Source organism: Equus przewalskii, chromosome 22, assembly GCF_037783145.1.
Source record: "Equus przewalskii isolate Varuska chromosome 22, EquPr2, whole genome shotgun sequence".
Classification (NCBI taxonomy): Eukaryota; Metazoa; Chordata; class Mammalia; order Perissodactyla; family Equidae; genus Equus; species Equus przewalskii.
Window position 1 is genome coordinate 424668 of NC_091852.1, and position 144179 is coordinate 568846.

A 144179-nucleotide genomic window follows, 5' to 3' on the forward strand; every position below is an offset into this window, starting at 1 on the left:
ACTGAAATCTCACATTGATGTAAACTATTATGAATTCAATAAAAAATAAATAATTTTTTAAAAAACTCCCAGCAAACTAGGAATAGAGGATAATGTCACGAACTCTATAAAAATCATCTATTGAAAACATACAGCTGTCATTGTGCTTAATAACAAAAGACTATCTTCTTAAAATTATGACCAAGGAAAAGATGTCCACTTTCATCATTCTTATTTAACACAATACTGGAAGTCTAGCCAGCACAATAGGACAAGAAAAAAGAAATAAAAGGCATATAGATGAGAAAGGAAAAAATCTATACCTATTTACATATGACATAATTGTCTATGTATATACAAAATCCCAAGGAATCTACCAAAAAAATTTCTAGAATTAATAAATGAATTTCAGGTTGCAGGTTACAAGATCAACTCAAAAAAATCAATTAGATACCTATATGCTATATATATATATACACACGTGTATATCTAAACCTCAAACTTTATGTGCGATTTAATTCAAAATGTATCATAGCTTTCACTATAAATGAAAAACTATAAAACTTAAGAAGAAAATGTTATTTCTGGAAATATTCTTCCAGAACTAGTTACACAAAAAGATCTTAGTCATGACTACATAATCATGATCAATAAAAGGAAAAAAATTGATAAATTGAATATCAAAATAAAACATTTACTCTGTGAAAAACAATGGCAAGAGGATGAAAATACAAGCTACAGAGAAAATATCTGCAAACCATATATCCAACAGCGGACTTGGGTCACAACTATACAAAGACTTCTTTAAAAAGTAACAAAGCAAACAATCCAGTTAGAAAATGGACAAAAGGCATGAACAGAAACTTTACCAATGAGAATATGCCAATGTGTACTGTATAATTTTTAATTTTCTGTCTATTGCAATGTTTTGAGGAGCCAGCCCTAGTGGTCTAGTAGTTAAGATTTGGCACTCTCACTCCAGCAGCCTGGGTTCATTTCCCAGTGAGGGAATCACACCACCCATCTGTAGGTTGTCGTACTGTGGTGGCTGCATGTTGCTATGATGATAAAGCTGTACCACCAGTATTTCAAATGCCAGCAGGGTCACCCATGGTGGACAGGTTTCAGTGGAGCTTCCAGACTGAGACAGACTAGGAAGAAGGACCTGGCCACTCACTTTCAAAAGAAAAATGGCCATGAAAACCCTATGAATAGCAGTGGAGCATCATTTGATAGAATGCTGGAAGGTGAGAGGATGGTGCAGAAAGCCCAGGCAGGGTGCCACTCTGCTGTACAAAGGGCTGCGGGTAGTCAGAATTGACTCAACAGCACTAACAATGATGTTTTGACCTTTTAAAAAGCTGTTTCTGGCTAGGGAGAAACTGCTCATCACTGGGCTAGCCAATTCTTAGAGATAGCAAATAACTCAGCCAGGAGCAGGCCTTTGGTATGCAAACTGTCCAGAGCTATACCTCCTCTATCTGGCCAGTACACCCCAGGAGGCAGTATTCCTCAACCTTAATGATCCCAGGCCCAGGTACCTGGCAACTTGAAACCACCCCTATAGTTTAAAGACCAATGGAAATATTCAAATTAGGCAACGCTAAACTTTTTACTCTGCCAAGCTTTGCCTTTCTCATGGAAATCCCACTAAAGTCTCTGCCCTTGGCTTTCTCCTTGCTCCTGTATTCTGCCACCTTACCAAACCTGGTATTCCTCCCATGGCACTGCCAATATCCCTGATGAACATGGATGGCAAAAGTCCTCAACAAAATATTAACAAACCAAATTCAAAATACGTTAAAAGGATCATATTCTGTGATCAAGTGGGATTTATTCCAGGGATGCAGGCATGATTCAATATCTGTAAATCAATGTGATACACCGCATTAACAAAATGAAGAGTTAAAATTACATGGTCATCTCAACAGATGCAGAGAAAGCAGTTGACAAAATTCAGCATCCATTTATGACTAAAAACTCTGAACAAAGCAAGTATAGAGGGAATATACCTGAACATAATAAAGGCCATATATGACAAGCCCACAGCTAACATCAGTACCCAACAGTAAACACTGAAAGTTTTTCCTCTAATATGAGGAACAAGACAAGGATGCTCACTCTCACGTCTTTTTTTCAGCATAGTATTGGAAGTCTTAGCCAGAGCGATTAGGCAAGAAAAAGAAATAAAAGGCATTTAAATTGGAAAAGAAGAAGTAAAACTGTCACTATTTGCAGATGACATATTATATATACAAAACCCTAAACACTCCACCAAAAAACTATAAAACTCTTTTAAAAACAAAATTCAACTGAGTAAATTTTAAAGATCTTATTGGCTTTATTCAGTGACTCATGAATTGGGCAGCATCCCATCCAGCAGATAGAAAGGAGCTCTGGTAAGCTATTCAAAATCAAAGACTTGTATAGGCGGAAGGGATCAAGATAAGGAAGTTATATTAGCAAAAAGCAGATTGATTGTGACAAGGTCACTTTCCTTTATCAGACAGGCCGTCTGTCAGGCAGATTACCTCACTAGTGCTCACCAGGTAATTCCAGATTGACTGGTTTGAAATTCCATTCCTGGGAGAGGCTGAAACTGTAATTACATTACATATTAAGTCTCAGTTCAGTGGTGTGGGGCTTAGCATAAGTGACTCCATTTGGGGTCTGTTGTCCCTTTTTAACAGAACTAATAAACAAATTCAGTAAAGTTGCAGAATACAAAATCAATACACAAAAATCTGTTGTGTTTCTATACACTAACAACAAACTATCAGAGAAATTAAGAAAGCAATCCCATTTAGGATTCATCAAAAAAAAAAAATACTTAGAAATAAAGTTAACCAAGCAGGTGAAAGAGCTGTACACCAAAAACTAGAAGACATTGATGAAAGAAACTGAAGAAGACACAATAAATGGAAAGATATTCCAAACTCATGGATTGGAAGAATTGATATTGTTAAAATGTCCATACTACCCAAAGCAATCTACAGATTCAATGCAATCCCTACCAGAATTGCAGTGGCATTTTTTCACAGAAATTGAATAAAGAATCTTAAATTTGTATAGAACCACAAAAGACCCCAAGTAGCCAATAGAATCTTGAGAAAGAAGAGCAAAGCTGGAGGCATCGCACTCCCTGATTTCAAATTATATCACAAAGCTGTAGTAATCAAAACAGTATGGTATTGGCATAAAAACAGACATAGAGATCAATGGAACAGAATAGAGAGCCCAGAAACACACCCATGCATTTATGGTCAATTATTTACAATAAAGGAGCCAAGGACATACAATGGGATAAAACGTAGTCTGTTCAATAAATGGTGTTGGGAAAACTGGACAGTTATATGCAAAAGAATGAAACTAGACCACTACATTATACCAAACAAAAATTAATTCAAAGTGGATTAAAGACTTGACTCTAAGACCTGAAACCATAACACTCCTATAAGAAAACATAGGCAATAAGCTTCTTGACATAGGTCTTGGCAATGATTTTTTGAATCTAGCACCAAAAGCAAAAGCAACAAAATCAAAAATAAACAAGTGGAACTACATCAAACTAAAAAGCTGCTGCACAGCAAAGGAAACCATCAACAAAATGAAAAGACAACCTACCAAATGAGAGAAATGTTTGGGAATCATGTATCAAATAAGGGGCTAATATTCAAAATATAGAAAAATCAGGGCTGGCCCCGTGGCTGAGTGGTTAAGTTCATGCGCTCTGCTGCAGGTGGCCCAGTGTTTCGTTGGTTCGAATCCTGGGCGCGGACATAGCACTGCTCATCAAACCACGCTGAGGCGGCGTCCCACATGCCACAACTAGAAGGACCCACAACGAAGAATATGCAACTATGTACCGGGGGGCTTTGGGGAGAAAAAGGAAAAAATAAAATCTTTATTAAAAAATATATAGAAAAATGTTATACAACTTAATAGCAAAAAAAAAATCTGATTAAAAAGGAGGCAGAAGATCTGAATAGACATTTTTCCAAGAAGACATACAAATGGCCGACAGATGAAAAGATGATCAACATCACTGATCATCAGGGAAATGCAAATCAAAACCACGATGAAATACTACCTCACACCTGTTGGAATGGCTATCATCAAAAAGACAAAGATTAAAAATGCTAGTGAGGACGTGGAGAAAAAGGAACCCTTATGCACTGCTGGAAATGTAAATTGGTGTAGCCACTATGGAAAATAATACGGAGGGTCTTCAAAATATTAAAAATAGAATTACCACATGACCCAGCAATTCCACTTCTGGGTATTTATCTGAAGAAAATGAAAACACCAACTTGAAAAGATGTACATCCCCCACCACGTTCACTGCAGCATTATTTACAACAGCCAAGACATGGAAACAACATAAGTGTCCATTGATGAATGAATGGATGAAGAAATTGTGCTGTAAATATATATATATAATGAAGAATGTTCAGCCATAAAGAAAAATGAAATCTTTCCATTTGTGACAACGTGACCTTGAGGGCATTATGCTAAGTGAAATAAGTCAGAGAAAGACAAATACCACATGATCACTCTTATATGTGGAATCTGAAAAACAAAGACAAAACAAGCTTATAGATACAGAGAACATACTGGTGGCTGCCAGAGTCAGGGGGTGGAGGGGGTTGAAGAAATGGGTGAAGGAAGTTAAAAGGTAAAAATTTTTAAATCAATAATATATTTCAGTTTCTGTAGTTAATTAGATTGTATATCTGAAAGTTGTCAAGAGAGTAGATCTTAAAAGTTCTCATCACAGTAAAAAAATTCTAAGTTTGTGTGTTGATGGATGTTAACCAGACTTGTGGTGATTTCATATTGAATCATTATGTTGTACACCGAAACTAAAGTAATGTCAATTATATCTTAAAACAATTTAAAAATAGATGAAAAAAACTGTATCATGTAATAACTGTTGAAATGTAAAGTCTGTAGTCTATTAGAATTGTGCCAACGTCATTCTCCTGGTTTTCATATTGTATCACAATTATGTAAGATGTTGCCATTCAGGGAAGCTGGGTAAAGGGTACAAGAACCTCTTGGTACTAATTTTGCAACTGCCCAGGGATCTACAATTATTTCAAAATCAAAGGCTTTTTTTAAAAAAAAGAAAGAAAGAAAGAAAAGGTAACTGGTCCTATCAGTGGGAACAAACTTACTGTTCATAAATGGATTTTGCAAAGAATTATCCCAATAATTCATCCATAAAAATCCTAAGGCCCTGCATGTGTGTTTTTAATGGGAGAGGGGCAACGGGCGGGGAGCGCAGAAATGTTGGGGAGGAACCAACTGGGCAATTTTCTCTTCTCTTTAGTTTATATGATACACATGTTACAGGCTCTTAACATCAGCCCCCATATCAGTTCCCCCACATTGAAACCAGTGTATATGGGGTTAAAACTAAAACCCACCACCCCCTTTCCTGCTTCTCTAGCTCCACTCATACGTAAATACCTGTTTCTTTAAACTTTGACTCGAGCTTTACAACTAAATGGGAGTTACAAATTGTTAAAAGCCCAGGTGGCCTGATGTTGGAGGCACACTAAAGTTTAGCTAATCATGTGTCCTTGAGTTTGCCAGGAAAGCCGCTGTCTCAAGAGTATCAAGGAGCGGAGGCTTCCCAGACCTCAACTCCTCGACTCCCGGCGCTCGAAGCGCCTCAAACAGGAAGACGAGACAAGAGACAACGGCAAAGGACGCCCACCTGCCATCCTCCTATCTCCCCTGCCACCTCCCCCCCCCCCCGCCTCAACCCCCGGCCCCAGCCCCGCCTTGCTGAAAGCAGCCTCTCAAGGCCAAACGCAGGCTGGTGGAAAAACACTGACCTGCACAAGCTACGTGAGTCCCCTCCCTTACCCAAAACCCCAAATAAAAATCCCTACCCATTCTTCATCCGGGAGCTAGCAATTTTTGAGGCATGAGCCCTTGCTTTGCTCCCTGTGCCTGGCATAGTAAAAACCTTTCCTCTCCACTCAAGACTCTGTTCTCGTTATTTGGATTGGCATCGGGTTCAGAAACCGAACTTTCGGTTACACACAGACTGTGCGTGTCCAAGCAGCAAGCTGCACAATCTCTCAGGCAAGCGACAGGAGGAAATCCCGTCCCTTTCCACCCCTGGGGTCTGCGCCTCACTGCAGCCGCCGCCCCGCCAGTGCCTCGGCCTGAGGGACGACGGGCCCCGTCATTTCAGGAAAGCGCCCCGCGCCGCGCCCTGGGGCCTCGCGGGCCGCCCTCGCCCACCTCCCATGGGAGGGACGCTGCCGGGCAGCGCCGCCCGAGCATCGGCGGCCACCAGCCTCCCGCAGCTAGGCCGCCCGACGGTGCCGAGCGCGCGGCGCCGCCCCCACTCCGCCCCCTCCGCCCCCTCCGCCCCGGCGCGCTCACCGCCCCTGACCCCGCCGCCGCCACCGCCCCCTCCGACCCCGCCCCGCCCCCTTCTCCGCCCCGCCCCCCTCCTTCGCCGCGGCGGCCTCCCGGGGCCGCCCAGGGCCCCGCCCCCGCTGCGCAGGTGGCCGCTGAGCCCCACGCCGCGCCGGCCGGGGCGGACCTTGCGCCAGGGCGCTGCCCGCAGGGCTCCGGGGCCTGGAGGGATGACAGGGCCAGCCCCGGGGTGTGCAAGGGAGGCACGCGCGCCTCTCCCGACTGCGGGAGACAGGAGAGGACTGGTCGCTGGAGTCCGTGACCCTCTGTCTTCTCCCAGGGCCACAGAGGTGGTGGATGCTGTCAACCCTGGGTTTCTTCCTTGGTCCCAGATGCTACCTGTGTGACAACAGATGAAAACCCACATGGCGGAGCTCTGGGGGGCACTTAGGTAAGATGAATTTCCTGGGTGCGACTATCAGAAGAATCCAGCCACATTTCCTGAGCCAAAGCCATGATCCTGACCAGCCGTTTGCTGCTCGGCAGGTGCTGCCCTAAACCCCAAGAGCGCTGCGCGCACGTCCTGGGACTATCCGCTGCCGCTTTCCCGTTGGAGGCTTTAAAATCCTGTGATCAATAGAGCACTTGAGGGCCTCATGGGATTTACGGAATGTGTTTACAAGAATACTGAGGTCTAAACCTCTCTTAATTGTGTGCACTTAACCTCTGGCTGGGAACGGCCAGCTCTATTTCAGCAAAAATCTGGGAGTGAACAATGGAATCTCCATATTTTCCCATCATTACATGTTCTGGAACAATTTCTCTGACCAGGACTTCTCCACCCCAGAGCTATTGCTATATTGATGTGGAGGGCTGTCCCCTGCAGCGTCCGACGTTTAGCAGCATCCTAGGCCTCTCCACACTAGATACCAGGCAACTCCGTCTCTCTCGACTTGCTACAACCAAACATGTTTCCACACATTACCTTGGCAAGCAAACTGGTGCATATTTCCGGTGCAAAGGCTGCAGGCAATGAACTCTCAACTCTGATTTTCACCCTCACTTTTGAATTATAGTATCGTATGACAAAGAATTCTGGATGGACCGGTTCCCCCCGCCTCAGCACTTCCAGATGTCATTTCCTTCTGTTCTGGCCTCCACTGCTTCTGATCCTGGTCATTTACATCGTGTTTTTCGAATCTGTTCAGATTTCTTCTTCTTTCAACAGTGTTCGTAGGTGTGGTTTCCTTAGGTCTTGCTTGGGTTTGCTGAACTTCTCTTGGGATATATTCAGCCATCATTTCTTCAAATTCTTTGCCTGACACAGCAAATATTTTGCACTCTCCGTTCTCCCTCAATTACATGTTGGACCAACTGATATTTTCCAATAGATTACTAAATTCTTAATTTTATAGAAACTATTTTTATCTCTAATTTTCAATATGGATAACTGCTGTTGGAAAGCTCACAAACCCTTTCATCTATAATCTCTAATGTTATTAACCTCACCCAGTGATTTAAATTTCAGATATTCTATTTTTCAATTCTATAATTCCTTTTTGATTCATTTTTATCTTCTCTGCTGAGATTTCCCATATCTGTTCACTCATTTTTTTCTCCCCAAATTTAAACATAATAAAACTAGTAGTTTCAAAACCATGTCATTTCAACATCTGGGTCATTTCAGGAGCTTTTCTGTTGGCACTTTTTCCCCCTGATTTTGAGTCACGTTATTCTGCTTAACATGTCAGGTAATTACTGATTCATGCTGGACATTTTAGATGATATGTTGTAGAGATTCTAGATATAATAACTTCCTAAGGCTGCTGTAACAAATTACCAAAAACTTAACGGCTTAAAACAGAACTTTTTTCTAAAAACGAAGGTGTCAGCAGGGCCACACGCTCTCTAAAGACTCTATGAGAGTGCCCTTCCTTTCCTCTCCCAGCTTCTGGGGGACCCATGTTTCTTGCTTGTAGACACAGCACTCCAATTTCTGCATCCTGGTCTGTTTCTTAGTAGGATACTCTCATTGAATTTAGGGTGCAACCTAATCCAGTATTATCTCATCTCAATCCTTACCTTAATTACACCCGCGAAGATCCTATTTCCACTAAGGTCACTCTCTGAGGTTCCAGGTAGATGTGAACTTTAAGGAGACACTATTCAACCCACTACACTGGATTGTGCTGACTTCCATTATAGAATATTGAGTTTTGTTCAGGCAAGCAATTGAATTACCAGTCGACCCTTCTGGATCTGTCAGGCTTTGTTTATTCTTTTGTAGCACCATGTCTATTACGGTCTTGAACCTAATTCTACAGCATGGTCCTTTTACTAGGGAGCATTTCATAAAGATTTTCTGTAAGGAGTCAGATAATACATCTTCTAGGCTTTGTGAAGAAAGAGGCAAAATGATGGCTACTATATACACACAAGAGAAAAAGAATTTAAACCAAATTGTTATTCATGAAATTCTAAGTTTAAATATAACGAGTACAAGTTTATGTAATATGGATCTGAGAATGGAATTCCATGATTTAATTGGGGTTCAAAGTTACTGTATCCTATCATCAAAATCAATTGCAGAGGGCAATCGAGTGGCGGAGTGGTTGGGTGTGTGTTCTCCACTTCAGCAGCCTGGGGTTCATGGATTTGGATCCCAGGCACAGACCTACATACCATTCATCAAGACATACTGTGGCGGCATCCCACATACAAAATAGAGGAGTGGCACAGATATGAGTTCAGGGACAACCTTCCTCAACCAAAAAGAGGAGGATTGGCAACAGATGTTAGCTCAGGGCCAATATTCCTCACCAAAAAAAAAAGGAGATATCCACCAGTTAATGTTGATCTGTAATGATATTTTATGTATTTCATCTTTAAAAATGTCTTTCCCTGCAGATACTGCCAAACACTGAGTGTTGGCATATGACTAATTAAGCATATTTAGTGCTAGGAAGGCATTTACAGAATTCTGTTTGATTCTTCTCTAGATATTTGCCTCTCAACATGTCATTACATTGTAGAATAATCACTTCCAATTAAATTCCAAAATTTAACTAATTCTGAAGGAAATTTCCTTTACACTTGCATCAAAGTCCCAAAAAAATGCCACAGTTTGAGGTTGTAAAGCGTGGGAATGAAGATACTCCTTGTTTTCCATTTCCAACCACACAGGAGTGCACAGTGCCGCCTGACGTTCCTCGTGATTCAAACATTAGCTGCTGTTGATACGACTTCAGCACAGTGTAAGTTTCACATGTAAGTACGGTTTTGTCTAAGAACTTTAAGTTGAATCCTGAAAGATTGTCAAACGTGTAGCAAAAGCTAATTTCCAAAGGCATTCACAGTTCAGTAACAGTGCAGAGGCAGCTGTTCACATTCAGAACAAATTCAATGTTGACTATGAACTTGTAAAAATAAAATCACAATATTTACTGCTGCTAAGTCACTCACCTGCTCTGTGGTGGGTCAAGTCAGGCTACCACAGTAGTTTGGTATTAACAAGAGAAAAAGAATTTAAACAAAATTGTTATTCATGAAATTTCTAAGTTTAAATATAATAAACTAAAAAAGCTCATGGATCTCATGACAGTTAAGTCCATGAGAGCAAGTGAAGTTGTACTGTTCACACTATTCCTTAACACGAAATGAAAATATTTTCAGCAATGTTCCCTTTGACAAATAATACAATAAACAAGGTTTCTAAATGTCCAACTAAGCCTTTTTCTGCTCTACACACATTTTTACCATCAGTTGTAACACACATTAGCAGATTCCACTTCACGTTACAGTGAATAAGTGTTTTCACAACTTCTTTTAAAATATTCTCAAATGTATTTGTTCCAGACTGTTCATAAAGGTTAAATTCTTTACTCACTTCAAATGCAGCAGTGACACCTCGAAAAAACAGAGCAGTACTGGTTACAACTGTTGGCTCAGCAACAGCCAAGGAAAAACACTTAAATCATCTGCCTTTTTCTCTTAATTGACTATTAATGTTGCTCCAACTGTCCTCAACTCTTAAGGCCAAGTGTTCTCACCAAAAGGATAAGAATGTTGTTTTTTTCTGGACATAATCTTCAGCTGCTGCAATCAAACACAATCTAATTAACTCAACATTATCAAACAGCTTTCCTTGTTTGGCCAACAATCAAGCCATTGAAAACGGTTTGACAGCAGCCACATTTTCTTTTTTATTTTGTGAAGTAATTCTGTGATGAGATATTCTATTTAAAATTTTCTAACTGTTTCGGCAATTGCTTACATGTGAGATGGGAGAATTCTGAGGGCTTAGTATGATAATGCCTACATATACAGTACACTTTGGGCACATCTATAGAGTCACTATTTTCATTTCTAAAAGTGTTGACAACTAATTCAACAACAAAATCTACACTCTACTGTATTTTAAAAGTCCACTTTTATCTTCTTGTTTAGACAGGATATTCACTAGCAACTTTTTCAAACTTTGCAATATTGTCAAGTTATAATTATACCACTAGCAACTGTAACACTATGAGCAGCAGTGCAAAGCAATGAAAGTGTCCATGTTCAACTACTAAATTCTGCTGTTGTAGGACAAACACAACCAGAGACAACACGTAAGCAACTGAAGATAGCTGTTCCAAAACACTTTATTTAAAGATTTAAAAAGCTCTAAATTTTTATCATTTTCATGTGTAAAAAATATTAATTTGATTTTTTTCAATCATTTCAATATAAAAACCATTCTCAGCGTCTAAGTTGTATAAAAACAGGCAATGGGCTGGACTGGACCCATGAGCCAGTTTGTGCAGCCTTTGCTCTAGGATATAGTCTGTACTCCTGAGGCTTGATGTTCACCAGATGCTCAAGGTGCTCAGCAAGTGTTCTCAACAGTGGATGCCCAAGAATGCCTACATCTCTCAGCCCTGCATGTCTGCTGTCACCATTTAGCTCTCAGCCAGAGGGGAGGTGATGTCTGCTAAACCTCATGGAACCTTGGCCTGCATAGATTCACCCCAACCCTTTGCCAAAGATTCATGTTTATTCATGGGCCCTAGCATGTTTGCCTGTATCCTTAAAACACACACACACAGTCGAGCTTCAACTGTGCTTGTTTGGGCGTCCTGAGGGATGTTGGTGCTAACCAGATACAGGCCACGTTTCATACACATATTTACAATTTTTTCTTTTACAAAGAACACTGCATATTTTAAAACAAGCCCCACTGATAAAGAACTTGAGGAGTCCACTTCATGTGTACAACAGCTCTTAAACATTATACTATATGCCGTCCCTACAGACATGTACACATGGCATGAAAATGCACCTATACAACTCACACGCACACACACCCAGAATGCAATTTTATACACGTGAACTCATTTCTTAAAAGACCAGTATTCACCTAAGTCACCTTCTCATATCATTCTGAGATGCACTTTTCTTAGCTCCACAGAGAATGGTGCCAACCCCAAGATCCACACCACTTGAGAGAGAAGAGCCTTTACCCTGAAGCTATCACCCTGCAGTGAGGAAGGCCACCAGCCAGAAAGGAGCTGCAGATCCCCCTGGGTCTGTCTCCGGAAGACTCACAGGCACTGATGGCAGTCCCTGGAATCAGAGTCTGTACATGAGAACACAACTCTCAGTGGGGCTCAGGAGCCAACCCAGGCCCCTAAGCTGACCCCCACACTACTGACCCCTAAGATTGGCAGGATCACATACTGGAGTGGCTGTGAAATGGCACTGGAGGGCTGACCAGGATAGTCATAAGCTTCCTGGGGGGGGGGTCACTTCTGAGCAGCAGCTGAAAATTATAGGTAATAAATTAAACATTTTGAGTATTTGACGGAAGCCATACACTCTCTTCCTAGAAACATGCACATATAACATACCCATGAACTTCCGGCAGAGTGGGGCCCTGAGCAGCAGTTCTTGACAATTCTGAATCAGTAAAACAGTGACCATTTTGAAAAGCTAACAAAAGCCATGAATTCTCATGTTAGACATATGCAAAGACCCAGACAATTCCGCATGTATCTCAGCCAGCCAATGAACACTGCAAACCATCTGTGGGACTCAGATTAGGATCGGGCTAGAGGTGGCTCAGAATGTTTATTTCCTAGTTACCTGACACTGAAGACTATGTGCTCAGGATGGGAGGACAAGGCCCGAGGATACAGAGGAGCCTAAGCCTGAGAAAGCAGCAGGCAGTCACCTACCCTGGCAACGCTCCCTGGATCCTTTCCTTCTAGGTGGGTCATACAGCTGGGTTGCCTATCATTCTGGCTATCAGGTCAGAGATGGTTGTAGACTTAGAAACTTAGTCACCCAGTTAACTAAGCAGAGAGTGAAGTCAAAGAAGTATAATAATCATTGTTTAGTCATGTGCAGTTAGGCAAATAGCTGAGATCCAGTGTCATTCTGTCACACCACCAAACAGGTAAGCAAACTGTGACCTGTGGAGAGCACTGAAAAGATGAGAATGCTCTTCATCAAGTGCATCACTGCATGCAACAGTGCAAAAACCCTGTCAACAGACCTCTTTTGTGCCTGTGGTAGCGTGAAGAGCATGAAGCAGCACATATACAGAAAACCTAATTTCTCTAGGATCCCAGATGATCCTCCCATTTGTTGAAACACCAGTTCAGAGACAGTTAAGAAAGATCCATAAGGCAAGGAGCATTAATGTCTAGGGCTCAGACAACATTCTCTAGTGGATGAAGTGGTGTTGGGGAGTGTCCCCTGGACATGTGCCAGCAAAGAGGCCTGAGTCCCGTATCACTAGGACTGTGTCTTTGAGTTTCCCAAGAATGACTCTAAGACAGTTGACTGAGTTGGTTATACTTTGGGGGTACCTCACTGAGATGAAATTAAACGCTTTATCAGAATTTTAAATTATTTAAGGGGGCTTAAAATTCTAAATATTTTAAGGAACACTTAAAATTTGGGGGAAAAAATGAATAAAGAACTTCCTCTATAATGTAAACTATTACAAAGGCGAATTAAACATTATCATGATCAGAACAGGGAAAATAGTTTGGTAAAAGCAAAATGTTATCAGAAACACATAATAAAAGTATAGGAGCCAATTTCAATGAACTTCTGCTGGCTTATCTCAGATGATGTGAGTGTCAAAAAACCACCCCAGTTAAGGATTATAACCCACTAAAGGAATAATCTGAGTCTATACAGACATAAATTTCAAACTCTGGAGAAAGGAAAATCCTTCCACAGCAGGATAAGCACAGGAGCAATAACAGAACAAGAACAGAAAATGCTTTTGCAATTATAGTAATTGATTTGAGCAGTGATTAGAAATAAATGCTAAAAAATCAGCATTACTATTTGGGCAATTATTAGAAACAAATGTTAATAAAAGCTTTCGCCGGGTGAAAGCTTGAGGATTAAGAGGATATATGTATAGCCTGAATGTATCTCCTTACAAGGTATTAATATAAAAGGTAAAATAACTTTGTGAAAAAAATGAAAGATACCATGTTAGCCAAATAATCCAATTTAATATTATTAATGGGACCAATTAACAGCATGTGCTTCCTCGTATGATGTATTATGAAGTCCTCAACACTTCTATTGTGTTGCTACAAAAAGTTCATAACCTAACTGTAATCATAAAGAAACATCAAATTCTGTTATTTACGTAATTAATAATAAAGAAGAGTTGTGGTCAATAGCTAATGATCATTCAGGATGTTGTCAGAGGATCCTCCCATGTGACTTTTCTGATACATACCAGCTTGACACTTTTCAGAGGTCACATTCATAGCTTGTGTTAACTGAGGGATGTCTAGTATATGTCAGTTCATAGGTAGACCCAAACCTGTAACAGCTTAGCAAAGAACAAGATTTTTTCTTCCTTACAAGTCAGACTGTCACAGAGAAGGAAATTGTTTCACAGTAATTCTTGAACCCTGACTCCTTCCAGTGGTACTCTTCCATCTTCAGTGTAGCAACAAGGGACAGCAGAGAATATATAGAATGAAGATGTCTTCCGTGGGACTTGTTTTACCACCAACACCCACATTCCACTACCTAGAAGTTCGTGACTTTACCTAATTTGGATGAAAGCGGCTGGGAAATTTAGACTACTTGTGGGCCTAGAGACAAAGGAAATAGTTACTGCAGAATGTGCAGTATGTAAGATAGGGGTCTCTTTTAAATTGTATTACTCAAACACAGTATTTGTGGGTTGACTTCTGGAAGGATTTCCCAAATCCATTACCTTAAGATTTCTTTCATCTGGTCTATCTGGTCACTATGAGGTCTCTAATGCTCTATGCATTTTCTGCTGTACTGAGAAAAGTGGCTTTTGACTGAAATTATCACAAATCACATTCTAGATTTTCTTCACTATGTGTGAATTCTCTATTCAATGAGATTCAACCTTTGACAGAAAGCTTTCACATTTTCACAACTTTCTCAATGTTTCTCCAGTGGGAGTTTACTTAGGGTTGCGTTCATACAGAATATTTCCTATATTCATTACCTTTGCAGTCTTTCTTTCCCCAGAAAATTCTATGGTGTCCAGTAAGGAATAAACCTATCCTTAGTGGCTGAAAGACTGTCCACATACATTTCAAGGGTTTCCTTCCAGTGTAAGCCCTTGTTAAAGACTGAATGTTTGTCTTCCCCAAATGCATATGTTGAAACCTAATCCCAAATGTGCTGGTATTTAGAGGTGGGGCCTTTGGGAGGTGATTATGTCACGAGGGCAGGTCTCCCATGAACGGATTAGTGCCCTTATGAAAGAGCCTCCAAAGAGCTCCCTTCCTCCATGTGAGGACACAGCAAGAAGACGGCCATCTATGAACCACGAAGTTGACCCTCACCAGACACTGAATCTGCCAGTACCCTGATCTTGGACTTTCCAGGTTCCAGAACTGTGAGAAATGTGTTATTTAAGCCACAGTCTATGGTATTCCTGTTGTAACAGCCTGAACAGACTAAGACATTTCTCTTATGTTTAGTGAGGAACTTCCACATTCATTAGCTTAACAGAGTTTTAGTTCTTTCTCTGAGTTCTGCGATCTTTTCTTAGCCCTGACTTGTGGCTGAAAGTTTGCCTGCATTCATCATCTTCATAGTATCTCCCCTGTGAACCCTCTGATGTTCTCAAAGTTTTGATTTCTCACTGAACATACTCCAAGATCCCTGACATTTACAAGGCTGTTTACCTGTAAGCTGTCAGATTTAATGCAAGATTTGATGTATGGATGAAAGTATTTTCATATTTATTACATTCATATGTTTCATGTTTAATTCCCTGTGAGTTTTCTGATGTTTTGAGGTTTCACTTCTCGTGAAAATCTTCCCGACATCTATCACATTTATAAGGTTTCTCCTCTGTGTGATGAAAGCAAGCAATATGGCAACCCAAAATATGCCACTTTGGCTTAAGGATTATCTTGAGCTGAAAGCAACTGAAAAACAGTAGACACAGAAAAATCACTCCACCCTCCCCCATCTGTCGAAAGGCAGGGCGTAAATCCCCGCTTTGTGAAGTTTTCCCCATCCCATCTCCCAATATGAGAAAGAGGAGACAACTCCTATCATTGAAGATGGCACCAACTAATATCTGCATAAACAAATCTTACTGAAATAATCCTTATCTTCCATTGGTTCCCCACATACTTACCTTCTCAGAATTTACCACCTCTGGAAGCTCAAAACCCTTTTCCTCTGGCTAGTCACTTCTCTGCAAATGTATTTCCCTTTTGTTAAAACGGAATGAAGGCCTGGAGGTCTGACCACCTCTTTGGGGTTTTCATTTCATTTGGGTGAGGCCCCTCCATATTCACATGAAATAGATCTTTTTCTCCTGTTAATGTCTTTCAACTTGCATGGCATCAGCCACTAAACCTAAGAGAGCAGTGGAAAAAGTTGTTTTTCCTCCCCTTGGCTTTTTACATCCGACAACCCTCTGAAAATTTTCCCACATTACTACACTTATAGGATTTCTCCCCTTTGTGAGTCTTCTGTTTCAAAGGGTGAGACTCATTGCCAAAAATGTGATTCATTACACTATCCTGTGTGAATTGCCTCGTAAGTTTAGTTTGGAGAGTTAAATTGCAAAGGAAAGCTTTTCCACATTAGTTACATTCATAGGGTTTCTCCATTGTGTGAGTTTTCTGATGTTTTCTAAGGTCTGACTTCTGGCTGAAAGTTTTCCCACATTCATTACATTCATAGGGTTTCTCGCCTGTGTGACTTCTCTGATGTATTCTAAGGTGTGATATGTAAGTGAAAGCTCTCCCACATTCATTACATTCATAAGGCTTCTCCCCTGTGTGACTTCTCCAATGTATTCTCAAGATTGACTTCCAGAGGAAAGTTTTCCCACATTCAAGACATTCATAGGGTTTCTCGCCTGTGTGAATTCTCTGATGTCCTCTGAGGTGTGACATGTACGTGAAAGCTCGCCCACATTCATTACATTCATAGGGTTTCTCGCCTGTGTGACTTCTCTGATGTATTCCAAGGCTTGACTTCTGGCTGAAAGTTTTACCACACTCATTACATTCATAGGGTTTCTCCCCTGTGTGAATTCTCTGATGTCCTCTGAGGTGTGACATGTAGGTGAAAGCTCTCCCACATTCACTACATTCATAGGGTTTCTCACCTGTGTGACTTCTCTGATGTCCTCTGAGGTGTGACATGTAGGTGAAAGCTCTCCCACATTCATTACATTCATAGGGTTTCTCGCCTGTGTGAATTCTGCGATGTGCTCTGAGGTGTGACATGTAAGTGAAGCCTCTCCCACATTCATTACATTCATAGGGTTTCTCCCCTGTGTGATTTTTCTGATGCACTCCAAGGCTTGACTTCTGCCTGAAAGTTTTACCACACTCACTGCATTCATAGGGTTTCTTCTTCACGTGTGTTTTCTGATGGATGGTTAGAGATGATTTCCAGGGAAAAGCTGTCCCACATTCATTACATTCATAGGTTTTCTCAGCTGTGTGAGTTCTTTGATGTATAATGAGGGATGCTCTCCTGGAGAAGCATTTTTGACAGTCATTACATTCATAGTGCTTTTCTCTTTCCTGAGTTTTCTGATCTGTACTGAAGGCTGACTGAGAACTGAAAGTTCCTCTACATGTGTTATCACAAGATGTCTCTTGTGTGTGAGTTCTCTGTTGTATTATAATGGCTGAATTGTGGCTGACGTTTTTTCCATATTCAAGGGGTTTCACGCCTGTGTGAGTTCTCTGATACTCTCTGAAATGTGCTTTTTGACCAAAAGTTTTCTCTCCTGTATCAGTTCTCTGAAGTTGAGTAACCCTATTGAAATTGTTCCCAATTTTACTACATTCATCTTCAATAAATTCAGAGTGATTCTTCTCTGCGTGAATACTGGGAGAGACAATAAACGCTGATTTATCACATAGGTTTTTTCCAAATTTATAGTAAGATCTTGCCTTTGTGTGGGCACTCTTACATGTAATAAAAGCAGCCTTGCCATGGAAAGCATTACCATGTTCATTATATTCAAACGATTGCCCCAAAGTCTGAAAAGTGTGATGTTGAGTAAGTTCCTCAACATAACTAAAACCTTGCAAATTTTGACTGTAATCAAAAGATCTCTCTCCAATATTGGTTCTCTCATTTCTAGTATTGAAATGAGATGCATTAAACTCATCAGCCTTCTTTTTTGAGTAATTATGTGGTGCCAATGGGTAAAGATTCAAGTATGTAGGCCCCACAGTGTCACATTTACAAGGTATTTTTCTTGAAGGAAAAATGTCTGTGCCCAGATTAAATGGTCTTTCTGAAACTTTCTCTTGCTGTGTAGTCAATGTTTTGTTGTTGTTGAATAAAACTTGACAGAAATATTTGTCTTGGTTTTCCTGGCTCTTCTCTAAAAGATCAAGTCGACGGTCTTCTAAAAAAGAGACAGTTAGAAATTCTTAGGAAGTTTAACATATTTTTTATGAAAAAGGGCTTATATACATATGCTTTACTATACATTTGGTATTTTTGTTTCTGGCTAAGTCTCCCAACAATATAGTACTGCCAAGTATATATTAACTATATTCACTTTACTCACTTTCCTTGGGAAGGGGCGGGGGGACTTGCTGTCATGCAAAAAGGGAAATGAACCTGGAAATGAATATCATGTCTGTCTGGCATTTGAAAATATAATTTTTAAACTTGGGAAGAGAAATGGGTATAAAGGAAAAAAAAGATGAATTGGAAACATAAGGGTTTTAAGAGAGTTGGTCCTGGGAACAGGAAAATAAGACAATATGATGAGTTCAAAAATGACCAAAAAAAATCATGGACAAGAATTTTAGAGGTTCTAGCAGAGAAAGGGTTTGGATTAATGCGATTATCAGGATTTAGGTTCTTAAACTATCAAATAAATATAGATAAAAATAGCAAGATACTCATCAGTATACATACTTCCATTTGGAGGCTCCCCTTTTTCATTCTACACATCAACACCAAAATAAGGTTATAATGATACAGATTTCCTCACGTTTAAAGACTCAGTCCTAAAGCCCAAGCTATAATTCTCCTGGCTGCAATTCTTAGGAACACAAATGCCCAGGAGGCAGTATAAAAGTGACTGGAGAAAAAGCCATCTTTCCACCTAGATTGGAGTCACTGCTCTATCCTGCCTCTGATATTTAAGATTTATTATTAGTGTTGTTCAAAAGTAAACCTTTTTTAACCTTCAAATCCTAAGTATCATCCTTTTAACGTGCTTACTCATGTTCTTGGAACCAGTTTTAACCCTGTCCCATATTTAACTCTGCTTTCTATGCACTGTTCAACACACCTGGTTTCTATCGATTGTGATAACCTTAAGAGTCAGGTTTCAACCTGCTCTCATAAATTTTGGAAATATCCTTTATATTTATCTATCAGAAAACAATACTGTATACATTTGACTATTACCATGCTGCTACCTATATTCCAGACAATGACCTCAAGCCTTGGCTAAAAACCTAAGATGGTCCAGAGCCCACTGCTCCAGGAAAACAAAGATGAAAAAGTTAAGAGACATCTTTCTGGAAAAGAAAGTTTTACACTACCTGTGCATACTTTGGGTGTTCAAATTATCATTCAACAAGTCTACAAGTACACAGTATTTTCTGCAACAGTCTGGTCAGGCTATGTTCCCCCTTAACTAGTTCATTTCAAAAAATAATCTTTTATGTGCATTCTTCTCTAATTTACTCGTATTTCAGCCTTTGCACTACTCCGATTCTAGATACCCTTTAGGGCAAAACTATCTAAACATTCACATTAAAAACTTACCTAGGCACAAACCTAAAATAACACTTACAAGAACTGTATACTGAAAATCAAAAACCTCTGATGCAAAAATCAAAGAAAATCTAAATAAACAGAGAAACATGCTTCCAATCAAGGATTGGAAGATTCAATCTAGTAAAGATGTCAATTTTCCCCAGATTCTTCTATAGATTTAATGCAAGTCCAAATGAAATCCTGGCATTTATACACACACACACACACACACACAAAGCTTGTTCTAAACTTTATATGAAAAGGTAAAGAACCTACAATAGCTAAAATAATTTTGTTAAGGAAGAAAAACTTCTACCTTATGTTAAGCATTATTAAGCAGCTGTAGTAATCAAGACAGTGTGGTACTGACAGAGAAATAGAAACACAGATCAATGAAACAGAAAAGAGAATCAAAAACATGATCAACATAAGCACAGCCAATTGATTTCTGACAAAGGTATAAAAGCAATTCAATGCAAGGATAGTCTTTTCAACAAATGGTACTGAACAACTGGACATCCATAGGCAAAAAAAGGTGAATGTTGACCTAAACCTCAGATTGTGTAAAAATATTAATGCAAAATGTATTATGGATTTAAATGTAAAGCATAAAATTATAAAAAAATTTTTTAAAAATAGAAAACTTTTGAGACCTAGGGCCAGGCAAGGCGTTCTTGGACCAAGAAAAGAACAAACCACCTTTTAACATGTATTAAATTGCATCAAAACTGAAAATATTTGTGCTATGAAAGACCTTAAAAGGATGAAAAGGCAAGCTACAGATTGACAGAAAATATCTGCAAACCATATATCCAACAAAGGTCTTAGTTCTAAAATAATAATAATAGAAAAAATTATATAATGGGCAAAAGACAGGACAGGTATTTCCTTAAAGAAGATACACAAGTAGCAAAAAAGCACATGAAAAGTCATCCGACATTAATTAGCCATTAGGAAGTGCAAATTAAAACCACAATAAGATATCCCTACACGTCTACTAGAAGAGCTAAAAGAAAAACAGAGATAACAACAAATGCTGGTGATGATGCCAAAACAATGGATCTCTCATACACTGCTGGCAGAAATGTAAAATGATGTAGCCGCTCTGGAAAATTAGTGGCATTTTTTTACATAACTAAGCATGTACTTACCGTATGAACCTGGAATTGCAACCTTTGGGTACTTATCCCAGAGAAATGAAAATTATCTTCACACAAAAACCCATACACAAATATTCATGGAAACTTTATTCATAATAGGAAAATATTGAAAACGACCCAAGTATCATTCAGTGATTGAATCACTGAACAAACTCTGGAACATCATACAATGGAGTACCACTCAGAATCAAAACAGAATAAATTACTGATACATTGGAACATCATACAATGTAGTACCACTCAGAATCAAAACAGAATAAATTACTGATACATGAAACAATCTGGATAAACCTCAAGGGGATTATACTTGGTGGAAAAAAGTGAATTTCAAAAGGTTATATATGATTCCATTTATATAACTTTCTTGAAATGACAAAATTCTAGAAATGGAGAGCAGATTAGTGGTTGCCAGGGGGCACAGACGACCACTAGGGGGTGCGAATGGGGGGAGTATGAATACAAAAAGGTAGCACAAAAAGAGCTCTTTCATGGTAATTTTACAATTCTGTATTTTAGCTTTGGTGGTGGTTACACAAACCTATTTACAGGATAAAACCACATAGAACTATATATGCACACACACAGATACAAACGCAAGTTAAAAGAACAATAAAAACTGAGTAAGGTCAGCACCCTAATTAACAGTAATGTACCACCATCAATTTCCCGGTTTTGATGCTCTACTACAGTTACTAAGATGTCACCATTGGAGGAAGGTGGTGGAAAGGTAAACAGAATCTGTGTACTATTTTTACTACTTCCTGTGAGTCTATATTATTTCAAATAAAAAGTAAAAGAAATGCTACAAATAATCAGATTTGTTTAATGTGTTACTATTCTAAGAGTTTCATGAGAAGATGGACAGAACAGAGATGCTCACCCTGCCTTATGTTAAATTTGGACATATAAAATATTATTAATATATTTTGGAAATTGTACGCAAAATGAATTTGTACAGATTTGTCAACGCCCTCACTGTCCAAAATGTTGACAAAAAATATTTACCAAAACTGTCATTAAACACTTCTACCAGGTTTTCCTACATTTATCAGAGTATTGGCAATACTTTACATAATATTAGGCAACAAAAGTATAGTTATCATTCCAGTTATTACTTTAAATGTTTACTTGGTCAAAACCTAACTTTATTTGAACCTCTAGTATCTTTTAGGTCAGTAATTTTCAACTGGGGATGTATTTCAGACTCAACTGATGTTGTTTTATAAGAAGATACTTAGAGAAGTATCTAAGCCTTACTCTAGACTTACTGAATCTCTTTATTTGATATTCTTGTATACTAATGGTATATTACTGGTGTCTCATGTCTCAGGATTATTGTTACATGCCAAAAACTTTCCTCTACAGGGGCCAGCCCTGTGGCCAAGTGGTTAAGCGCATGCGCTCCACTTCAGGGCCCAGGGTTTCACTGGTTTGGATCCTGGGCATGGACATGGCACCGCTCATCAAGCCATGCTGAGGCAGCGTCCCACATAGCAGAGCCAGAAGGACCCACAACTAGAATATACAGCTATGTACTGGGGGGCTTTGGGGAGAAGAAGAAGAAGAAGAAAAAAAATAAGACTAGCAACAGATGTTAGCTCAGGTGCCCATCTTAAAAGAAAAAAATTTCCTCTATAAAATTTTGTTCATGCATTTTCAAGATCAAACGTAAAATTCTGACTTCTTTGAAAACTTTGTTGTCCTTAAAGATATTTTGCCTAAAACTTTTTTTAAACGTGACTTTATTATGTTTATCCTATCACAGAAATAACCAAATTTCCTTGTCAGTGTGTTATTCTTATTATGAACCCACAGCAGACTTTTCCTATTAATAAATTACACATAGCCATTCTAAGTCTGACGTCTATAGATGGCTTTTGTTTAACTCTGACACTTGCCTGAAAGCTCTTACAAACTAGGCCGGAGTTGTGTCATCAATGAAGGACAATCTCAGAACCTCAGGAAAAGAGGCTGTACTAAGTAGTTCGAGCTATGGACACTTCAATGAAAAGACTCTTACAAACTATGCTTTTGAGCTGACATCATTTAGAAAACTTTCAGGCCATTACAGTGCACTGAATCAGAATTCTTTTTTAAGTCAAGAAGCAGATAATTTCATGAGACTGGTAACCCAAGATCCAGCAGAACAAGAATTAATTACATGTAATTGAGTAATCACACGTTAATTATATAACTAATGGGGAGAAATAGACTTGACTTGGGCATTTGCATTTGGGATAGTGCTTTCAGAGTGAATCAGTATGAAATACCTTTCTTCTACCTGGCTTTGCAGTTAATCCACAATGCATTTACAAAGTATTTATTTATATTATATACCAAAGTATGGAACAACAAAGCAGAGGCCATTCTTTTTAGTGGATTTCCAGAAGGGGAAAAGTGCTCTTTCAGTAACTCTATGTTATCTGGCCTATTGTGTGTGAAAAGTCTCATGTTCTTGAGAAACAGTCATGAAGTGGGTTGGGAGATTATAAAAAGGAGAAATTAAAGTAGGCTAAAATATTCCATGATCATTTTATAGAACTATGAATCTTAGCCAAAACTTATTATGTGCAGTAATAAAAAAAAAATGAGACCTTCCCTTGTGCCAGGCATGTTAAGCAATTTAATTAATTTATTTAAGAACTTGTATAGAGAAAGCATACAACGTTGAAAAGCGTGATGTAGGGGAATGTCACATGGATGGGTGACAGGAGACTGGATCATGTAAGGTATGGCATCAGGGTAGACAACAAAAGGAAATACGTCTGACAATGCAAGAAGGGTTCATAATTTACTAGTCACTAAAACACAGGTAATTTAAATTGCATATAAGTTATATGTAAACTCTAGGTTTATAAGCCAGGTTATTTTTGTCAGCCCAGAGCAAACAAATTTGACGCATTATGTAAAAATTAACTCCAATTAGAAATAAAAATAATCAAGGCATTAAAGAGCAGGGCTCTAGTTTTGGATAATGTCATTAGACAATAAGAATATGAAAAGACTGAGTATAAAGAAAACTAAAACGTCAAGAAGTATTGAAATATCAGCATGGATGACAGAGATAAGCAATTCAGAACTTTAAAATGACTTCATGGTCATCTGTTATGACAGCAGGATAGCAGGACAAATGATTACAGAAGGAGAAAAAGAAAGAAGCATTTTTGAGTTGGAGAGAAAAACTTAGTTTTCGTCTGGCCATTTTGAAAATAAAGGGGCCATAACACTCAAGTACAGCTGCCCTGAAGGTGGGAGAAATTCATCAGGATAAAACAAAAGGCTTAAATTATGGGGATGGATGAGGCATGCAGGGAGTTACTGCATAGGAAGAAGAAGAGTAGACACGTAGGACAGGGTTCAGAGACAGACAAATTAGCAGGAGAAAGGGTCTGAGAATCAAAATTCATTCACAAATATCCACTGCATGCCTACTCTGTGCCTTATCACGCTTGAGGCACTTTACAACTATCAACCAGGCCAACTCAATGTGAACAAGGACTTAGAGAAGCACAGACAAAAGTACGCTCAAATCCAAGGTGGGACTGCTTTAGGAATCATGACTCGTAACATCAAAGGAAGCAGAAAATGTGTGGGAGAGAGTAGTCCCTCAAATTTTCAAATAGGACAGCTTAGTGGAGATTTTGAAATATGATTTCAGAAGTAAGAAGAGCTGATAAGTGCTTAGGAGAAAAATAAAGCAAGGGAAATGGACTGCTTGAGATGAAGAGTGCCATTATAAACAGGTGGTCGTGGAAGGCCATACTGAGAAAGTGACATGACAAGATCTGAATTCCTTTATACAGCAAATACATTTGACGAATATATGTAGCAAATATCTCCCACTCATTACTTTGTCCTTTTTTAGCTTTTAAAACACGAAAACTAAAGCAAATACACACAAATCTCTTCTGTGTAAGTTAACAAGTGGCATGAAATGAACTCCTGTAGAACCACCAGCCAGTTCATGATTCCCTCACTTACTTTTACAATCTGTACATGCAACCTTAAAAAAAAAAGTTTAATTTTACACAAATGGAATCATTGCTTCTTTTGTTCAAAATTGTTTGTGAGGTTCATTCATGTATTTGCTTGTGCCCATAACTTGCAAATTTCCATTTCTGTATAATTTATGCTCTATTAAATAAATGTACCACAATTTATTTCTTCATTCATCTATTGATGAGTGTTTGTCTGATTTCATTGTGTGGAAAAAAATTTTCCTATTCTTCCTGGAGCACATAAGCACACCTCTCTCAAGAGTATATAGGTAGGAGCAGAACAGCACGACACAGGGTAGGGATATCTTCACCTTTACTAGATAATGTCCACCATTTCAAAGTGATTGCACTTGTGTGGGGGCAAGGGGTATATGAAAAATATTTGTGCCTTCTGCTCAGTTTTGCTGTGAACCTAAAATTGTTCTAAAAAGTCTTAAAAAAAAAAAAGTGCACCAATTTCAATTCTGCAGCACTAAATGGGGTTCTTTGATGTTCTGCATCCTCACCAACTCGTGATACTGTCAGACTCGGAATTTCTGCCCATCTTATAAATAAATGTGTAGTGGTGTCACACTGAAGTTTCAATTGCATGTTTTCACAACTGATGAGGTTAAATATGTTTTCCCCTGATATGTGACATCTGGATTTCCACTGTGGAAGTTTCTTATTGTCTTATGCCCATTTTTCTGCTGGGTTGCGTGCCTTTTTCCTCCAAGACTCACAGAATTTCTTCTTATAATCCTAAGGTTAGTCCTGTCTTGGTTCAACCTATCACAAATAGATTCTGCTATAGTGTGGGTTCTCTTTTCACACTTTTCATGATGTCAAGAAATTGTGAATTTTAGTAGAGTTGAGTTTATAAGGCTTTTCGCAAAAATTAAACATTTTTGTAGTTTTAAATTTTCAGTACACAGAATAATGAAAATTTTCTCCCACATCTCCTTCTAAAATATTTAGTTTTGCCTCATATAATTCAGGCGTCAGTCCACCAAAAATTAACTTTTGTGGTAGAATATAAAGGTGGAGCGCAAGGCCAATTTTCATATAAATGGCTTCTGCAGCTTTCTGCACTGTCACCCTGCTCATAAACCAGTTGTCATTAAAGCACAAATTGTTTCTGGGCTCTCTATTCTTTTCAAAGGTCTATAATTATCCCCACACCAGTACTATTCTGTACCAGTTACAACAGATTTACAACATATCTTTAATAACTGTTAGAAAAAAATCCTACACCCTCTCTTCTTCAAACATGTTTAAACAAATTGGTGAGAATTAAAAATTTTAAAATAGTCTTGCAATGTACGAACATGATATTTCCATTTATTTCAGTTTTATTTCATGTTGCTCTCCAAAATTTCAATATCTGCACAGCTGTATTTCTAGGTATGTTTGCATTCCAACTTTTTATATAATGCTTTCTCTCCTTTTTCCAGCATAGGCTAGCAACCGAATGAATTTGATTTAACTTTTATTCCAAGAAACATGTTTTCACTTTAATTTATACCATTACAGTTTTTCAATTAATTTTTTTTAAAATAAATTACTTCTGCTTTGCTTAGTCTTCTCAAAATTCCTTGTTGTTCAAATTTTCTACTAAGCAATGCTATACCCATAGCCCAAAGTTCTGTGCAATAAAGACTTAATTCCACAGGTTTAGGGTGTTGAGACCTTGCATATTCCACAGAAACGACTGGCCTTTGACCAACTCCTATGAGATAACTTTTAAGTCCTTGGGATATCTTGCCTGATGACAGTGTCTTTATATACCTGGGGGCCTTTGGCCACAAGAAATCAGTGTGATCTCTGGAGGGGCTAGAGCCTGAGTAAGGTCAGCCACAAAGGTGCTCCAGGCCTACATGACTGACCCCCAACAAAAACCTTGAATATCGAAGCTTGGGTAAACTTCCCTGGTTAGCAATACTCCACGTATGTCGTCACACATCGCCACTGGCAGAATTAAGCACTGTTGATACCATTCCCCTGGGGGAAGAAAATGGGAAGTCTGCGTCTAGTCTCTCCTGGATTCTGCCCTATGTGCCTTTTACTTTTGCTAATTTTATCTGTATTCTTTTACCGTAATAAACTGTAAACTTGAATACAGCAGCTTTTCTCAGTTCTTAGAGACCTCTGGACAACAGGTTTACAAATACATTTTATATTTTTGATTTTTATGTACCCCTTGATCACAGATGTTTCAAAAGTATAAATGTACTTTTTATTTACAGATGGAGGGATTTTAATTCGTCTTATTGTCTACAATTTCTAGCTTTATTAAACTACGTTACTTTAACTCTGCAGAATTTATTGATGTTTTCCTTTAACCCATAATATATTTACATTTAGTTATTCCACTGACACTTCAAAGGTTTATATTGTTTTCAGAGTACAGAATGTGAAAGACATATCAATATGTATTAGACTCATGTCATAAAATACACTACTTATGTCTTCTGGAGCAGGGGTCAACAAACTTCTTCTGTAAAGGGTCTGACGGTAAATATTTTAGTCATTGAGGGCCATATGATCTCAGTCACGACTGCTCAGCCACTCTGTTGTACTCCAAAAGCTGCCATAATCCACATACAAACAAATAGCTAAGTTCCAAAAACTGTATTTACAAAAACAGGCAGTGAGCTGGATTCAGTGCAACGAACATAATTTGCCAACTCATGGTCTAGAACTCAGTTGTTGCCTACCATATCTGGTATGAAATCAGAGCAGCATGTACAGGTCTATTATATCTAATGAGTTCCTATTTGTCCTCATATCTCCACAGTTTTTGTTTTATGAATCTTGATGATAATATTTGATTGGTGTGCAGGTATTTGCAACTTTTGCATCTCCTTTTTAAATTATATGACTTAGCATTATTAAAGTATCCTTTTTGTTAATATATGAATTTTGACGTGAATCAAAATCTTGTCCAATAGTTACGTAAATTAATCCTGAATTATTTCATGTATATTGCCTTAATACTAAATATTTCATATTTTAAACTTTCCAAATTATTTTCAGGTATATCTCTTTGCTACAACCTCATACTATTTTCTCTTAATAGGTGACTTTAACCCATCTACATTGATATGATAGATACATCCATCTTACTTTATGTTATGCTATTTACATATGTTAATGTTTACATAGGTGTTTTCTATAAAAAACTTTTTCAGTGATAGTTCTGTTTACTTTGTACTATTAACTGTGTTTTCCTTCTAATAATGAGAAAGCTCCTATTTGTGCATTTACAGTAGTACATTTATAGTAGTTACATTTATGTTACATGATTCTTAATTATTAATTAATTAGACACACCTAGTGATTTCCTACTACACAATCACTGAGCAAATTAATGTATCTCCTCTCTCACTTTTCTCATCCTTTAACCTTCCATTTTAACTGCTTTTATAAGTATTTTTTATTTTATAAGCATAACTGCTTTTAGTATTTAATGTTACATACAAATCGACTACTTGATTCATCAGATATAAACGACATACTTTGTTGCCTAGTTTAACAGATGAAAAAAAAGAGGGGCTGGCCTCATGGCACAGCACTTAAGTTCACACATTCCCCATCGGCAACCCAGGGTTTGCCAGTTCGGATCCCAGGCGTAGACCTACGCAGTGCTTATCAAGCCATGCCATGGCAGGCATCCCACATGTAAAGTAGAGGAAGATGGGCACGGATGTTAGCTCAGGGCCAATCTTCCTCAGCAAAAAGAGGAGGATTGGCAGTGCATGTTAGCTCAGGGCTAATCTTCCTCAAAAAAAAAAATAAATTTTTTTTAAAAATGAAAATGATTACACTGTATCCCTTATATTAAACCTCCCATACCCACATTTTATTGGATCTACTCGTTTCTAAACTTCCAAAGGTGGCCATCTTTGACCCCATTTTGGATTCAGTTTTCCAGAGATATCTTCTCCCAGTACCTGAAAACTCACCTTGATAACTCCTGTTTGGAAATTCGTCCTCTAATAACCATGGGTCTTCTCCTTGCTCCAACTTGAAAATCACTTCTGGTTTTATAAAGCAATACCCTATAAACAGAAAATAATTTAGCACCTGGGCTCAATGCACAGGCTTTGATGACTCTGATGGGAAGGAAGGTGCGGCTTCAAGTGACACAGTAACAATACTCACTGACCCTTTCTTTGAGAAGGTGAAAACGAAAATATTTTCAGGTGCTCAAAAGAGATCAATCTCCCTAAATCACAAGCCTAAATAACATTAAATTTTAATAAAGGTCAACATTTACTGGGTTTCAAAAAACCAAATGGGGATTCCAATTCTGGTCATGATGGTGTGAAGGCAACCAATTTACCCTCTCACATCAAACAACTCAAACACAATACAAAATATATAAAACTTTGGCTTTTAGACTTGGGACAACAGGCAGTGCAGGTTAGGAATTCATGAGAAAAGGGAAACAATGAGGTGAGTGCTATGACTACACCTTATAGCCTGGTGAGTTTCAACACAGAATAAAAAATAGCTGCACTGAGAGAGATCTACAGAAGAGTCCCCTTCAATATTTGACTGAGTACTAACTGTAGATGCATGTGAGGAAACTACCTGAGGTTGAGGAAAGAATTATCAGAAAGCAGAATGAAAAATTACCAAAACATACACTGAAGTGGGAAGTTTGTGTTTCCCGAGTGGAAAGGCAAGGAACCCTCAGTAAGATTTTTTCATCAGAAACCATACATGCCAGAAGGCAGTGGGGTGATATTATACTCAAACTACTAAAAGAAAAGGACTATCAACCAGGAATCACATATTCAGGAAAATTACCTTTTAAAGATGAAGGCCAAATAAAAATATTCCCAGATAAACAAAAACTGAGAGATTCTGTTGCTAGTAGACCCACCTTACACTAAAAAAAGTTCTCTTGATTGATTTAAAAAATAACCGTATAAAACAGTGTGTACATACATGTAATGCTGGGTTTCTAACATACACAAATGCATTTTTATATTTTCCAATGAAAGGACAAAAGAGGTAGGTGGGAGCAAAGCTGTACTAAACTAAGGAAATGACACCAGATGGTAACTCGAATCCACAGGAACAAATAAAGAAAAACAAAAACGGTAAATAAAATATTAATATAATAAACGTTATGTTATATACATGATCTTTCTTGTCTCAGCTTCTTTAAAAAATTTAGAATTATACAAAGTAATAATCATTACAACGTACTGTGGGGTTTGTAACATATAGACATGTAATATATTTAACAATAAGACCACAAAGGGAGGAAGGAATAAAGCTACAAAGGAGTTAACTTTTCTGTATGTCACTGAAATTAGCTAAGATAAATTTAAAGTCGAATCTGATAAATTCAGATAAAATGGTAAGCCCTAGAGCAACAATTAAGAAAATAAACTCTAAAAAATACAGTGAAAAAAATCATTAAAGGAATTAAAATGTTAAAAAGTATCAACATACTACAAAACAAAACAGTAAAAGAGGAATAGAGGAGACAAAGACATGCGACATACAGAAAACAAAACGTAAAATGGCAGACAAAAACCCAACTGTATCAATAATAACATCAAATGTGAAAGAACAATCTAGCCAAAAGGCAGAGATTGTCAGACTAGATTAAAACAAAAGATCCAACTATGTCCAACTACATGCTGCCTAAGGAGATATACATTAGATTTAAAGATGCAAAGATGTTGAAAGTAAGAGGACAGAATAACATATTTTATGCAAACAGCAACCATAAGAAAGCCACACTAATATCAAACAAAATAGACTCTAAATTTAAAAACGTTATTAGAGATGACGACAAAAGGGTAAACCCATCAGGAAGATATTATAACAATTATAAACATACACGCACCTAACAATTGAGTCCCAAAATACATGAAGTGTAAATTGACAAAAGAAAGGAGAAACAGACAAATGATAATAGTTGAAAAGTTCACTATCACACTTTGAATAATGTCCAGGATAACTAGACAGAAGACCAGTAAGGAAATAGAGGATGTGAACACCACTATAAACCTAGACCTAACAGACACACACAGTACACCCTACCAACAGTAGCAGAGTCCATTCTTCTAAAATGCACATGGGGTAGGGAAGGGTGAAAAAACTAAAGGAGGTCAATTATATGGTGATAGATGAAAACTACACTTTTGATGGTGACCACACTAGAGTATATACAGATGTTGAATCATAACGTTGTACACGTGAAATCTATCCACTGTTATAACCCAAGTTACCTCAATAAAAACTAATTAATTAATTAAAATGCACGTGGAACATTCTCCAGGATAGGCCATTTATTAGGCCACAAAACAAACTTTAATAAATTTAAAGTATGGAAATAACACAGAATATCTTCTCTGACCCCAATGAAATGAAATCAGAAATCAATAAAAGAAAGAAATTTGAGAAATTCAAAAATATGTGGAAATTGAACAGCACATTACTAAATAACTGAGGGGTCAAAGAAGAAATTACAAAGGAAATTAAAAAATACTTTTTGATGACTGAAAATGATGGCACAACATACCACAACTTACAGGATGAAGCAAAAACAGTGTTTAGAGGGAATTTATAAACACCTATATTAAAGAGGCAGATCTCAAATCAATAACTTAACCTTTCATTTTCACACAAAGGAAAAACAAGAGCCAACTAACCTAAAGAAAGCACAAGAAAAGAAATAATAAAGACCGGACTGAAAATTAACAAAAGAAAGAACAGAAAGACAAAATCAGCGTAACCAAAGTTGGTTCTTTAAAAAGACCAACAAAACTGACAAATCTTTAGCTAGATTAACTAGGGAAAAAAGAGAAAAGACTCAAATTATTAAAATCAGAAACGAAAGAGGGGACAATACTACTAACTATACAGAAATAATAATGAGGGGCCGGCCCTGTGGCCGAGTGGTTGAGTTTGTGCACTCTGCTTCAGTGGCCCGGGGTTTCGCAGGTTCGGATCCTGGGTGTAGACATGGCACCACTCATCAAGCCATGCTGAGGCATCATCCCTCATGCCACAACCAGAAGGACCCACAACTAAAAATACACAACTAACTACCAGAGGGCTTTGGGGAGAAAAAGGAAAAATAAAACCTTTAAAAAGAAAGATAAATGATTAAAAAGGAGTATTATCAACAATTCTATGCCAATAAATTGGATAACTTAGATAAAAGAGACAAATCCCTAGAAAGACACAAACTACTGAAACTAACTCTAGAAGAAACAGAAAATCTGAATAGAGTTTTAACAAGAGATTGAATCAGCAATAAAACACTACCCACAGAGAAAAGCCCATGCACACCCTGAGGGCTTTACTGCTGAATTCTACCAAACATTTAAAGAAGAACTAATACTAACTCTTCACAAACTCTGCCAAGAAACAGAAAAGAGAACACTTCCTATCTCATTCAATGAGGCCAACATTACCCTAACCAAAATCAGATAAATACATCACAAGAAAACTACAGACCAATATCTCTTATGAATGTAGATGCGAAAACCTCCACATCAAAATACCAGCAAACTGAATCTGGCAACATATTAAATATATTATACAGCATGATCAAGTGGGATTTATCCCAGGAATGCAAAGTTGATGTAACATCCAAAAATCCATCAATGTAATTTACGGTATCAATAGGATAAAAAATAAAAACCACATAATCACCTATTAACAGACACAGAAAAAGCAGTATGATAATATTGACCCAAACTCAATACTCTTTCATGATAAAAATACTCAACAAACTAGGAATAGAATGGAACTTCCTCACCCTGATAAAGAGCTTCTAAGAAAACTCCACAGTTAATATCATACTTAATGATCAGAGACTGTATGCTTTCCCGCTAAGATTCGAAGACAAGGATGTTCATTCTCAGCACTTCTATTCACTGTTGTACTATAGATGCTAGCTGGGCCAATCAGGCAAGAAAAAGAACTAAAAGTTATCCAGATTGGAAAGACAGTAAATCTATAGTCACAAATGACACTATCTTATGCAGCGAGAATTCTAAGGAATCCACTAAAAACAATTAGAACAAACAAGTTGGGCAAAGTTACAGGATACAAGATCAATATACATTTCTGTTTCTTGACTTCTTTTTAAAAAAATCATTGTTTAAAGAAAAACATTAACAGTATGGGTTTTCTAATATATAGACAAGTAAAGTATACGACAACAGCAGCACAAAGACCAAAGTGAGATGGAAAAAATTATAAAGGATTCTTAAAATATATGAGTGATAAGATATTATTTTAAGGTAGACTGTGTTAAGTTAAAGACATATATTTTAAACCCTAGAGCAACCACATAAATACACAAGAATAGCAAACTAGTCAATAATAGGGAAATTGGAATCATTAATAATGTACAATTAATATCAAAGAAATTAGAGAAAGAAGAAAAAAGGAACAATAAACACATGGAAAAACAGAAAGCAAATCACAAGATAATAGACACAAACTCACCCACGTCGATAATGACATTAAACATAAAATAGGTAAAGAAATCCACTTAAAAGGTAGAGACTGTCATACTGAATTTTTTAGAAGTCCAAACCATGTTCTATCTACAAATAAACAACTCTCAATATACTGAGGCAGAAAGAAGTAAAAGTCAGGGGCTGGCCCCGTGGCCGAGTGGTTAAGTTCGCGTGCTCCACTGCAGGCAACCCAGTGTTTCGTTGGTTCGAATCCTGGGCGCGGACATGGCACTGCTCATCAAAACCACGCTGAGGCAGCGTCCCACGTGCCACAACTAGAAGGACCCACAACAAACAATATACAACTATGTACTGGGGGCTTTGGGGAGAAAAAAGGAAATAAAATAAAATCTTTAAAAAAAAAAAAAGAAAAGAAAAGTAAAAGTCGGGGGTGGGGAGGAAGAAGCCAATGTTAGGCAAGGTAAAATTCAGAAAAAGGAATACTATCAGGGATAAAAAGAAACACTGCATGAGAATAAATGGATTAATTCCTGAAGAACATATAACAACCTAAATATTTTCTACCTTAGAGCAGGTTTTGAAAATACATAAAATCCTGATGGAATAGGTAGACTAATTCAAAACTATGGCTAACTAGCTGCTTTCTCAATAATTACTAGAAAAAGCATACCAAAAAATCAGAAAGTATACAGAAGACTTGAACTATACTATGAACTAATTTGACTTACTTCCCATCTAAGCAACATTAGATGCAAAAACTGTAAAAAATACAATAATTTCAAGCACATATGGAATATTCACCAACACAGATAATATACTAAGATCTAAAACAACTTTCAATAAACTTAAAACAGGATTTAAACTATGTATACAAAGTTAACTAAACAAAAAATAATATTTAAAATTAGTAACGTAAGAAATTAGGAAGAACCCAAATATCTGAAAATTAAACACCAAAGACTAGTCAAAAATTAAATCAGGGGCCGGCCCGGTGGCACAGTGGTTAAGTTTACACATTCCGCTTAGGCGGCCCGGGGTTCACCGGTTCAGATCCCGGGTGCAAACACGGCACCGCTTGGCACGCCATGCTGTGGCAGGCCTCCACATATAAAGTAGAGAAAGATGGGTATGGGTATTAGCTCAGGGACAGTCTTCCTCAGCAAAAAGAGGAGGACTGGTGGCAGATGTTAATCAGAGCTAATCTTCTCCGACAGAAACAAACAATTAAATCACAAGAGAAATAAGAAAATATCTTTTAAAAGAAAATGAAGACATGATATAGAACAGCTTTTTGCCAGCACCCCGATGACCCTGCACATACCCACGTGCTATGGATTAAATGTATCCTCCCAAAATTCATATGTTGAAATCCTAACCCCCAATATGATATTAGGAGATGGGGACTTTGGGAGGTAACATTAGGTCGTGAGGGTGGAGCCCTCATGAATGGGATCAGTGCCTTATATAAGGAGCCCAGAGGGCTCTCTTGCCCTCTTTCCGCCATGGAAGGATACAGCAAGAAACCACTGTCCATGAACCAGGAAGTGGACCCTGACCAGACACTAAATCTGCCAGTGCCCTGATCTTCAACTTCCCAGCTTCTAGAACTGTGAGAAATAAACTTCTGTTGTTTAAAACCACCCAGTCTGTGGTATTCTATTAGAGCAGCCCAAAATGAGTAAGACACCAAACATGCTGTGTAGGCAAGGCTTAGCCACAGCTGTCTATGCCTTGCAAGAACACCCCGTGAGACTCTCGGAATACAAGAGCACGGAAATTTGTGAAGAGCTGCTAAGAGGTCATTTCTCATCCTTCTCCCTGTGTTCCTGGGAGGCTGTCATGAGATAATTTCTCATCACATCTTGGGATCTGATGAGGTATGAGGCTTTCTGCTTTGACCCCACCTCCTTAGGGTAGAACTACAAGCTATAAAATTGCTTAGGGGTACTATCACACTGTCTCTTCGGGACCAGGGTATCCCACCACTCGTAGTGAATCATCATGTCATCTGGTTCCTTTTGTTTCAGTGTGATCGTATGGAACAAAGGATTTGAGGAGCTGGTACCATTGTTTTCCTGTTTTATTTTGCTTTTGCTGCTCATATAAGTAATAAACTATCTGAATCTAAGAAGGGCTCATTGTTCACCCAGCGACTGTTGGCCTTGCCTTGACATTTAGCATATAAAAATTTGTGTCACCAGGGACTTCTGCCTTCGGAAAGACGGAGTACAAGTACTCTTCCCTATTCTTCCCACCAGAATACAACAACAAAAACAAGCAAAGCCTGTTCTCTCTCTACCCCAATGAACCAAAAAAGGGAGAGACTAGCAAGACAGAAAACTTTAGACAACTGCTCTACCCTAGCAAACAGCACTAACGCAAAAAAACTACAGCTCCACCGCCAGCCCTGCCAGCAAAAGCCAAGCGGGGAGCAGAGACGTCTACCCTTCCCAGGCTGAAACAACGTGCCACAATCCTTCTCACCAGGTAGAGGTCAAGGAAGACCAAGTAGGGAGCTGGGACTTTCATCTCTGCTAGATTTCAACAACACTCCCTACCCTACCCCCTGTACTATCAGCAGGGAACACCTGGGGAGCCTGAAATTCCATGCATATGCAGCCTCCCCACGCCCAGGGAGATGGTGCCAGAGGAGGCCTAGAGAAGAGGAAGGAATTTCAGTGCTCCAGTAACAAGACCACCCCTCCCCTGCAGTACACTGTCAGTGGAGGCCATGTGGGGAGCAGTAAGGACACACTTCTGCCCCTCCCAACCAGGGTGGTGACAGTGGAGGCCTGGTGGGGAGCTGGAACCTCCATCCCCACCAAGTGGTAACAAGAAGTCCCTCCCTACTAGGTGTCAAGGGAAGACAAGTGGGAAACTGGATGCTACAGTCTGAAGGTATGTCTCTCTCCGCCCCCCAAATTCATATGTTGAAATCCTAATGCCCAATGTGATGGTATTAGGAGCTAAGGCCTTTTGGAAAGTGCTTAGGTTATGAGGGTAGAGCCTTCATGAATGGCATTAGTGCTCTTAAAAAAAAAAAGACCCTACAGAGCTCCCTAGCCCCTTCCACCATGTGAGGATACAGAAAGTCTGGATCCGGGAAGAGGGCCCTCACTCGACCATACTGGCAACCTGATCTTGGACTTCCAGCCTCCAGAACTGTGAGAAATAAATCTCTGTTGTTTATAAGCTACCTGGTCTGTAGTATTTTCTAATAGCAGCCCAAACAGACTAAGACACTGGACTTCCACCCCTACCTGGCAGTAACAAGTCAGTGGCCCCCTTTTCCCTGCCGAAGCAGTCTCAGAGAAAGACAGCTAAAACAGATTTAAGTAAGATCCAGAGTCTCAGAAAATAAGACTCCAAATTTCCAGATTTCAATCAACAATCACTTGTGACACCAAGAACAAGGAAAATCACAAGTTGAATAAGAAAATAAATAGACTTCAACACCAAGATGACAAAGATGTTAGAATTACCTGACACTGACTTTCAAGCAATCATAACAATGCTTCAAAGAGAAGCTACAAACATGCTTGACATAAATGAAAAAATTAAAAATCTCAGCAGATAGAGAAGATGTAAAAAAGATCCAAATGGAAAATTTTTAACTGAAACATAGAATAACTGGAATAAACTCAATGGATGGGCTTAGCAGAATGGAAGGGACAGAGGAATCAGTGAACTCGAAGACAATAATAGCCATTACCTAAACTGAACAACAGAAAGAAAAGAGACCGAATGCAAGAAAAAAAAGAGCAGACCCTTTATCTGTCAAAGTTCTCCAGAGAAACAGAATCAATAGGGGGTATATACAGAGAGAAAAGCTTATTTGAAGGAATTGGCTCATGTCATTGTGGGAACAAGTCTGAAACCTGCAGGATGAGCCAGCAGCCCAGAGACCCAGGGAAGAATTGACGTTGCAGTCTTGAGTCCAAAAACAGTCCAAAATTCCTTCCTTCTATGGGGATCTCAGTCTTTCCCCTTAAGGCCTTCAACAGATTAGGATAAAGCCCAACCACAGCATGAAGGGTAATCTAATTACTCAAAGTCTACTTCTTCAGTTTTACCTTTTTTTTAATTCTTTACTTAAAGATTTAAATACTAATCACATCTAAAAAATACCTCACAGCAGCATTTAAACTTGGTCCAACCGAATAATTGGGTACCAAAGCTTTGCCAAGCTGACACACAAAATTAATCACCAGAGTCTCAGGAAGAAAGAAGACTATTAACAAACATTCAGGTTATCAGAGTCCAGAAGGAGAGAAGAGAGTGAGGCTAAAAAATATTTAAAGAAATAATGGCTGAAATTTCCCCCAATTTGGCAAAAGCAGCTATGTGTTATAGTAATCCCACAGATGCAGAATGCATCTTCATCAATGACAGCTGGGAGATCAAGACTGATGACTCTACACACGCACCAAGAAGACATGAAAAGACTTATTACTCACATATCGAGGCTTTCTGAGGAGAGCAGGGCAGGCAGCAAAGTCATTCTGAAAATGGTCTGAGCAAAGAGGCAGTGGCCCTGAGTTTTACTATGGTTAGAAGGTGGGGCCAAGGTGAGGGTTTTTGCGTGCAAGCTGGGGTGTGCATGGTTTGAACTTCCCCATTGGTGCCAAGGAAGGACACACATAGCTTTCTTATCAGCTTGCCCCAGATATGAGGAAGAAGTGGAAGGGGGAGGTAGGGCTTGAGAGCTGTCAGCAGTCACATATCAAAAATGAAGTCAGACTCTAGTACAATTCACCCCTGCTGTTTGAAATGTGCCGTTTCGCTTCATTTGATTTGAACTGATGAGCACTCTATGAAGACTGCCACCTGAGGCTGTAAAGAAAGTAAAAGTTTTTTTAGGAGCCCAGTGTTGTGTATTCTGAGAAATTGAATAATTGCTTTGGTCTACTGATGATGTGTGGAATTCCAAAGGAGATGCAGAGTGTCTTGGTGATCCCTTGTATTATGGTTTTAGTATGGCAGACACGTGTAACCTTGATTTATATTTTTGGGTATATATGAGGAAAGAAATTTCCAGAGTCCTTTACCCCAAAGGGGCCTACCCTGGACCAGGAATCATGGCTGTCTTTGGTTGAACCAGCCAGCCAGGTCATTGGCAATGGCCGAAGTTCGGTAAAACTGTGCAGATGGGGCAGGTTGTTGGCCAGGGCAGCCTCCAATGCTAAGATGACTTTTTAAAATGTGGCCAATTGTACTGATTCTTAGATCCCATTCTTGATCACTGATATCCCAGTTAAAGGATGAAAAGTAGGAGTTCCTCAGCAAATTCCATTATGTGGCACAGTGGTGCTGTCACGTGCAGTGTACAAACTCCTTTTGCTGTTCACTCAGTTGATCCCAAGAGGTTCCCTAGGTAGTCAAGGGGTCTGAAAGGACAATCTCCGCCAGCACTGAAGCATCTCGTAAGGGACTGAGGACAGGGAAGGCCACCTCCTCTTGTACATGGGATATGCCAGAGAGGCCATGTTTGTATCCATCCTGTAAATACCACTTCCATTTCATCAAGGAGGCCTGAGTGGCCTGGCCAAATCTGAGGGATGCTGCTTCTATGACTCAAGGTGTAATGAGCAGCTGGGTACTGAGGGTCACAGGCTCAGAGCCTGTGAAAGTCTCCACTTCCAAAACAGCCAAGTATAAAGTCCACAAATGCTGCTCTAACGGTATTAACACAGGGCCAAAGAAGGCAGTTTCTTGCATCAGAAGCTCACGGGCATTTCACGGTACGTATGGTGGTCCAGAAAGTCTAAAAGGCTTGAGAAAGGGTTGCTAAAACCTCTACAGCAAGAGTCTCTCGGGGACACTAACAGGGGTGCCTTTTACATTACAGTTCAGATGGATTCTAGAGCCTTTTCTTGTAGGGGACCCCATTCAAAGTAGAATAATTTGTGACTAATATTATAAATGAGCTTAAGTAAAATTTGTTAAGAGGAACATGTTATCATCAGAACCAAAAAAACTAAAGATATTGGGCTCTTTTTAATGTTGAGTGCGTGGAGAGTGCCAAGAGCTGTTTTATGAGTGCCAGGAATAGAGCATTCCTTAAATTAAGCAAATAATTCACAGGCATTTAACTGAGATGGTGGGGCTTTGTGCTAAGTGTAGCACAATGGCCCATTCCTTCTTGGGAGCTCTTTTATGAGAATTTGTTATGTCCTGAATGAATGTGTCAAATGAATCTCCTCAGAGGAGGATGTCATCAACGTAATATCATATCTGTGCTCCTGGAGAAAGCTGGATGTGGTTAAGATCTTGCTTGCAAAGATTGTGTGCAATGACCAGAACTGAGGGGGTAGGTTAACTGAGTCTCATTTTGTCAAGCGAATTGATTGTAAGTGCCAAACAATTTTATTATATTACTTGTTGGGTCAGAGGGTCCAGGATCCACTACATCACATTTTAGAACAAGGGATATTATGACCATAGTGAGTTTGGGTAAGCCAATGATCCCAACGGTCAAGGTGAAGCATAACTGTCCTCTCTTTGGTAACTAACAGACTGTGATAATTTATATAAAATGTTAACTCCTAGAGAAACCACTAAAAAAGCTATATAGAAACACCCTCAGAAACACTAGAGACAGATCAAAACGGAACTCTAAAATGTTCAAGTAACCCACATAAAGGCAAAAAAAGAAAGCAAAAAAACAAAAAAGAAAGAGAAGAAAATAATAAACAGCAGATTTAAGCCCTAACATATCAATAATTACATCAAATGCAAATGATCTAAATTACCTTCTGAAAGACAGAAACAGGCAGATGGACTTAAAAACATAATTCAACTACGTACTGTCTACAAGAAGTTCACTTCAAAAGTAAGGATATAGATTAAAAGCAGGACAGAAAAAGATACAGCATGCAAACATTAAAAAAAAAAAACGCTGGAGGAGTTATATTAATTTCAGCCGAAGGAGACCACAGGGCAAAGAATATTGACAGAGACAGAGAAGGACACTACATAACGATTAAAGGAACAATCTACCAAAACGACAGAGCAATACTAAATATGTATATACCAAACAACAGAGCTTCAAAATATATGAAGCAAAAACTAAGAGCACTAAAAGGAGAAACAGATAAATCGATAATTATAGCTAGACCATTCAACACCCTCTTCCAACAACTGATAGAACTAGACAGATAATAAGCAAGGTTACACAACTTAACCAAACCATCAAGCAACATGATCTAACACACATTTACAGAATAGTCCATCCTATAACAGCAAAATAACATTCTTTTCAAGAATCCATAGAACTTGTACCAAGATAGACAATATCCTGGACCATTAAAAAAAAAAAGTTCAGGGCTGGCCCAGTGGCACAGTGGTTAAGTTCACATGCTCCACTTCAGTGGCCTGGGATTCGCGGGTTTGGATCCCAGGCGCAGATCTACACACCACACTCATCAAGCCACATACAAAAAATAGAGGAAGACTGGCACAAACGTTAGCTCAGGGAAATCTTCCTCACAAAAAAAAAAGAAAGCTTAATAGAATTGAAATAAAGTATGTTCTCTAACCACAATGAAATCAAACTAAAAATCAATAAAAGGTACAGAAAAATCTCCAAATACTTTGAAATTAAAGAGCACATTTCTAAATAATCCTTTCAAGAGGAAGTCTCAAGGGAAATCAAGAAAATACACTGAACAAAATGAAATGAAAATGACATATCAAAATTTGTGGGATGCAGCTAAAACAGTGCTGAGATGGAAACATATCCCACTAAATCCTGACAAGAGAAAACAGGAAAGGTCTCAAGTCAATAATCAAGCCTTCATCTCCATTAGGAAAAGAAGAGCAAAGTAAGGCTCAAATAAGGAGGAAGGAAATTAATCCCCAGGCATGATAAAAATCCCTAAGAAAACTAGGAATTTCCTCAACTTGATAAAGAACGCCTATAAAAAACATATAATTAATATAGTTAATAGTCAAAGACTGAATGCTCTCCCCCTAAAAGTGGGAACGAGACAGAGACAGGATGCCTGTTCTCACCACTGTTACTCAACATAGTAACCTTAAAGAGATTACTCTGAGTGAAATAAGCCATACACAGAAAGATAAATATGGTATTTATCTGGAGATAAATGGTGGTAATGGATGTACAACATATGAGTATATTTAATGCTACAGAACTCTGCACTTAAAAATCATTATAATGGTAAATTTTATGTTGGGTATATTTTACCACAAAAAAAGATAACCCAAAATACATTAAAGCTAATAAAGAAATTTCATCTTTTTTTTTTTTTGAGGAAGATTAGCCCTGAGCTAACATCTGCTGCCAATCCTCCTCTTTTTGCTGAGGCAGACTGGCCCTGAGCTAACATCCATGCCCATCTTCCTCTACTTTATATGTGGGATGCCTACCACAGCACGGCTTGCCAAGCAGTACTATGTCCACACCCAGGATCCAAACCAGCGAATCCCGGGCACCAAAGAGGTAGAATGTGCACACTTAGCCGCTGCACCACCAGGCCAGCTCCAGAAATTTCACTCTTAATGAAAACCTCCCCACAAAAAAACTCCAAGTTCAGACTGCTTCCACGGTGAATTCTCTAAATATTTAAGGAAGAAATAATATCAATTCTATCCAAACTCTTCTGGAAAACAGGAGAAATGGTTCAACTCACTTTATAAGACAAGTATTATCATGATACCAAATCCTTGAGGGGACATTACAATAAACATACAAATATCCTTTAAAAAGATATGTGCAAAAATCCTTAAAATGTTAATGAACCAAATCCAAAAATACAATAAAGTATGAACAAGTAGGGTTCATCCCAGGAATTCAAGGTTGGTTGAACATTCAAAAATTAATGTAATTCAAAATATTAACCGAACAAAAAAGAAAAACCATGTGATTATCTCAAAAGATAAAGAAAGAACATCTGATGATGATGATTACCAATTATCAATAATTAAAAAAAACACTTTCAGGTCCACCCCCAGTGGCCTAGTGGTTAAGCCTGGTGCACTCCACTTCAGTGGCCTGGGTTCAGTTCCCGGGTTCGGACCTACACCATTCATCTGTTAGCGGCCATGCTGTGGCAGCAGCTCACACACACAAAAAAAGAGGAAGGTTGGCAACAGATGTTAGCTCAGGGTGAATCTCTCTCGCAAAAACAAACAAACAAACAAACAACTTCCAGCAGATTAGGGAACTTCCTCAAACTGATCACGGGCAGCTATAAAAAACCTACAATTAATTTAGTTAATTAATTATGTCATGGTGAAGAAGGGATGCTTTACCTCTAAGATTAGAAACAAGAGTATCTTCTCTCACCACTTGTGTTCATTGTTATTACAGTCACATGCCGCATAATGAATATTCCGTCAATGATGGACCGCATATACAATGGTGGTCCCATAACATTAGTACCATATAGCCTAGGTGCGCAGTAGGCTATACTACTCAGGTTTGTGTAAGTACACTATGGTGTTTGCACAACCATGAAATTGCCTAACAACACATTTCTCTGAAATGTGTCTCCCTCATTAAGCAACAAATGATTGGATTGATGGTCCTAGCCAGTTATTAAAGAAAAAGAAATAAAAGGCATATAGTTTAGAAATGAAGAAGTAACATCTTTATTCACAGATAATTGTGTATGTAAAACATCCTTGGGAATCTGCTAAAATAAATAAGACTAGCAAAGTTACAAAACATAACATCAATATACATAAGTCAATTGGATTTCTATGTACTTCCAAGAAACAATTAGAAATTGAAATTGTAAAATATGTGCCATTTATATCATCATCAAAATCACAGGATATATCTAAACAAAATATATGTAAAACATATACACTGAAAGCTACAAATCATTGAAAAGAAAAATTAAAGTGCGAGAGATCATTTTAATTGGATCAGAAGCAGCAATATTGTTAAGATGTAAATTGTCCCCAGACTATTCTAAAAACTCAGAACAAACTCAACCAGAATTCCAAGCAAAGTTTTTAAGAAATTGACAAGAAATTCTAAAATTTATATGGAAATGACAAAGAATGTATAATAATCAAAATAATTCTTAAGTGAAAAACATATTTGGAGGACTAAATCTTCCTTATTTAACAACTTCCCACAAAGCTACATAATCAAGGTGTGTTACAGACATGCAGATCCATTAAACAGAATAGAGTCCAGACACAGAACTACAAGATACATGGTCAACTTGTTTTTGACAAAGTTGCCAAGGTACTTCAATTGAAAAATAATCTGGGGCCGGCCTGGTGGCACAGCGGTTAAGTTCGCACCTTCCGCTTCTAGGCAGCCTGGGGTTCACCAGTTCGGATTTCGGGTGCGAACATGGCACCACATGGCAAAAGCCATGCTGTGGTAGGCGTTCCATGTATAAAGTAGAGGAAGACGGGCATGGATGTTAGCTCAGGGCCAGTCTTCCTCAGCAAAAAGAGGAGGATTGACGGTAGTTACCTTAGGGCTAATATTCCTCAAAAAAAAAAAAAGAAAAATAATAATCCTTCCAGCAAATGCTGTCGATATAACTACACACAGAGATGCAAAAAATGAACCACAACCCTTATTTCACATCATACGGAAAAATTAACTGCCAATGAATCATAAGCCTACACATAAAATTCTAAAACTTCTTCAAGAAAACATAGAAGGAAATTTTAGTGACCGTGGATTAGACAAAAATTTCTTTTGAAAAGACACAAAAACCATGAAATATAAAAGAAAAAACAATGACATATTAAAAAAACAGAAAACTGCTCTTCTAAGACATTGTTAAGAAAATACGAGCAAGCACCAGGAGAGTAGGAAGCAACAAAATATTTATCTGATTATGGTCTTTTATCTAGATTATATATAAAACTCTTTCAACTCACTAAGACCAAAAAAAATTTTTTTTGAATGGTCTAAAGATTTGAACAGACTTCAAAAAAGAAAATAAACAGCACATGAAAAGATGTTCAACTTCATTAATTATCAGGAAAACACAAACTAAAACCCAATAAGATAGAGAGATGCCCACTAGAATCTTTAAAAAAAATAAGACTTACAATACCAAATGTTGGTGAAGATGTGGAGCAACTACAACTATCATGCACTGCTAGGGGGCATGCAAATTGGCTCAGCCACTTTAGAAACATCTCGCAGTTCTTATAAAGTTACCATAAGACCAGTAATATCATATTTCTGGGTATTTACACAAGAAATGAAAACACAAGCCTACACAAAGACCTGAACTTAGACGGCCATAGCAGCTTCATTCCTAACAGCCCAAATAGGAAAAAATCTATGTCTATCAACTGGTATATGGATGACAAATTGCAATATATGCATGCAAAGGAATACTACTTAGGAATAAAAGGAATAACACACACAAAGACGTACGTGACTCTCAAAAACTAAGTGAACAAAGCAAGAAAGAGCAAATGCTGTATGACGTATATAAAATTCTAGAAAGGTAAACTATTGCAACTGAAAGCAGGTCAGTGGTGGATCAGGGCAAGGGAGAGGGATGAGGAAAGAAGAATCACTGCAAAGAGCTACATGGCAACTTTTTGGGGTGACAGAAATATTTTATATCATTATTTTGGTGGTGGTAATCACCTATACACATTTCTGAAACTCATCACATTATATAACGAAAACTATCGACTTTCATTTTCTGTTAATTATACCCCAACACAAGTATTTTAAAAATTAAAAAGGAGAGAGAAAATGGAATTGCATTCTAGAGGGAGTCACATAGTAAGGTCTGCTCACCCACGGAGACCAGGTGGCTGTAGTTCTCCAGCATCACATCTCTGTACAGGGCCCTCTGAGCAGGGCCCAGGTGCCGCCACTCCTCCTGGTTGAACTCCACAGTCACATCCTTGAATGACACTAATGCCTGTAACAGCACATTTCTATTCAATCTGAAGGGTTCAGAAACAGACGATATGGAAAACACTTTTGAAAACTACTTTGTATCATGTTTACTGTGAGAATTTAAAATGAAATTTTAGGGGCCGGCCCCATCGCCAAGTGGTTCAAGTTCCGTGTACTCCGCTTTCGCAGCCCAGGGTTCATGGGATAGGATCCCAGGCTCGGACCTACTCCACTCATCAGCTGATGCTGTGGAGGCATCCCACATACAAAAAATACAGAAGACTGGCACAGATGTTAGCTCAGGGCTAATCTTCCTCAAGCAAAAAAGAAGATTTTAGCTCACAGTGAATCTTCCTCACATAAAAAAATAATAAAAAAATAAATAAATAAAACAAAATTTTGTTAAAACAAAATTTTATGATGGTTACCTATTATGGCCCTATCACTGTCTTACAGTTTGGGGTACTAACATAATTGGTAGAAATATTACTCTTACGCCCTAATGTATTTGTATTTACTTACAAATTATATAATAGACTGTCAGTTAACATATTACTGATTATGTTTAGTGCCTTTTTTTAGATAGTTATTATAACTAGGCTTCCTGTAATCTTTACCTGTACTCCAATGGACTGTTCTGAACTCTTTCTAGGGTACATACACCCATTTGGAGTTCTCTGCTGGGACAAGGGGGAATCAATGAAGAGATATCTGTAAACCCTGGAGGCAGTACACATGATCAGACTTGTCTTTCAGAAGCAATGCTCTGGAAGAAGAGCGGAGGAAGTCTTATGCAGCAAAACAGAAGAGACCAATTTAAGGACCTCGAGGACCCTGTGCCAACTGAAGTCAGTCAGACAGAGAAAGACAAATATTGTATGATCTCTCTTATATGTGGAATCTAAAACAAAAAAAACTAAGCTTATAGATATAGAGAACGGATTGGTGGTTACCAGAGGCAAGGTGGCAGGGAGGAATGGGTGAACTATTTTGGGTATTTTTAGTTTAAATAAACTGAATCAAAAAAAGAAAAAAATGAGACAACCTATATTAAAGTAAAGCAATGGGGATGAAGAACGGGAAACTGACCCCTTATAAGAGAAAGGAACAAAATTTCGATCATTATTTTTTTGTACAGCTGTATCGAGAGAAGCTGCATGAGCAACTGGGTAAATAGTGATGCCACTGCGAGATAATAAAAAAATATATATATATCTATATATACACATATATATATACACATAGGTCTCTGCCCCTAGTTCCTGACTAGAGCTCCTAAAACCCTTGTAAATTCCTAAGTGATAAGAGCACTAACAGCATCTTCTGTTCTAGTGAGCCAATTCTGATAGGCTCCCGAATGGGGGCTGGTCACCAAAATACCAAGCCATAATTAGAAGCTTGGAATTTTTAGCCCTGCCCCGGCTTTTCTAGAGAGGAGAGAGGAGTCTGAAATAGAGTTAATCATTGATCATGCCCATGTGATGAATCCTTCATAAAAATCCCAAAAGTACGGGATTTGAAGAGCTTCCAGGTTGGTGAACACAACTGTCTATCAGGTGGGCAATGCACCCAACTCCATGGGGACAGAAGTCCTGCACTTGGGACCCTCCCAGACCTCTCTCTATATATCTCTTCATCTGGTTGTCCATCTGTATCCTGTATCATATCCTTTACTAAACTGGTAAACTTAAGTGTTTCCCTGAGCTCTGTGAGCCGCTCTAACAATTAATCGAACCCAAGGAGGGAGTCATGGGAACCTTAGATTTACAGTCATAAAAAGATTTATATGTCAGAATCACAGGACAACTTGGACTTGCAACTGGCATCTGAAGTGGAGTAAGAGCAGTATCGTGAGTCTGAGCCCTTAACCTATGGGATCTGATGCTATCTCCAGGTAGATGGTGTCAGAATTGAGCTAAATTGTAGGACACCTAGCTGGTGTTGCAGAGAATCGCTTGGTGGGGGCAAAAACACACACTTTCGGTGATCAGAAGTGTCAGAAGTATTCTGCATGAACAGTAAAGGAGACATACAGGAGGGAAGACTACTGGGTTTTCTAACTCAGCCACACACTGAGATTAGAAGAACAAAAGTAAGGTAACGGGCAAACATTCTTCATTTGCATTCAAAGTTATCTGTGAACATACACATGGAACTATACACTTCACTGCTGGTTGCATGATTTTGGAACACAAAAAGGAGGTCTAAAATTGATGTACAGAGTCATTGCGATCACACACAAAATCAGAGCTCAATCTGAAGACAGAAAAGTGGATTCTAAAACTTATATGAAGAGGGAAAGGACTTAGAATATCCAACACAATTATGGAAAAAGAACAAGGTTTGGAGATTCACATTACTGATTTCAATATTTATTTTAAAGGAACAGTAAGCAAGGCAGTATGGTATTAGCAAAAGGACTGACATAGATCAACAGAAGAGAATACTGACTCCAGAAACAACTACAAACAACACAAAGTCAAATAGTTCCCAGCAGAGGTGCCAATGCAGTTCAGTGGAGAAGGTAGGTTCTTTCCTACAAATGTTGTTGGAACTATCAGACATACACAAGCAAAACTAAATAAACAATCTTGATCTATAACTCATACCACAAATAAAAAATTAACTCAAAATGATGACAGACCTGTAATTATAAAACATAAAAATATGAAAGGAAATCTTTGTGACCTTGGTTTAGAGGAAGATTTTTTTACATACGACCAAAAAAGCATAACTAGCAAAAGAAAAAGATTAAAAATTTTGAAAACTTGATCAATTAAATACTTATGTTCTTTGAAAGACACATGGTGAGAGAAAAACACAGCAGAGATCTACTGATTTGACGCTCAAATCTTCACACAAAAATCCCCCCACAAATAACAGGTAATTTTTCTTATATAAATTACAGGGAGAAAAACGTTAAGCAAAGAAAAAAGGAGCAGGAATGTGTCCCATTCTTTTTGTGAGGTTAAAACCAAAAACCAAAATTGGATAGGAACACAGGAAAAGGAAATTACAGGCTCACATAACTTGTGATATAGAAATAAATAAGTACTAGCAGAAAGACCCCAGTCAACATATATACAAAGCAACTCATCAGCAAGCAGGGTGTATACAGAAAATCAACAATAAATTAATATCAGAAAATTCATTATGCTACTCACAATATTTACAGATTAAAGGAAATAAGCCATGTCTCTATTTCAACAGATACATACTAAGTGTTCCCGGACCCATTGCAACGTGAGTGTGGAGGCTTCCCCACATCAGTGAGCAGTTCTCAGACGCCAGCCAGCGGGGTGTCTAATGATTCAGCTCAATTCTGATGCTACTTACCTGGAGAGAGACCCAGATTCCACAGGTAAAGGACTCAGTCCCACAAGACCACTCTCCACCTCAGATGCTAGCTGCAAGCCCTGTGCTTCCGACCAACAGGCTACAAACTGGGGGTTCCAACAACCCCCTCCAACTCAGGATGCCAATCGCAAGTCCAGGTTGTTACCTGCACTTCTGACCAACAGGCTATAAATGACAGGTTCCCATGACCCTCTCCTGTGGTTCAATTAACCTACTAGAATGGTTCACTGAACTCGAGAAAACCATTTACTCACTAGACTACTGATTTATTACAAAGGATACTGAAGGATACAAATCAAAAGCCAGATGAAAAGATACATAAGGACAAGGTCTCGAACAGCTTCTGTCCTCATGGAGCATGGGGCCCAGTAGGGTGGCACGTAGCTCTCTCCAAACACAAGGGCCAAAGAGCTGTCCTCTTGGGTTTTTATGGAGGCTTCAGTACATAGTCATGATCCACTGAGTCACTGCTCATTGGCAATAGATTCAACCTCAAGCCCCCTCCTCTCTCTAGAAATCAGGGCTGGGACTGAAAGTTCCAATCCTCTGATCACATGGCTGCTTCTCCTGGCAACCAGCGCCGCTCCTTGGGTGGGGCCCAAAAGTCACCTTCATTAACATAAACAAGACTCCTGTTTCACTTTTGCGGCTCTGAGGAGATTTCAGGAACTGAGAACAAGAGACCAAATACTGTAACAAACGATGTTCCCGTTGCTCCTATGGCTCAGGAAATTCCACAAGTTTCACCAAATATATCTGCGAAATATGATTCAGTCATGTGAATGACCAAATATATGTATTCCTTATAAATCATAATATTGCAAGACAGAAAAAGTACTCAACATAATTCAATGCACCTTCCTGACTAAACTGAAATCTAAGCAAACTGATAACTGCAGGGAATATACTTATTAAACAAGGGTTACTTACCAAGAACCAAAAGCAAACATCAGAGCTAACGTGGAAGTGTTTATTTTCCCTCAAGCCTGGCTTTATTTCTATTTCTCCTTTTCCATTTAACGTATGGACCCCTATAAACCTCATAAACCCATTACGGTGTGAAGTGGAGAATGAACAAAGAGCTCACCTGAGATGTGTCCATTCTGCTGCTCCTGGCAGTGTACAGAACTGTGATGGTTCAGCTGGGAGGCCTGGGGAGGACCAGGCAGAGGCAGCACCACCTATCCACGTAAGATTCAGAAATGGTCATGTGGACTAAAACCCACAGCTTTTCACTGACAAAATATAAACTTTTCCATGGTTAAATGACAATTCAGTTGTTTTTTTTAATGGTTAACAGCAATAACCAACACGAGAATTAGTTACAGTACATAAAGGATAAAGCATCACTCTTTCATTAAAATTAACATAGCAAAATACTTAGGCTACATCACTTAACTATTTTCCTATTAACAGTGCTTACCACTCAAGAGAGAAAATCGACAGAAAGCTCACTAAAAGGAATAGAGTGCTTTAAGGCAAGAATTGTTCATTCATTTTTAACTAAGTTAGTTTCTCAAAAGGTCCTTTTCTTAACATGCTTTTGGTGACTTACCTGTGACGGAGTGCACTGCACTGTGTTTTCCTCCTGGTTCTGTCACACACTGGGTGTGCCTTGACAAGTCACTGAACTGCTCAGGTCCAATTTCTTTAAAGCTTTCAAGAGTCAGAAGTAGATGACCATGGAAGCCCTTCGTGACCCATGACTGTGGGATTCTGTGAGGTCAGGATAAGTCAATAATGTCACGTGTAGGAGCTGACACGTGTGAGAGCAGCACAGCATCTGAAAAGAGTGGAGAATGAAGGGACGGGGGCCATTTAGCAACAGTGGAGACGGAATTTCACCCTTTGGCTGGGTAGACCTTTCCCCACACCTCACTCGCACAGGCTCTCCCAAAGCGGCCTTTCTCAGGCAGCACACCCCTGGGCCACCCCAACTCACCCCCCTCTTCTCAAAGTTGGCCCAAATCTCCCACTATCGCACAGCGCGGTGGCGTCTGGACGTGGCAACATCTCCATAACTGGGCAAGGGGGTCAACTACTGCTTCTGACCATGCAAATTTAGCCCCTGCTCTTTTCTGTGCTTGTTTGCCTCAGCTTTGAATCTTTGGCAAGAACAGTAAGAACAGGAGTGTTCGCTTCCAGGTAAAATTCTTGTTCCTAGAAACCTCCTGATTCCTACATCACAAGAGCTGCTTTGTTCTAAAATAAATTTGTTTCCCAAGATCTGGGACCGGGTCTGGGAAACAAATTCACTTTAGGGCCAAAAACCTGACTCTTGGAATTCACTACAATTTCGAACTGAAAACACAGAGAACCTGCCAGTGCAGGAAGAGCTGCGGGCGTCTGTCTGACCCAAGGACTCTGATGAGACCCCAGAAGTTCCAGAACACACGCGACAGTGGTGAGAGCCCACGCACACTGCCCGGGTTTTCAGGGACAGGTCCCTCTGCTAAGGGCTGCGAAGGCGTAATGCCGGTCCTGGCAGACGTGATATCTAGACGAAGCCTAAGATTTGAAGCACTCTCGCTATTATACTGAAGGTCCCTCCCCGCTAGTTTGCGAGCCGAGCACGTGCCTCCACCAACCCGAGCCTCGGTTCCTTTTTTTCTTTTAACGCTGATGGTCATGCGGACCTCACAGAGCAGCTGTGGGGTTTGCACAAGCCACCCACTAAACGGAACGAAGCGTCTTGCGAACACAGCAGCAGGCGTCACTCAGGCGGCTGTGTTCTTTAGGTGCGAACTGACCTAACTCTCAGAACAACAGCAGCACCGTCCGGTGAGAAAGCGGACTCTCACCCGGGGGCCTTCTGTCGCCCCGCCTGCAGGTACAGGGCCGGGACTGGCCGGGCCTTTCTGGTTCTCCCCGCCGACCCACAGCCCGCGCTTTGCGGCCGCTCACGGTCGCCATTATACACGCCCCCGCCCCGCCCCGGGCTCCTCGCGGGTCGGGCTGCAGGCGGGCGGGCGGGCACGCGACCCCCGCCCCCGACGGGCTGTACAGGCTCCTACACTGCAGAGACCCCCTGAGGGACTCCCGGGACTTCTCGTTTCCTCCTCCCCGGGGACACGTGCACCCGCCATGCTGGTCCCCAAGCCGCCCAGACTCCCCACCACCCGCGCCTTCTCACCTGAGGTACGACCCCTCGGGACTACCCCAGCAATGGAGAGCTGCCCGACCCTCTCCACACAGCCGCCCAGACAGCGGAAGCCGAGGGGCGGGACTAAGGCTGTACATGCGCAGATGGAGCACAGAAAACCCGTTCCCGGGGTGCTGCGCGGCGAGCCGGTTGGGTACAAGACTACATTTCCCATATAACTCCGCGCCCGCTCCTTGCCTAGACTTGGCAGCGTTTCCGGTTTTTTAGACGGTTGGAAGATGTTGACGTTGACCTCTGCTGCGTAGATCGTCTCAGAATCCCCAAATGTTAGGGGTTAAACTTGAAGTCTACCGCCAAATACAATGCGTGGTCCTTGAGCAAATCCTGATTGAATAAACAACAGCTGCCAGAGACATTGAAGACAGCTGGGAAAACTTGAATATGCACTGGGTTTCTCTTCAGTGTAAATATGATACGGAAATCCCATAGGAAAAGCCTACTGGTTTCATAAAGGCAAGCATAGTGAAGTATTTAGGATTGAAATTATATCTTTGTAAGTTAATTCACAAATTTTCAGGAAAAGCAATTAGACAAAGTAAATACAGCAAAGTTGTTTTTCAGCAAGGAAATGGGTATAGATAAATGCACATTTTACCATATTCTAAGTGCTTGAAAATTTTGCAATAAGAGTGGAAAAAAAAGGGGAGGGGATTATGGGTACTACCTCCATCAGTGTACCTTTTAAATGCAAAGCTGCAGAGAGATTTTAAAGTTCATAGAGATATTTCCTAGGAATAAGACTGTGAAATGGTTATAAAACAATTAAAAATGGAGCACAGCAGTACTAAATTAAAAAAATTTACTCTCCTTCACCAAACTCCAGCTAGGCTCCTCTAAGCCTGCTTCTCAACTAGGCCTGTCAACTTCGACCTATAAAGACTTGAACAAAATACTAAAGTTTCTAACAGTCTCATCCCTTCAATGACATTAATCCCCCTTAAAGTGCCTTCCTGAGAAGACTCAAGGTAGCCAAAAGGATCTCTCTGTTCCAGCCAAAACCTGAAGCTAGGGTCCCTGTCTCCCAGTCGCTGTGGGAGAGTAGGACCCTAATTTCATTAAGTGCCAGTTAGCAAACCCAGATGGCTTTCACATGGACCAATCCCTGCTTCCCACTTTTTGTAATTTTTCACTTCCTTCACTCTGCTGAGCCCTGGCTCACCCTCTCTCTATTCCTTCATTCTCCCCTTAAAACTCCCAGTCACCTCTGTACAAATCGAAGTTGAGTTCAGTTCATACTGGATTCTCTTCCCTATTGCAATTGTATATTACCAATTAAAATCTGTTCTCACCACTTTAACTAGTGGCCAAGATAGAGAGTGCAGCCACAGCCCTTTCTATGCTTGCAGGTGAGTGACAGGCAATGGAAGTGGGAGCTAACTAATCTGTTCTCACCGCTTCATCTTTGACACAGAAAAGAGCAGTATCTATAAGCAGCAGGGCTTAAAAGGAAAAAAAAAGCAAAGAACCTTTTCAAAATTACATGAGTAATACACAAAAATATACACAATCCAAAATAAGAAAACAGTTATCAGGCAAATCATTCACATCCCGGAGATGACCCTACTTAAACCTAAAGTGAGCATCCTCTTGTCTTATTTGCAAATTAGGGACATATGGTCATAATATTATAGGAACTTCTTGTTACTAAATTACATGTAATGAGCATACTTTTGGTAAATATTTTTATAACATCCATCATTTCTTATGACAATGATAGTTTTTTTTTAATTAGATCCTGTTCACACTGGGAGAAAAAAGGAATAGAGTCATCAAGAACCTAGCGCAATCCATGAGAACACGAGCATAAAGCTTTACTCCTGACATTACAAAGAACTTGAATAAGTGCCAGTTTTCTATATGAGAACACTAAACATTCCTTGCCAAAATTCAGATTAGAATCTCAAACGTTTGTCAGCTTGTTTTCTCTCAACGTTTTTTTCACTTTTTAACCTGAAGGAACTATCAATGGGACAAAAATAAACAATATAACGATCAGAGATGTGTTGAAAGACACAGCAATGTCCCTCACACATTCATACATATGCTATTGCTAAACCATTGAACACTTTTCCTGCAGCAATACAGGTCCAGGAAGAAGAGAAAGTGAGAAGGTGGCGTGTGTCTGGAGCTGGCGTTCAGAGCAGCGGGCCAGAGAAGCTGCAAGCACCTTGTTAGGACCACGATGCAGGCGCTGGGACAAAGTAGGGCCATACGCACAGCTCTCAAGTAAAACAAATAACTTTCAAAATTTAAATGTTTCTGGGAAATTACTAAATTCTTTAAGAGAACGTACGTTTTCTAAAAATAAACATATAAAAATAACCCCCCCAACACCTTTCCTAAGAAATGGTCTCTCTCGCCCCCACCCCACCCCACCGCACCCCTAGGACCCCGGACTCCGAGGCCGGACCTGGGAGTGCTGAGAGGGGCGGCTACCCGCCCCCAGAGCCGCGACACGCTCCGCCTCTTCCCTCTTCTCCGTCGGCCCCGCGGGTGTAGACGAGGCGGGCCCTGCGAGAGAAGTGCCGGGGAAGGGAGACGGCGTCCAGCTCTGGTCCTCCCCCTTGCCTCGCTCTGCCTGATCTTGGACTGAAACACCGAAAGCAAAGAGACAGGTGGCAGCGGAACTCACACTTACTGAACAACTTATCTTCTATGTGTCAGAAACAGCTCTAGATACTTGGTATTTGCCTTCCATTTCATCTTCTCAACAACCACACAAGGTGAGTATCATCCTGAGATGATTTCCGTCAGGAAAGAGACCCTTGGGAGAAGGGATTGGAGTGGTTCTCACCAGTGAAGCTGGTCTGTTCCTGATCTGTCCGTCCCAACTGGGAGAGGTCTGTCCTCCTGCCTCACCGTGTCTGCCTTCTCTTCGCCCAGGGCGGACTCACCCTGAGAGGATGGGCTTTCGTTTTACTGACATGGGAGCCCCTGAACAAAGGCACCCAGGAGTGCGAGAGTACAATGGGGGATCTGGGGTGGTCACAGGAATGCCCCGTGGAGAGAAACAGAGAAATACTAGTATGGAAACACAAAACCTCTGTCAGTTCTGGTGGGGAACGAAGCATCCTGAAGGAAGTAAACACTAGTAAAGTTGTAGCCACATGGGAGGCTCAAAATCAGTCTGCTGAGCTCCGGTGGCCCAAATTAAATCCGCTTCCATTTCCGGAAGGCCTATAGTGCACTGGGATATATAGGGACGGGGTGGGGGTGGGGGGGGGCGTCCCTGCTGTTTCTGTTGCGTTCCTGCTGTGCTTCTAACTGGGATAATTAAAGTTGGTAGTAAGAGAATGTCAGATATAGGGTCTCCAGTGAATAGAAGGGTTTTTTTTAGTGAGAGATGAAATGAGAGATGAGAAAGTTTGGGGTTTTCTGGGCAGAAAGTGGGGATTACAATAACCTATTACGCCAAGATGGAGCAAGCAGCCACAGCCCTGTCTATGCTTGCAGGTGAGTGACAGGCGATGCCAGTGGGAGCAAATGTGAGAGGAGTCAGAAATAGCCTCTCCCTCCATCCTCTGCCCCGTGTGGTGCCAGGGCAGTAGCTTGGGCTCTTTCTTTTCCGTGTTTGTCTCCTTCCACTTTGGGAAATACAGCAGGAGTTGAAAAGAACAAGGGGTTATAATTTACTTTTCCATCTAGAAAATTGAACTAGGGGTGAGGTTTGAGTCTTGTTCAGGTTCCCACACGAAGTTACTCTGTAACTTCAGCAAAGGCACTTCATCCTTGGGCTCATGGTCTTCCTCTATGAAGCAGAGATAAAGTACTCTTCGCAGAATTATTACAGGTGGGAGTCAGAATGCTCGGAATCAGAGTGGCAGAACTAGGGTGCCGGTATCCACCCCATGTAGGAATGTGTACCTGAGGGTCCCTTGTGCTGACCTCCACCTCCCCCAGATTCTCCCCTCCCTCTGCCTTTCCTTTCTCCCCTTTGTCCTCTCCCCTCTCTTCAACAGAATAGTCTCTGGCTTCTTCCTGGAGGTGCTGGAAAGAAAAGAGGACAGGGAGTTACACACTCCCTATTCCTTCCCCCACTTAGATCCCTGGGGGAAGTTTTCTAAGCACCTTCCAAATATACTTTCCCAGAGATTTCGAGTACAACAATGGTCTGTCCCGGGACACTGCCTTTCGTTTCCTTGTTTTTACTCTAAAGAAGGACTCTATGCCTCTGCCAAGGAGTGAGACACCTCTGCTGCTGTGACTAGAACTTGCTTTACAGCTTAATACTTTGTAGGGAATAAGAAACCTAAACCCTTTTGCCCTACTTTCCTCTTCAGAAAGAGCTTGTGGGAAAGTGCAAAGCCCTGTGACATTGGACGTAGTAAGATGGGAAAGCAATAAAAAATCGGAATCCTAAATTCTTATCAAACTCTGTTATCTTTGGAGTTTTCTTCCCCCGAAATCATGGACCGTGCAGAACTCTGTGACAGGGAACTGTGTGATGTACATATCTGAAGGACTCTTGTAGATAGACATCTGTGACCACCATCTTTTAATAGAGGCCGGTGTCTCACTATAACTGAAGGCAAGTTGTGGGCACTTAAGTGCTCTGTTGAGAACCCACTCAGATTCTTTACCTACTCTGTCAGCAAGATCCCCCAAGGCATCTTTCAGGATACAGGGGACACATATACATCACGTTCCCTATGTCATAGAAGATCATTGTAAAGATGCACCGGGTTGTGAGGAGGCACCAGACGTCCTCTCATGTGCCTTACTGTGATTGCAGATTCTAGGCCTTGTAGAAAACGAATCATTATTTGAGACATAGCTTGATGTCCAGTGACAAAGTTTCTGTACATTCACTTAACATTTCTATTTCCCAAGAGTCAAGAAGCTATTGGGAAGAGTTTTGCACCAAACTATAACAGATGTGGTTGGACCACTTGAAAACAATTGTTCCACATGGTGCCTTTGCCTTCGTAGATAAGCACTGCTTGAATGCAATTTCATTACCTCACTGGTTCCCAGTCTAGGAACTGCTGGTAGGAGGTGCTTTAAAATACTACATGAGAATATATTTGGATTTCCAATACACAGGGGACAACACAAGATTATAGATTTTTAAATCAATTCCATTGTAGTCAGAAGCTATATTCTCTAATATTTCAATCTTTAGAATTTGTTGAAACTTCTTTGTTGCCCAGAATATGTTCTGTCCTTGTAAATGTTTCAAGTGCATTTGAAAAGAATGTGTATTCTGAAGTTATTGGCTGTAGTTTTCTACACATATTAGGTCAAGTTGGTTGATAATATATATATATATTTTTTTTTTCCGACGAAGATTAGCCCTGAGTTAACATCTGCCAATCCTCCTCTTTTTGCTGAGGAAGACTGGCCCTGAGCTAATATCCATGCCCATCTTCCTGTACTTTATATGTGGGACACCTACCACAGCATGGCTTGCCATGCGGTGCCATGTCCATACCCAGGATCCGAACTGGCGAACCCCAGGCCGCCGAAGCGGGACGTGCACACTTAACTGCTGCGCCACCAGGCTGGCCCCGGTTGATGATATTTTTAAAGTCTTCTACATCTTTACTGGTTTTATTTTTTGTCTACTTTTTTCTATCAATTACTGAGAGAAGGGTGTCAAATCTCCAACAAAGATTGTGCCTTTGTCTATTTCTCTTTTTAGTTCTCTCTTTTTACATTGTATATTTTGAAGTTCTCTTAAGTACATACATATTTATGATTATGTCTTCCTGATAATGTGATCCTTCCCCCCCTTTTTAAAAAATTATTTTATTCACATGATATTGGCTATAACATTGTGTAAACTTCAGGTGGATAATTTGATCCTTTTTAACGTGAATCATCTCTTCTTGTCTCTGGCAATACCCACTGTTTCGAGTCCTACTTTTGTAAGCCAAATCCCATTTCTTATGCTTGGTGTTTAGAGTACACTCTAATCACTATTTTACTTTCAATCTACCTGTGTCTTTGAAGTTAAAACACAACTCCTTTAGACAAAATATAGTTGGGTCTTGCTTTTTTATCCCGCCTGAAAGTCTCTATCTTTTAATTGGCATGTTAAGTCCATTTAATGTAGTTACTGATGCAGGTGAGCTTAAGTCCTGCCACCTTGTCTTTTCCCCTTCTTTCCGCACTTAAGAAGTCATTCCCTTACAATGGTCTTTTTGAGGTAATTCTGGCCTGAATTGGTTCTGATGAGAAATCTACTATCATTTGTATGGTGGTTCCCCACTGCGGAGCATGTATTTTTATTTCCTCTGTATTCACTTAATATTTTCTCTTTCTATTTCACAAGATTTCCTGTGATGCACCTAGCTATGATTTCATTCCTATTTCTCTGGCTTAGGTGTTGGGATCTGGGAGCTGTAAAGTGATGTTTTCACCAACCTTGAAAAGTTTCTGCCGTTATTCCTGCAGATAGTCTGTCCTTCTTATTATCACATACTTTATCATTTCCATCTCTCCCTCTGTGACGCCAACTACACATATGTTAGATCACTTGCTATTTTCCCACAGATCACCAAGGTTCTTGTTCATAATTCTTCAATCTATTTCTATCTTTAATCTTTAGTTTGATAATTTCTGTTGATTTGTCTTCAAGTTCATGAACATTTTTTCTCTATTCACCAACAGACTATTAGGCCCACCCCGTGATATTTTTTCATTTTGCATATTTAACTTTTCCATTTTAGAATTTCCCTTGTTTTTTTTTTAATATTTTTCATATTTCTGCTTAAGTTCTCCATCTATTCATTCATTATATCCATATTTAAGTCTTTAAACATATGAAAACAGTTGCTACAAAATGTTTAGCTGCTAATTTCAGCATCTGAATTGTCTCAGGTCTTTTCTATTGGCGTTTTTTGCCTTGGCTTTGGATCACATTGTTCAGGTTCACATTTTTAGTAATTAATGATTATATGATGGACATTGTAGATGATACATTATAGAGATTCTGGATTATAGTGTCTTCCTTTATAGGATCATGAATTTTGTTCAGGCAGGCAGTTGAGTTACTGGTGGATCCTTTTTATATGTAAGGCTTTGCTTTCATCTTTGATAGTTGTGTCTGTTATGGTATTGAACTTAATCCTAGGGCATGGTCTTTCTTTAAGGTGTAGTCCTTATTCCTAAGGACTGACTTTTCTGTGACTTCACTGTAATGCCAAGGTCCTCATCAATGTTTCTCCACAATAGCTAGCCAGAAGTACCTATATCTTACATCAGTGCATCACACCTGGTATCATAATTTAGCTCTCAGCCCCACAACAGACAACCTATATAAGGCATCAGGAGTCTTGGCCTACATACACTCAACCCAGCTCTTGGCCAAGGACCCATTTTGAATTCAAAACGTACCTCTCACCCTACCACACACACACACACACACACACACACACACAAACACACTAGTGCTTCCTTGTCTTAAGTACTTTGCCCCACAAATTCTGATTACTTCTTTCGTTGAAGAAGACCACTACCCCACTTGGACTCCAACTCTTGTGCAAAGCAGAAAATATCTACAAAGCAAAGAACTAGGGAACTGAAGGACTACAAGTATGAATTTTTCTTCTTTCAAGTTTCACTGGCCTGAAATGCCTGTTTTACAATGCTTGAAAACAATTGCTTCCTATTATGTCAATTTTTATACTTGTTTTTGGTGATGGCTAGACTGGTACAAGTTACTATATCATTGGCAGAGCTGAGGTCTCAGGTATTGCATTTTTTTAAATTATGATAAAATATACATAACATAAAATTTACCATTTTTACTATTTTTTAAGTATAGAGTTCTGTAGCGTTAAGTACATTCATATTGTCATGCAACCATCACCACTATCCATCTCTAGAACTCTTTCAATATCCAAAACTGAAACTCTGTACCTATTAAACCATGACATCCCATTTCCCTCTCTCTCACCCCCTGGCAACCACTGTTCTACTTTCTGTCTCTATGAATTTGACTATTCCAGGTACCTCATAGAAATGGAATCATATAATATTTGTCCTTCTGTGTCGGGCTTATTTCATATAGCATAATGTCTTCAAGGTTCATCCATATTGTACACTTGTCAGAATTTCCTCCCTTTATAAGGCTGAATAATATTCCATTGTACATATATACTACATTTTATTTATCCATTCATCTGTTGATAGGCACTTTGGTTGTTTCCACCATTTGGCTATCGTGAACAATGCTGCTGTGAATGTGGGTGTAAAAATATCTGTTCAAGTTCCTGATTTGGATTCTTTTGTGTAGATACCCGGAAGTAGAATTGCTATATCAAAGTTATACTGTTTAACTTTCTGAGGAACTGCCAAACTGTTAGCCACAGGGGCTACACACCATTTTACATTCCCACCAGCAACGCACAAAGGTTCCAATTTCTCCACATTGTCACCAACACTTGTTTGTTTCTTTGATAACAGCTGTCCTAATGAGTATGAAGTGGTATCTCTGTGGTTTTGATTTGCATTTTCCTAATGACTAATAATGTTGAGCATATTTTCATGTGCTTATTGGCTATTTGTATATCTTCTTTGGCAAAATGTCTGTTCAAGTCCTTTGCCATTTTGAATTAGGTTGTTTGCTTTTTTGTTTTTTTTCTAGAAGTTCCCTATGTAGTCCGGATATTAATCCCTTATTGGATATGTAATTTGCAAATATTTTCTCCCATTCTGTGGGTTGCCGTTGCTCTGTTGATAGTGTCCTTTGATGCACATAATTTTTAAATTTTTATGAAGTCCAGTTTGTCTATTTTTTCTTTTGTTACCTGTGCTTTTCATGTTATATCCAAGAAATCATTGCCAAACCCAGTGTTATGAATCTTTCCCCCTACAAATCTAGGAGATTTATAGTTTTAACTCTTACATTTAGGTCTTTGACCCATTTTGAGTTAATTTTTTTATATTAAGGGAATAGGTGTTAGGAAAGGGTCCAACTTCACTCTTTTGCATGTGGATATCCAGTTTTCCCAACACCATTTGTTGAAAAGACTATTTCCCCATTGAATGGTTTTGACATTTTTATTGAAAGTCATTGACCACATATGTGTGGGTTTATTTCTGGGCTCTCTGTTCCATTCCATTAGTCTATATTGTCTGTCTTTATGCCACTACCATGCTATTCAGTTACTGTAGCTTTGTAGTAAAATTTGAAATCAGGAATTATGAGTCCTCGAACTTTATTCTGCCTTTTCGTGATTGTTTTGTCTATTCAGGGTCTCTTGAGATGTCATATTAATTTTAGGATAAATATTTCAATTTCTGTAAAAAACAAAAAGTCATTGGGATTTAGATAGGGATTGCATTGAATCTATAGATCTCTTTGGGTAGTACTGACATCTTAACAATATTGCATCTTCCAATCCATGAACAGGGGATATCTTTCTATTCGTGTCTTCTTTAATTTCTCTGAGCAATGTCTTGTAGTTTTCAGTGTACAAATCTTTCACTTTCTGGGTTAAGGTTATTCCTAAGTATTTTATTCTTTTTGATGCTATTGTAAATGGATTTATTTTCTTAATTTCCTTTTCAGAATGTTCATTGCTAGTGTATAAAAATGCAATTGATATTTGCATATTTACATTGTACTCCACAACTTTGCTAAACTCTTTTGTCATTTGTTTTTTGTTTTACTTTTTTTGGTGAGGGAGATTGGTCCTGAGCTAACATCTGTTGCCAATCTTCCTCTTTTTTGTTTTCTCCCCAAAGCCCCAGCACATAGTTGTATATCCTAGTTGTAAGTCATTCTAGTTCTTCTATGTGGGATGCCACCACCGCATGGCTTCATGAGCAGTGTATAGGTCCACACCCAGAATCTGAACCAGCAAACCCCAGGCCACTGAAGCAGAGCACATGAACTTAACCACTTGGCCATGGGGCTGCCCTTGTTAAACTCTTTTATTAGCTCTAATCATTTTGTGTGTGTTGATTCCTTAGGATTTTCTATATAAAGCATCATGTTAACAGTAAATATAATTTTACTTCCTCCTCTCCAATTTGGATGCCCTTTATTTCTTTTTCTTGCCTAATTTGTTGAACCACCCTTGCATTTGTGGGATAAATTTCACTGGGTTGTAATATATAATCTTCTTAATATGCTGTTAGACTTAGTTTGCTAGTATTTTGTTGAGGATTTTTGCATCTATATTCTTAAGGGATATTGGACTGTAATTTTCTTTTCTTGAAGTGTCTTTGTCTGGCTTTGGTATCAGGGTAAGGCTGACTTCATAGAATGAATTAGAAAGTCTTCCCTCCTCTTCTATTTTTTGGAGATTTTGTGAAGGACTTCTGGTAATTCTTCTTTAAATGTTTGGTGAAATTCTCCAGGGAAGCCATCTAGTCCTGCGCTTTTCTTTCTTGGGAGATTTTTTATTACTGATTCAATCTCTGTACTTGTTATAGGCCTGTTCAGATTTTCAATTTCTTCTCTAGTCAGTTTTGGTAATTTGTGTGTTTCTAGAAATTTGTCCATTTCATCAAGGTTATCTAATTTTTTGGTGTATGTTTGTTCATAGTATTCTCTTATAATCCTTTTTATTTCTGTAAGTTTGGTAGTAATGTTCCCACATTCATTCTGATATTAGTTATTTGCATTCTCTTTTTTTTGCTTAGTCTAGCTAAAGCTTGTTGATTTTGTTGATCTTTTTGATTTCATTGATTCTCTCTTATTTTCTATTCTCCATTTCATCTATCCCCACTCTAATATTTATTATTCCCTTCCTCTGCAAGGTTTGGGTTTAGTTTGCCCTTCCTTATCTAGTTCCTTAAGGTGTAAAGTTATTGATTTGAAATCTTTTTGTTTTAAGTAGGCATTTACAGCTATAAATTTTCTGCTGAGCACTGCTTTCACTGCATCCCATCAGTTTTAGCATGTTGTGTTTTTTCTCTCATCTCAAAATATTTTCTAATTTCCCTTGTGATTGCTTCTTTGATCCATTGGTTGTTTAACTGTGTGTTGTTTCATTCCTGCTATTTACTTTTCACTCCTTAGACAGCTGCTGTATACATTCTGTCAAGAATTTATAGTTACATTCAGGGGGAGACACAGATGGAATGTGCTTATTCCATCTTCTTTGGAACTGGAGCTTTCTTTTTGTCTTTAGGACAGCAAAAGAATCTAGAAATTTTTCTGTATTCAGTGGGAGGGCTGTAAGCAGATGAGCCGAAATTCAACCAACAGGAAGGAACCCAGGATACTGAGTGACATCATGAAAAGGAAAAGTGCTGGGAGCCGTGGCTACATCATTTGATCGGCTGTTTGACAGGGTCCAGCCGATTAACGCCGAGGGGTGCAGGGCCGCCCCTTGGTGAAGAATAACCGGCCAGCCCCTCACACAGTTCTGAAACCTGTGCTGCTTCTAATTGCCCTTCATTCCTTTTCCTTTCTTAACCTCCAGTTTTCACTCCTTTGGGTGGCTGCTTGGGAGGCACTACCTCCTGGGAAAATTAGATATAGTAAGAGAATGTGACCACCTGCAGGTAACTTTCAAGATATTTTTCAGTTAATTAATGGAGGAGCACACAGTCCCATTTGAGACAATCAGAAAGGAATCCTGCCCAGATAAGATGTCGAATTAGGTTTATGGCCTCTGTCTGCTTAATGTTTCCTTCTCCCTCCAGTTCTTTGTCTAAATATACATATGCATCGTCCTTCTAAGTTTGTTGGTTAATTGGTTGATCAAGAAGTATCTATATATTATTCTTGACCTTCTGCTTTCTGTTAAAATGTTATAGAGGTTTTCTCCTAAAAGCAATAAATAATAAATAATTGGTGAGTAGAAGGGCCGAGGGGTGCAAGAATGCCCCTCGGTGAAGAATGGCCGGCCAACACCCCCGATATTTTCTGAATTATATGCATGCTTTCTATCAAGGTTATGTGTATACTTATTTCTCTTTTTTATTCTTGAAGATATATAGTTTAGTTTAGCTTTTCAGCCCTTTACTTTACTAACAATATGATACTTTCTCCGGCAGTGTACTTAAGGGACCGTTAGCTCTACAATCTAAAAGACAAAGGAATGCTTCCAGCCCCTAAAGGGCGCGAAAAAGTAAAGATGTTTAACTGCCCGCTGAGAATGCAGATAGCCCTGGGGATAAGACACCCTGGAGTCGCCTTTTGTTCCCATTAACCATCTACACTAATGGCGTAAATGATTGAGGGAGGCAGGGATGGCTCCACCAGGATGTAACCAGACGGGCTGCTGTCCTGTCCGGAGGCCTGGACCTTCTCTCTTTGATTTAACTTTACCATGAATTACAACAGACGCCTAGGTACCTATCTCCTTTAGCTTAGAGACAACAAACACTAGTTAATTGCAGAGAAGACGATCATTAACCTTATGCTCTATAGAATGGAATGCTAATAAATATTCTTGTGCTCGTTTCTTACTTCCTTATCTCTCTGAGAATATTTGTAAAACTATTTCTGTACTAATCCTGAAAAATATATAAACGACACTTGTGCACAGTAAAGTCGGACTTGCTAACACCAACCCAAGTCTCACATCCCCTTTATTTTCCCCTTCCCTCATCGCGCCGACGCCGTCCATCCCTCAGGAACCTGGACTCCGCCGGGGCGGGACCCCGGCAGAAAAGCATGGTGCTGAAGAAAAAATAATAATTAACTGAGGTGGGGGAAGGACCTTTTTCTGAAGACATGGAACTAGAGTTGAATTTTGAGGACAAAGCAGGTGGATACCAGGAAGTAACAGCAAGGGAACTGCATGTTCAAAGTCATGGGGAGGATGAGCTAAGGTGTTTGCATGAGGTTGTTATGACAGATACAGAACCCATGGGGAGAGACCCACAATCATTTCCTCATTCCCTCAGGGGTGAGACCTCCACAATGGGCCTTTCAGGGAACAGAGCAATGCCATAAGGTCCAGAATACAAGGAAACGCAGGCAGAAATTTGAACCCTAGGATCCTATAGCCCAAGAACCTTGCCAACCTTGCCTACCTCCTCCCATCCTGTACCCCTGTCTCCTCCTTCCCTAAATAACTCTCACAGGACTCTTGAAACTGATTCCTTGGCAACTTAAGGCAGAATCCAAAAGGAACCTTCAGGTCTCCAGTGAGCCCTTCTGGAATCCCTAATGGGCCTCTGAAGCTCCAGTCTGGCATCAGATGGCAGATTTCAGGACAGCCTGGCTCTGTGTCAGTGCTCCTTTGTGTCCTCCTCAGCCTCTCTCAGCCTCTCACACTCAAGAGTGTGGCAGAAGCAAACAGCACTCCACAGACCCATGCATTTACACTCCTGGAGCCTGCACCTGGCCTGAAGGATGAGACCATCAGGAACCAAACTATTTCCCTAAGACAGAGACTCCTCAGGAATCTCTCTGTTCTCAGCCATATAGTTTGGGTGGGGTTGATTCTAAGGCCTCCTTCAAGGATGGCCCTGATTGTCTTAATCCAATAAGCCCATCTCTGTGGCCATAGTGACTGGTTCAGAGATGGAGAAGTAACTCAGTGTGTCAGTTAGCTTTTGCTGCAAACCAAACTATCCCAAAATTTAGTGGCTTAAAACAACAAACATTTGTTATTTCTCACAGTTCTGTGGGTTGGCTGAGTGGTTCTTCTGGTCTGGACTGGCTCAGCTAGGGCCAGACGGTCTATGTCCTAGGATGTCCTCACTTTCATATTTGTTCAGTTGGTCAGGGAGATGGGGTGGTGCTCAGCTGGGACAAATCATTTCTGATCTGTGTGGTCTCTCAGTCTCCAGGCTGCTTCACATGAAGCTCTCAGGGTTCCAAAGAACAAGTTTTAAATCTGTGCTTGCATCATATATAAAAGGTATTATGTTAGCCAAAGCAAGTCACAGTGTCCATGCCCAGAATCAGTGTAGGAGGGCAATATACAAGGGTGTGCATACAGGGATGTTTAAACAAATTAGGAGTCATTACAGCAACAATCTGCCACATCCAAGATTATCCAGGAGTCTTGAGGCTTTCTGAGGAGGAGGAACTTCTTCTCTCTTCCTTGGGGGCTATTAGGAAAGATCCTTCTTCCTGTGGTCAGCGTAGTATAAGAATATGAACCATTTTGCAACCATGAGGCAAGAACTGGAGCTGCTAGAGTCAGATGGGGACAAGGCATTAAGTAGAGAGTAAGGATTAAAACAGAGCAGATGTGGTAGTTAATTTTATATGTCAACTTGGCTGGGCCACGGTGCCCAGATATGTGGTCAAACATTATTCTAGATGTTTTTGTGAGGGTGTTTTGGATGGGGTTAAGGTTTAAATTGGTGGACTTTGAGTAAAGCAGATTGCCCTCCATAATATGGGTGGGCCTTATCCAATCAGTTGAAGTCCTGAATGAAACAAAAGACTGACCTCCCTTGATCAAGAGGAAATTCTGCAGTGGACTGATCTTCAAACTTAAACTGCAACATCAACTCCTTCCTGGGTCTCCAGCCTGATGGCCTTCAGACTTGACCACAACATTGACTCTCTTCTGGATCTGAAACCCAAAGGCCTTCAGAATTGAACTGCAGCATTGGCTCTTCTCTGGGTCTCCAGCCTGCCAGCCTATGCTGCAAATTTTAGACTTTCCAGCCTCCATAATCATGTGAGCCAATTCCCTAAAATAAATATCCTTTCTGTTTCTTTGGAGAACCCTAACTAATACACAAAATGATACAAATCATTTTGTACCACACCAAACTCCTCACCCAAATTCAACCTACTTTCACTTCCAAATGCCTGCACTGGTGGGTCTTATTGGGAAGACTGTCTTTGCTTGGCTGGTTAGAACTGCTTTGCCTGCATGTGCAGAGAGCTGGGAGTACCTGTGCATTTACATGACCTTGGGTGGCCCTTAACCAATGAGAAACAGGAGTGAGAGAATGAAAGCCCAACTCCCTTGCCTGTGGTGGAGATGATTCTGATATAATTTATATTCCAGAACTCCCCTGTGGGACCAGGCTGAAACAATCCTCTGCAGATCTGAGATTGCATCTTTCTTGGCCTTTATTCTTTCCCTGTCTTGCTTTCTCCACTTCTTTACCAGTTTCCTTGTCATGGGTTCTGCTCCCAGTTCCAATGTAGGGGTATGAGAGTCCCTCACACCCCCAACAGTTCTGCAACACCAGCTGGGCGTACTACAATTCAACTCAATTCTCACACTATCTACCCAGAGATAGCTTCAGATTCCATAGGTTAAGAGCTCAGTCCCACAAGACTTCCCTTTGCCTCAGATGCCAATCATAAGCCCAGGTTGTTGCCTGTGCCTCTGACCAACCCACTACAGATGGAGGTTTCCACAAACGTTTCTTTGGACTTTAGATGCCAACTGCAAATCGAGGTTGTTACCTGCACTTCTGACCAACTGGCTATAAATCAGAGATTCCCAAGGCCCCCTTCTTGGGTTTGATTAATTTGTTAGAACAGCTCACAGAACTCAGGAAACCCATTTACTCACTAGAGCACCGATTTATTACAAAGGCTATTAAAGGATACAAATCAATAGCCAGATGAAGAGATATATGAGGGCACGGTCCCAAACAAACAGCTTCTGTCCTCGTGGAGTGTGGGGCCTGGCACAGTGGCACATGGAAGTGTTCTGGTTCCCCAACCTGGAAGTTCTCCAAACCCCCTCCTTTTGGGTTTTTAAGGAGGCTTTGTTACACAGGCATGATTGATTAAATCACTGGCCACTGGTGATTGATTCAACCTCCAGCACCTCCCCTCTCTGGACATCAGGGGATGGGACTGAAAGTTCCCACTCTCTGTTCATGGTTGGTTCGCCTGGCAACCAGACCCCATCCTTAGGTGCTTTCCAAAAGTCACCTCATTAACATAAACTCAGTTGTGGTGGAAAGGGTCTTGTTATGAATAACAAGACACATATTTCACCATTTCACCTTTATGGCTCTGAAGAGATTTTAGGAACTGAAGACGAGACCAAATATTATAACAAAAGTTGCTCCCATTGTTCTTATGACTTAAGAAATTCCAGGGTATTGGGAGCTGTGAGCCAGGAATTGTGGACAAACACTAAACATATATGAATGACCAAATATATATTTCTTATAAATCACAATATTGTACCCTGGGAGCATGTTCTTAAATGACTTGCAAAATAATCCTTAACTCAGGGTGTCTTCTGGGGAATCTGCATATATATATCTTGTGTATATATATATATATATATATATATATATATATATATATATATATATATAAAATAATAGAGTATATAATATAAACATATATTTTGTTTTATATATATGTAATACATATATATATCTATCATTTATTTATGTGCGCAGAAAAATGTGTGGAAAGAAACACACCAAATCGGCCAAAACGGTTACTCCTGTGGGATGGAGTGGAAGAGGAGAGAGACTGTTACCGCACAAAGTTGGGGTTCACTGCCCGATGCACATAAACAAACTGATTAATTACAGCATCAGCGTTTGGGGAAAGAGGTCAGTTTTACTGTGCGAAATTGATCTGCAGGGAGAACAGGGGGCATGTGCCCTCAGATCTGTCTCCCCAATTCAGGATTTGGGGCAAAATTTAAAAGGTTATGGAGGACAGACAGGTTGGCATGCAGAAATGCTGGTGGGACAGGCTTTGACCGGTGGGCTTCAAGCCTTTATGGTGAGGTTCTAAATATTTCTAACGGGGTTCTAAACATTTTTGATGAGGTGGGGAAGGAATTTTAACACCAGATCTTCTGAATGAGGGATCCCTCGCTTCTGATAAGAGTCCATTGCCAAGTTCCGGTCGTGTCCCGGTCCTTGGGTTCTGTGGGAAGGAGGATCTTTGTTTCCACGGTAGTTGCAGGTCACGTTTCTTCTTTTGTGTGTGCCCTAGCTACATGATTCTGCAGATTTTCTGAAAGGCAATTCTCATTTTTTTTCATTTTGGATTTCTTTTTAACTACAAACAAATGGAAACAAACTAAAGAAAATTGGTTACCTATTTGATGGCATATTATATAAACATTTCAAAGAACGTTTAATTACATAGGAAAATAGTAATATTTTAAAGGAAAAGTATACAGTATGAACTCAGCTTGGTATCTACACAAATAGAGCAAGAAAGAGAAGGACATACACCAAAAAGTGTGCTCTGAAAGGTAGGATTGTCATTGTTTACTTTAGGATTTTTATATTTTCTGCATTTATTAAGTTCAATAGGCATGTATTTTGTATAAGTCTACATGAAGAAGAAACAAATGTGTATACAATGATTGATCCAACAGTGTGGGAAATGCCAGCAGGAGGACACCTTCCTCAACATGGGGCTTCCTGGAAGACTTCCTGGAGGAGGCAACATACAAATGGAGGTTTGTGGCTTAGAGAACAGGCTAAAGGGAGTGGGTAGGAACCAACTGGCAGGACAGCGTCATTCTGGCTGGACAAGGCTTCTTCTGGGAGAGTAGCAGAGGTGGGGTAAAGAGGGAGGCCAGGCCTGGCTGCTGAGTGAGGTCAGCATGTGTAATATGGCCATGGTCAGGGCTGTGTGGGGATGTGTGAGGAGGTGGCAGCAGCTTGGGGTCAGTCAAGGAAGGCCTGGCTCTGCCCAGAGAGGGCTATGGGAATGGGGGAAGGCAGCTCCAAAGTCTAAGGGGGAGAAGCCCCTCCCCCTACTGACCATGGCAAGGCTGGGCCAGTGTCCAGCAGGAGATGAAAGGCAATTCTTAATCACTCTGTTGATAAGAGATGGGGTCAGTTGAACTGGTCCTGGAGGGCCTGCGTTATAAGATGAGAGTGAGGACTTACTTCTTCTATTACACACTTCTAGATTTTAATTTCATTTTTGCAGTGAGCATGTATCAAATCTGAAATATAAAAAATAAATTTAAAACAGCAGGAAAACAATGGTTGGTACGTATCCTCACACTTCTCCAACTACCCACAGGAATGCACGTATAGCAGTTTCTAGAACCAAATAAATGCCAAGAGATATTTGTTAAATGAAGAAAGGAAAAACTAAGAAGGGACAGTAAAAAAGCTCTGTTTTCAAATCCTAATTCCAACATGGCAGGAGCTTGTGTTCTCCTCTACTTCTGCTTCATTCTTTTTACTCTGCTTCTTCCTTTTTTAAAAAATTGCACAGAGTATCAAAGGACTTTGAAAATTCCATCTTCTGGTAGTAACATTGGGAACCACACAAGTACAAAATAAGTGCGGTGATTAGGAAACTATTATCCGTTTACACACTGGAGTACTAGAGGAGAATTATGAGGATGAAGAAGAAAGCCAGTATGAGGCAGGCAAGTTACGCAAAGAGGAGATAAAAAGAGGACGTTAGCATCATGGTGGAGTGAGCTCTCCCGCTGATCTCTCCCTCCACCATATGGTGAAAAAGACATTCATACTCCAGCAGACAACATCCAAGCACGACACAAAAGATGCCTGAGAGACCCATGCAGCCATACATCAGAAGGTGGAAAGGCTAGAGACCCCCTTGGAGGAGGTGGAGTGGGTAAGAGAAAATGTTGCTCACTCCCCAGAAGACTGCAATCCAGGACTGTGCATGGCCTCCAAGAGGGAAGGAAGAGGGGAGGGGATGTTCGTTCACGAAAATGTCAAAGATCCCCAAGGGCCCTAGCAGCCTAGAGGGAAACCCCTACTGAGGTGAAAGCTCACTCGGAGGTGACGTCATCAAGCCAACACACCAGGAGAGCAGATAGCGAGAGCAGAGTGAGAAAACCCCAAAAGCACACAGAAGAAAGTGCCCCTCCCCTCAACCTGCCCAGTGCCAGCTCCAGTGCCTGGGACCCCAGGGCATCACAGAGGCCTCAGAATATGTGGCTCTTGACCCCTACCCAGTGGCAATAGGTAGTAACTGCAACCAAATAATGCCAGCATGTGAAAGAACAAAGCCACACACTATAGCAGCATCAAAAATTATATTAAATCTCCAGACCAGAGAGAAAATGACAAGTACACAGAAATATGGAATCTAAATGATAGAGAATTCAAAATAGCTATCATCAAAAAATTCATCAAGGGGCGAGCCCCGTGGCTGAGTGGTTAAGTTCACACACTCCACTCTGGCGGCCCAGGGTTTCACTGGTTTGAAAACTGGGCATGGACATGGCACCGCTCATCAGGCCATGCTGAGGTGGTGTCCCACATGCCGCAACGGGAAGGATCCACAACTGAAAATACACAACTTTGTACTGGGGGGATTTGGGGAGAAAAAGGAAAAATGAAATCTTAAAAAAAAATTCAACAAGTTAAAAGAGAATATAGAGAAACAATTCAATGGATTGAGAAGCTACTTCACAAAAGAGATTGAAACTATAAAGAAGAATCAATCAGAAATATTGGAGATGAAAGACACAATGGAAGAGATAAAACAAAATATGGATTCCCTGAATGCTGGAGCAGACACCATAGAGGAGCGAATCAGCATAATTATAGACATGTTGAAATGCTCCAGATAGAGGTGGAGAGAGAACAAAGACTAAAAGGAAATGAAGAAAGTCTCCGAGGAATATCTGACTCAATGAGGAAATGCAACATGAGAATTATAGGTAGTCAAGAGGGAGAAGAGAAGGAGAATGGAGCAGAAAGCTTGTTCAAAGAAATAATAGCAGAGAACTTCCTAAACCTGTGGAAGGAGATGGAAATCCATGTGGAAGAGGATACCAGATCTCCTAAATATGTCAATGTAAAAAGACCTACTGCAAGGCATATAGTAGTGAAACTGGCAGAAGTCAATGACAAAGAGAAAATACTAAAGGCAGCAAGGCAGAAGAAAATAACCTACAAAGGGACCCCATCAGGCTTTCAGTGGATTTCTCTGCAGAAACATTACAGGCTAGGAGAGACTGGAATGACATATTCAAACTTTGAAGGACAAAAACTTTCAGCCAAGAATACTCTATCCAGTGAAAATATCCTTCAGATATGATGGATAAATAAAAACCTTCCCAGATAAAAGCTGAGTTCATAGCCATGAGACCACCCCCCCTACACACACAAGAAATCCTCAAGAATGCCCTCATACTTGAGAAAAATAAAAGGGGAGAAAGGGGTTACAAAGTACAGAGCAAGGAGATAAATAGGTAGACAAAATCAGAAAATTGTAGCGATACCTCAGAACAGGTTAGCAAATACTCAAGTATAGCATTAAAGACAAAGGGAAGGAAAACACCAAAAACAAAGACAATCTTGTCATTTTAACCACAAACTCATAACACAAGATGGAATGAGATGTGAGAAAAACAATTTAGGAGGGGAAGAGGAAGGGACTGAATCACTCTAGTCTAAAGAAATAAGAAGCCATCAGAAAATGAACTATCTTATCTACAAGATTTTGAATACAAACCTCATGGTAACCACTAACCAAAAAAGCAGAACAGTAACACAAATAATAAGGAGAAAACAAAGAAACACAACATGAAAAACTACATAACTCAATTGGTAGAACAAAACACATGGGACGAGAAACAAAGGAAATGCAGGAGAACCAGAAAATGAGTGATAAAATGGCAGCATTAAGCCCTCATACATCGATAATCACCTTAAACATAAATGGATTGAATTCTCCAATAAAAGACACAAAGTGGCATGATGGATTAAAGAACAAGACCCAACAATATGCTGCCTCCAGGAAACACATCTCAGCTCCAGCGACAAACACAGGCTCAGAGTGAAGGGATGGAAAACAATACTCCAAGCTAATGGCAAACAAAAGAAAGCAAGTGTCGCAATACTTACATCAGACAAAGTAGACCTCAAGATAAGACAGGTAAAGAGAGACAAAGAAGGGGTAGTATATAATGATCAAAGGAACATTCCATCAAGAAGACATAACACTTACAAATATCTATGTACTGAAGTACATAAAGCAACTATTAACAAACCTAAAAGAACACATTAATAATAACACAATAATAGTAGGGGACCTCAACACTCCACTCACATCAATGGATAGATCATCCAGGCAGAAAGTCAACAAGGAAACAGTGGAATTAAGTGAAAAGCTAGACCAGTTGGACTTAATAGACACATACAGAACACTCCATCCAAAAACAACAGAATACGCATTCTTCTCAAGTGTGCATGGAACAGTCTAAGGATAGACCATATGTTGGGAAACAAGACAAGGCTCAATAAATTTAAGAAGATTGAAATAATAAGCATCTTTTCCGATCACAATGCTATAAAGCTAGAAATTAATTATAAGAAAAAAGCTGAGAAAGGGACAAATGTGTAGAGACTAAACAACATGCTATTGAATGAGCAATGGATTAATGAAGAAATTAAAGGAGAAATCAAAAAATATTTGGAGATGAAAATGAAAATATACCATATGAAGTCACATGGGAGGCAGCAAAAGCAGTACTAAGAGGGAAATTCACCACAATACAGGCTCATCTTAACAAACAAGAAAAACCCCAAATAAGCAATCTCAAACTACACCTAACTGAATTAGAAAAAGAAGAACAAATGCCAAAGTCAGCAGAAGGAGGGAAATAATAAAAATCAGAGCAGAAATTAATGCAATTGAAACAAAAAAGGCAGTAGAAAGGATCAATGAAAGAAAGAGCTGGTTCTTTGAGAAGATAAACAAAATTGACAAACCCCTAGCCAGACTTACAAAGAAAAAAAGAGAGAAACCTCAGATAGATAAAATTAGAAACGAAAGAGGAGAAATAACAATGGATACCACAGAAATACAAAGGATTGTAAGAGAATACTATGAAAAACTATATGCCAACAACATGGACAATCTAGAGGAAATGGATAAATTCTTAGGCTCCTACAACCTTCCAAAGCTGAATCAAGAAGAAATAGAGAATCTGAGTGGACCACTCACAAGTAAAGAGATTGAGACAGTAATCAAAAGCATCCCAAAGACTAAAACCCCAGGACCAGATGGCTTCCCTGAGGAATTCTACCAAACTTTCAGAGAGGATTTAATGTCTGTCCTTCTCAACCTATTCCAAAAAATTAGGGAAGATGGAACACTTCCTAAGACATTCTATGAGGCCAACGTCACTCTGACAGCAAAACCTGACAATAACAGCACAAAAAAGGAGAACTACAGGCCAATATCACTGATGAACATAGATGCAAAAATCCTCAACAAAATATTGGCAACCCAACTCAGCAATGCATGAAAAAGATCATACATCGTGATCAAGTGGGATTTATACCAGGGATACAGGGATGGTTCAACAGCCACAAATTGGGGCCAGCCAGGTGGCACAGCGGTTAAGTGCACATGTTGCACTTTGGTGGCCCGGGGTTCGCTGGTTCAGATCCCAGGTGCAGACATGGCACCGCTTGGCAAGCCGTGCTGTGGCAGGCGTCCCACATATAAAAAGTAAAGGAAGATGGCCACGGATGTTAGCTCAGTGCCAGTCTTCTGCTCAGCAAAAAAGAGGAGGATTGGCAGCAGATGTTAGCTCCGGGCTAGTTTCCTCAAAAAAAAAATCTCAAAACATCTGCAAATCAATGTGATACACCACATTAACAAAATGAAGAATAAAAACCATATGATCATCTCAATAGATGCAGAGAAAGCATTTAACAAGATCCCACAGCCATTTATGATAAAAACGCTTAACAAAATGGGGATAGAAGGAAATTACCTCAACATAATAAAGGCCATATATGACAAACCCACAGCCAACATCATACTCGATGGGCAAAAACTGAACGCCATCCCTCTGACAACAGGCACAAGACAAGGATGCCACTATCTCCACTCTTATTCAACATAGTACTGGAGGTTTTGGCCAGAGCAATTAGGCAAGAGAAAGGAATAAAAGGAATCCAAATAGGGAGTGAAGACGTGAAACTCTTACTGTGTGCAGACGACATGATCTTATATAGAGAAAACCCCAAAGAATCCATTGGAAAACTAATAGAAATAACTAACAACTACAGTAAAGTTGCAGGGTACAGAATCAACTTACAAAAATCAGTTGAATTTCTATACTCTAATAATGAACTTACAGAAAGAGAACTCAAGAATATAATCCCATTTTCACTCACAACAAAAAGAATAAAATATCTAGGAATAAATTTAACCAAGAAGGGTGAAGGACTTATACAATGAAAACTATAAGATATTAGAGAAAGAAATAGATAAGGACATAAAGAGATGGAAAGAGATTCCTTGCTCATGGATTGGAAGAATAAACATAGTTAAAATGTCCATCTACCCAAAGCAGTCTACAGATTCAATGCAATCCCAATCAGAATCCCAATGACATTCTTCATAGAAGTAGAAGAAAGAATCCTGAAACTCATATGAGGCAACCAAAGACCCCAAATTACTAAAGCAATCCTGAGAAAAAAGAGCAAAGCCAGAGGCATCACAGTCCCTGACTTCAAAATATACTACAAATCCATTGTTAGCAAAACAGCATGGTGCTGGTACAGAAACAGGAACACAGATCAGTGGAACAGAACTGAAAGCCCGGAAATAAAACCGCACATCTATGGACAGCTAATCTTCGACAAAGGTGCCAAGAACATACACTGGAGAAAAGAAAGTCTCTTCAACAAACGGTGTTGGGAAACTGGACAGCCACATGCAAAAGAATGAAAGTAGACCATTATCTCACGCCATACACAAAAATAAACTCAAAATGGATCAAAGACTTGAAGATAAGTCCTGAAACCATAAGACTCGGGAAGATAATATAGGTAGTGCACTCTTCGACATTGAACTTAAAAGGATCTTTTTGAATACCATGTCTTCTCAGACAAGGGAAACAAAAGAAAAAATAAACAAGTGGGACTTCATCAGACTAAAGAGCTTCTGCAAGGCAAAATAAACTAGGATAAAAACAAAAAGATAACTCACCAATTGGGAGAGAATATTTGCAAATCATATATCTGACAAGGGGTTTATCTCCACAATATATAAGGAAGTCACACAACTGAACAACAAAAAACAAACAGTCCAATCAAAAAATGGGCAGAGGATATGAACAGACATTTTTCCAAAGAAGATATATAGATGGTAATAAAAACATGAAATGATGTTCAACATCACTAAGCATCATGGAAATGCAAATCAAAACTATACTAAGATACCACCTTACACCTGTTAAAATGGCTATAATCACTAAGACTAAAAATAACAAATGTTGGAGAGGGTGTGGAGAAAAGGGAACCCTCATACACTGCTGGTGGGAATGCAAACTGGTGCAGCCACGATGGAAAACAGTATGGAGACTCCTCAAAAAACTAAAAATAGAACTACCCTATGACCCAGCTACCCCACCACTGGATATCTACCCAAACAACTTGAAATCAACAATCCAAAGTAACATATGTACCCCCATGTTCATTGCAGCACTATTCACAATAGCCAAGACATGGAAGCAACCCAAGTGCCCATTGACCGATGATTGGATAAAGGAGATATATGGTGTATATATATATATATATACAATGGAATACTGCTCAGCCAGAAAAAAACACAAAATCATACCATTTGCAACAACATGGATGGACCTGAGGGTATTATGCTAAGTGAAATAAGCCAGACCGAGAAAGACAAACACCAGATGGTTTCACTCATATGTGGAATATAAACAAACACATGGACAAAGAAAACAGTTCAGTGGTTACCAGGGGAAGGGAGGGGGGCACAGGGGGTGAAGGGGAGCACTTATGTGGTGATGGACAAGAAATAATGTACAACTGAAATTCACATTGATGTAAACTATTATGAACTCAATTAAAAAAGAGAGAGAGAGATAAAAAGAGAGGGCCCTAGAAGAGAAGCATGGCCCTGAGGCTGAGAGGAGCATTTACCTCAGGGATTCTAGGCTGCCATCCTCTCCTTTCTCATCCAGATCTGACCATTTAGCTCAAATGCATTTATTTACTGAAAAGCAATCAGGCCTATGTCACTCCCTTTTGTTACTCTTCTAAAGCACTCACATTTGGTATGGATAAGATTCAGTAAGAAAAACAGGAATAGAGAACCAAAGAGCGAGAAATTGTTAGTGTGCCTGTCCCAAGAACTGCCAAGAGAAAATGGTTCCCTAATCACAAGTTCACCATCAAGGTACAGGAACCAGTGCTCGTTCTGGCAGCAGTATATGAAAACTGGAACGACACAGAGATTAGCACGGCCCCTGCAGAAGGATGACATGCAAATTCATAAAACGTCCCATATTTTTATATTTGAAAGTTGCTAAGAGAGTAGATCTTAAAAGTTCTCATCACAGGAAAAACAATTTTTTGTGACTATGTGAGATACTAGATGTTAACTAGACTTGTGGTGATCATTTTGCAATATATACAAATATCGAATCCTAATGTTGTACACCTGAAACTAATATAATGTCATATGTCAAGTATATCTCAAAAAAAAAGATAAGTGAACTAAGGGACACAATAGAAACTTTGAAAAAAGTTGTAAATGATCACTGCTGTGTCTCCTACCTTATATGCCAAATTCCACAGTGAAGGCCTTCTCAAGCTGCTCCTTTCATCAGCTGAACTTCAGGCTCAGTATGTCCTAAAGTGAACGCATCTTCCACAGACACCAGCCCCAAAACCTGCTCTTGTGTTTCTTCTGTCAATGAAGAAACCCACAGCTGCCCAAACCAGAATTCTGAGAATTCAGAATTTGTCTTTACCTCTCCCTCTCTTCCTCCCTACATCCAGGCAAAAACCAAGTCCTATATATTCTACTTCCCAAAATATCTGGATTCCATCCACCATTCTCCATTCCCACTGCTCCTTCAGGCCACCAACACCTCTTGCCAAGATGAACTTGAAGCCCGCGGCTTGTCCCTGCCTTTTCTAATCCATTCTGATCCACTGCAGTCAGTCCTCTCTCTGAAACACACATCACGTCACTCTCCGGCTTAAAATCAGTCAAGGTTTTTACATGACTCCCCCATGCCGTTTTTAAGGCTGCAATGATCTTAGCTGCTGGGTCCCAGCCCAGCCTCGCCCTTATTTCACCCCGACCCAGTTTACTGAGCTTTCCCTTCTCGGAACCCAGAGAACGTTCTGCCTGGCATGCCCTTCCCTCCTCTCTGCTTCCGCTGACTCTGATGCCCCCTCCAGTCTCAGCTCAGCTCATTTGCACAGCCCAGGTGGCCCGACCTCACACACCCAAAGGTCTGCGGATCAGGCCACTTGTCTTCTGAGCCGGCAGTCCCGGTAGAGGCCCAAGAGACTTCTATTTCGGACAGGATGAAAGGCCGAGAGCCTGGCTCGCTCACTCGTCACTACCAGAGATTTGGCTCCTGCAGATCCATCCACTTCCCACAAGGAGGGGACGCCGATTACTTGGGGTCCGCATCCAGGACGCGAGGAGACCCGCGCGCGCGCCACCCGCCTCTCGCGGCGGAGAGCGCGTGCGCAGTCGCGTGGCCCGCAGGGGGTCTGGAGGGCCGCCGGCGCGCGGGGGCGGGGCGTCCAGATCTCCTATATGCCTGTGGTGGCGCCTTCGAGCCCTCGGCAGCTCGGCATCTCCCAGCAGACTGACACCTTCCAGGCTGTTAGATTGCTGTTTGTAAAATACACTGCAAAGTTTAGAAGAAATCAGCACATCACTTAAAACGATTGTTTCCGTGGTCCTCCTTAGTAAAGCACGTACTGAACATTTGTTCTTGTCAATGAACTAGGTTAGGAATTATCCCATTCCTTAGTGATTTTCCACAGAATTTTAAAGAATTGTGGCAGAGAAAATTTTACCGGAGCCACAAAGAGCTTCCTCTAAATGCGGACTGCTGAGAATTGCAACTTTATGTACAGCTTGAGATCCGTTTATAGAAAGTAGTTCGCACGAAATTCATGGGCATACTAATACATTGTAGCAGAAATTATAGCAGCCTCTTTTTCAGTTACTGATTGATGATCTTATCAGAAATCGGCGCCAGTCACCAGTGCCTTGCTTGTAGCTATCTGTTCACCATTGTGCCAGGTTCCAGGAGGAGTCAAAGGCAACGACCCCTGCCCCGTGGAAGTCTGCACAGTCTTACGTGTTTTGGAGCCTTTAGGAGTCATCAGAACAAAATTAGTGCATTCTAGGCCTCTCTCCTGAGGATAGCACTTTGGGAGGCTCCGTCTAGTTCTGGGTAACCATTGGCTGATAGTTGCCTTGTGGTAGTCCTTCTGAAATAGTAATTTATAACAAATCACTCAGTGTTTAGTGTGTGAGTGTAGCATGGAGCTAAGTCTGCACTGTTCCTAACTCAGGAGTCTCTTGTTCCTAACTTCTCTAGATGAGAATCTAAGCCGTTGTGTCAAAGTTTACCTTGGGTGAACGTCACCAAAGGAGAGGAAGGCGAGTCTTTCAGAGCATGATTCTCCAGGAGCTTTTCTGAAGAGTCTCTGTATCAGAAGTTACCTAGGATGGTTGTTAGAAATGCAGAATCTCCCTTCTCCACCCCAAACCTACTAAATCAGACCCTCTGATGACATAGAACTCTCTAAAATGCAAGTCAGTGCTTGTCAACCTCCCACTCTATTAACGAAGACATCCATAATCTGTATCCTGCCCTATTAGCCTCTGGTTTATTCTTTCCTCTCTAACATCACCTTATTCCACTCTTCTCCATGTCTGACGAGCTGCAGCCACACTGGCCCTTTCAGTTCTTTGAGTATACCAAGTTGCTTCAAGAAGCAGGGCCCTGGCTCGTCCATCTGGAGACCTCTGTCTAGAAAGCTGCTCCCTGCTTTAAAAAAAAAAAAAAAGGAAGAGACTCTGGTCTCAAATGCTGTCACCTTAGAAAGCCTTCTGTAATCATCATGATCTCAAGCAGGCTTCCCCCTGCACTCTATTAATTTTCTTCTGGGCGCTTATCACTATTTGTAATTACTTATGTTTGTTTATTTATTTGTTGTCTTTTAGCCTCACTTAAGTCCATGAGGGCAAGGGTGATGTACATATTGTTGTATATCCAGTACTTGTCACATAGTAACCACATAGTCATATGTTAGTTACGTATATTGAATGAATAAATGAACAAGCACACAACATGTTTGAAAGACCTCTGAGATTCCCTGTGATTTGCCTTCCACTTAGTCATCTAACCTTATCTTCTCCAGCTTGACGCCTTCTGTCCAGGCAGGCAGGTTGCTTCCTAGGGCCTCATGCCAAATAACTTAATGCTTCTGATGCCCAGAATGCCCTCATGAATCCTGTGCTCATCCATATTTTCCAGATCCTTCTGCTGAAAGTTCAATTTGTGCCACCTGAAGCCTTCCCAGCTACTCCAGTCCTCAGTAATAACTTCATACTTGGGCCTGTATGGTTTGAATCCTACTTTAGCACCAGAATGTGATGATCTAATGGTTTCCTAGTTGATCTTGGCTACTCACCAAACATGTAAGTATCTGAATATCCATGGTTTTCCAAGTATACAGTTGAGGAGCCTTTAAGTTTTGTTACAAGGACATTGTCCCTGTCCTCTTGAGTAGTAGTTCTTTCTTTTCTTTTTGTTATTTTATTGAGAGAACATTGGTTTATAACATTGTGTAAATTTCAGGTGTACATCATTATAATTCAGCTTCTGTATAGACTGTGTCATGTTTACCACCAGATGGCTAGTTGCCATCCATCACTGTACACATGTGGTCCCTTGGCCCCTTGGCCCCTTTCACCCTCCCCGCACCCACCTCCCCTCTAGTAACAACCAGTCTGTTCTCCTTATCTATGTGTTTGTTTGTTTGTTTATCTTCCACATGAGTGAAATCATACAGTATTTGTCTTTTTCTGTCTGGCTTATTTGCTTCGCATAATACCCTCAAGGTCCATCCTGTCGTCACAAATGGTAGGATTTTGTCTTTTTTTTATGGCTAGGCAGTATTCCATTGCATATATACACCACATCTTCTTTATCTGTTCTTCTGTTGATGGGCACTTGGGTTGCTTCTAAGTCTTGGCTATTGTGAATAATGCTGCAATGAACATAGGGGTGCATGTATCTTTTCCATTAGTGTTTTCATCTTCTTTGGATAAAAACCCAGAAGTGGAATAGCTGGATGAAATACTATTTCTATTTTTAATTTATCAAGGAATCTCCATACTGTTTTCCATAATAGCTGCACCAGTTTGCATTCCCACCAGCAGTGTATGAGTATTGTCTTTCTCCACATCCTCTCCAACACTTATTTCTTGTCTTTTTAATAATAGCCATTCTGGCAAGTGTGAGGCCATATCTCATTATAGTTTTGATTTGCATTTCCCTAATAATTAGTGATGCCAAACATCTTTTCTTTTATTTTTTTCTTCCTCCCCAAAGCCATAGTGCATGGTTGTATATCCCAGTTGTAAGTCCTTCTAGTTCTTCTATGTGAGACACCAACACAGCATGGCAGCAGACAGACAGGTGGTGTGGTTCCATGACCAGGAAGCAAACTCAGGGCACCAAAGCAGTGAGAGCTTTGAACTTTAACCACTAGACTTTCAGGACTGGCTCTGAACATCTTTTCATGTGCCTGTTGACCATCTTTATATCTTTTTTGGAAAAACGTCTATTCATATCCTCTGCCCATTTTTTGATTGGGTTGTTTGTCTTTTTGTTGTTGAGTTGTGTGAGTTCTTTATATATTTTGGAAATTAACCCCTTGCTGGATATATGATTTGCAAATATTTTCTCCCTGTTGGTGAGTTGTCTTTTCGATTTGTTCATGATTTCCTTTGCCTCACAGAAGCTTTTTAGTCTGATGTAGTCCCATTGGTTTCTTTTTTCTTTTCTTTCCCTTGCTTGAGTAGACATGGTATTTAAAAAGTTGCTGCTAAGACCGATGTCACAGTGTACTGCCTATGTTTTCTTCTCAGAGTTTTATGGTTTCTGGTCTTACATTCAGCTCTTTAATCCTTTTAGAGTTAATTTTTCTGTATGGTGTAAGATAATGGTTTACTTTCATTCTTTTGCATGTAGCTGTCCAGTTTTCCCAACATCATTTATTGAAGAGATTTTTCTTTCTCCATTGTATGTTCTTGGCTCCTTTGTTGAAGATTAGCTGTCCATAGATGTGTACTTTTATTTCTGGGCTTTCAGTTCTGTTCCATTGATCTGTCTGTCTGTTTTTGTGCCAGTACCATTTTGTTTTGATTACTATAGCTCCAGCGTTGTTCCTTTTTCTCAGGATTGCTTTGACTATTCAGAGTCTTATGTTGTTCCATATGAACTTTAGGATTCTTCTATTTCTGTGAAAAATGTCACTGGGATTCTGATTGGGGTTGCATTAAATCTATAGATTGCTTTAGGTAATATGGACATGTTAACTATGTTTATTCTTCCAATCCATGTGCATGGAATGTCTTTCCATTTATTTATGTCTTCTTTGATTTCTTTCAGTGATGTCTTATAGTTTTCAGTGTATAGGTCTTTCACCTTGGTTAAATTTATTCCTAGGTGTTTTATTCTTTTTGTTGTGAGTGAAAATGGGATTATATTCTTGATTTCTCTTTCTGCTAGTTTGTTATTAGTGTATAGATGCAACTGATTTTTGTATGTTGATTTCATACCCTGCAACTTTACTGTATCTGTTGATTATTTCTAATAGTTTTTGGTGTATTTTTAGGGTTTTCTATTTATAGAATCATGTCATCTACAAATAGTGACAGTTTTACTTCTTCCTTTCCAATTTGGATCCCTTTTATTTCTTTTCTTTCTTTTTCTTTTTTTTTTTCTTTTTTTGCCTTATTGCTCTGGCTAAAACAGTACTGTGTTGAATAAGAGTGGTGAGAGTGGGCATCCTTCTCTTGTTCCTGTTCTCAGAGGAATAGCTTTCAGTTTTTCACTATTGAGTATGATGTTGGCTGTGTGTTTGTCATATATGGCCTTTATGATATTGAGGTACTTTCCTACTATACCCCTTGTATTAAGAGTTTTTATCATAAATGGCTGTAGGATCTTATCAAATGCTTTCTCTGCATCTATTAAGATGATCATGTGGTTTTTATTCTTTATCTTATTAATGTGGTGTATCGCATTGATTTGCAGATATTGAACCATCCCTGCATTCCCTGAAATAAATCCCACTTGATCATGGTGTATGATCCTTTTAACATATTGTTGTATTCAATTTGCTAATATTTTATTGAAGGATTTTGCATCTGTGTTCATCACTGATATTGGCCTGTAATTTCCCTATTTTGTGTTGTCCTTCTCTGGTTTTAGAATCAGGGTGATGTTGGCCTCATAAAATGAGTTAGGAAGCACCCCATCCTCTTCAATTTTTTGAAAGAGTTTAAGAAGGATAGGTAGTAAATCTTCTTTGAATGTTTGGTAGAATTCACCACAGAAGCCGCCTGGTCCTGGACTTTTGTTTTTTGGGAAATTTTTGATAACTGTTTCAATCTCTTTACTTGTGATTGGTTTCTTCAGATTCTCTATTTCTTCTTGATTCAGTTTTGGGAGTTTGTATGATTCTAAGAATTTATCCATTTCTTCTGGGTTATCCAATTTGATAGTGTATAGCTTTTCATAGTATTCTGTCATTATCTTTTGTATTTTTGTGATGTCTGTTGTAATTTCTTCTTTCACTTCTGATTTTATTTATTTGAGTCTTCTCTCTTTTTTTCTCAGTGATTCTGGCTAAGTGTTTGTCAGTTTTGTTTATCTTCTCAAAGTTTCATTGATCCTTTCTATTGTCTTTTTTAGTCTCTATTTCATTTATTTCTGTTCTGATTTTTATTATTTCCTTCCCTCTATTGACTTTGGGCTTTTTTGTTCTTTTCCTAGTTCTTTAAAGTATAGTGTAACATTGTTTCTTTGAGATTTCTCTTGGTTCTTGAGACAGGCCAGTATTTCCGTAAGCTTCCCTCATAGTACTGCTTTTGCGGCATCCGTAAGTTTTGGTATGTTGTGTTTTCATTTTCATTTCTCTCCAGGTATTTTTAGATTTCTCCTTTGGTTTCTTCATTGATCCAATAGTTGTTCAGAAGCATGTTGTTTAGTCTCCACATGTTTCTGACTTTTCCAGCCTTTTTCTTGTAGTTGATTTCTCATTTTGTACCATTGTGGTCAGAAAAGATGCTTGATATGATTTCAATCTTCTTAAATTTATTGAGGCTTACCTTTTTCTCCAACATTTGGTCGGTCTTTGAGAATGTTCCATGTGCACTTGAGAAGAATGCATATTTTGCTCTTTGGGGATGGAATGTTCTATATATATCTTTTAAGTCTATCTGGTCTAGCATTTCATTTAAGGCCACTATTTCCTTATTAACTTTCTATCTGGATGATCTATCCATTGATGTAAGTGGGATGTTAAAGTCCCCTACTATTATTGTGTTGCTGTCAATTTCTCCCTTTAGGTCCATTAATAGTTGCTTTATATACTTTGGTGTTCTTGTGTTAGCTGCACACATATTAATAAGTGTTATGTCTTTTTGGTGAAACGTCCCCTTTATCATTATATAATGTCCATGTTTGTCTCTTATCATTTTTGGCTTGAAGTCTATTTTGTCTGATATAAATATGGCAATACCTTCTTTCTTTTGTTTGCCTTTTGCTTGGAATATTGCCTTCCACCACTTCACTCTGAGCCTGTGTTTGTCTTTAGAGCTGAGATGGGTCTCCTGGAGGCAGCATATTGTTGCATCTTATTTTTTAATCCATCCTGCCACTCCGTGTCTTTCAATTGGTGAATTCAATTCATTTAAATTTAGAGTGATTATTGATATATGAGAGGTTAATACTGACATTTTATCTCTTGTTTTCAGATTGTTCTATTTTTCCATTGTTTCTTTTCCCTTGTATTTCTTTTTTTTTTTTATTGAGTTAATGATAGGTTACAATCTTGTGAAATTTCAGTTGTACATTAATGTTTGCCATTCGTGTTGTAGGTGCACCACTTCACCCTTTGTGCCCACCCCTCCACCCCACCTTTCCCCTGGTAGCCACTAAACTCTTCTTAGTCCACATTTTTAAATTCCTCATATGAGTGGAGTCATACACAGATTATCCTTCTCTAGCTGGCTTATTTCACTTAAAATAATTCCCTCAAGGTCCATCCATGTTATTGCAAATGGAATGATTTTGTTCTGTTTTGCAGCTGAGTAGTATTCCATTGTATATATGTACCACATCTTCTTTATCCATTCGTCTGTTGATGGGCACTTAGGTTGCTTCCATGTCTTGGCTATTGTAAATAATGCTGCAATGAACATTGGGTACATAGGACTTTTGGGATTGCTGACTTCAAGCTCTTTGGATAAATACCCAGTAGTGGGATGGCTGGATCATATGGTAGTTCTATTTTTAAATTTTTGAGGGATCTCCATACTGTTTTCCATAGTGGCTGCACCAGTTTGCATTCCCACCAGCAGTGTATGAGGGTTCCTTTTTCTCCACAACCTCTCCAACATATGTTACTATTTGTTTTAGAAATTTTTGTCATTCTAACGGGTGTAAGGTGATATCTTAGTGTAGTTTTGATTTGCATTTCCCTGATGATCAGCGATGATGAGCATCTTTTCACGTGCCTATTGGCCATCCTTATATCTTCTTTGGAGAAATGTCTGTTCATGTCTCCAGCCCATTTTTTGATTGGGTTGTTTGATTTTTTTGTTGTTGAGTTGTGTGAGTTCTTTATATATTATGGATATTAAGCCTTTGTTGGATGGATGACTTGCAAATATTTTTTCCCAGTTAGTGGGTTGTTTTTTTCTTTCAATTCTGTTTTCATTTGCCCTGAAGAAGCTCTTTAGTCTGATGAAGTCCCATTTGTTTATCCTTTCTATTGTTTCCCCTCTCTGAGAAGGCATGGTGTCTGAAAAGATCCTTTTAATACTGATGTCAAAGAGTGTACTGCCCACGTTTTCTTCTAGAAGCCTTATGGTTTCAGGTCTCACCTTTAGGTCTTTGATCCATTTTGAGTTTATTTTGGTGAATGGTGAAAAAGAATGGTCAATTTTCATTCTTTTACATGTGGCTTTCCAGTTTTCCCAGCACCATTTGTTGAAAAGACTTTCTTTTCTCCATTGCATGCCCTCAGCTCGTGTGTCAAAGATAAGCTGTCCATAGATGTGTGGTTTTATTTCTGGGCTTTCAATTCTGTTCCATTGATCTGTGCACCTGTTTTTGTACCAGTACCATGCTGTTTTGATCACTGTAGCTTTGTAGTATGTTTTGAAATCAGGGATTGTTATGCCTCCCGTTTTGTTCTTTTTTCTCAGGATTGCATTAGAAATTCGGGGTCTTTTGTTGCCCCATATGAATTTTAGGATTCTTTGTTCTAATTCTGTAAAGAATGTCATTGGGATTCTGATTGGGATGGCGTTGAATCTGTAGATTGCTTTAGGTAGAACAGACATTTTAACTATGTTTATTCTTCCAATCCATGTGCATGGAATGTCTTTCCATCTCCTTATGTCGTCATCCAATTCTCTCAGAAAGGCCTTGTAATTTTCATTATATAGGTCCTTTACTTCCTTAGTTAAATTTACCCTGAGGTATTTTATTCTTTTTGTTGCGATTGTGAATGGTATTGTGTTCTTGAGTTCTTTTTCTGTTAGTTTGTTATTAGAATATAGAAATGCTACTGATTTATGCAAATTGATTTTATACCCTGCAACTTTGCTGTAGTTGTTGATTACTTCTAAGAGTTTTCCAATGGATTCTTTGGGGTTTTCTATATATAAGATCATGTCATCTGCAAACAGCGAGAGTTTCACTTCTTCCCTCCCTATTTGGATTCCTTTTATTCCTTTTTCTTGCCTGATTGCTCTGACTAGGACCTCCAGTACTATGTTGAAAAGAGTGGTGATAGAGGGCATCCTTGTCTTGTTCCTGTTTTCAGGGGGATGGCGTTCAGTTTTTGCCCATTGAGTATGATGTTGGCTATGGGTTTGTGATCTATGGTCTTTATTATGTTGAGGTAGTTTCCTTCTATGCCCATTTTGTTCAGAGTTTTTATCATAAATGGCTGTTGGATCTTGTCAAATGCCTTCTCTGCATCTATTGAGATGATCATGTGGTTTTTATTGCTCAGTTTGTTGATGTGGTGTATCACGTTGATTGATTTGCGGATGTTGAACCATCCCTGTGTCCCTGGTATGAATCCCACCTGATCATGATGTATGATCCTTTTGATGAATTGCTGAATTCTGGTTGCCAAAATTTTGTTTGGAATTTTTGCATCTATGTTCATCAGTGATATTGGCCTGTAGTTCTCTTTCTTCATGGTGTCCTTGTCAGGTTTTGGTATCAGCATGATGTTGGCTTCATAGAACGTGTTAGGAATTGTTCCATCTTCCCTAATTTTTTGGAATAGGTTGAGAAGGATAGGCATTAAATCCTCTCTGAAAGTTTGGTAGAATTCCCCAGGAAAGCCATCTGGTCCTGGGGTTTTATACTTTGGGATGTTTGTGATTGCTGTTTCAATCTCTTTCCTTGTGATTGGTCTGTTCAAATTGTCTGCCTCTTCTTGAGTGAGCTTTGGGAGATTGTGGGAGTCCAAGAATTTATCCATTTCCTCTAGGTTATCCATTCTGTTGGCATATAGTTTTTCATAGTATTCTCTTATAATCCGTCATATTTCTGCAGAGTCTGTTGTTATTTCTCCTCTTTCATTTCTGATTTTGTTTATTTGAGCTTTCTCCCTTTTTTTCTTTGTAAGTCTGGCTAGGGGTTTGTCAATTTTATTTATCTTCTCAAAAAAACCAGCTCTTTGTTTCCTTGATCCTTTCTACCACCTTTTTCGTTTCAATAGTATTTATTTCTGCTCTGATTTTTATTATTTCTCTCCTTCTGCTGACTTTGGGCTTTATTTGTTCTTTTTTCTCTAGTTCAGTTAGGTATAGTTTAAGATTACTTATTTGGGATTTTTCTTGTTTGTTAAGATGTGCCTGTATTGTGATGAATTTTCCTCTTTATACAGCTTTTGCTGTGTCCCATATGAGTTGGTATGGCATGCTATCATTTTCATTTGTTTCCAGGTATTTTTTGATTTCTTCTTTAATTTCTTCAATGATCCATTGCTTGTTCAGTAGTGTGTTGTTTAGTCTCCACATCTTTGTGCCTTTCTCAGCTTTTTTCTTGTAATTAATTTCTAGCCTTATAGCATTATGATCGGAGAAGATGCTTGTTATTATTTCAATTTTTTTAAATTTGTAGAGGCTTGCCTTGTTTCCCAACATATGGTCTATCCTTGAGAATGTTCCGTGTGCACTTGAGAAGAATGTGTATTCAGCTCTTTTAGGGTGAAGTGATCTATATATCTCTGTTAAGTCCAATTGTTTTAGTTTTTCATTTAGCTCCACTATTTCCTTGTTGATTTTCTGTCTGGATGATCTGTCCATTGATGTGATTGGGGTGTTGAGGTCCTCTACTATTATTGTGTTGTTTTTAATGCCTTCCTTTAGGTCTGTTAATGGTTGCTTTATGAATCTTGGTGCTCCTGTGTTGGGTGCATAGATATTTATAAGCGTTATTTCTTCTTGATGAAGTTTCCCTTTGATCATCATATATTGTCCCTCTGTGTCTCTCTTTACCTGTCTTATTTTGAAATCCACTTTGTCTGATATAAGAATTGCAACACCTGCCTTTTTTTTCCTTCTATTAGTTTGAAGTATTGTCCTCCACTCCTTCACCCTGAGCCTGTGTTTGTCCTTGGGCCTCAGGTGTGTTTCCTGGAGACAACAAATTGTTGGATCTTGTTCTTTAATCCATTTTGCCACTCTGTGTCTTTTTATTGGAGAGTTCAATCCGTTTACATTGAGAGTGATTATTGATTCATGTGGACTTAATGCTGTCAATCTGTCGCTCATTATCTTGTTTTCCTGCATTTCTTTTCCTGTGTGCTTTAGCCTACCCATTTAATACTGCAATTTCTTATGCTGGGTTTCTTAGATTTTTCCTTATTTATGATTTGTGACTCTGTTCTGTATTTTATTTTAGTGTCTACCCTGAAGTTTGTATTTAGAATCTCGTGTATAATATAGTCTATTCTCTGGTGGTCTCTTACTTACTTGGCCAATACTGATTTAGACCCTTTGCTCTTCCGCTCCTAAATAATTATTTTCATTTCTTATTCCAACTCGTGTTATGAATTTGTAGTTAGAGTGATAAGATCGTCCTTGCTTTGGTAGTTTCTTTACCTTTACCCTAATGCTATAGTTGAATATTTGCTATCCTGTTCTGGTTCTATCCATCGGTCTCCCTAGTCTGTGGATTGTGACCCCTTTCTCCCTTTTTTCTTTTTTCAGGTATGAGAGCCTTCTTGAGGATTTCTTGTAGTGGAGGGCTTTTAGTTACAAATTCCCTTAACTTTTCTTTGTCTAAAAAAGATTTAATTTCTCCCTCATATCTGAAGGAAATTCTTGCTGGATAGAGTATTCTTGGCTGAAGATTTTTATCTTTTAAAGCTTTGAATATGTCACTCCATTCTCTCCTAGCTTGTAAGGTTTCTGTAGAGAAATCCGCTGAAAGTCTGATAGGGGCTCCTTTATAGGTTATTCTCTGCTTTTTTCTTACTTCCCTGAGTATTCTTTCTTTATCTTTCCTTCTTGCCAATTTTACTACCATGTGCCTTGCAGTAGGTCTTTTTACATTGACAAATCTAGGAGATCTGAAAGCTTCCTCCACACACATTTCTCCGTCAATCCCTGCATTTGGAAAGTTCTCTTCAATAATTTTGTTAAGCACACTTTCTGCTCCATTTTCCTTTTCCATGTTCTCGGGAATTCCTATGATCCTTAAGTTCTTACTCCTCATTGAATCCACTATCTCTTGGAGATTTTCCTCGTTATTTTTTAATTCTTAGTTCTCTTTCTTCCTCTGTCTGGAGCCATTCAGCCTGTCTATCTTCAATTATGTTAATTTGCTCTTCTATGGTGTCTACACAGGCATTCAGGGAATCCGTATTTTGTTTTATCTGGTCCATTGTGTTTTTCATCTCTAGTAATTCTGTTTGATTCTTCTTTATAATTTCAATCTCTTTTGTGAAGTAACTCCAGAACTCATTGGCTTGTTTCTCTATCTTTCTCTCTACCTCATTGAGCTTTTTGATTATAGCTGCTCTGAACTCATTATCACTTAGTTTACCTAATTCCACGTCCTCAGGACTTAATTCTATGTTTTTATTGTTTTCCTTCTGGTCTGGGGTTTTTTAAAATAGCTGGATGGTAGAGGAGCGTTTTTTTCGCATGGTGGTAGAATTCGGTTGCAGTTACAGCCTGTCGCCACTAGATGGGGGTTGAGAGCTGCGTGTTATGAGCTCTCTGCCTTCGGGCAACATGGCTGCGCCCAGTGGCTTTGCTGGGAGGGAGGGGCTGCTATTCTCACATGCTGATCTGGATTCAGATCAGTTCTGTTCTCTGGTCTCCCAAGGTCCTGGGTTTATGGGGTCCCCGCAGATGGAAGCTTTCCCCTCGTGAGCAGGTTTCCACTGAACCAGCGGCAGGAGTCCTGGATGATCCCCCTGTCGCGCGGCCCCTCCCCCGCTCCTTCCCGACCAGCACCGCAGCCATCGCAGACTCTAGGGGAGGGAGCGATGTTCTCTCTACCATTCCAGCACCTCCGAAGGTGTAAGCAAGGTTTATGATCTCCACCTTCTTGGTATTGTAGGTCTCTAACGTGTTGGCATTAGATTTATTCTCTGAAATTCAGTTTTTCCAATCCTTTGTTGTATTTTGGAGGGGAGAGAATCCCGGGTCAGCTCACCCCACCATTTTGCTCCGCCCCTTTTCCCCTCTCTTTTCCCTTGTATTTCTGTCTGCTGTTTCAGTTTGGTGGTTTTCTGTGATGTTTTTCTCAGTTTTCTCTTTATTTATGTATTGTGACTCTGCTGTGATTTTTTTGATTTGTGGTTACCATGAGGTTTGCATAAAAGATCTCTTAGATGAGATAGTCCTTTTTCTGATGATAGCATCTTATCTCCATTGGCCTATACAGATTCCATCATTTTCCTCTTCCCCTTCTATGTTTTTTTTTTGTCACAAATCATCTTTTTTGTATTGTAAGTTTGTTACCAAATTGAAACAGTTATAGTTATTTTTGATGCTTTCTTTCTCTTTAGCCTTTATGCTATGATTAAGTGTTTACTAACCTATTCCGATATAGAGTTTCAATTTTCTGATTCTGCCTGTCTGTCTATCACCTTGCTCAAAGTTTTGTAAACCTTTGCCTTTTTGTTTCAGGTATGAGGGCTCCTTTCAACATTTATATGAGGCAGGTCTAGTGTTGATGAACTCCCTCAACTTTTGTTTTTCTGGAAAAGCCTTTATTTCTCTTTCATATCTGAAGGATAACTTTGCTGGATAGAGTATTCTTGGCTGATAGTGTTTGTCTTTCAAATTTTAAATATATCATTCCACTCTTTCCTACCCTCTAGAGTGTCTGCTGAGAAATCCACTGATAGCCTAAAGGGGGTTCCTTTGTAGGTTATTTTCTTTTTTCTGGCCACTCTTAATATTCTTTCTTTGTCATTGACTTTTGACAGTTTTAATATAATGTGCTTTGGAGCAGGTCTTTTTGCATTGAAACAATTAGGAGTTCTATTAGCTTGAAATCCTTGTATATCCAGTTCCTTCCCCAGGTTTGGGATGTTCTCACCTATTATTTCTTTGAATAAGCTCTCTGCTCCTTTCTCCCTGACTTCTCCTTCTGGGATGCCTCTTATCTTTATGTTGCTTTTCCTAATTCAGTTGGCTATTTCTCTTAGAATTTGTTCATTTTTTAAAGATTGTAATTCTCTGTCCTCTTCTACCTGCATTATTTCTAGACTTCTATCTTCAGGCTCACTAATTCTCCTTCCATATCATCTGCTCTATTTTCAATGCCTTCTACTTTATTCTTCATCTCATTAATTTTGTTCTTCATCTCCAGAATTTCTGTTTGGTGTTTTGTTTTTTATTTTTTAGAGTTTCAATCTCTTTGGTGAAGTGTTCTTTCTTCTCATTGATTTTATTCCTGAGCTCATTTCTGAGTTTTCTTGTAACTCATTGAGTTTCTTCATGACAGATATTTTCAATTCTCTGTCAGTTAGATTGTAATCTTCTGTGACTTCAAGGTTGGTTTCTGGAGAGTTGTCATTTTCTTTCTGTGTTACCATGTTACTCTGGTTCCTCATGGTGCTTGATGAGTAATTCCTCTTCCAGTGCATTTGTGGTAGCAGACACCCTTCTTATTTCAGTAAGGCTTTGGTTACTTTGGTTCTGAGCTGCTTCTGGTTGTATTTGAGCCTGTACTTTCTGCCCTCCACTGCCTCTGCTAGAGGCATCATCAATGCCCTCCTTGTGCTGCTGGTGCCTCTGGGGTTGCTGGTGCATTGCTGCCTGTGTTGTCACTGCAGTCTCCAGTGTTGCCACTGGGGTCACCAAGCTGCGTGCACTTCTGCTGCTTCTGGGGTCACCTGGGTCTCATGTTCCCCCACTGGCTCTCTGCAGGCTCTCTGTAGGCTCTCCACAGGTTCAGGTGCTGCTGCCCTGTGCACCACCTTCAGTGTTGCTCCTGGGTTATCTTGGGGTGCTGGAAGCACCACTCCTGGGGCACTGGGTTCACAGGTGTCACTGTTGCTGTCAGGGGCTTGAGGTCTTGTATGCAGCCCCCACCACCACTGGTAGAGCCAGTGTTGGGGGTGCTGCCACTGGGGGCTGGGTCAGGGGTTCTGCTGTGGTTCTTGAAGCCTCAGGTCACAAGTGCCACCTACCACAACTGGAAGGGCAGGAACTAAGCCATGAGTGAGTGTTGTTGCTGCTCTTGCAGCCTCTTGTCACTGGCACCCAAGAGTGTGCTTTGAAACCTCAGCTCAGGACCTCCCACCCCTGCCAAGGAAATCCATGTTTTAGTTTCTATCCCCACTATTGGAAAGACCAGCACCACCACCAGGGGAGGGAAGGGGCTGTGTTGCTGGCTCCACTCTGTGTCCTCAAGCCTCAGGATGTGTACACCACCCACCACTGCTGGGGGTGGGCAGGGGCTAAGCTGCAAGTGCTGTGTCTTCACCTGCAGCCTCTGGTCACCAGTGCCCACACTAGTGTGAGGATCCACCTTTTGGAACACCACTGCAATGGAGGGGCTTGCTCCTGTGGTTTCACTGCATCCCAGAGGTCCAGTCCACCCACCTTCAGATGTATGGATGTATGGATCTCTCAGGCATTCTGGTGTGCTGTGCAGGGAGTCCTTTGTTTGTCCGTGGATGTCCAACTGGTTGTAACCTAGAGGAGAGAGACAAAAGAACAACTCACTCTGCCATGATACTGATCTCACTCCCAAGTAATTGTTCTTAAACCTTTTCTAGTAGTGGAGCACCATGAACAGTTGGGCAGCAATAATTGGGCTTCAGTTAAACCTCATTTATTTATTCATTCACACTCATAAGCTATGGTATCATCAATGTTCAAAGCTCCATGAAAAAAAGATATTTCATTTCCATTTATCATACATCTAATAAGAATTTTCTAGTAGAAAATAGGCTTATATTGTATGCAGGCCATATCTCAAAGACAGCAAACGTAACTTGTAAGAAATCACGTTTCCAAGTTGTTCTATTAATATTATTTTGAGTTGCTGAAAGAAAGTGATAACAGGCACCAAAATTTTAAGAAAATATATAGAGGAAAAATTTAAAATTAAGAATTCTAGACACTAAGTTTCTGTTGATTTCTTCAGTCTGGTCTACAAACACCATTGTTCTGTTAAACATAGTTGTCTGAAATAGAAAAGTAGTCAAGGGCACAAGCTTGTTCAGAGTATGTGTTGAGTGTGTGTGTGTATGTGTGTATGCACACGCGGAAATTTTAATCTCCTGTTCAGAGATGGGAAAGTGTCTAGAATAGCACATTCTATATCCCTCTTGCAGGTGATCGAGGCAGTGTGGATTGAAGAGTCGAGATTTTAAATTGTTTTGGAAAAGGAGGAATTAAATAGCTTTATTAATAGTAGTGGTAGAGCCTAACATAATTTACCGATAAAAAAATAGTATCTGTGAGGCCAGTCTTGGTTGCCTAGTGGTTAGGTTCAGCACACTCTGCTTTGGTGGCCCGGGTTCTGTTCCTGGGCATGGACCTACACTGCTCTGTTAGCAGCCGTGCTGTGCTGGCAGCCCACATACTAAAAAATAGAGGAAGATTGGCACAGATTTTAGCTAGAGCCAATCTTCCTCAGGAAAAAAAGAAGAATGGTACTTGTGAATGATGGGGGGAAATTAAATCTTAAGATTTGTAAGTCTTCACTTATTTATACATTAGAATTCCAGTCCTAATCAGCATTGACCTCTTTTTGTAAAGATAACTTTGATGCAGTTAGATTTGCTTCATTTTAGAATTTCAGAATTGATGACCTTAATGTTAAATGTGACTTTTAAGCAATATTAATGAAACTGCTCAAGAATACAGACAGATGTGGTGGTACCCATCCAAACATAGAGAAGATCAGGCATTAGTGTTGTTTTCAGCAGATACACAGTTCAGCTTAAACTTGATACACTTTGGTGTTCATCCCCCTGCCCTCCACCCACAATCTCCTAGGAATACCAAGATGTCTAGGGAAGATTTTCAATGGATGAGATGAAGTGTTGCTCCAACATGTCAGCCAGCAGGAAGAGCGGAGCAGTGGGCAGGCAGGAAAGCTGCAAGACACTGATCAGTGTTGGAGTGGCTTTATTGTCAGGCATTGGAAAGATAAGCCACACAAGTATCAAGTTTGACAGGCTTTTCATATTTGCATTGTCCGAAAGACTTTTGTTTGTATATTGGCCTGTGTAGGTGTACGTTATAGTTTTAAGCCTTCAGTAGGATATATTGAGTTATTCATTATGATAGGCTTTACAGAGAATTGCACCAGTAGATTTTTGTGCAGTAACCAAGTTGCTAAAGAGTATCTCTTTCATCTCTTCCAACAAAGTCTCTGCTGTTCTCAGACTTGTTAACATGGGACTTAGGGTAGTAGCAGAAGACCATCTGTGTTATCAGACATAGCTGCTTATCAGTTCATAGCAGAAGGTCAGCCATCTGTTGGGTTTTTAGTGAAAAGAAAAACATAACAGGGGGCAGCGTAAAGCCTTTACATCTAAAACAGGCATTTACTGTTTGTAATGCTTGTGTTTAAGGGAAACTGATGGAGTGATAATGTATCGAAATCCATCTGCGTATCCTTAGAAGACAGGCGAAACTGCTAACCAGTATTCTTTCTAAATTTATTTTCACATTATATAAAGGTACTATAAAGGGGGAATAATAGTAAAGGATTAAAAGGCCATAAAATCACAAATGTTATTCTGTAAGAATTACTGTTGTGGTGTTGAGGAGATTCTTCCTGTGATCCAAACCTTCTCAGAACCTTTGTGTGTTAGCTCTTTCTAAGTGGGGAGACTGCTTCAAGGAAGAGAAAGTACTGTTAATTTTTTAATATATAACAGTTTTATTGCAATATAATTCATATACTCTATAAAGTTCAACCTTTTTAAATGGACAGTTCAGTAGTTTTTAGTATGGTCACCAAGTTGATCACTACTGTATAGTTACAGAACATTTTGTCATCCCCAAAAGAAACCCCCTACCCATTAGTAGTTACTCTCCATTCCTTTCCACCCCCAGTCCCGGGCAACCACTAATCTTCTTTCTGTCCCTATGAATTTTTGTCTGCTTTAACTTGGCATGTTTTCAGGGTTTATCCATGTAGTAACATGTTTCTGAACTTCATTCTTTTATATGGTCAAATAATGCTTCATTGTATGAATATACCTCATTTTGTTCATTCTTTCATGAGTTGATGGACATCTGGGTTGTTTCCACTTTTTTGGCCATTATGAATAATGCTTCTGTAAACATTCTTGTACAAGTTTTTGTATAGAGATGTGTTTTCCATTCTCTTAGATATAGACTTATATGTAGAATTGTTAAGTCACATTGCCTAATCCAAGGTGACAAAGATTTGCACTTATGATTTCTTCTAAGAGTTTTGTAGTTCTCACTTTAAATCCCTGGTTCATTTTGAGGTAATCTATGTATACGACGTGACATAGGAGTTCCATCTTCATTCATTTGCTTGTGGATATCTAGATTATTATTTCTCTATTAAGTTGTCTTGGCACTTTGTTGAAAATCAATTAAGCATAAACATAAGGATTTATTTCTGAACTCTCAATTTTGTTCCATTGGTCTAGGTGTCTGTCCTTGTGCTAGCACTAGACTGACTGTCCTGATTACTGTATCTTTTGTAGTTAGCTACAAAAATTGGGAAGTATTCTTCTTTTTCAAGATTGTTTTGGCAATTCTAGGTCCCTTGAGTTTCCATATGAGTTTTAGGATCAGGTTGTCAATTCCTATGAGGAAGTCCACTGAGATTCCGATGGTACCTCTCAAATCAATTTGGAGAGTATTACTGTCTTAAAAATCTTATGTCTTCTGATCCATGAATGTGGAATGTCTTCTCATTTATTTAGGTCTTTAATTTCTTACAATGATATTTTGTAGTTTTCACTGTACAAGTCTTGCATTTCTTTTGTTAAATTTATTGCTAAGTGTTTTACTCTTTTTGATACTATTGTAAATGGAATTGTTTTCTTGATTTTGTTTTTGGATTGCTCTTTCGTAGTGTATAGAAATACTATTGATTTTTGTATGTTGTTCTCACGTGCTGAAACCTGTTGAATTCATTTTTTAGTTTTAATATTTTTTTCCTGCGTGTGTGTGTGTGCTTTTGGTTTTGATCTTAGTTTCCTTTGCCTTGCAGAAGCTCTTTAGTCTGATGAACTCTCACTTGTTTATTTTTTCTTTTGTTTCCCTTGTCTGAGAAGGCATGGTATTCGAAAAGAACCTTTTAAGTTTGATGTCAAAGAGTGTACTACCTATATTATCTTCCAGAAGTTTTATGGTTTCAGGACTTATCTTCAAGTCTTTGATCCATTTTGGGTTTATTTTTGTGTGTGGCATGAGATAATGGTCTACTTTCATTCTTGTGTGTGTGCCTGTCCAGTTTTCCCAACACCATTTGTTGAAGAGACTATCTTTTCTCCATTGTATGTTCTTGGCACCTGTGTCAAAGATTAGCTGTCTGTAGATGTGTGGTTTTATTTCTGGGCTTTCAGTTCTGTTCCATTGATCTGTGTGCCTGTTTTTGTACGAGTACCATGCTGTTTTGATCACTATAGCTTTGTAGTACATTTTGAAGTCAGGGATTGTGATGACTTCAGCTTTGTTCTTTTTTCTCAGGATTGCTTTAGCAATTCGGGGTCTTTGATTGCCCCACATGAATTTTAGGATTCTTTGCTCTACTTCCATGAAGAATGTAATGGGATTCTGATTGAGATTGCATTGAATCTGTAGATTGCTTTGGGTAGTATGGATATTTTGACTATGTTTATTCTTCCCATCCATGTGTATGGAATCTCTTTCCATCTCTTTATGTCATTATCTATTTTTTTCAATAATGTCTTATAGTTTTCATCGTATAAGTCCTTCACTTCCTTAGTTAAATTTATTCCTAGGTGCTTTATACTTTTTTTGCAATTGTAAATGGAATTGTGTTTTTGAGTTCTCTTTCTGTAAGTTCATTATTCGAGTACAGTAATGCAACTGGTTTCTGTGAGTTGATTTTGTACCCTGCAACTTTACTGTAGTTGTTAATTATTTCTAATAGTTTTCTGATGGATTCTTTAGGATTTTCTATATAGAAGATCATGTCGTCTGCAAAAAGTGACAGTTTCACTTCCTCACTCCCTGTTTGGATTGCTTTTATTCTTTTCTCTTGCCTAATTGCTCTGGCCAAAACCTCCAGTACTATGTTGAATAAGAGTGGTGATAGTGGGCATCCTTGTCTTGTTCCTGTTCTCAGAGGGATGGCGTTCAGTTTTTGCCCATTGAGTATGATGTTGTCTTTGGGTTTGTCATATATAGCCTTTATTACGTTGAGGTAATGTCCTTCTATCCCAATTGTGTTCATAGTTTTTATCATAAATGGCTGTTGGATCTTGTCAAATGCTTTCTCTGCATCTATTGAGATGATCCTGTGGTTTTTATTCCTCAATTTGTTGATGTGGTGTATCACATTGATTTGCAGATATCGAACCATCCCTGTGTCCCTGGAACAAATCCCACTTGATCATGATGTATGATCTTTTTCATGTATTGCTGTATTCAGGTTGCTAATATTTTGTTGATGATGTTTGCATCTATGTTCATCAGTGATATTGGCCTATAGTTCTCCTTTTTTTGTGTTGTCCTTGTCAGGCTTTGGTATCAGAGTGATGTTGGCCTCACAGAATGTCTTAGGAAGTGTTCCATCTTCCCTAATTTTTTGGAATAGGTTGAGAAGGATAGGCATTAAATCCTCTCTGAAAGTTTGGTAGAATTCCTCAGGGAAGCCATCTGGTCCTGGGGTTTTAGTCTTTGGGATGCTTTTGATTACTGTCTCAATCTCTTTACTTGTGAGTGGTCCACTCAGATTCTCTATTTCTTCTTGATTCAGCTTTGGGAGGTTGTAGGAGCCTAAGAATTTATCCATTTCCTCTAGATTGTCCATGTTGTTGGCATATAGTTTTTTGCAGTATTCTCTTATACTCTGTCATATTTCTGTGGCATCCCTTGTTATTTCCCCTCTTTCATTTCTAATTGTATTTATCCGAGCTTTCTCTCTTTTTTGCTTTGTACGTCTGGCTAGGGGTTTGTCAATTTTGTTTATCTTCTCAAAGAATCAGTTCTTTGTTTCATTGATCCTTTCTACTGCCTTTTTTGTTTCAATTACATTAATTTCTGCTCTGATTTTTATTATTCCTCTCCTTCTGGTGACTTTGGGCTTGGTTTGTTCTCCTTTTTCTAATTCATTTAGGTGTAATTTGAGATTGCTTATTTGGGTTTTTTCTTGTTTGTTAAGGTGGGCCTCTATTGCAATGAATTTCCCTCTTAATATGGCTTTTGCTACATCCCATATGAATTGGTATAGTATGTTTTCATTTTCGTTTGTCTCTAGATATTTTTTTATTTCTACTTTAATTTCTTCAATGATCCATTGCTCATTCAATAGCATGTTGTTTAGTCTCCACATCTTTGTCCCTTTCTGAGCTTTTTTCTTGTAATTAATTTCTAGCTTTATAGCATTGTGATTGGAAAAAATGTTTGTTATTATTTCAGTCTTCTTAAATTTATGGAGGCTTGCCTTGTTTCCAAACATATAGTCTATTCTTGAGAATGTTCCATGTGCACTTGAGAAGAATGTGTATTCTGCTGTGTTAGGATGGAGTGTCCTATATATGTCTATTAAGTCCAACTGGTTTAGCTTTTCACTTAATTCCACTGTTTCCTTTTTGATTTTCTGCCTGGATGATCTATCCATTGATGTGAGTGGAGTGTTGAGGTCCCCTACTATTATTGTGTTATTATTAATGTGTTCTTTTAGGTCTGTTAATAGTTGCTTTATGTACTTTGGTGCTCCTGTTTTGGGTGCATAGATATTTATAAGTGTTATTTCTTCTCAGTGGAATGTCCCTTTGATCATCATATACTGCCCCTCTTTGTCTTTCTTTACTTGTGTTATCTTGAGGTCTACTTTGTCTGATATAAGTATTGCAACACCTGCTTTCTTTTGTTTCCCATTAGCTTGGAGTATCATTTTCCATCCCTTCACTCTGAGTCTGTGTTTGTCATTGGAGCTGAGATGTGTTTCCTGGATGCAGCATAATGTTGGGTCTTGTTCTTTAATCTGTCTCGCTACTCTGTGTCTTTTTATTAGAGAATTCAATCCATTTATGTTTAGGGTGATTATAAATATATGAGGTCTTAATGCTGCCATTTTATCATCTGTTTTCCAGTTCTCCTGAATTTCCTTTGTTTCTCGGACTGTGTATTTAGGTCCTCCAATCAAATTGTGCAGTTTTTTATGTTGTGTTTCTTTGTTTTCTCCTTATTTATTATTTGTGTCTCTGTTCTGCTTTTTTGTTTAGTGGTTACCCTGAGGTTTGTATTCAAGATCTTGTGGACAAGATAGTTCCTTTTTGATGGCCTCTAATTTCCTTAGACTGAACCGACTCAGTCCCTTACCTCTTCCCCTCCTAAGTTGTTTTTTTCACATCTTATTACATTTTGTGTTTTGAGTTTGTGGTTAAAATGACGGGATTATCTTTATTTATGGCTTTTTCCTTCCCTTTGCCTTTAATGCTATACTTGAGTATTTGCTATCCTGCTCTGAGTCTGTCTACCTATTTAACTACTTACTCTGTGATTTGTAACCCCTTCCCCCCTGCTTTTTTTTTCAAGCATGAGGGCCTTCTTGAGGATTTCTTGTAGGGGGTGTCTCATGGCTACGAACTCCCTTTGCTTATGTTTGTCTGGGAAAGTTTTTATTTCTCAATCGTATCTGAAGGATGTTTTCACTGGATAGAGTATTCTTGGCTGAAAGTTTTTATCCTTCAATGATTTGAATATGTCGTTGGAGTTTCTCCTAGCCTGTAAGGTTTCTGCAGAGAAATCCACTGAAAGCCTGATGGAGGTTACTTTGTAGGTTACTTCCTTCTGCCTTGCCATCCTTAGTATTCTTTCTGTGTCATTCAGTTTTGCCGGTTTCACTACTATACACCTTGCAGTAGATCTTTTTACATTGACGTGTTTAGGAGATCTGGCAGCCTCTTTCACATGGATTTCCTTCCCTAGGTTTGGGAATTTGTCTGCTATTGTTTCTTTGAACAAGCTTTCTGCTCCATTCTCCTTCTCTTCTCCCTCTTGACTACCTATAATTCTTATGCTGCATTTCCTCATTGAGTCGGCTATTTCTCAGAGACTTTCTTCATTTCATTTTAGTCTTAGTTCTTTCTCCTCCTCTATCAGGAGCATTTCAAGTGTATCTTCAATTATGCCGATATGCTCCTCTATGGTGTCCACTCAAGCATTCAGGGAATCCATATTTTGTTTTATCTCTTCCATTGTGTCTTTCATCTCTAGTATTTCTGATTGATTCTTCTGTATAGTTTCAATCTCTTTTGTGAAGTAGCTCCTGAATTCGTTGAATTGTTTCTCTACATTCTCTTTTACCTCGTTGAGTTGTTTGATGATAGCTGTTTTGAATTCTTTGTCATTTAGACTACATATTTTTCTGTCCTCATGACTGATTTCTGGGTACTTATCTTTTTCTCTTTGGTCTTGAGATCTAATATGGTGTTTGATATTGCTAGAGGTGGTTGCCTGGTTCTTACACATCCTGATATTATTTGGTTGCAGTTACTGCCTCTCGCCACTGGGTGGGGGTGGGGGGTCAAGTGACACCAAGCTCTGAATCAATCAAAAAGACCAGACTAGGTAGAGCAGAGTCTAAGTGTGCAGTAGAGATAGCCTAATCTCCCCATCTCCAGGGCTCCCTGCACAGAGAAGCATGTGGTCAGCATCTGTGATAAACCAAAGGCCCCCCAAAGATGTCTACATCCTAGTCCTCAGAAACTGTGAATTTACTTTATGTGGCAAAGGTACACTGCAAATGTGATTGAGTTAAGGATTTTGAGATGGGGAGATTAACCTGGATGATCTGGGTGGACCCAGTGTAATCACAAGGGTTCTTATAGAGGAAGGCAGGAGATCACAGTAAATAGTAAGAGATGTGAGAACGGGAGTAAGAGGTTGTAGTGATGTGTGGAAGGGGTCATGAGCCAAGCCATGTAGGTGGCCACTAGAAGCTGAAAAAGGCAGAGAATGGACTCTCACCTCAGAGCCTCCAGAAGAATCCAGCCCTGTGACACCTTGACTTAGCCCAGTGAAATTGATGTTGAAATTTTGATCTCCAGAACTGTAAGAATAACTTTGTGTTGTTTTAAGCTGCTAAGTTTGTGGTCATTTGTTACAGCAGCCATAGGACACTATTACACCATCTTTGAGGAAGGACAGAACTGCCAAAACCTCACCAAAACTGAAAAGAAGCTTAAGACTGTGCAGGGGGCTTGATTTGGAGCCCTTGGGGACTCTATCCCTGCTCCCTCAGCAGAGATGGCAGCTCAGGGCACACCCTTGGGTGGCAGCAGGGAATCCCCCCCATCAACAGAGAATTAGTTGGGCTTGTCATGTGTGTAAGAAACTGTTCCACTCAGGTTATGGTGTTGCAATGTACATGGGGATTGGAGGAGGCATCAGAAGTTGGTTCACATGACCCAGCAGTCACTTAGTGCTTTGGGGAAGAAGGTGTTCAGGAGCATTGTGGAAAACATGAACCACAGCTCATCCCTGTTTGACCCAGAAAATAAGCTCCCATGACTTGCCTTTCTGGGAGAATCTATACTCACCATAAATAGAATCTCTAACTCCCCAAGAGTTCCAGGAGATGGAACTGGTTCTGCTTTCCAGCATCTGAGGCAGAGCACTCTAATTAGGCAGAAGGTTATGCCAAGGCAGAGTAGAGAGGGTTATTTCCCTCTCAGAATCACTTGACACAAGGCTCCCTTTGGATCCAGCTCAGTCCCTGGCCAGGACAGCAAGACTGGTTTTGTTGGATGCCCAGGACAGTAGTGAGCTGTTGGACATGCTTTCCTCAGAAGAGCACCATGGGCAAGACGTGCCTTGAGAGCCATGGACACCTCTCCAAGAGAAGGGATACAACTGGAATTGTATCCTGTGAAGACACAGAGATTGGGCAAAGGTGTGCACCCTTCCTTTGTTCATTGTTGACTGCAGTGTCTGGTATCATTCACATGCTACCCACCACACTGCTCCTGTACTCTGCGTGAAGGTGTGATCTTCAAAAGGCTGACTGAATGACCTTGGCCTCTAAGTTCCTGTGCTTACTTGGACTGGCAGCCAGGCATTGGTGAGCCCCAGTGGCTGGCCACACCAAGAGAGAGAAATGTTTCCACTACCTCCTTTGATGCTGCATGCATGACATCCAGTCCTGAGCTTTGTTTGCCTTCTCTGGAATACTTTCTATAGGGGAAGCTCAGGCCCTCTGTTCCCTCTCAAAGGTGCTCAGCTGTGCTTTATTTACCTGCTGTTTTTTCTTCTTCTTCAAATTCTATCACAGCAACAAATAAAGTAACTAGCAGTGACTCCCCAGTGAGTCCAGTGTGCTGGGGCATCCCTTAAATTGGACCTGACTTTACACTGGCCTCTCTGAGCCCCAAACTCTTCTAGATTAGTCCCAAACTTAGTCTCCCAGTTCTTTATCAGAGGCCACAGGGAAGCTTTCAGCCTTCAGTGTCCCACGTGGCAGGGAGTTTTGACTCCTGTAAGGAAGCTGTGAGGCCATCCAGGTCTGCTGAGCGAGGTGACCAGCTTCAGGCCTTCCACTGCCCTGGTCATGGGAAGCCAGAGTTAAATTGGAGTACATCTAATTTTTCTCACCCAGTTGTTCAGAAGTGGGCCCTGACATGGGGTTGGCACATTCAAGAGAGCAAGTACCCTGATTCCCTGATGGATCCAAACACCTCCACCCAGATTCCAGCATGCCAGGATGGATTCCGTAGCCCTTTGTACAAACTGCCCCCACAGAAGGAGCTCAACAGAGGAAATAAAAATAAAAGCTTGGGGGCCAGCCCCATGGCCAGGTGGTTAAAGTTCTGTGTGCTCTGCTTTGGCAGCCCAGGTTTGTGAGTTTGGATCCCGGGTGTGGACCTACGCCACTCATCAGCCATGCTGTGGTGGCATCCCAGATTCAAAAAATAGAGGAAGATTGGCACAGATGTTAGCTCAGGGCTAATCTTCCTCAAGCAAAAAGAGGAAGATTGGTAACAGATGTTAGTTCAAGGCAACTCTTCCCTCACCAAAAAAATTAAAAATTTTGACTACGTTACCTTAGTGCTAACCACAAGAAGGTGCTGTTCCCCTGCTCGTGCACCTGATGGTCTCTGGTTTGCGACTGAACCCAGTGACAGCTGAAACTGAGCTGGGACCTTCAGACTGGGATTTACTAAAGTCTTTGAGAAAGGGAAAGGAAAATAAATGTCGAGAGTGCCGCGACCCACTTAATCTGATTGATATGTCAATTTTCTCACGTGCAGCTCACTCTTTACCACGAGGAGGCCTCTGGCCCTAGGTCTGGGGTTGCCCTCACAGAAGGGATCATATTTATCCCCCACCACCCAGAAACTTCTTGCTGGACACCTCTACCTCTAACGTCCAGCCCCAAGAAAGGGACCAAGAGAGGTTGATGGTGTCCCTTCTCTGACCTACTGCTCAGAAAAAGGTCTTCCCAAGACTATAAGACCCTGGTTCACTCTCAGTAGCAATAATACCAGCAGCCACTCTGAAGGCTCTGCCATGCCTGGCAAGACCTCGCTTTTCTGAGTATGGTCTCCAAAGTCCCAGAATATTCCAGGAAGCCCCTCCGCTGTCAGAGTGTGTATACCTCAGCAGAGGTCACTTGTCATATACCGTCCCTGGGACCCAGCACTTTCTATTCCCATCCTCCCACCCCCCCCTTCTCAGGAGTTTCCTATCTGAGGAGCACCCTCTTCCTGGGGGCAGCCCTGAGCATGCCCCCCAGCAGCGCTCCCACAGTGTGCACAGAGGCCCCTGGTGGTTCAACACGCTGAGCATGCTGTTCTGAGCAAATATGGTTTCCAAGAGGCATGAATGTCTATTGGAAAGGTTTATAATCAGAATCTGGCCTGGAATGACTGAGGCACACGTGATAGTGTCAGAATCATGATGTGCAGGAATGATGACAGACTGTTAGGCCCTCTCAAATACGGGGAAAAACTATAACAGACCATTTTGCCCCCAAGTCTGAGTGAAGATTTAGATAGCAGTATAAGTTTTCCAAAATGGGAATAATTAACAGAACTAAGAAAGTAGGTCTCCTCAAGAGTCCACTTTTGGATTTCCTTCTACTGAAAAGAAGATGCAAATAAATTCTCAGTCTATACAAGCGAACAGCACCATCTGGTTTATTCCTTTTAGGATTTCATTCAATAAAATTCTTTATTTGCAAAACATTTATTTGACAGTTCTTCCAGATAAAAGTTGATTCTTTACCACATTTGCTTTTTATCTTCCTGTTTAATGAACCAATGTTTTATATGAAACATGATGAGAATTATAATTCATTTTTTCCAACCTGACAATAATTCAGACAAATTAATCAAACCTTAGATTTGATTTTACCTTTGAGTTATTTCCAGTCTATGTTTTCAACAACAAGCAAAAGAAGTGTTGAGCTGTAGCTCTGCTCCCTCCTAACATGTGTTAGCCATCTTCAGGAAGAAGAGTTCATTCAGTTCCAGGGGCTGGGGTTAGAGAGATCAACATATATGGCTGAAGCTCCTTGAGAATTAGCTCTAGGTGACCAAAGTCACCATCATCCATAGACTCAAGATAATTTCTACAGTTGGTTATTCTCATTTTGAGAAATGTCTTTTGGCCTGCTACTGGGCCTTAATGGAGACTGAGCTGCCCATCATGAATTGGGTGTTAGCTGACCCACCAAGCCATCATGTTAGGCTCTCCGTTATCAAATGGAAGCAGCGTAGATGAGACTGGGCTTGCACAGGCTCTGAAAGCACAAAAGTTACATGAGGAAGTGACCCAACTGCCCATGGTCCCCATTCCTGCTACATTCCCTTCTGTCTCCCAGCCTGTGCCTATGGCTGCATGGGAAGTTACCTACAATCAGTTGACAGAAGATGAGAAAACCTTGGCCTGGTTTACAGATGGTTCTGCATGATATGCAGGAACCACCCAAAAAGTGCTGAAGCACTACAGCCCCTCTCTGGGACATCCCTGAAGGACCATGGTGAAGGGAACTCCTCCAGTGAGTAAAACGCTGAGCAGTGCACCTGGTTGTTCACTTTGCCTGGAAGGAGAAATGACCAGATGTGCAACTATATACCAATTCATGAGCTGTGGCCAATGGTTTGGCTGGATGCTCAGAGACTTAGAAGGAACATGACTGGAAAATTGTTGTCAAGGAAATCTAGGGAAGAAATAAGTGGACTCACCTCCCTGAATGAATGAAAAACATAAATATATTTGTGTCCCATGTGAATGCTCACCAAAGGGTGATCTCAGCAGAAGAAGATTTTAATAATCAAGTGCATAGGATGACCCTTTCAGTCAGCCTCTTTCCCCAGCCACTCCCACTATTGCCCAGTGGGCTCATGAAAAAAAAGTGGTGGCAGAAATTGAGGTTATGCATGGGCTCAGCAACATTCATCAAGGCAGACCTGCCTACAGCCACCACCAAGTGCCCAATCTGCCAGCAGCAGAGACCAACACTGAGCCCCCAGTGGCACCATTTTCTGGGGTGATCAGCCAGCTACCTAGAGGCTTGATTACATTGTACCTCCTCCATCATGGATACAGCAGCATTTTGTTCTTACTGGAATAGAAATTTACTCTGGATACAGATTTGCTTTCCCTGTATGCGACGCTTCTGCCAAAACTGTCATCCATAGACTTATAGAATACCTTATCTATCATCATGGTTCCACACATTGCTTCTGATCAAGGAACCTACTTCACAGCAAATGAAGTGTGGAAATGGGCCATGCTCATGGAATTAATTGGGCCTGTCATGTCCCACCCTTACTGTAAAGCTGGCTTGATGGAATGGCAGAATGGCCTTTTGAAGACTCAGTTACAGTGCCAGATAGGTGACAATACCTTGCCTGGCTGGGTCAAGTTTCTCCAGGAGGCTGTATGTGTCCTAAAGCAGCATCCAATATGTGGCATTGTTTCTCCCATAGCCAGGAGTCAAGGGGTGGGAATGAGAATGGCACCATTCACTAATAACCCTAGGGACCCACTAGCAGAATTTTTGCCCCATCCTCAGGACCTAATGCTCTGCTGGTCTAGAGGTCTTTGTTCTAAAAGGAGAAATGCTCCTACCAGGAGACACAACAATGATTCCATTGAACTGCAACTTAAGACTGCCATCTGGCCATTTTGGGCCCCTCTGCCTCTGAATCAACAGAGAAAGAAGGGAGTCACTGTTCTGGCCAGGGTGATTAGTTCTGATTACCAAGAGGAAATTGGACTGCCACTCCACAATGGAAGTAAGAGTATGTCTGGAATATAGGCAATCCCTTAGGACTTCTAAAAGGAAAATTTTTTTCTCTACTCTGACACCAAGTGTGTGGATTTTCCACACCAAAAAATTCTGACACTAACTACCCAAAGTTAGTGAAGACCCCACAGGTTAAAGCTCAGTGATACAAGGCTGCCTGCCCCTACTTCAGATGCCAGTTGTAAATCCCAGGTTCTCACCTTCACTTTTTTTTTAAGATTTTTTAATTTTTCCTTTTTCTCCCCAAAGCCCCCCAGTACATAGTTGTATATTTTAGTTGTGGGTCCTTCTAGTTGTGGCATGTGGGACGCCACCTCAGCATGGCTTGATGAGTGGTGCCATGTCTGCGCCCAGGATTCAAACCCACAAAACCCCAGGCTGCCAAAGTGGAGCACGTGAACTTAACCACTCAGCCACAGGGCCGGCCCCTCACCGTCACTTTTGACCAACCAATATAAGCCAGGGGTTCCCAAAACCCCTCCTCAGACTTGATAATTTTCTAGAACGACTCACAGGACTCAGGAAAACAGTTTATGTACTATTGCCAGTTCTGTATAAAGGAAACAGCTCAAGAATGGCCAGATGGAAGAGAGGCACAGGGCAAGGTATCGGGGGTAAGGAGGGTGTGGGTGGTGCACGGAATTCCCACGCCCTCTCCAGGGGCCGCACCCTCCCAGCCCCTCAGTGTTGTCACCGACCTGCAAGTCTCCACACCCCATCGTGTAGGGCTTTTTGGAGGTTCCATTATGGAGGCATGATTGATTAAATAATTGGCCACTGCTGATTATCTCAGTCTCCAACCCAACTCCCTCGCCAGAGGTTGAGGGTTGGGGGCGAAAGTTCCAACCTTCTAATCACATAGTTGGTTCCTCGGTAACCAGTCCTCATCCTCCAAGAGTCACTTCTTTAGCATTAACTCAGTGTGCTAATATTATGCTGACTTACAAACTCAATTATGCTTCATTAGCATAAACTCAGTATGTTTGAAGAGAGCTTATTATAAGCAAAAAAAGATGCTCCTCTCACTCCTATCACTCAGGAAGTTACAAGGGTTTTAGCAGCTCTGTGCCAAGAACCAGTGAAGAAGACCAAATACATATTTCTTATTATATCACAATATCACAGTGTCTCTAAGTGCTACCATGCCCTGTGATTAAAGTAAGTGGAAAAATAAAACAGTCCAATTCAGATAAGATGACTAATGACCCAGAGCCTTCACCTGGTAAAGAAAGAGCCACAACAAGCTGAGGCACTTGCTGAGGATAAAAAGAATATGGAATGTGTGGTGGAAGAAGGTAGTTATAAATACCAGCTACATACATGTGACAAGCTGCAGAGATGAGGATGGTAGTTGTTTTGAATGTTATCTTCTTTATTTTGTACTGAATATATTACATGCGTACACATGTAAGTATGCGTGTATGTGTATGTGTACATATACGTATGTGTACATACCTTTGTTTTCTTCCCTCTCTTATCTCCTTATCAAGTAACATGAGATGCTTTAACTTTACATAAGAGTATTTAAGTTACAGGATATCAAGAAGAGTGAATATCACCCAAGGACTATGCTTTCTGTTCTGGGGAAAAGGTTAGTTTGTTTTTGGTTGTATATAGCATAATTGTATCGTGTTAGGCAAAAGTATGACTTTGTTATTGTCTTTGATTGGAGATTATGTATGGTTTAGGGGGAAGTGTATAGGTGCCAAGCTGACAAGAGGTAAACTGTGATGGTTAATTTGTTATGTCAACTTGGCTAGTCTATGGTACCCAGTCATTTGGTTAAACACCAGTCTTGATGTTGTTTTAAAGGTATTGTTTAGATGTGACTCACATCAAAATTAGTAGACTTTGAGTAAAGTAGATACCCTCGATGTAGATGGGCCTCATCCCATCAGTTGAAGGCCTTAAGAGGAAAGATAGGTTTCCTGAAGAAGCACTTCTCCTCAAGACTGCAATACAGACACTGCCTGAGTTTCCAACCTCCTGTCCTGAAAAATTAGAATTCGATACTTTGACATCAACTCTTACCTGAATTTCCAGTCTACTGGCCTGTCCTACAGACTTCAGACTTGCTAGGTGCCCTAATCATGTGAATCAATTCCTTGAAATAAATCTTTCTCTCTCTTTCTCAATATGTATAGTATGTTGACTAACACAACATTCAAAAAATTAATAAATTGTACACTCATTTTTATAGCAGTGTTATTCACAATAAGCAAAAGATGGAAACAATCCAAGGGCCCATCAACAGATGAATGGATAAATACAATGTGATATATACATACAATGGAATATAATTCAGCCTTAAAAAAGGAGGAAATCTGGTCATGTGTACAATATGAATGAACCTTGAAGACATTGTGCTGAGTGAAATAAGCCAGTCGCAAAAGGACAAATACTGTATGATTCCACTCATATGAGGGACCTAGAGTAGACAACTTCACAGAGACAGAAAGTAGAGTGGTAGTTGCCAAGAGATAGGGGTGGCAGGAGAATGGGAGTTGGTTTGTAGGCATAGAGTTTCAGTTTGGGAAGATGAAAAAATTCTGGGCATGGATGGTGGTGATGGTTGACATCAATGCAAATACCCTTAATGCCTTTGAACTGTACATTTAAAAATGATTAAGAGTGATGTCAGCATCATGGCAGAGTGAACTTGCCCGGGACTCTCTCTCCTCCAACATACAACAAAAAGGGACATCCATACTCCAACAGAAGACATCCTAACAACACAGAAACCTCAGAGAGAGACGCAGCCAGACAATGGAGGACGGAGAGGCTGGAGCCCCCCTCAGAGGAGCTGGAATGGGGTGAGAGAGAAAGTTGCTCCCTCCCCTAAAGACTGGGATTGCTGCGTGGGAGGCTCCAAGAAGGAAGGAGTAGGGGAGGGATCACTCATTCAGGGAATCACCCAGGATGCCCATGGGCCCTTGAAGCCTAGAGGGAAGCCCTCTAACAGGGCAAAAGCTTTTGCATGGGGTGACCTCATCAAGCCAAGACCCTGGGAGACCAGATAGCCAGAGCTGATCAAGAAATCCCAGAATGCATGCAGGAGAAAGCCCCCCCACCCTCCCCCCCTGCCCTTCCCTCCCCACCCCCACCCCCACCCCCCCACCACTACCCCCACCCCCAGCCCCCCCACCCCCACCCCCCCCCCCACTGGCTCAGCCCCCTGGGATCTCGGCTGAAGGTGGAGGGCTCAGAAGACGTGGCTCTCAACCCCCACCCAGTGGCAATAGGCTGTAACTGCAAACGAATAATATCAGAATGAGAAAGCCCTGACCTTCCAACATCAGACACTACATCAAATCTCCAGACCAGAGAGAAAATGACAAGCACCCAGAACTCAGCCCTAAGGACACAGAAATATGTAAGCTAAATGACAATGAATTCAAAATAGTTGTCCTCAAAAAACTCAATGAGGTAAAAGAGAATGTAGAGAAACAATTCAAAGAGTTCAGGAGCTACTTCACAAAAGAGAATGAAACTATAAAGAAGAATCAATCAGAAATATTAGAGGTGAAAGACACAATGGAAGAGATAAAACAAAACGCGGATTCCCTGAGTGCTCATGTGGACATCGTAGAGGAGCATATCAGCATAATCGAAGATAGATATGTTGAAATGGCCCAGACAGAGGAGGAGAGAGAACTAAGACTAAAAAGAAATGAAGAAAGTCTCTGAGAAATAGCCAACTCAATGAGGAAATGCAACATAAGAATGGTAGGTGTTCAAGAAGGTGAAGAGAAGGAGAATGGAGCAGACAGCATGTTCAAACAAATAATAGCAGAAAACTTCCCAAATCTAGGGAAAGAGAGGGAAATATGTGTGGAGGAAGCTTCCAGATCTCTTAGATCTGTCAAGGTAAAAAGACCTACTGCAAGGCATACAGTAGTAAATCTGGCAAAAATGAATGACAAAGAAAGAATACTCAGGGCAGCAAGGCAGGAGAAAATAACCTACAAAGGAACCCCTATCAGACTTTCAGCAGATTTCTCGGCAGAAACCTTACAAGCTAGGAGAAAATGGAATGACATATTCAAAACTTTAAAAGACAAATATCTCCAGCCAAGAATACTCTATCCAGCAAAAATATCCTTCAGATATGAAGGAGAAGTTAAATCTTTCCCAGACAAACAAAAGCTAAGGGACTTCATAGCCATGAGACCCCCCTCCCACAAGAAATCCTCAAGAAGGCCCTCAGACCTGAAAAAAGAAAAAAAGGGAGAAAGGGGTCATAGAACACGGAGTAAGGAGATAAATAGGTAGACAGAATCAGAATAGGATAGCAATATCCAACTATAGCATTACGCTAAAGGAAAGGAAAACATCAAAAAGAAAGACAATCTTGTCACTTTAACCACAAACTCACAACACAAGATGGAACAAGATATGAGAAAAACAGCTTAGGAGGGGAAGAGGAAAGGGACTGAATTGGTTTAGACTAAAGAAATAAGAGGCCATCAGAAAATGAACTCTCTTATACACAAAATTCTGAATACAAACTTCAGGGTAATCACTAAACAAAAAAGCAGAAAAGACACATAAACAATAAGGAAAAGACAAGGAAACACATCATAAAAAACTACATAATTCAATGGGTAGACCAAAACACACAGCACAAGAAACATAAGAAAGGCAGGAAAACCAGAAAATGAATGACATGACAGCATTAAGCCTTCATACATCAATAATCACCCTAAACATAAATGGATTGAATTCTCCAATAAAAAGATACAGAGTGGCAAGATGGATTAAAGAACAAGACCCAACAATTTGCTGCCTCCAGGAAACACATCTCAGCTCCAATGACAAACACAGACTCAGAGTGAAGGGGTGGAGGACGATACTCCAAGCTAATGGTAAACAAAAGAAAGCAGGTGTCGCAATACTTATATCAGACAATGTAGACTTCAAGATAAGACAGGGAAAGAGAGACAAAGAGGGGCAGTCAACAATGATCAAAGGGACACTCCATCAAGAGGAAATAATGCTTGTAAATACCTATGCACCCAACACAGGAGCACCAAAGTTCATGACGCAACTATTAACAAACCTAAAAGAAGATATTAAAAATAACACAATAATAGTACGAGACCTCAACGCCCCACTCACATCAATGGATAGATCATCCAGGCAGAAAATCAACAAGGAAACAGTGGAATTAAATGAAAAGCTAAAACAGTTGGACTTAATAGACATATATAGAACATTCCATCTAAAAACAACAGAATACACATTCTTCTCAAGTGTGCACAGAACATTCTCAAGGATAGACAAAGTGTTGGGGAACAAGGCAAGCCTCTACAAATTTAAAAAAATTGAAATAATAACAAACATCTTTTCCGATCATAATGTTATAAAGGTAGAAATTAATTACAAGAAAAAAGCTCAAAAAGGGACAAAGATGTGGAGACTAAACAACATGCTATTGAACAAGCAATGGATTATTGAAGAAATTAAAGGAGAAATCAAAAAATATCTGGAGACAAATGAAAATGATAACATCATACCAACTCATAGAGGATGCAGCAAAAACCATGTTAAGAGGGAAATTCATCACAATACAGTCATACCTTAGCAAACAATAAAAATCCCAAATAATCAATCTCAAATCACACTTAACTGAATTAGAAAATGAAGAACAAACCAAGCCCAAAGTCATCAGAAGGAGAGAAATAATAAAAATCAGAGCAGAAATTAATGCTATTGAAACGAAAAAGGCAGTAGAAAGGATCAATGAAAGAAAGAGCTGGTTCTTTGAGAAGATAAACAAAATTGACAAACCCCTAGCCAGACTTACAAAGAAAAAAGAGAGAAAGCTCAGATAAACAAAATCAAAAATGAAAGACGAGAAATAACAATAGACACCACAGAAATACGACAGATTATAAGAGAATACTATGAAAAACTATATGCCAACAAAATGGATAACCTAGAGGAAATGGATAAATTCTTATACTCTTACAACATCCCAAAGCTGAGTCAAGAAGAAACAGACAATCTGAACAGACCAATCACAAGTAAAGAGATTGAAACAGCCATCAAAAGTATCCCAAAGAATAAAACCCCAGAACCAGACAGGTTTCCTGGGGAATTTTACTAAACTTTCAGAGAGAATTTAATACCTATCCTTCTCAAGCTATTCCAAAAAATTAGGGAGGATGGAACACTTCCTATCACATTCTATGAGGCTGACATCACGCTGATACCAAAGCCTGACAAGGACAGCACAAAAAAGAATTACAGGCCAATATCGCTGATACACATAGATGCAAAAATCATCAACGAAATATTGGCAACCCGAATTCAGCAATACATCAACAGGGTCATACATCATGATCAAGTGGGATTCATACCAGAGACACAGGGATGATTAGACATCTGCAAATCAATCAACATGATACACCACATCAACAAATTGAGGAATAAAAACCACATCATCATCTCAATAGATGCAGAGAAAGCATTTGACAAGATCCAACAGCCATTTATGATAAAAACTATGAACAAAATGGGGATAGAAGGACATTACCTCCAAGCAATAAAGACCATATATGACAAACCCACAGCCAACATCATACTCAGTGGGCAAAAACTGAGCACTATGCCTCTGAGAACAGGAACAAGACAAGGATGCCCACTCTCACCACTCTTATTCAACACAGTACTGGAGGTTTTGGCCAGAGCAACTAGGCAAGTGAAAGGCATAAAAGGAATCCAAATAGGGAGTGAAGAAGTGAAACTGTCACTGTTTGCAGATGACATGATCTTATATATAGAAAACCCAGAAAAATCCATTAGAAAACTAATAGAAATAATTAACAACTACAGTAAAGTTGATGGGTATAGAAACAACTTACAAAAATCAGTTGCTTGTCTCTACTCCAATAACAAACTTACAGAAAGAGAACTGAAGAATACAATTCCATTTGCAATCGCAACTAAAAGAATAAAGTACCTAGGAATAAATTTAACCAAGGAGGGTGAAGGACTTATACAATGAAAACTATAAGACATTACTGAAAGAAATTTATAATGACATAAAGAGATGGAAAGAGATTCCTTGCTCATGGATTGGAAGAACAAACATAGTTAAAATGTCCAAACTACCCAAAGCAATATACAGATTCAGTGCAATCCCAATCAGAATCCCAATGACATTCTTCATGGAAATAGAGCAAAGAATCCTAAAATTCATATGTGGCAACCAAAGACCCCGAATTGCTAAGGCAATCCTGAGAAAAAAGAACAAAGCTGGAGGCATCACAATCCCTGACTTCAAAATGTACTACAAAGCCGTAGTGATCAAAACGGCATGGTACTGGTACAAAAGCAGGCACACAGATCAATGGAACAGAACTGAAAGCCCAGAAATAAAACCACACATCTACAGACAGCTAATCTTCGACAAAGGTACCAAGAACATACAGTGGAGAAAAGACAGTCTTTTCAATAAATGGTGTTGGGTAAAACATGCAAAAGAATGAAAGCAGACCATTATCTCACGCCACACACAAAAATAAACTCAAAATGCATCAAAGACTTGAAGATAAGTCCTGAGACTATAAAATTCCTGGAAGATAATATCAGTAGTACAGTCTTTGACATTGAACTAAAAAGGATCTTTTCAAATACTGTGTCCTTTCAGAAAAGGGAAACAAAAGAAAAAATAAACAAGTGGCATTTCATCAGACTAAAGAGCTTCTGCAAGGCAAAAGAAACTAAAATCAAAACAAAGAGACAACCTACCAAGTGGGAGAAAATATTTGCAAATTGTATATCTAACAAGGGGTTAATCTCCATAATATATAAGGAAGTCACACAACTGAGCAATAAAAAAACAAACCACCCGATCAAAACATGGCAGAGGATATGAACAGACATGTTTCCAAAGAAGATATACAGATGGCCAATAAACACATGAAAAGGTTTTCAACATCACTAATCATCAGGGAAATGCAAATCAAAACTATACTAAGATACCACCTCATGCCTGTTAAAATCACTATGATCACTAATACTAAAAATAGCAAATGTTGGAGAGGGTGTGGAGAAAAGGGAACCCTCAGACACTGCTGGTGGGAATGCAAACTGGTACAGCCACTATGGAAAACAGTACAGAGATTCCTCAAAAAACTAAAAATAGAACTATCATATGACCCAGCTACCCCACTACTGGGTATCTACCCAAGCAACTTGAAATCAACAATCCCAAATAACATATGCACTCCTATGTTCATTGCAGCACTATTCACAGTAGCCAAGACATGGAAGCAACCCAAGTGTCCATCAACTGATGATTGGATAAAGAAGATGTGGTATATGTATATGCAGTGGAATCCTACTCAGCCAGAAAGACAAATTCATCCATTTGCAATAACATGGATGGACCTAGAGGGAATTATGCTAAGCTAAATAAGCCAATGTGAGAAAGACGAACACTGTGTGATTTCACTCATATGTGGAATATAAACAAACACATGGACAAAGCAAATAGTTCAATGGTTACCAGGGGACGGGGGGTGGGGGCGGGCACAGGGGGTGAAGGGGAGCATTTATGTGGTGACAGTCAATAAATAATGCACAACTGAAATCTCACCTCGATGTAAACTATTTTGAACTCAATAAAAAAATGTAAAAGGAAAAAAACATGAAAAAAATGATTAAAATGGTAAATTTTATGTTAAGTGTATTTTACCACAATTTTAATAAAAGGGAAAAAAAGATTTAAAAACTTTAAGTAACTAAGAAATAACTTACACATCCTCTGTATCATCCCCTCAGGGCTATATTCTTGGCAGCTGAACCTACCCTTGGACTAGTCAGAGGATATTTTGGGGCAGGAGGCCAAATATTTTCTTGGGCAACAAATTGGTTCATGTTGGCAACTTTGTGTCTCTCTGTGTGTGTTTTTCAATGTGTGTTTTGAAACACTCATTCATTCCACTTTAAAACCGTGTACATATGAAGAGCATTTTTCTTAGTTATACCACCAAATCTTGGCAGGTCACTCAAATAATAACAGGATGGAAATGACAATAGTTGACATCGACACTTCCTTGATTATAGTCTCTAAGACACTGTAGCAGTCTGGGCCAATGAAGAGAATGAAACCGCATCGTAGGTTAAACAGAGAAAGTTTAATATAAAGAATTATTAAACTCTGATTAAAGTGTGACTAGAAAATGTAAGGAAACTGTGCCTGAGAAAGACTGCCCAAGGAAGGCAAACTTGGAATGGGTCCTTTCAACAAATCTGGGGTTCAAACCTCATTGGAGAAGATGAGTTCAGACTATTGGATAGCAGAGAAGCTTGCTGGCTCTCCCAGGCCAGTCAGTGTCAAAGGTCTGCGGTCAATGGGCAAGCTGTAGGCAACCCTCCAGAGTGCAGGGGAGCACAGGTGATCAGCCACCAGAGGCTTGAGCGAGCAGGAGTGGCCAGGGGTGCAGGTGAGCCATGCACAGGCCTGCAGAGAGAGTGGCGGCTGGATGGGAACACTCTGTTGTGCGGAGGGAGGAACTGGGCCACCCATGGAGGCACATTTCCACGTCCAGCGGGATGCAGGAAGATTATTGATGGATCAGGCATCTTGGGCACGTGGCTGGGGCAGAGCTCCACCCAGCGTCCTCACTGACCCAACCTGCAGCCGCTGGAAACAGCATGAGAGCCCCTTCCTCCTGCACCCCCTCCAGTGCTCTCCACTGAAAGAGCTGAACATCGTGCTTACTCTAAAGGAGAGATGCTTAAAGGAAATTTGTCCAGTGCCACAGGACATTCACTGAAGGATTGATTTGGAGCTGAGAGGCAATAGATTGATAACCGCCACAGGCACTCAGAGTCTAATTCATTCAGTCTCATGGAGATGCTCCCCACACAATCCCTTGTAATTCCTGCCTTTGTGCATGGCTACTATCCCCCCTAAGAAATTACTTTTTAATGATGTCTGAGTGCATTGCTCTGCTAAAATAACAATGACTGAATCATTGTTGATTAGATTTGAAAATGAAATTGTCTAATCTGTAATTCATATTTCACATTAAATATAACCCTGAGAGCAGTAATGTCAAAGAAAACTTTTCATCCATTGATATCAGTAATAAACTAGAGCTGTCAAAATATGACAGCTGTTTTCTTATTTGCACAGCTATTTCTGCTTACCAGAGCACTGCTTATAATAAATGTGGTCACATCTTCTCTGGTAACTGCCTCTTGTCAGTGCTGTCTGTCACCCTGTTCCTCGCTTCTGGTCACACATTTATTCCCAGAAATTCAAGAAGCTTCCTCTCTCTAGGCCAAAGACTTGGGTACTGAAATACGCACTGGGAAAGGGTCTTCCGTGTAAACACACCATTCTCCTTCCTTAATATCTCAGACTGATGACTCCCAAATGAGAGAGACGATGGAGACATCTATTTCAAATCCCACATAAGCCCCACAGGGAATCAGAAGTTTTCAAATAACCTCATGCTGGCTCCTGGTCACCATCTTTAATTATCTCAATTAGGTTGATCACACCCAGTGCTGGCAAGGGGTGGGGCAGGAGGAACTCTCCAGACTCCCCCTGCCATGATACTCTGGGCAAGAACCTCATTTAAACGAGCCTGTCCTCCCACTCAGAAGTCCCACTTCTGGCAATTTATCCTGGGCATGTACTCTCCCAATTCAAAACTGGTGTTCGCAAAAGAATGTGACTCAAACATTATTTCTAACAGCCAAAACATAAAAAAATAAGGAATTACCTACATCATTAAGAAACTAGTTAGTTATATTTTTATAAAGTCAAGGACAAACTATGCAGCAATATCTTAAACTTTCAATGTGGAAAATCCAAAATATACAAAATAGAAGAAAGAATAGTATAATGAACCCCCATTTAATCATCATCTACTTTCAAAAACTATCATCATTTTGCTAATTTTGTTTTATTTATTTTTCTCTCACCCTTTCTTTTTTTCTTTTCTCTTTTTTGGGGAGGGAGAGGGACTGGAATAGTTTGAAGCAAATAGCAAATTCCACCATTATATTATTTTAATCATAAACATTTCAGCTTATATCTCTAACAGAAAAGGACTTTTAAAAATACATAATCACATTGACATTATCACATCTAACAAAAATTACAGTAATTCCTTAATATCATTTAAAACTCAGTTTATGGTTTGCAATTGTCTAAAATATGTGGGTTTTTTATTGAAATATATTTGACATATAACACTGTGTAAGTTTAGGTGTACAACATGTTGACTGGATACAGTTATATCTTGCCCTATGATTGCCACTGTCAATTCTTTTCCGTGGTGGGAATAATTAAGACCTAGTCTCTCAGCTACTTTGAAGTTGACAGTACAGTATCAATGTCTATAACCACTGGGCTGTGCACCAGCTCTCCAGGACTTGTTTATCCAGTAGCAACAAGTGTGTGCCTTTAAACAACAGCTCTCCAATTCCCCTGTTCCCGAGCCCCTGGTAACCATCATTTTACTCTCTGTTTTTGCGTGTTCGGCTGTTTTTAGATTCCACATATGTGAGATCATAACAGAATTTGTCTTTCTCTGTCTGAATTATCTCACTTAGCATGATGTCCTCAAGGTCCATCCATGTTGTCGCAAGTGGCAAGATTTCCTTCTTTTTATGATTGAATAATATTCCATTGTTTATATCTACCACATCTTCTTTATCCATTCATCCATCAGTGGACACTTAGGTTGCTTCCATATTTTGACTATTATAAGTAGTGCTGCTATGAACATAGGGGTGCAGGTATCTTTTTGAGTTAGTGTTTTCGTTTCCTTAGCATAAATATTCAGAAGTGGAACTGCTGGACCATATGGTAGTTCTATTTTTAATTTTTTGAGGAATCTCCGTATGGTTTTCCATGATGGCTGCACCAATTTACGTTCCTACCAATAGTGCACCAGCCTTCCCTTTTCTCCACCTCCTTGCCAACATTAGTTAATTCTCATCTTTTTGTTAATAGCCATTGTACCAGGTGTGAGATGGTATCTCATTGTGGTTTTGATTTGCATTTCCCTGATGATTAGTGATGCTGAGCACCTTTTCATGTATCTATTGGCCATTTGTATGTCTTTGGAAAAATGTCTATTTAGTTCCTCTGCCCATTTTTTAATCAGATTGTTTTTTTTGTTTGTTTTTGAGATGTATGGGTTCTTTATATATTTTGGATATCAACCCCTTATCTGATATACGGTTTTAAAATATTTTCTCCCATTTTGTACACTGCCTTTTCATTTTGTTGATGTTCTCTTTCACTGTGCAGAGCTTTTAAGTTTGACGTTGTCCCATTTGTTGATTTTTGCTTTTGTCTTTTGTGCTTTTGGTGTCAGATTAAAAAAATCATTGTCAAGACCAATGTCAAGGAGTTTCTTCTCTATGTTTTCTTCTAGGAGTTTTATGGTATCAGGTCTTATGTTTAAATCTTCAATCCCTTTTGAGTTAACTTTTGTGAATGGTGTAAGATATGGGTCTAATTTCATTTGTCTACATCTGTTTATCCAGTTTTCCCAACACCATTTGTCAAAGAGACTATCATTTCCCAATTGGGAGTTCTTGGCTCCTTGTCAAATATTTGTTGACTATATATGCAAGGGTTTAATTCTGGGCTCTATATTCTGTTCCATTGGTCTATGTGTCTATTTTTATGCCAGTACTATGTTGTTTTAATTTCCATAGTTTTGTAGTGTAGTTTGAAATCAGTAAATGTGATGCCTCCGGCTTTGTTCTTCTTTCTCATGATTGTTTTGGCTATTTGGTGTGTTTTTACAGTTGATTTGTTCAAATCTGGATCTGAAAAAGATCCATACACTGTACTTGTTGATATGACTCCAAAGTGTCTGAAATACAGGAGAGATAAATGTTTGATTTCTTCTCTTTATTTCCTGTATTCAGAATAATGAGTCGATGACCTAGCAACCTCCACAAGTGACCAAGGAGGTTCTGTTTACTTGGACCTTTGTCTTTAGTATCATTATAAAATTCGCGTATCTTTAACTGCTTGATGTGTTTTAACTCATTGCAGTTGTTATTCAATTGTGATTCTCAATTTGCCCCAAAGTTTGCCACTGAGAGCCCTGCAAATTGGCTCCTGTCCTTCTGACATTCCCTTTCTCTTCGATAACTTCCTTGCTTTCCATTACAACTTAATGTTCCAGGCTCCTTTTGTACATTTCCTGACCAAACCTGGGATCAGCTATTTCTAAAAAGAGTCCTGGTTCCTGTTTGTGGGGAATTTAGAATTTTAGAAACCACAGTACGGGCAGTAGGGTTATTCATTGCTGCTAAGTTATCTTGCTTCTAGCCCATATTAGTGAACAGAGCTGGGACTTACATACTCCTGAGGAAGTAAACAATAAGTTTAACAACACCAAAGACACAATCCATGAAGTAAATAATTGATAAGCTGGATTTCATTAAAATTAAAAACTTCTGCTCGTCAAAAGACAATGTCAAGAGAATGAAAAGACAAGCCAGTCTGGGAGAAAATATCTGCAAAAGACACATCCGATTAAGGACTGCTACTCAAAATATACAACCAACTCTTAAAACTCAACAATAGGAAAAAAGCTCAATTTAAAAATGGGCAAAAGACCTGAACAGATACCTCATAAAATAAATAAAAAGATGGCGAACAAGTATATGAAAAGATAATTTATATCATATGTCATTAGAGAAATTAAAACAACAATGACCTCACACCTATTCGAATGGCCAAAATCTAAAACCCTGACACCCCCAGATGCTGGTGAGCACGTGCAGCAGCAGGAGCTCTCATTCACTGCTGGGGGGAATGCAAAATGGTTTGGCCACTTTGGAAGACTGTTTAGCAGTTTCTGACAAAACTAAACATACTCTTACCATATGACCCAGCAATCATGCTCCTTGGTATTTACCCAAAGGAGTAGAAAACTTATGTCCACACAAAATCCTGCACACAAACGTTTATATCAGCTTTATCTATAATTGACAAAATGTGGAAGCAGCTAGGATGTCCTTCAGTAGGTGAATGGATAAATAAACTGTGTTATATCCAGAAAATTAGATAGTATTCAGTGCTAGAAAGGATTCAGTGCTAGAAAGTATCAAGTCATGAAAGACAATGAGGAACCTTAAATACGTATTGCTACCTAAAGAAAACAATCTGAAAAGGTTACATTCTGTATGATTTCAACTATGTGATATTCTGAAAAAGGTAAAACTGTGGAGAGAGTAAAAAAATCAGTAGTTGCTAAGGGTTGGAGGGGGGACTGAATAGCTGGAGGACAGAGAATTTTAGGGCGGTGAAATTACTCTGTGTGATACTATAATGGTGGATACATGGCCTACATTTGTCTAAACCCATAGAATGTAAAACACCAAGAGCGAACCCTAATGTAAACTATGAACTCTGGTTGATAACGATGTGTCAATGTAGGTTCATTGACTGTAACAAGTGTGCGCTCTGCAGCAGGATGTTGGTTGCGGGGAGGCTGTGCGCGTGTGGGGACAGCGGGTACGTGGGAATTCTTCATACCTCTGCACAATTTTGCTGTGAACCTAAAACTGCTCTAAAAAATAGTCTTTTTTTAAAGTTTATACTTATTTCCCATTCACAGAAATGATAATAGGGTTTTTGTTTAATTTGTTTGACTGTATCTCTTTCACTTGTGCTGAAAATTTTTATTACTTCTTTGCTTTATCCTACAGAATATATATAATAGTCTTGAAATGACAGTGCCAATATTGGCTTCTAATAATAAGACTCCTGAATAGAATTTACGATTTCTTAGTATTCTTTTTTACCTTGGGATCTATCCTCTTAGGGAGGTATAGTCAAAAATGCTATGCTTTAGAGTCATGCGAAGTCATTCTTCAATATGTGATTGTGCCATCAGTTTAATATACACCTATGTTCATTTATATTTATTTTTTCAACTTTTAGAGATTTTTTGTTTTAACTTTGCTTTTTAATTATGTAAAACATTTGCATGATTACAAAGTCAAAATTATAAAACAAAAAACATTCATAGAAATCTAACTTCCATCCTCATCCCCTCCCTGCAGTTCCTTTCTTCCCTCACTAGATAGCTAATTTTCTTAATTTTGGTTTACCCTTTCATTGTTTCTCCTTGAAAACACAAGCAAATGCATTTAAATATATTCACGTTGCCCTTCCTGTTTCTTACACAAAATTGCATACTAAAAAACTGTTTCGCACCTTGCTTTTCTTACTTAATGTCTTGGAGATTACTCCATATCTGTACATAGAGACCTTCCTGCTCGTTTTTACAGCTGCATAGCAGTACTCCACTGGGTAAATGTAACAGCTGTTGTTCTTTTTTTTAAGTTTCATATGATAGAGTTCTAGGTTGTCATAATCTTTTTGCTATTAAAAGCAGTGCTGCAATGATTAACTGTGAAATGTGTGGCAATTTTAAGTGATCAAAGTTAGTTGTAGTAAATGCAATAATAACCTTATAGGAGTGTTCCAGCATCATGGTAATCATTCGTTGTTGGTAACTAGTATAACCTACACCCAAGTTGGCTTCTTATTGAATATTATTTTATTTGCCCAGATGTGCACCTCCACTGTCACTCAGATACACACCATCTATCCAAGTGTTTACTACAGAGTCGCAATCTTCTTATAAACCCCACCTTCCTGGCCACAGTGATCAGTCTATGCACGGGCACCTAATCCAAGTAGGTCCATCAAAGAACCTCACACATTTAATCACAATTGATTGGTCTGGGTTTAGTAATCTGACTAAAATTGTGCCATTCAGGGCTCTTCTCTGGCTTCTAAACTTGGGACCTAAGAGGAGTTTTTTGTACTGATCACCAATTTCAGTGCATGGGGGGGGGGGGGGTGTTCCCCCAACCAAGCAGTGCTGCAGACACCAGCTGCGTGACCTAACAATTCAACTCAATTCTGACACTATCTACCCAGAGACAGCATCAGATTCCATAGGTTAAGGTTTCAGTCCTACAAGACTGCCCCCACCCTACTTTGGATGTCATTCACAAGTGGTAGGTCCCCAGGTTACCCACAATGATTCCCTCTTCAGGTTCTATTAATTTGCTAGAGCATCTCACAGAACTCAGAGAAACATTTTACTTACTAGATCATCAGTTTATTATAAAAGGATATAACTCAGAACCACCAGATGGAAGAGATACACAGGGCAAGGTAGGGGGAAGGGTGTGGAGCTTCCATGATCTCTCTCTCAGCATGCCACTCTCCCCAGTCTCCATGTGTTCACCAACACAGAAGCTCTTTGAGCCCCCTGTTATTAAGATTTTTATAGAGGCTTCATCGCATAGGCGTAATTGATCACTAACTTCATTTTCAGCCCCACCTCTCAAGAGAATGGGGAGGTGGGGCTGAAAATTCCGAGCTTCTAATCATGGCTTGGTCTTTCTGGACCAGCCCCCACCCAGGAGCCACCCAGAAGCCCGCAAAAGTCTGCTCATTAGAACAAAAGATGCTCCTATCACCCAGAAAATTAGAAGAGTTTCAGGAGCACTGTGTCAGAAAACAGGGTCAAAGACCAAATATTTGAACAAAAGATGTTCCTAGTGTTCTTATCACTTAGGAAATTACAAGGGTTTCAGGATCTCTGTGCCAGGAACCAGAGGCAGAGACTGATATGTATCTTCCATGATCTCACAGAGGGGGAACCTCAATTCATCTCCAGTGGAGTGTGTGCGACCTGAATCTAGGAATAGCCATGTTCTCAGGCATCATACAAGGGAACAAGCTGAGAAAAGGAAGCAGCCCATAGAGAGAGGCGGAGACTAGAGGAGAAGGGAGAAGTTCCTCGTGGTTCCTTCTGAGACAAGCTACATCTTTGCCTTTCCTGCTATTTTGTTACACAGACAATCAATTTCTCTTTTATTCCAAAAAATGAAAAGGAAATTCAGGTAGTGCATTAAGGCATTGCATTACAAATAGAATTAGCCAACAAAATTCTCATACTAAAGTCAGAACTTACTTTGATACTTAACTCTATAGTTTTCTCTCACTTCATCCAGTTTCTCAAATAGGAGAGTTCACTGGACCTGGGACACAGTAGGGGCTCAATAAATGAGTGTTAATGATGAGACAGATGAATGAGCACACAATAGACTCATCATCATTCTTTCTTTTCAGCTATGGTTTTCCCGACAACCTAAATAATTAGATTATAATTCAATCTGAAATTAGAATATATGTCGTAAACCCAAGAGTTCCTGCATTTCAAGTTGGTTCTTACATAACCGATAGAACGTTGTTTCTTCACCTTTTTACTAAATTCATAAAGAAACACTCAAGATCCTGGATTGGCAAGTTTTAAAGAAAGAGTAAAAATGTTCTCTTTGATTGGTGTTCTTGCATGGCTATAGAACATTTAAAATCTATCCACTGCAAATCGACAAGAATTTTATCTGCATGTTACTAAACAATAACAGTAGATAGCACGAATGTATTTTAAGAAACCACTTTGCAAGTAAATTTGTTCCATTCATCAAAGGATGCTTACTCGTATTTACTAAAACCTCTAATGTATGTTATGTAAAAGAAACATTCTGTTCACAGGGCCTTTTGTTGCAATTCAGCAAAGATATTAATCATTAAAATAAGTTACATGTCTTGAGATCTTTAATCTCCAATACAAACCTACTGTATTAGTTGGGGTCCAATCAAGAGTCAGAAAACAAACAAATTAATTGAATGGGAAAATTTTAATATGAAGAACTATTAACTATATACAGGCAGTAACTAAAAGTGAAAAGATAACTCTAAAGAACACCCTAGGGCTCGGGGAGAGTGCGCAAGGAAGGAACAGACTTGGCAGGGTGCCCCTCCCCAAGGCTGAGACTTCAGATGTCTTTTGAGAAGCTGTGGATTCAGCCCACTGGATGATGGAGACGTTTGCTGGGTTGCTGGAGCCAGAGCTGGTGCACAGTCACAAGCAAGCAGGAAACACCCCTCCAGGTTGCAGGGCGGCAGAGGCTACCAGGGAGGCATATGGAGGGTGTTGGGACATTAGGTGCCCAGTGGGTGGTACTAAGCCTGGAGTGTGTGGTGTCCACGTTAGGAGAGCCATGGAGAGGCGGGCTGAGGCTGGCCGGTGGGTGAACAGAGGGAGTCAGGGCATTAGGAGACCATCTCTGAGCAGCATGGCAGGAGGCCAGGGGTGCATGGTGTTGGCATGGGGAGGGCTGCAGCATGGTGGTCACTGGGCCAGGGCTGGGGCTGCAAGCTCACCAAGGCACCACACACTCCTGGGTGCACAGCTGGAACAGGGCATCACTGAAGTCCCCACATGTGCATCCCTGGTAATCATGGAGTTGTAGCAAGATGAGGCAGAACAAAGCACGTGGAAACCAAGAAGAGAAGCCCTTACTTCTGCAGTGTCCCTCCAGCACCCTTGTTTTAAAATGTACGTTTTATTATTATTCAGGTACGGTGAGGCCAGCAGGTCAGGAGATAACTCCCATGGAAAAGATAGTTTGTTACTCACTGATCCCAAGAGGAGGGGGCAGGCCATGCTACGCAGGGCCACACGGGGAGGCATGTGGGTGGTCAGGAGGCAGCGGCAGAGAGGTGAAACCATGGACAACAGCATCTATGGTGGTTTCCACAGGAAGGAATGGGAGAGGCAGGGTAAACAGACTTAAGACTGGCTGGTTTGAATAACCTCTGTGTAGGGGCTGCCACTGGTTGTCTGGGACCTGGCCCTGGGGTGATCAGTGCAAGGGAGTAGTGGCCCAGAGTGTGAGAGCCCAGAGGAGTGGTGGAGGGTGTGGGCTCTGGGCTGGTTAGTGTGCATATGAAAGTTGCGCTTGCAGGCAAGGCTTTTACTGTCTCTAGGAGCTGGTTCGTCCTGGGAAGGGCAGTCCCTCCAGGGTCAGCAAGGCCCCAGATGTCTAAGCATCAGAAACACATGGTTAATACAGCCCCCTGCTGACAAACCTTACCGTTGTGTTTACTGCAAAGGAGAAATGCTCCATTACCACAGAGCAAGCAATGAGGGTGGATTTGCAGGCAAGACACATTCATTGATCACTTGCACACTTCACAGACATTGCTTGTCCCGTTGCAAGATTTTCAACTAGTTGAGTTCAGCTCTGATTGCTTTATTTCATTTATTTTTGTCACTGATATCCTCTTTGGAAAATTGATCACTCCCTCCTTTGTACCCCTGGCATGGTCATTTCAGCTTATTCCTCAGTGTCCATTCTATTCAAATAATCAATTTTAACCAATCATGGAGATTTAATCCTTTGCCAAAGATTGCTCCAGGGAAGGGCAAGTCTAAGCTCATTTGGGTAAGCTAAACTAAAAGGAGAAGTTTGCCAGGGCTTCTGGGGATGAAGACATCCTAGGTCTCTGCATCACACCTGTACTGGGAACCACAACTCTGTTGTTGCTGGGAACCATCCTGCAAGAGCAAGGGAGGCCAGCTTGAGGGCCATGCCAAACACAAAGGAAGGCAGAAGCCAGAGAACAGCTGAGGAAGGAAGCTCTGACCATACCACAGCCAGAACCTGGCCTGCTCCCGAAATTCCTGTTATGGTAGATAATAAATGTCCTTATGATGCAAAACTGTCTGAGTCAAGATTTTCTGTTACTTGAAACCAAAAGCATCGTAACTGATCCAAATTCTCACTATACCTTATTTACACTGTTGCTATGTTATTCATTGCTCTTCATTACAACTATTTACTCCGAGTTTATCTTCCCAACTAGACTATTCGCTCCTTGCCTTGGGCTTGTCTTACTTACCTCAATCTTCCCAGCCTCTAACAACGCCTGACACAGGGGAGTTGCCAAGTAAGTCTGTATTGACTGTGTGACTGGCGCTGCCTGCTGCATCCTGAGTACAGGGATTAAGGGGCTCACATGAAACACAGCTCATGCGCTTAAGAAGCTTAAAGTGTAAAGAAACTACAACAACTGCAATTAATACTCTGAAGAGCAAAGACATTTCAGAGCAACCCAATGCAACGTCCAAACAGAATAAGACAGATTCTGCGCTGTAACCATACTTTCTTCCTGGCCACTGGGACTCTAGAATATTGTCTTAAACTTTTCATTATGAAATAATTTTAGCTATACCAATGAATCACAAACAGTACAGAGAGTTCCTGCTCACCCTTTACTCGCTTTCCTCTATTGTTAACATCTTACAGAACTACGATACATCTGTCAAAACTAAAGAATTAACATCGGTACACTATGACTAACTGAAGTGCAGACTTTATTCAGATGTCCCAGTTTTTCTACTGAAGCTCTCCTTTTTGTTGCAGGGTCCAATTCTGGGTACCACACTGCATTTAGTTGTCCTGAATGCTTATCTCCCATCTGTGATGGTTTCTTGGTCTCTGTCTTTTATGACCTTTAACACTTTTGAAGAATATTAGTTAGGTTTTTTGTAGAATATACCTCAACTTTTATTTATCTAGGGCTTTATTATTGTGGGTTTTTTCCTTCTTTTCTGATTTCTAAAGCTTTCTAGAAATTCTTTTGCAGCAATAATAATGCCTTATAAATGTAGGGTATTTTATGGCTTAAAAACCAACATCGGTACATTCCTGTGGTGATTCTCACCTCCACCTGGAGCAGTTACTTGGGAAGAATGTTTTTCCCCGTATGTGGGAAGGCAGTGATGGAAAGATGCTATTGGGAGCAGGCTGAAAGCACCATAGCACCTGCTGGAGTAAAGGCTGGACATGAGATCAGAGAACTGGACCAAGCCTGAGGGAAGCTGGGCTTACACTCCTGTTACCTTCACAGGGTCAGATTCCTTACCTCCATGGGTCTAAGTGGTTTCTAAAATCTCTTCCAGTTCTAAAATCCTCGATTATCCTGTATTTCATTTCCTCTGCTAATATTGCATTCTACAGACATTAATCATTAACAGCTAATGATAAAACCCAAAAGTTACCTTTCCAAAAAGTTACCTTTTTACTGTACTTTCCTCTTTCTCAGGAGCATACAATAGACAAAGGAAGCTAAATGAAATCCTCTGCCTCTCCTTTCTCTGGGCCAGGCTCTGTTCAAGAGGCTGATACGGTCTATTGGCACCAACTTATCCCTTCAGCCTCCATTAATTCTTGAAGAATTGACCTCATGGGAGCTACATTCCTTGTTTCAGCAGCAGACAGTAGTGACAGTAGCAGAGATGAATAAAGCAGTAATGCATGATTTTCAGACCAAGGGACAGTTGTGCAGAACTCAGCCAGGTGTGTGGGCAATACTGCATGCTGGAGACACAGTGGAGGAGAAGAAAGGAAAAATGAAAGGCTGGGGATGGGGGAGCGCAGGTAGAGGGATAAGGAAGTACAAGAGGAAAACTTAAGGACAAGCAAAAAGAAGTTCATCCATTCATGCATATTTATTGGGTACTTTCTATGTACCAGGCCCTGTGACAGATTCTGGAGATATGCAGAAATAGACATGGACTTTGTTTTTAGGGAGTTTATAACTGTTTAATCATATTTGTAATAAATGCTTCCAAAACAATTAAATGTGCAGTGCACCAAATAACCAGAAGTCAGGAGGCTGGGGTTCTCAAACTGTGCTGGAACAGCTGATGAACTAGTGACATACTCCCAGGTCCAACCAGGGACTCTGGGGAGCTTTGACTAGCTGTTCGGCGATCAGTGTGAAAACTATGATTAGAGGCAGTGGTTAGCAACTAAGCCAAGGAAATCTGGGCATTTACGGTCAGGTGAGGCTCCTCTCTGGAATAATCTGAGTGGAAACAGAGTTGGCTGGATGCTTAGTTGATGGGTTTCTGTGGACTGGCCAGCCTGCAGTTGGATGTGTCCTCTGAGCTCTGGCCTGCCTATTTCAGCCAGTGGGAAGCACAAGTCCTGTGAATAACTCCTCTATTCTCACTCATACTCAATCCACACTGTTGACGAGAGCTATGTTAGCACCCTTTCTCACCCATTCCATGCATTCGCCAATCAAACAATATTCACAGAGGCCTCCTGTCAGCCAGGCCTCTGCCAGTCTGTGAAGATACTGCAGTGCTGCAGAAGGCAAGGAGGTTACCATCTAATTCAGGGGTTCCCAAACCTTCTTGGTTCATAGCACCCATCAGTGTCTCAGTGGTTTATTCACAGCACCTTTAGGCCAAAAGAAATACCTGTCAGTTCTCTTTATTTAAAAGTTAGATCCAGATTGTGATGTCAGCAACATGGCAGAGTGAGCAGTTTTCTCTGTGTCTCCCCCTTCGAACTACAACTAATTGGACATTCATCAGTCAACAAAGGATATCCACATAGCACCTCAGGGCTCCTGAGAGACCTGCGCTGCTATACATCGGAAGGTGGATGGACTTCCCCCCAGGAGGAGGTGGAGATAGGTGAGAACTCTCCGACCCCCACACAGCCTAGTACCTGCAAGCAACTTTCTACTGGCTGACACACTCAAAGCATCACCATGGCACCAAAGGCGGGTGTGCGCACACATCAGCAGCATGACTATGGAAACAGGTGACTACAGCCCTAAGACCCCACAATCGCTCCTTAGCCCAGTGGGAAAATCCACGGTCCCACAGCAGCCACAGGGAAAGCCTCTAGTCGGCCTTAGTGGAGAGGCCCTGTGCAGCAATCAAACTGCTGGGAGGCCCTGGGGAAAAAGGGGTTGGCTGGCTGAGCAACCCACCAGCCACATCCAACACACAAAGCCCTGCTGTGGCCCTGAGGAGGCAAGGGAGACCCAGTGGGACTGTGCAAATGGGCAATGACAATTTGGAGCCCCAGCCTGACGGCTCCTTGTTCCAGCGGGAAAATCCCCAGTCCCACAGCAGCTGCAGGGAAAGCGTCTGCTCAGCATTAGTGGAGAGGCCCTGCCCGGCACTCACAAGGCTGGAAGGCCCTGAGGCAGAAGTAGCACAGCTGGGTGAGCTAACCACAGACTGCAGTAGATAACCATAGCTCTGCTGCGGCTCACAGTGGACAACTGAGATCTTGTGGGCTCTGACAGTGACAGATGTGAGTCTAGGTGAACCTGCTCGCAGTCACTGTGAAAGCCCATAACACTGCTGCAGAGCCTAAGGAGGGAGCGTGTCTAGGCGGTCTGTGAGAGTAGGCACCAGCAACCTGAGGCCTCCTAGCAAATTGTCCCCACAGCTGACGAGAGACCCCACAGGGCCACTGTGATCATGAGGAGGGGCTCAGGCTTGGTCAGGAACAGCTGACAGTGATCCTGGTCAGTGCAGATTACACAGCTGCGGCCCCCCGCCCCACCACCAGTACAAGCAAGTGGAAGCAGTAACCAAACTCTATCTCTATGCAGAGGCACAAATCCACACCATCAGGCAGTATGAAAAAATATATTAAATCTCCAGAACAGAAGGAAAATGACAAGTACCCAGAAAAGAATCCCAAAGACACTGAAATCTATAACCTAAATGACAATGAATTCAAATAGCCATCATTTAAAAACTCAAAGTGTTAAAAGAGAATACAGATAGACAACTCAATGAGTTCAGGAGCTATGTCACAAAAGAGCTTGATACTATAAAGAAGAACCAATCAGAAATGTTGGGGTGAACACAATTGAGGAGAATAAGAAAAATATAGACTCTCTGAACAGTAGGGTAGATAATATAGAAGACAGAATTAGCAATTTGAAGGATAGGAATATAGAAATGCTGCAGATAGAGGAGGAGAGAGAACTAAGACTAAAAAGAAATGAAGAAACTCTCTGAGAAATATCCGACTCAATTAGGAAATGCAACATAAAGATGATAGGTATCCCAAAAGGAGAAGAGAAGGAGAAGGCGGCAGAAAGCCTGTTCAAAGAAATAATGGCTGAGAACGTCCCAAACCTGGGGAGAGAGATGGAACTCCATGTGATAGAAGCTAATGGATCTCCAAACCTTATCAATGTAAAAAGACCAACCCCAAGGCATATAGTAGTGAAGCTTGCAAAAGTCAATGACAAAGAGAAAATACTAAGGGCAGCAAGGCAGAAGAAAATAACCTACAAAGGAACCCCCATAAGGCTGTCAGCAGATTTCTCAGCAGAAACCTTATAGGCTAGAAGAGAGTGGAATGATATATTCAAAACTCTGAAGAACAAAAACTTGCAGGCAAGAATACTCTATCCAGTGAAAATATCCTTCAAATATGATGGAGAAATAAAAACTTTCCCAGATAAGCAAAAGTTAAGGGAGTTCATTGCCACAAGACCCACCCCTACAAGAAATGCTCAGGAAGACCCTCATACCGGAAAAAACAAACAAACAAACAAAAACCCAAAGGGGTTACAAAACCCAGAGCAAAGGAGAGAAGTAGAAAGACAAATCCAGAAAGCAGCAGCTCTCCATCAGAACAGTTTAGCAAAGGCTAAGTATAACATCAAAGATAAAAGGAAGGGAAACACCAAGAATAAATATAATCTTGTCATTTTAACCACAAACTCACAACACAAGAAGGAAGAAAAAAATCTGACAATAACAACCTAGAAGGGGAAGAGGAAAGGGATGGAATGGCTTAATCTAAGGAAATAAGAGGCTATTAGAAAATGGACTATCTCATCTATGAGATGTTTTATACAAACCACATGGTAACCACTAAACAAATAACAAGAATAAAGACACAAATTACAAATAAGAAGAAAGCCAATATAGAAAACTACCTACCTGGATTGGTAGTCCAAAAATCATGGGAGGAGAAACAAAGGAAATGCAAGAGAACTGGAAAACAAGTGATAAAATGGCAGCGTTAGGCCCCCACATTTCAATAATCACTCTAAATGTAAATGGACTGAACTCTCCAATCAAAAGACACAGAGTGGCAGGATGGATTAAAGAACAAGATCCAAAAATATGCTGCCTCCAGGAAACACACCTCAGCCCCAAAGACAAACACAGACTCAGAGTGAAGGGATGGAAAATGATACTCCAAGCTAATAATGAACAAAAGAAAGTAGGTGTCGCCATACTTATATCAGACAAAGTAGACTTCAAAGCAAAACAGATAAAGAGAGACAAAGAGGGGCAGTTTGTAATGATAAAAGGGACACTCCACCAAGATGACATAACACTTATAAATACATATGCACCCAACACAGGAGCACCAAAATTTGTAAAGCAACTATTAACAAAACTAAAAGGAGATATCAACAACAATACAATAATAGTAGGGGACCTCAACACCCCACTAACACCAATGGATAGATCATCCAGACAGAAAGTCAACAAGGAAATTGAAGAATTAAATGAAAAACTAGACCAGATGGACTTAATAGATATATAGAGAACACTCCATCCAAAAACAGCAGGTTACACATTCTTCTCAAGTTCACATGGAATGTGCTCAAGGATAGACTATATCTTGGGAAACAAAGCAAGCCTCAACAAATTCAAGAGGGTTGAAATAATATCAAGCATCTTTTCTGATCATAATGCTATGAAACTAGAAATCAACTACAAGAATAAAGCTGGGAAAGGGGCAAAAATGTGGAGATTAAACAACATGCTACTGAACAAACAATGGATCATTGAAGAAACTAAAGAAGAAATCAAATATTATCTGGAGACAAATGAAAATAAAAACACGCCATACCAACTCATTTGGGATGCAGCAAAAGTGGTCCTAAGAGGGAAATTCATTGCAATACAGGCTCAACAAACAAGAAAAATCTCAGATAAGCAATCTCAAACGACACCTAACAGAATTAGAAAAAGAACAAACAAAGCCCAAAGTCAGTAGAAGGAGGGAAATAATAAAAGTTAGATCCAAACAGCTTAAGTGTTTGTCTCAACAACCACAGCTGTTTGAAGATATACCTATAAATTAAAAGAAAAAGTAATATTTATTTCATCCCAGGATGAAGCCTCAAGCCTTGAAATCAGATTGGCCACCAGCACCTTCATTTCCTGTTCCACAGTGACTTTTTTGTAATTCTAGCTTTTTATCACAACAATGGTTGAAAACCCAGCTTTGCAAAGATATGTCATCCAAAGAAATGTAGTAGAAAAGAAGTGTAGCCTAATGTGAAATTGTGAACTATCTCCACTTACACGCAAGATGTCAAACAGGTGACCTCTCTTTCCCTCCGATATTTAAAATATCCTGCTGTCCTCCGGGAGTGTGCTGGGTCTCCCAGTACCTAGTGCATCTTGATTTAGAAACAGATCTGTGCTTAAAAGTGTCTAAGCCCACTGCAGGGCTGCTCAAAGTGGGAGCACTTACGTGTGTGATCAGTAACGTATGTCTTCACACAACTGAAAGCCAGAACGTCAGTCTCTCCTGCATTTTGTGACAGATGATATTCACCAGCACTCCGCCCTTTGTAAAGGTGACCCCCATGGGCTTCAAGTAGACAAATACCATAGACAGAAGACCCTATTTTCTGAATCGCAAATCCAGATACAAAGGTGAGTGAACTTACAAAGACAAAAACCTGAAAGTTGGGGCCACCCCGTGGCTGAGTGGTTAAGTTCGCGCACTCCGCTTGCCAGCCCGGGGTTTTGCCAGTTCAGATCCTCAGTGCGGACATGGCACTGGTTGTCAAGCCATGCTGAGGTGGCGTCCCACATGCCACAACTAGAAGGACCCACAACTAAAAATACACAACTATGTATTGGGGGGCTTTGGGGAGAAAAAGGAAAAATAAAATCTTTAAAAAAACCCCTGAATGTTATGTGGTCCTGCCCTAGAGATCTTGGACACACAGTCACCACCCACGAGAAACCTCAGCGCAAGACCAACCTCCCAGTCCAGGGCCAGCTGGGTCTCGTAGATACCGCAGAAATTGCTAAATTCTCCCATGCCTGCCTGCTTGCAGCCTGCCCTAGGAGAAATTAAGGTGGAACAGAAAGCATGTTCAAAAGACTACCTGGTGGGGGCCAGCCCAGTGGCGCAGCGGTTAAGTTCGCACGTTCCGCTTCTCGGCGGCCCGGAGTTCGCTGGTTCGGATCCTGGGTGCAGACATGGCACTGCTTGGCAGCCATGCTGTGGTAGGCGTCCCACGTATAAACTAGAGGAAGATGGGCACGGATGTTAGCTCAGAGCCAGGCTTCCTCAGCAAAAAGAGGAGGACTGGCAGTAGTTAGCTGAGGGCTAATCTTCCTCCAAAAAAAAAAAAAACCAAAAGACTACCTGGTATGTGTCCACGGTGGGACTTCTACGAAACTGATGGCAAGCTATTTAACTCCATCGTCCCCATTCCTGCCAGCCCACCTTTCACTCACATGTCACCCCCCCCCCCCCCCAGCGCATTATCTCACTCGAGAGGTCTGGTAAATAGCTTTAGCTAAAAAAAATTCTGAGAATAGGACCTGGACTCTTGAAATCCCCTATCACCTTTCTAAAAAAGGTTTATTGCACCAGCTCTTAAAAAGCAGCCCTGAGGGAATTTTCTCCAGTGATGAAAATATTCCCTATTTTCATATAAGTGGGGATAACAGGGGTGGGTAATCAGGCAAAACTCATCTAAGGGTGGACAGACGCATAGACACATGATAGAAGAGGGTAAAACATTCACAGTGGAACCCAGGTAGTGGATATAGGAGCATTCCCTGCAAAATTCTTTCAACTTTTTAGGCATGTTTAAAAATTTTGATAATACAATGTTTGAAAACTTCAAATTAGAAATTAACTTTAAAAATAAAATTTGGGAAGCCAGCCAGTGGCACAGCAGTTAAGTTCACATGCTCTGCTTCAGAGGCCTAGGGTTCCTGGTTTGAATTCCAGTTGCTGACCTATGGACACTCATCAGGCCATGCTGTGGCGACATCCCACATACAAAATAGCAGAAGACCGGCACAGATGTTAGCTCAGGGACAATGTTACTCATAAAAATAAATTAAACTCTACACAAGATCTGTACATTACACTGTACGTTAATGATGCTAAAAAAAAAAAAGCACCAGACCGGAGGAAGGGGTGGGTTAAAAAAATAGAAAAGAAGGAAGTACAATAAACCTACTGGATCATAGATGTGACTGCCCTAGGTAGAAAATTCCTTTTTTTTTTTTTTTTGTTGAGGAAGATTTGCCCTAAGCTAACATCTATGCCAATCTTCCTCTATTTTGTATGTGAGCCACCGCCACAGGATGGCCCACAACAAGTGGTGTAGGTCTGTGCCGGGATCCGAAACCCTACAGTGAAGTGGAGCCAGCCCACCGACCTTAACCACTAGGCCACAGAGCCAGCCTCCTAGAAGATTCTTCTTAAATTGCTAGATGACAAGTTCTCTTGAACAGATGAGAACTAACTTCGGCCCAGGGGACTATGGAAGGCGGGCGCTGCTTTCTTCCTAAACAAGGCTTTACTTGCCTCGAACGCCTCTCTCCCCCTACCCTCATCGACTGAGTCAGAAAACCAGCGAGGGACGCTGCACTTTCCCGCAGCATCGCCAACAGCCTAGCCTCACCTCAGGGCGGCCCGCCCCCCGCCCCGCCCCGCCCCGCCCCGCCCCGCGCCCCGCCCCGCACCCCAGTCGGCCCGCCCTGCCCGTGCGCCCCGGCGGGTCAGAACCCCACGCAGCTCGGCCCGCTCGCCCCACTCGGCCGCGACCCTCCTCGCGCCGCGGGGACGCAGCGCAGCCGTACCGAGCGAGGCCCAGCCGGCGGCTGCAAGGCGCGATGGCTGCCGCGGCCCTGCCCCCGGTCACTCGGCAGGTCAGCGGCCGCGCCGCCGCGGTCCCGAGCGGCCCCGAGTGCGGGCAGCCCCTGGCCGCCGCCGTGGCCGAGCTGCCGGTGCTGGACGCCTCCGGGAGGCGGGTGCCGTTCGGCGCGCTGTTCCGGGAGCGCCGCGCCGTGGTGGTCTTCGTGCGGGTGAGCGCGGGCGGCGGGGCGGCCCGGAGCCGGGCCCTCGCCCGCAGACTGCGGTGGAGGTTTCTTCAGCAGCCTCGGCTGTGGGGACGTCGGGTCCCCCGGAGGGTCCGGGGCCCGGCCCTGCCGATGTCGTCGTCCAGAGGCTTCCGGAATGCGAACCGCTCCACTCGCTTCCTTTCCCGGGCATGGAAAAACAGCCCGCCCAGCCAGTCCGTTTTCTCAGCAAGCGGGGACGCCTGGCAGGCACTGGGCGCGGCCCAATTTTAACGCAATCGGGCGCCCTCGATACCTTTTTCTACCCGCCTGGGGTGTGGTGTTAGTTAGCGTCACGCATAACGAAGTACTCGGTCCATTCTGGACCCTGAGGGTGTCCGTGGCTAACTTGTCCTTTTTGTCCTGTTTGGATTTCAGCATTTCCTGTGTTACATCTGCAAGGAATACGTAGAAGATCTGGCCAAAATCCCCAAGAGTTTCTTACAAGTGAGTTTCCCGAGCGGGAGCAGGAGCGCGCCCTGCTTCAGAGGCGTCTCGTGAGTCGCCTGTCATTTATAGGAATGCAGTGGGGTCGGTGCGGAGCGTGCCACCCTCCTGCGCGGATGCTCCGAAAGCCGGATCGCTACCTCCCCACACATCTCTCCGACACCTGCGAAAAGAGAGCCAGAGATCCAGTTCTGTTCTAACTTATTATTTATTCGTTACTGCCTGCTTGCAAGCGTACTAACCATCATAATAATTTTGATGTTACTTCGTAACCTGCCTAATTGGAAATGTTGAATGATAATGACTGAAAACACAAATGCTAGAAATTATTGATATTTTCTTCCCTTTATTTTTGTAATAAAAACATTCCAAATAGGTGTTTCTGATAGGAAAATACCCATACATCTTAAAGGAGAAGACGTGTATTTGTTAATAGGGCGCACGTTCCACATCCGTGGGACGACCACATTTGTGTGTTTTTCTTCAGGTACGAGGTTTGTTCCCAGGTGACCTTTTGAGGGAAAGGTGGGCCAGGTTGTAAAACTGAGATCTGTTTTCAGCGGACCTTATCAATTGGGATCTGAAAAAATAAAATTGTCTGATTAAATAACCCTACTTAAATAGTTTTTATTCTTTTTTATATATTCCTTTGAAGGAGTGTATAAATTATTGACTATTATTTTGAGATTCTTATTTAGCAAAAGCATCATCTGAGTTAATTGAACATTTTAGCATACATTGCTTTGCTTTGACTCAATTTTGTCGTTTATTCCATTCTTCCAGAAGCCTGCAGGTGGCATTAGGATGGAACAAAATAGTTGGATTAGGGGAGGTTGTATAAAACATGTCATTTCTAATAATATGTACATGTCCTTTTTTTCTCCTAAAGGAAGCAGATGTCACCCTTATAGTGATTGGACAGTCATCCTACCATCATATTGAGGTAAATACATAGCACATTGGGACACTGACAGACTAAATCAGTTTTAGACATACAAAGTATATTATTTGAACCAGTAAGCGTAGGTTATATTTGCTGAAAGTAAGTCAGATTATCATTAATTTTTTTTGGCTTGTTTTTATAAAAATTCCAACTGTTCTCTTTTTTGCAGCCCTTCTGCAAACTGACTGGGTATTCTCATGAAATCTATGTTGACCCTGAGAGAGAAATTTATAAAAGATTGGGAATGAAAAGAGGTGAAGAAATCGCCTTTTCAGGTGAGACAAGACATGTCTTAAGTAGCAAACGCTGATGGTGTCTTTTCACACTTGGTATAGAGCACAGGGGAACAAACAGTGAATTCATAAATCAGGCTGATTTATGTATGATTTATTTATGTATATTATGTATGATTCCAGTAAGTGGTCCAGATACACCAGAATCTAAAAAATACATTTCCTGGTGTAATGACACGGGATGCTGTTTGTGAAGTACTAAATGAAAGAAAAAAGCAAGTTGCAGAACAATGTTTTCACTATGATTCCATTTTTGTGAAAAGAAGAATCGTTTTCATAAACATAAAAGTTTATAGTATGTCTCTGTGTGCGTGATGAAGAAGGTTTTAAGAGACGTTGCAGTGCTTATCCTAAGGCACAGGAGTGAGAAAAGTGGCTTTTGTACTTTTTACACTGAGTACATTTTACTTTTGTAGTTAAAACAAAAATAATATTGCTTAAGTTAATGTATTTTCGTATCTCAACACCATGGCTTTGAATACTCTCTGTCCTTTAATTGACGAAGTCTTAGTTTTCACTTGAAGCTCAGCTCGAAGGGGCAGAAGTGATTGCCTCCCTCGTTGGACTTTAATAGTAGCACCTTGCACTTTATTATATGCTCTGTTATTGCACTTCAGGTGGCTGGGTAGTATAGTTAGTTGAAGAGTTGGATGTTTTATTCTTCTTCATATGGTCCACATTCCCAGCCCTTGGAACAATTCTTTATAGTTAATAGAGCTTCATAGGCTTAGGTGAACTCTTTATGTGTGTTTTAGGTAGAAAGAACTTGGCCTCTGAAATTCCAGCTAAGAGAACTCAACTCGAACTCAAATCGTTCATTCTCAACAGATATTATTGAGCTGTTGTCCATGACATCCACTGTGTTGGATGCTCCCAGGAGGACAGTGATGAAAGACACCGCCTCTGCCATCCCCAAACTCATAATCCTCTTGGAGAGCCAATTACAATACAGGTTAAGGGTTTGTAATAGAGGAGACCATGTACTGGAATTACCCGTACCAGAAATACGAGGGGAGAGAAGAATCAGGGAAGGCTCCTCAGAGGAGGTGTCATCTAAGCTCACTCTTCAAGGAGTTAGCTGGGTGAAATGAGGCAGAGGAAGGGTGCTGTTGACAGAAAGTAGCACATGCAAAAGCACACAGGCATGAAAAAACATGTCCTTTGGAGAAGTGCAGAAGTGCGAGTCCCTGCATCAGGCCGGAGTCTAGGGGCCAGCTGGGGAATTGGTGTGAGTCAAGGGCCAGGTTGTGGCCAATTTATGTGGAGTCTGGGGTGATATGCCAAGGAGTGTGGATTTGTTCTGGAGGCGGTGGGGGAGTCATGCCAGCATTTGAAGTGGAGGGGTGATGCGGTCACGTACCCAGAGTGGAGGAGTAACTGGAACCTGCCAAACCGGAGGCAGTCATGTTCGGGACAAGGTTGTAGTAACAGGCTAGAAAGAAACGGCAGGCTGAAGTGGAGATGGAGAGGAGGGGATGGATCAGGCAGCTGTCTATGAGGTGGAGTTGACATGATCCCTTTACTGACGTTTTTAAAGAAAGCAACCTAAACTTTGTTAAAACTGGTGAGGAGCTGGCGTAAACACAGTTTCCTCTTTGTCTCTCTTTAGTGTAGGGAATTGCAGCGGCACAGACGTGGCCCTTACTCTGTAGCAGGCTGTTCCTGCGGGAACAGAGCCTCAGCACGTGAGGCTGCTTGTCGTTCAGCTGTGAACTGTGAGCTGCGCTTCAGTGACCCCTCCCCATTCACTGCCGACATAAAGAGAGGGAATTACAAAGAGACAGATGAGTTCTAAATGAGATGTATGCTTGTAATTGTAAGAGAGGGTGTATTCAAATCTTTTAAACTCCTTTGACCTGTGTTAAAGTATTGTATTTCCAAACAGAAAACACTTTTTTCTCATAAAATAGTTTTTTAAAAGTTCCTCCCTGAAAAGGTATAAATCTCAGAATTAGTCTCAGAATAGTGCCAGTTGAAGATTGAGAGACTAAAAGCATACACTTATAATTTAAAATCAATGGACAGAGAATGAGAAAATAAAGCCATTAAATGTGAGAGAGTAATGGGTTTGTAGAAGACTGAGAAACAGGAGTTTTACGCATGAGGACTAAATTCAAACTGGCAAAATTAGATTGTGCTTCACAGCAAAGATTGTTCGATTCTAGGTTGTGGAATCTCCTTCAATTGAATTTCTAAAATTTCAGAAATATTAAATAACTCTCTCTTTGGACATAAAGAGATAATTTGGATTTCTGAACATTTATTTTAGGTATAGAATCATAGAAGATGTTAAAATGTAGTCTTTTACCCATGTCTCTAAGCTGATGAGCCTGTATTTGTTTCTTGGTAAGAGCGCTGTCCATCATAATGTAAACATGAAAGAAAGAAGAGTTGGAGAGATGAAGGGAAATAATAGGCATTTGGAATTTTAAGAAGTCAGGCAGTGGGGCCAGCCCCGTGGCCGAGTGGTTAAAGTCCCACATGCTCCACTTTGGTGGCCCAGGTTCAGGAGTTTGGATCCCAGCTGCAGACCCACACACCACTCGTCAGCCATGCTGTGGAGGCATCCCACCTAGAAAGTGGAGGAAGACTGGTGCAGATGCTAGCTCAGGGCTAATCTTCCTCAAGCAAAAAAAACAGGAAGGTAATTTACAGGAAGGGTAAAGTGACTGAGTTTCTTTACTCAAGGGGAGTGGAAGCGAAGCGTCAGTCACTGTGAGAAAACAGACAGAAAAACGGACAGTCAAGGAGAGATGGAGGGACAGCTGTGGTAGATGTTACAGCGAGACCCCAAAGCCTCCGTAGCACAACAGGGTAGAAGATTAGTCCTTTTCTTTCACATGTCGAGATGCATATGTCCATTCAGGTGCTCTCCAAGTAGCAATTCAGGGTCACAATATGGAAGGACCCAGGCTCTTTCCATCTTCTGGCTCTGCCATTTTCAACCCAAGGCTTCCCAGAACGTAGAAGGAACGTGGAGAATCGCTGTGGGAGGTTTTAGGAGCAGGCTTGGAAGTGGTACACATCATTTCACTCATGGATTAGAACATAGTCACGTGGCCATACTAAGCTGTCAGGAACACTGGGAAATGTAGTTTAGCTGTGGGCCCAGAAAGAGGAAACGGGTGGAAAGAGCAGTATATGATAGTCTGTGCCACAATGTTTTTTGAAAAAGTGTGTATCTTCCTACTAGTAGGTGAGAAACTAAACGGAGTCTAAGTGGAGAATTAAAAAGGAAAGCACTACCAATTGGAGAAATCCGTAGCTGACATTTTTCTGTGGCAGAAAATGATCTGGGTCTGTCATCACTTCTTCCTTTAAGCAGTAGTTCTCAACCAGGGGCAGTTTTGCCCCTACTCCCCCGCAGGGGACAGTTTGCATTGCCTGGAGACATTTTTGGTTGTCACGACTTGGTGAGTGGTGCTACAGATCACTGGGTGCTGAGGCAAGGATGCTGCTAAGCACCCTGCATTGCATCCTACAGAGAATTATCTGGGCCAAAATGTCAGTTGTGAAAGGATGAGACACCATTCTTTCTAGGAAGAAAAAAGAAGTCGAAAGTAAGATGACACACAAGAAAGAGAATGTTTTATGGAAGCACTAACATTATCTTCTAATAGCTAATCAAATGTAAAATGATAACATCTAAAGACAATTCGCAATATTTCAGGAAAAAGCCCCCATATAAAGTCAAATATACTCTCAGGAAGCATTCGGAGCCTGTGGCGCGCAATGACCGGCCCTCTTTTTGATTTTCAAGGAGACCCGGCTCAGCAGGGCGGAACCCTCATTTTAGGTCCAGGTAAGTAATCGAAGCCCAGATTCAGCAGTACCCTTATTGTGCCCCGTAGAAGGCAGAGGCCACCCACTTTCTTCATAAAATGGAGACCACGTAGAAATGGGCAACTTGACATTGTAACAGGCAGGATGCTGTGCTTTCCATGGGGCATCTTTTGTTTTTGAAGGCTTCTGTGCATTTGATGTCTGTGTATTGGATGAAAGGTGCCATCACTCCATGCCTGAGTGATTTCAGGTATTTGGGATTAGGGAGGTCAGTGGTAGTTTGGTGAATTGTTTGTGGCTATAACACTCTAAAAAGCTAAATGGAGGTGAACATTTCCAAATAGGAGAAAATCGTCCACCACTTTTTTTTTGTCAGTACAAGAATAATCTAGTTATTTATACTAACGAAACTAGGAGACTTGCTCAATGTCGAAAGCAAGTCCGCCCCAGGGACAGCTCATTCGATAACAATTACTGTAAGCCACATACTCTGAATAGCTTTATTGATCAGTTTGGAGCACCTGCAGTTCCTTTGGCTCCACTCTGCTGAATGCTTGAGTGTTGACTCTCCACTGTGGTCAGACATCTCAGTGAGAGACACACCCCCGCGTGTGACAGCACGGGCCCAGCAGGCTAAGTCACTGTGTTGTAAACTGAGTTTTCTTGGTTCTTCTTCCTCTTTAAAATTGTCCAGGTTAATGAGTGTAACTTCTTAGAGTTATAAAATTAATATTTGCTTTTTAGTAAATTCCAGGATCTAAAAGGAAGTCTTTAGAAGGAGGATTTTGGCTAAGTATTAGGACTTTTTGGCTTTCTGGAGCTGGAACACTGTAGCCAGCTCAAATCCATCACTTTATTTAATGTCCCTTTCCCTCTCTCTCATAAATTTGCACCAGTTGGACTCGCCAAAAAGGAAGCCCTGTTTTATGAGAGTGAGTCCTGTTAATTGGCCCAGAATGACGTTGAGCCATGTTTCTGAATGACTGACTTCCATCCTCAGACCTGGAAGGGGTTGTTCTCTGAGTCTCTTGTCTCCCGGAGAGCGCCATTGTGTGCTGAAGTAGAAACATACTTAGTCAAGAGAATATTTTGAAACTATCCTCTGGAAAAAATGTAGCTTCTCTAAGGAAAGAGCTAGCTGTGTGTGCTCAATTATACGAATCTTTATCACGGTTAATCCTGTATTTCATTTTGCCTTATTTGATAGTAAGCCAATTTATGATATTAAGTTTGGTGATTACTGTAGACAGCAGATATGTACAATGCCAAAAACCTGCCTCATAATACTTACTTAATCTAATGTTTTAAATTAAAATTCGATTCTTGAGTCTAAGAATCAAAGTAAACAGAACCTAGACTATAAATTATGACTTATTTGAGCAGATAAAGGGATTGTGGACATGTAAGTGTATTGTAACTGATTGTTATTGTAATGCCTTTATTTTCCAGCCTCTTTTGGTCTATGGTTATAATGCAGATAGCCTATTAGATCAGTATTTGGGAGTGATTTTTTTTTAAGCAAGTGATTTCTTCCATTATTACATTTAAGAAACAAAGGATTTCCCAGCTCGATATATATGTTAGTTCCATATTCTGCCTGTATGTTTGACAGGACATTTTATTTAATTACATTTAATAAAACCTAACAAAAGGTTATAATTTAAGAATCTTTCCTCTTGGATCTCATAAAACATTAAGTATCACTGTTATTTAACCATAATCCTTGTCATGCTTTATTACCTTAATTAAAAATTATGTCATTGTCTGGAGAATATAATGTACTCTAGGTAATTAATTTTTCCCTTTGGACTGATTAAAAGTTGAAAAGCTTCCTTGATTCTAATAAGCAATCAATCGAATGAATGATACTCTATGCCGACCTCTGCCTTCTCTTCTTACTCTCTTCTAGGTAACAATATCCATTTTATCCACTGTGATAGGAATAGGTTGGATCACAAACCCATCAACGCTGTTTTACAGCTTGTAGGAGTTCAGCCTGTGGACTTTACAGGCAGGCCTTCAGTTACCCACGTGTGACAGGACAGGCTCTGTCGCTTCCCCCTGGACCCTTGGGATGTGCCTGGATGTGGGAGTGGAGTATCCTTGTGCAGCATCTAACTTGGTGGCTCTTCCCAGCCTTTGAGGAGTTATGAAAGCATGAAGAAACCAAGTAGCAGTTGAATTGCATGCTAAGAGGATCAGTTATCAAAGGTGTGATATATATTTATAATTTTATAGCTTTTAAAGTTTTCTACAAAATAAAACTTTAAAAGCTATAAAATTATAAATACCATTCTGTATTTTACCTTATAGTATATCTATTCAGTGACAGTTTTAGTTGGCCATTAAAACCATAAGTTGTTATGAAAAACATTTAAGGGGAAGGGTAAGCAAGTCAAGACCATTTTATTCACTGAAAAGAGCAGGATATCAAATTCTGTAAACAATATAATCACGTTTTTATGTATATGTTTATATTTTTGTATGCTTAGAAGAAAAGACAGAAAATAAAACCAGAATATTGCCAGTAGGTGTCTCTATGTGGGAGGATTACAGGTGTTTTTATTTTCTTTTCCACACTTTTCTCTATTTCCCAAATATTCTATAATGAGCATGATTCATTTTTTTTGGCTAGGAAAAGATCTTTAAAAATTATGTGAAGAATATATTCCTACATAAGCAGCTCCACAAAGTGCTGCCACATGTTTCTATCCTAATTGCTTTACTCAGAGGAAATATGACAAAGTGACCCTTTCATAGAGCCTTTGCTGAGAGCACCTCGTTTCGCACACCCGCCAGCCACACTAGGATGGGGGTGCTCAGAGCACCTTGTCCCGCACACCCACTACCCATTTCACTAGGATGGGGTTGCTCAGAGCACCTCGTCCCATGCATCCACTACCCATTTCACTAGGATGGGGGTGCTCAGAGCAGCTTGTCCCGCACACCCACTACCCATTTCACTAGGATGGGGTTGCTCAGAGCACCTCGTCCCATGCATCCACTACCCATTTCACTAGGATGGGGGTGCTCAGAGCACCTCGTCCTGCACACCTGCCACCCACACTAGGGTGGGGGGTGCTCAGAGCACCTCGTCCCGCACACCCACTACCCATTTCACTAGGATGGGGCGTCAGGGAGCATTAAGAGGAGAAAAATATGTTTTAGATATTTAAGATGTGTATTTAAAATATGATCAGTATGCTTTTTGAAAGGAAATTTTAAGAATTGTTTTGACTGAAAACACTTTTGTAACTTAAACATACATGGTTTGGTTGTATATTCCTAGACAGCTTCTATTTCTCACCCCCAAATTGCTTTTATTTAGTGGAATATTGTCATTGTTTATTTCTCCAGAATCTAAATATGCTTAGTTGGGAAGTGTCCCAGAAATTCTGATGAAAAGCATAGCAAAATCAAAATACTGGTAATTATTAGCAAGTATAACTTTTATATAAAGCATATGAAGTCATACAAAAATA

The 144179-nt window shown here is 40.4% G+C and overlaps 2 protein-coding genes and 1 non-coding gene across 8 annotated transcripts in view; 2 read left to right on the top strand and 1 right to left on the bottom strand.

Moving 5' to 3' along the window:
• Nucleotides 1–10982: 10982 nt before the first annotated feature.
• LOC103566190 (zinc finger protein 782-like) lies at nucleotides 10983–77899 on the bottom strand. 5 transcript variants are annotated; one of them, XM_070589845.1, is made up of 7 exons: nucleotides 77640–77899; nucleotides 76968–77100; nucleotides 49998–50225; nucleotides 49530–49623; nucleotides 44981–45107; nucleotides 28729–28824; nucleotides 10983–18253 (listed from the first exon to the last, which is right to left on the bottom strand). In XM_070589845.1, the coding sequence occupies exons 4-7, from the start codon at nucleotides 49542–49544 to the stop codon at nucleotides 16461–16463; spliced, it is 2031 nt and encodes a 676-aa protein (XP_070445946.1). In that variant the 5' UTR covers nucleotides 49545–49623; nucleotides 49998–50225; nucleotides 76968–77100; nucleotides 77640–77899; the 3' UTR covers nucleotides 10983–16460. The 5 variants fall into 5 exon arrangements, with proteins under 5 accessions (XP_070445946.1, XP_070445945.1, XP_070445947.1 ...); XM_070589844.1 differs by lacking the exons at nucleotides 76968–77100; nucleotides 77640–77899 and adding exons at nucleotides 51576–51929; nucleotides 54016–54167; XM_070589846.1 differs by lacking the exons at nucleotides 76968–77100; nucleotides 77640–77899 and adding exons at nucleotides 49052–49198; nucleotides 51576–51705.
• On the top strand, nucleotides 76601–76702 carry LOC139078801 (U6 spliceosomal RNA). The gene has a single exon (XR_011531915.1). It is a non-coding gene; the product is annotated as a U6 spliceosomal RNA (small nuclear RNA).
• Nucleotides 77900–134841: 56942 nt separating the features above from the next.
• Nucleotides 134842–144179, top strand: part of PRXL2C (peroxiredoxin like 2C) — a 9433-nt gene continuing 95 nt past the window's right edge. The window contains exons 1-6 of one of the 2 annotated variants that reach the window (XM_008540328.2): nucleotides 134842–135198; nucleotides 135610–135678; nucleotides 136568–136621; nucleotides 136791–136896; nucleotides 140585–140716; nucleotides 142607–144179. The exon at nucleotides 142607–144179 is cut by the window's right edge and continues 95 nt beyond it. In XM_008540328.2, the coding sequence (XP_008538550.2) occupies nucleotides 135007–135198; nucleotides 135610–135678; nucleotides 136568–136621; nucleotides 136791–136896; nucleotides 140585–140716; nucleotides 142607–142734 (681 nt within the window). In that variant the 5' untranslated portion in view covers nucleotides 134842–135006 and the 3' untranslated portion in view covers nucleotides 142735–144179. The remainder of the gene's footprint in view (nucleotides 135199–135609; nucleotides 135679–136567; nucleotides 136622–136790; nucleotides 136897–140584; nucleotides 140717–142606) is intronic. The other variant, XM_070589899.1, reaches the window with a different exon arrangement.

Excerpts from the sequence above, each read along its gene's own strand:
- LOC103566190 (XM_070589845.1), bottom strand. Across the intron at positions 28,825-44,980 it reads CAGCCACCTGGTCTCCGTGG|GGTATTGCTTTATAAAACCA; the intron begins GTGAGCAGACCT and ends TTCTGTTTATAG. Across the intron at positions 18,254-28,728 it reads TCCAAACAGGAGTTATCAAG|AAGACCGTCGACTTGATCTT; the intron begins GTGAGTTTTCAG and ends TCTCTTTTTTAG.